We start from the raw sequence: 126,999 nt of genomic DNA on the forward strand, positions 1-126,999 counted from the left end.
AGAAAATTTTAACTTAATACGTGAGAAAGAGATACATTCTTCTCAGTATTTTTATCGATGGACCTATATATATGATGAATAATTATAAAAATGCATTTATAATTTGCAGATATGCATGATATCCTAATTATTTTATTACCATGACCTGTAACCCTAAATGGGATGAGATAAAAAGAGAAGTGACTCCCATTAGATTGAAGGCGGAAGACCGTCTTGATATATTGTGCCGAGTTTTCAAGATCAAACTTGATGGTTTGATTGATGACCTAAAAAAAAGAAAAATCTTTAGTAAAATTTTGGGATATAAATCTGTATTTATGCAACGCTTTATTAAAATTTTATATTATAATGCTTTGCACATTTGTCTTTTTGAATTTCCAGACGTTTTAATTTAATATTTAAAATTTAAAATGTATAGTTTAAGATTCACTCCTTAATTTAATTTTATGAGAGCCCGTTAGCATTTGCCATTTTGGTATATATACACACAGTTAGTTCTTTTATGAGAGTGAAGAATGAAAACGATGTCGTTTTGAGTAAAAAAAAGCACGCAATGGGAAGCCCTAGTTAGGAGTAGGAACCCAGGCATTCCTCTCTTCTCCCTCTTCCCTCATCCTTTCTCTTATCCCTTCGTTCCACCGCCTCGTCACCTCCTTCCGCCGTCGCCTCAGTTTTGGTAGGTCCTCTGCTCTCTTATAACCCTAGCCCTGATCCCTTCCTTCTCGCCGCTCTCTCTCTCTTTCTCTCTCTCATACTTTCTTCTATTCACTGCGTGTCTCGGCTCAATCTCTCTTCATTGTGTGTCTGCCGTGCGCCGTCGCTGCTTCTCTGCTCCTCGCCGTTTCTGTCTGTCGCTCCTTCTCTGCTCCCCACCGTGTCTCTTCGCTGCTTCTCTGCTCCTCGCCGTGTCTCTTCTCCTTTCCTGATTCGAGTGACTCAGCCTCTGTTTAGGTAACTCAAGTGTCTTTTCTCCTCTGATTTTAATTAATTTGGTTACTGTTATGATTTTACAACCATGCTAGGGCTACACCAAAATCAACCACCAAAATCAGCCACCTGTTAGGAATAAACATTGAAATACAAAATATACACTAAAAATATAGTTTATACATAAATATATAGTGGCTAATTTTAAGAAGTAAATAGCATTTTTGATGATTTTATTATGATTTGGTATAATGCTGCTCTGTTTTGTTATGAAACTAATCACTATAACTGATTTTAACTGATTCGGTAACTTCTGTTTCTGTTATGATTTTATGTTACTATGGAATAATGCTGCTGTGTTTATTATGAAATTGATTGATTTGGTTTCTGCTATGATTTTATTATGAAATTAATTCATTTGGTATGTTTTGTTCTATTATGATTTTTGTATTGCTGAGTTAATTGTCTATCCATAAATAGATTCATTCTTGTTTTGAAAATCTGATTTAGTATAATTCTTGTTCAGTTCTTACAATGTCTATCCATGAGAACATTAATGCTCAGGAACTTTCACCCTTCACAAGTGAAAGTGAAACACAGAGCTATGATGCACCGCCAAGAATTGTTAATTTATAATGTTAGAAACTCTCTTGATTTTATTTTTTTTTAATGTGTATGTTGGAGATTTTATTTGTATGTGGATTATGTTAAATTTGTGTATGTATTGTGTTTTAATATGTTAAATTTGGTTTTGTATTGGATGATATTATTATGGTTCTGTTAATTTTTTTAAAGGTTATATCCATGGATACCCGCGGGTATGTGCTTCTCGCGGAAGAAATAAAAGGGGACCTGTGACAAGGATGGGGGCCCCAGAGGGGGGGGGGGTTGGGTATTTTCATTAACGGGACAGGGGGTGAGGGTTGGGTATTTTCCATGGATACCCATTGCCAACCTTACCTTCGCTAAGTTCATAAACATTAGCATAAATTATTGTTTAGTATATTTTCATCTCTTAGGGGAGGAGAGTTTAAGTTGTCAAGAATAAAGGACACGGCAATATAGTGTATAGTATATTTGCAGAAGATGGAAGGGAGGAGCATAATTATAATTACTTTCTTCTATTCTCAACTTTCTCTTTGTTGTGGTTGAATTGATTGGGTGATAGTTTGCAGGCTGTGGAATGCTAGAAGGAATGTATCTCGCGTGTTCGGGAGTTTCTGGAAGAACAATTGCTGTATATCCTCCTGCCTCATCTCTAGGTCATTACAGAATTAATTCATATGTAAAAATTAGGGGGCTAAAGTGTGCTTCTTTGAAAACATCTTTTGTGTGCGAAGCAAGGAGAAACCCCGACTTTTCCAGGCAAAACAGGTCTGGCTACTCCAGAAGCAGGAACAAGAACAATGAAGGGAGAGATGGCTTTGAGAGCTTTGAAGAAGACATGTTGTCTTTGAAAAATGGACCTTTGGTATCACTTTCTGCCTCAGGTAAATCGCAGACCACATCGGCTCCTGGTCCTAGAGAGAAGGAGATTGTTGAACTATTCAAGAAGGTGCAGGCGAGGCTGCGTGAGAGAGCTGCCAATAAAGAAGAAAAGAAGGTTGAAACCTCACAAGGGAAAAGTAAAGAGAATGGTACCGTGGATTCGCTCCTCAAACTACTGAAGAAACACTCGGTTGAGCAAGTAAAAAGAAGCAGTGGAGGAAGTAAAGGAAAAGATCACAGTGCAGAACAGGTTCAAGAAAGTAGCCCATATAGTAGAGGGAGAAGTAATAAATTTTCAGATTTGGATAGTGCTCCAAGGCATGAGTCCCAAGAAGCCAACTCCTCGTCTGTCACTAGACCAAGGTCAAATTTCCAACGAAGATCCCCTGTTCCTCGCGTAAAATACCAGCCTGTCTCTTACAATGAGGATGTTACAAATGTGGAGCCACTAAGTAGTAGGGTTGGAGAGAACATTCGGGATCAGCTAGGTCTGAAGCATGATGATGAACCGGAGATTGATTCTGAAACAGATATTGATCATGAGCCAGAGCCTGATCTTGATCCAAAGAATGAGTTGTTCTTCCCAGATATTGGCATTGCTGACATGTCAAACGATGATTCTCATGACCATGAACAAACCGAAGAAATCGATCATGATGAGCACATGGAAGAGGAGGAGGAGGAGCTAGCTGTTCACCATGAGGATTTGAGCGCGATGAAGCTTGTGGATTTGAGGGCACTCGCCAAATCTCGCGGTCTAAAAGGGTTCTCAAAGATGAAGAAAGTGGAGCTCTTGGATTTACTAACTGGGAACTGATTCTGATCAATTGATAGGAGGAAAGCAAAAAAGAGGAGACAACACAAGTGAGTTCATAATTTTTCTTTCCCACCTTACTTCTTTCTCTTTGGTTTGTGTTGTTCTTTTTTTCTTTTTTCTTTTTTAATATATATAATTAAAACTAAGTCTTGCAGGTACCGGAGAGCTTGTGGATCATTAGAGTAATCTTGATATATCTGTCTAGAGGAATTTTGGATTTGTGGTTTTTTTCCAGTCAGATCTGTGAAGTCTTGTCAGTGATTCTGCATATGCTTATGCTTGTGAAATTTCACAATTATACTTAATTGCTTTTTGACTATTTTACTAATATATCATATCTCCTTTTGGTTTTTTAAAAAAATGATGTTATATAGATTTTTTAACTAAACAATGTATTTATTTTTGTGAACGAAATATTTGAGTCGATATTTTTATTATATTAAGTCAAATCTTAGAAATGAGAGCCCTTTGATGGGAGGTCTTTCTACCATTTAGATGAGCAACTGAATCAGCTGCAAGGAGAATCAGCTGCAAGGATATTTAAGATCAATACAAGAAGGAAATAATTATAATTATAGTTGGTCATCATCGATGTGTATTATGTCCATGGACTCTAACTCTCTAACTAGTATTCCTACGAGTAAAACTACTAGAATGCTATCAGAAGTTCACATCACTAACAAAAATAACTCTTTTTAAATAACTCTAAAAGATGCTTATAATAAATAAATCTTCAAAAAATTTAAAAATATGACAAAAAAATTAGATATTAAATATATGTTTTTTAAAATTTTAAATTAAATTTTGATGTAATTTTTTTAAAATATTATTATAAAAATAAGATTTGTTTATCTTTAATTTTTTATCATTTTAAGGGAAGTAAGTATTTTTTGAAAAAGTTTTTTATTGTGAATGACTATTTTTTTGAAAAAATAAAAAAAAATTTAGAGATTAAATTTTGTTTCGATTTTTTTTTTTGTCTTTCAATTTGAAAACTGTATCATATACATATATTGATATATAGTTATATACTAATGAGACGCTAATAATCTGTCCGATCAGATTGTTTAACCATTTTTTTTTTCTCGTGTATTCACTCCAATCTCCATAATACTTTGATAAATAATCTATTTCTATATCTATACTTTTATACTTCAATACTATATATAATAAGTTATAAATTATTTATCATCTCAATCAATTCCTCTTTTACACATATTTAATGAATAAAAAATGAAATAATAAATCAGTGTCTATTCATATTTCAAACACTAATAAATAATTATAAATTCTTGGAATTAGATAAGGAGGAAGCAGTTGTGTAACAGTTATTAATTGAGTAGAATTGTAAATTCATGACAAAAAAAAGGGTTTAAGAAACAGTATAATATTTCATGAATATATGATTATTTAGTAAAAAAACTAAAGAAATGCGACGACAATCATCTTAAATATTAAAAATAGAAAGTTATTTTAAAATTGTAAGAGTAACTTAGTTTTATTTAACATGTGCATTAAGATAACCCTTGATTCCTTGAATGAAACTTGAAAATTAAACCACCGATCCAAACTAACCAAGTGGCGAATTTGCTATCGTCGTTACACGTTAATATTGCTGATCAAAATATAAATAACGTGGTAATTGACATATCATATGCTATTTTGATTATTTAACATGATCAATTGTAGTGCCAGAAAAAGTTAATTTACATTATTTACTGTATTACTATTACTATGCCTAATATAACTTGTTCTTGAAAGAACTTAAAAGACACTTATCCCTACTTCTTGCAAAGAATGCATAGGTGTCATGTGTTAATTCATTAGCACCAAGCACATCATAATTAGTCACTGTCTTTTAGTTAAGAATTTCAAATTGAACTAACGTCGCCATCATCAAAAGGTTAAGAGAAAGGAACATAACAATCTAGTTTCTTCAACAAATTACTTTCTCTAGAAACTGCTCCACATGTCCATCAACAAAAAAGAGGTTTATTTGAAAAATGAATATGTGAAGAAAAATAATTGAGAATAACCCATGATCATCTTAAATATATCTTCCAATGTAATCACATTCCTTTGTATGCACCTATGATGCACGGACATTAGACACGACACGACACGAGACACGCCGACACGTGAATTTTAAAATCTTACATGACATGGGACACACATATATATAAAATATAAAGTATTTTTTAGATAAATCGTAATGATATTTTGATATTTTATTGATATTAAAATATAAATTAAATTTTTTAATTATTTTTAATGTCTTATTTTAATTATATCAAATATTTAAAATATTTTTTATTTTAATAAATAATATATACTATATCTAAATTTATTTTAAGAATATATGTTAAGAATAAGACTGAATACGTTGACACGTAATGATATTTAGGTGTGTTCATACGTGTTTGGAAAAAAAATTTTATTTTTTATGAAGACACAACAAATATGCATATCGGACTAGTGTCATGTTCGAAATGTGTCCGACACGCGGACACAACAACTCAGCAAAGTGTACGTGATTTATAGGTATGCACAAACCCCTTTCCACGTCAATGATCTAGTTTTGGTACAAAAAAGAGGTAGGAGAAATAGGAGGGAGGCATATGATGATTATATTTGTTATGGTTGGTAAATTTTTAATTAATAATGTAATTATTGGCATGTGATGTGATAGTAGAAAAGAACAGCCCTACTAAAATAGACATATCACATAACTAAGGACATAAATCATAAATGCAAACATTAACACGTGCCATATAAGAATAAGTCCGCAAATATGGCATAATCAAAAATGAAAAAAGCAATGTCATGGCCCTAAGTAACTCAACTTCTAAGAATCTGAATGTTGTTTTCAATTAGATTTTATTTATAGGTTATGTTAGGCACGTGTTAAAGTCACCTATACTTTTTTTTCCTTTATGAATAAATATATAAAATTTTTTATTTTTTGATAATATTTTTTTAATATTTGCCTATTTGGTCACACTAACAAATATTCGCACAACATTTAGTCATTTATTAACAAGATTATTTATTTATTTATTTATGTACTTCTGTTTTCGGGAGCATCAATTCATTCAAAAAGTCAGAAATTAATTTCTTAGGCTGCGGCTGCACATATAAAATTGATGCTTAATTTTAAAATATAATACCTTTATTATTTTTATTTAAAATCAAGAATACAGTTTTTTTTTTGTTTCATATCGTTATTAGTATATTAGACTATTAGTATATATTGCTTAAAAAAGAAAATAGTATAGGAAAAATGTGGCTACTTTTGCTATTGAAATTATGGAATACAGGAAGAAAAATTTCTAGATAGAAAATTTGCAATTTGGACCTTTCAAATAGATTTATTTTACAATTTCTTAACATTAGGTTTTCTTTTAAGTCTTAGATTTAATCTACTCTTAACCCTAAAGCTTTTATAAAGTGGTTTCTGAGGTTAACTCGGTGTATGAATTGGTCTTCGATTATACAAATACTATGGATCTGGATCTGAATAATTTAACCTAACTTTTTTAATAGTTTAGGTGGAATTAATCTATTCAATTTTTTAATATATATTTTTAAAAATCTTAACTCCAAAGCTAACAGACAAGAATCTGTGAAACTTACCTTAGGTTTTAATCAATTAACCAACCACTCTGCTGTTTCATACTTTCATCTTTTTAATTCCATTTCACAAATTCTCAAAAATAAATAAATAAAAAAAAGAGTGCCACCCTTTCCACATGTTTTTGAATTTTTTAGTCAGTGTTTGGAGATTCGAAGGAGATGCCAACCAACAATAATTAAAAATAGCCCCCCGTCATACTTTTACTTATTTGCAACTTGGCCCTCACGTTTTCTCCAATTTTGAATCAACATCACACCTAGTGAGACTGAGAGTAATGGATGTTCACGGATCGTCTTTATTTGAATTTGGAAAAAAAAAAAAATCAAACAATTTTAATGGGTTCAGCTTGTTCGAATTTGAATTTTTTTGAGTATATTTGAATAATCTGAATTGATTAAACTAGAGTTGGATCGATTTAAGTTGTTGGATACTCGATTGAAGATAAAATTTAAAATAAATTAAAAAAATGTAAATAATATATAATAGTAAAAAAATACATCATCTAATTTATACTTAAATAAATATCATAAGTTGACACATTTTGTAAAATTATATATATACTATTATATATTATTTTTAAATTAAATTAATCTAATCGAATTATTGAATTGGTTCAAATTCTAAAATCTCAAAACTAATATAATTGGGTCTGACTTGATTATATCCAATTATCTATCGAATATATAACTTAATATAAGATAATCAGATTATCCATGTTCATAATAAACTAATATCAACTCAAGTTATTCTTCGAACATAACCGAAAAGGAATGAAATCTATATAATCGGAATTAAGAATTTGTTGCTTTCCAAGGTGTCCATTGAATGTGAACAATGAAACCTTGTCATAGTTAGTACCTACTAAATTAAAATAGAAAGTGTACTGTGGTCCTACAAGAAGCAAGCAATCGTTCACAAAATTACAACCAAGTATTTCTTCATTTTGATCGCTCTTTATTTTTTTTTTTTTACACACAACTCATGACCAATATTAGTAGTGTCTACTCACAATTTGCATTTATTGTGAAAATGTTAGGTTGTTTCAGGGTTTACCACCAAACTTGTCTATGATTCTAATTAAAGATTAGAAAAGATACGGGACCAAATTGCAAATAAATAAATAAATTTTATTAGGGGTTATCCGTAGGTAAATACCCATCTGAAATTCTGATAATTCTTTTTGAAGGATTACAAAGTTTGATTTTCAAAAAAGTATACACATTTTGACTCTTAGATGTTTAATTTTGTGAGTTTGGTTAACTTTTATGTCAATAATCTTTTTTCAGAATATGTTTGTCACACATTAGTCACTAATATATTTTCTATTTATTTTTTATAAAAATTACTAATATTTTTTAGTTTACATAATAAATTTGGCCAATATATTTAAAAAAAATAACAAAAAAGCCTTGACAATTACTTTAAAAACACTGAGACTAAAATTTTTTTTTTATCAATCTTAATTAATTCTTAACGGATAAATCAATAGTTTAACATGTCATGTAAACTTATACCGTTAATATAGAGAGAAAATAGAGAAAATATTGACAAAGAGACTAATCAATCTCATATAAATAAAGATCAAGAATCAAAAAAGATATTTTTTTATTAATAACTCATTGTCTTTTGAAATAGTTGTCTAAGGTTTAGTTTGGTAAAGTTTTTCAAAAAGATACTTATACTTTTTAAAAGTTTAAATTTGTCATTTTGTGTTTGATAAATAAAAAAAATCATGTGTTTGTACTAACAGCTTTTAAAAGATTGAAATACTTTTGAAAACAATTAAGATAAAATTTTTTAAAATTAGTTTGTACTTTTTAAAATTTAAAAATCTAATATAACATCATATGTTAACTAACTTTTAAATTTAATACTTATATTTATTTAGGTTTATTATAATAATTTTAAATTTTAAAAATTATTTTATTAAATATAATTATTATTATTTATATTTATTAAATATTATTTTTAATTTAATTTACCAAACATAAATATTACAATTTCTAAAAAAATATTTTTTAAAAATTAATTTTTATAAACTACTTTTAAAAAATAAAAAATTTACCAAAGCTCAAACTCATTTAGAAATTTTTTTTCGGTGATCCGTTATTCCGTTGTCACCAACCCTAACTAATTGTGATTCTGTATGAAGATTAAAAGAAGACAGGGACCAAGTTGCAAATAAGCAAAAACGTGATCGGGGGCTATTTTCAAATTATTATTGATAGCTCCATTCGATTACTTTGCCTAGTGTTTGAGCCGAAGGTAAGAGCATAGAGAGCTTGCAGAGATTAACAAAACAATAATCTCTCTCTCTCTCTCAAACACACACACACACTCTCTTCCACTGAAATCTGGCGCAATTCGGTTGTAGAGAGGAGAAAAGTGTGAAGGGGACCCACCACTTTGTTCCTCAAACGTCTTTCATTTTGGAATTAATTGAACTCTCTTTCTCTCTCTCCATCTCTATATAGCTGGATTATTCTATCAAACATGGCACCACGGTGATGCGCTTCTCACGTTTCTCTGCTTTTTGTTTTGTTTTTATTATTATTCCCTTTTGAATACACCCTGTTTGGTGCCAAGAACATAGGAAAAGGAAAGTTTTGGTTTTTAACCGTTTAGACATTTGTTGCTTTTGTGGGGTGCCGGGTTTTTCATGTTGTATGAGTTTATTTGATCCGGGGCTGCAGGATTTGATCTATTGGTATGTGGGGGTTTTGATTGATTCTCATCAATTTTGGAGGTATACCCATGTGGCAGAACAGAATAGTATGATATGCTTGTTTTTGATCTGGTTTTGCCATGAAAGGTGAGAATTTTGATGATGCTTTTGAGGTTTGGTTATGTATGTGAAGGCACAAGAAGAGTAGACAGATCTTTTAGATTTGGTTAGATTAGAAACTTAGAATAGAGGAAGAAAAATGCAATCTAGGTTGGAGGAAGTGAAGGACCCTTCTGCAGCAAGAATTAGTTCTTCTAGGCCCTTCCCTGTGAGGCTTCTGCAGTTCTTCTTGCTGTTTTTGGTTATAGGCATAGGTGCTTCGTTTCTTAGTATGTACATGATTCGCCATTTCGGTATTCACAATGTTGCTCTGGTGCAATCCACCTTTAGGCCTTGTTTTCAGACACCAGGAACCATAGAGAGTTTCATTATGCCTCCTGTGAATTTGATGCATAAGATGAATGACACTGAACTCTTCTGGAGAGCTTCTTTTGATACGAGGATCAAAGATTATCCGTTTCGAAGAGTTCCTAAGATTGCATTCATGTTCTTGACCAAGGGACCCTTGCCAATGGCACCACTTTGGGAGAAGTTCTTTAAAGGCCATGAGCAGCTGTATTCTATATATGTTCATTCGCTGCCGTCTTATACACCTGATTTTCCGCCATCCTCGGTGTTTTATAGGAGGCATATCCCAAGCCAGGTATGAGCTTGCTTTATCTAATTTCAAACATGTCACATGTTTATGACTGAATGGCATAATGTTAGTCTTTATAATGTAATGCTAGTTATCAATTAGTTATGGACTTAATCACCATTATCTGTTATAAGAGTTTTGTGGTTGTTGCTAATTTTGTCAGACAAATTTTGATTGGTATATAATATAACTATTACTTTTATGTCAAACATAAGATAGGAAATATTGCTTTTTTTGTCAATGAGTTTTTTATTGGAACTATGTAACATGTGGATCTAAGTGTTGCCTTCTTTACTGGAATAAGATACAATTTGGACACAAATCATTTTTCATATTCTTCATTTATGAGTAAGATCATGGTAAGAGGGGAAATCCCTTTGCTTTGTTCTGTTTAATAGAGTTTTCTAAGAGAGTAAACATTCCAGCCACATTATATTACTCTATCGATATAAAATATACTAGAGAACTGGTCATCTTCCTAAGCACACCATCTTAGACTGGGGGAATTGATCTCCCTCATTATGATGTTGTGGTTGTTGCATTTATGTTTATGCACAAAATTTACTATATGTAGCAATTAGAAACAACAGCCCTTTTGTATGATGTGATAGAAGGTCAATTCAACCAGCTAACCAAGATTTCTAACAATCTTGATAATGTGTTGGAGGAAAGTGGATAGTGTTGATCTGCACCATTCATTATTGCACTCATATTTAAATATTGCATCAATTGCCAAGGAGAGATAGGATTTATCTTGGATTTTTTTTCCTATTTGGTTTATGTGTTATTTCATTTTCAGAACTTTGCGAAGAAAAAAAGTGAGAAACAGTACAAACAAAATAATCTTGTTCACTTTTTCATTTTATGTTTTCACTCTTCACAAAATGTTGAAAATAGGAAACACTTGAAATGAAAAGAGAAACTTTTGTCATTGTTACTTGGCCAATTCACGAGCTTTCTATACAAGAAAAAGTAGTTCAACTTAGCAATCAAACATGTCAGCTACTCTGCTATTTTATGGTTTTCTTACTATCCTGCAATTTATTTGGAGAACATGCTTCTATAACCATAGAATCATAGAAAGTTTGTCAAGATATTTAAAATCCTTGAAATGTTGTTTTCATAGTGCACTGCTTTCCAATTTTAATAATGTTATTTCCAGACCAAGATTAGAAAAATAGAATTCAGGTTGAATATTTTTGTGTTTTTAAGTAATTTCTAAGCAGCTTCTGTCTCCTTCACAGGTGGCAGAGTGGGGAATGATGAGTATGTGTGATGCCGAAAGACGGCTGCTTGCTAACGCATTGCTCGACATCTCAAATGAATGGTTTATCCTTTTATCAGAGTCTTGCATTCCTCTCCAGAACTTCAGCATTATCTACCGATACATATCACGATCATGGTACAGCTTTATGGGAGCAGTTGATGAACCTGGTCCTTACGGGAGAGGACGCTACGAGGACAGCATGGCGCCCGAGATCAACATCAGTGACTGGCGTAAGGGGTCTCAGTGGTTTGAAATCAACCGCAAACTTGCCATTCGAATAGTTGAAGACAGCACTTATTATCCAAAGCTCAGAGACTTCTGTTTGCCGCACAAATGCTATGTTGACGAGCACTATTTCCAGACGATGTTGACCATTACGATGCCTCATCTTTTGGCGAACCGGAGCCTCACTTATGTGGACTGGTCGAGGGGTGGTGCTCATCCGGCTACATTTGGAAAAGACGACATCAAGGAAGATTTCTTCAAGAGAATCTTGGTAGATCAGACATGTATTTACAATGGCCAGCCAACATCCACATGTTTCTTATTTGCCAGAAAGTTTGCTCCTAATGCTTTGGAACCTCTTTTAGATATCGCACCGAGAGTTCTAGGAATTTGAAAAGGAGATCAGTTTTCGTGCGCTACGTTTTACAGTGTCACCCAATTAAATTACAAGAAAGTGAGAAATCGTGACAGGTAGTTATGTATGCCAATGGCCGACACTGTCAGTAGAAACGATGCCTGGCTTCGGCAGCGAATCCTTGAAGCAGTGCTTCTGATTGGAGCATGTTAGTTAGCTATATCAGCTGACTCCATCTTAGTCACATGATTGATCTTTGTATTGTTTCCATCTGCTGCAGAAATTTTGAGTTACCACTCCAGCCTTTAGGTGTGTAGAACATTGAATCTAAACCACATTTTACACTAGTATTAGTTCAAAATATAGAGTAGTATTTTTATTGGATTACTTATTAACTGAATAAATATCTTAGTTTTCTTTTTTCTTTTTAATTATTTTTGTTAAATATATGAATGCTCTATTCTTATACAAGTCTAGCTATGGCTGTTACAATTTCTCCACACAAAATGTTCACCTAATTTTGTGAGAACTGATAAGATGCTTACTGTTACTATAATACAAACATTTTCAGTTATGCATTGGTGTCAAATAGTGATTTTGAGGTGCAACAATAAGATTAAATAATGATATTTAAATAGTGATGAAAATGATCTTGATTTGATATCCAAACAGAGTGTATTTTACAAATAACCCTTAGCCTCACCAACTATGAACTATCATCTTGATTGCTTTTGTTAGGCACTCCCATTCTTTTCTTTTTTTGATCATGAATCCATCACACTAGACTTCCTATTTTCTAACTCCTAATTGTTGATTATTTTTATAATTTTGATTTTGATGTAATGCATTTTTGTCCTTGTTAAGGTTTGCTTATCATAAAGCCGGCCTCCTTTGTTTATCACGTTTGACTTTCTAATTGCTTCTATGATCTATTTTTATTTGTTGCTTCAGGAAAATTTTATATACATTATTCTCATAGTCATGTGACATGGATTTATAATTAATGTTTTGATTTTATGTTTTATAAATTATGGTTAACTAAGATGCATAGTATGATAGTGACAGAGATGTAAATAAAGCTATTGAAGTTAAAAATTCAGTAAAAACATTTTAATTAAGGCGAAGACTCATATCCAGATGTTTTCATGTGAAGTTGCTAGTTAAGAACTATTTGATGATTTGACATGTTTAACTAAATTGTTATCTAACGGTTCTCAACTAACAACTTCACGGGAAGAGAACTGCATGCGAGTTTCCACCTTTAGATAGTCAATAGTAGAGAAGATCTGAATTTAAATGACTTGGACATGATAGCATTAGTTGATAAATTCAACAATATTTCGTTAAAAACAGTAAAAAGTAGTTTCTTTGTGTTATTAAAAATGTATGTAAATTGTGTCTATACAGTGAATAATTGCTGCATTAATACATGAAGAGAGATCAATGCAAAAAGCCTTTAAATATGAACAACACATGAAAATTAAATCCTTTACAACTCATCATGATATTTACCCTCTACAAGAGGTATATCCTGCTGAAGTTTTAGAAGGTAAGTAGAAGCCAAGGATGCATGAAGTGCAGCTCCTAAAGGAAGTGCATCTTCATTGACTTTATAATAAGGTGAGTGTGCGCCGGCAAGCCGTTCATGCGACGCGTTCTGCATTCCAAGCACGAAGTAGTATCCAGGTATAACATCTTGATAGAACGAGAAGTCTTCGGCTCCCATTGACGGTCGCATCTCATTAAATTTTTGGATGCCAAGAGACTTTGTGACAATGTCAAGAAAATGCTTGTGCAAGTCACCATTGTTTATGGTTGCAGGGTAGAAAGGTTTCTCTTCTTGAAGGAAGTCTACTGTTGCGTTACACCTATGGACGATGGCTTGGCCAATAATAACCTAGATACAGACTCAAATGAATCATCCCTAGTCTCCATCAAAAGAATGTGATTGATGTAAAATTATTCTCAGGTTTCTACTTTCTACCAAAGAGTTCAAGGTTTTGAAAGAAATAGTTCATGACATTGCACATATATACTTTTGAAAAAAGGCAGCTCGTGCACAAGCATCTTACGTTAACATAGAGTTCAGGGAAGAACCGCACCTAAAGGGTGATTCGAAGTCGCAACAAAACCAACTAACTTGTTAAAAAGGACTAGAAAGGCTTAGATGCAATGGTAAGTAAGCTAAAAAACAAGCCACAAGAATGTAACTAGTCCCCCATATTACTTACAATTTTGTTGAGCAGTGATCTCTTTTGAGGGGAATTATGACATTAAAAATAAAATAGCATCAAGATAGATAGGAAAAATTAATATAAAATTCTCAATGGCGTACCTGCTCAATACGCTGCTGCAGTTGCTTGAAGCCTTCTTTTGAAAATGCCCGGAAGGTGCCACCAATCGTGACAGCATCGGGAATAATATTGAACGCGCTGCCTCCTTCGACTTTTCCTACTGTCACAACCTGCAGGTATACAAGCCTTTCATCATTTTCAATTATCACACCCCAAAAATGCTTGCACATCAGCTAACTCACACACCCATATGCACATAGAAATGAACCACTTCTATGGAAATTTTCTTATGCTTAATTTTATAGATTAGCTTTTAAAATTATTCTCAGTTTAAAGACTTTAAGTGGCAAAAAAAATTTCATGCTTGACTTTCTCTATACAGCTTATACCTAAATTGCAATTTCTAGTAATTATTAGAAGTGTAAATCATAAGTTCTCAGTTTGAGTAAAGTGATGAATAGGTGGATTCAAAATATGCATATAATACCTTAGGCTTCCGGCTTAATTAGGCTCCGGTAACATAGCTTAAACAAACATTAAGGCCAGAGGCTGAGTGTTTTAACAAGGTATTGATTCGGAATACGGTAACAAATCAACAACAATGTTAGCCAAAAGTGCTTGAAAGGAGGGAAATAAGATGAATTTACCTGGGAGTCAAGAGGATCAGCTTCGCGCGAAATAAGGTGCTGTAAGCTAACAATTACATTAGAAGCTGCCAATATGGGGTCTATAGAATGTTGAGGAATAGCTGCATGACCACCCTTTCCACTTATCATTGCTTCAAAGAAACCAGAATTTGCATACATGAGACCAGACCGAGAAGCTACTTCGCCTATTAGAAACTTTCCTGTGATATGCAATCCAAAGATAGCATTAACATTTTCTAAGACTCCGGATTCTACAATTTTCTTAGCCCCTGCACCCCCTTCCTCAGCCGGTTGGAAAACAAGAATAACAGTTCCCTATATATTTAGACAACAAAATAATGAGTGATTGAGGAAAATCTGGAGAGAGTCTTAGAACAGAGGAAAAGTAAGTTAGCTAATAGAGAAATCACACTTTTATCTCATTTTCATTTTGTTTGAGGATCATTGCAGCACCGAGAAGCATAGCAACATGAGCATCATGACCACATGCGTGCATCTTTCCAGGTACTTTACTCTTGTGCTCCCAATCCACCATTTCCTATGTATAGACATTGCAATAAATCAGTGAAATATACAATACATAGACCATGAAATAGGAAACACAGAAAATTACTTGTAAATTTTCCTATTAAACAGCATCACACACATTAGTTCTTGAGGGAAAAAAATCCTAACATGGTTCCTGATAATTAGAAATGTCCATCATAATACTTTTGTTACACAGGTTTTGACAAGTTTAATTCACCTCCATTTTCAAAACATCACATTTTAGTGAACTATTCTAAAATAACACAATCTTGAAAGCTAGTTTTTCTCGTCTTATAAACTCCTCACTGTTCCTTTCTTTCTTCAATGTATGACTAATTTCATACACTACACGTCACACTTGCAACATTAACACTAAGGTGTTCAGTTAGAATTCTTTTAAGACTAAATTGGAGTATTACTCATGAAATTTTCAACTCACCACAATTATCTTTTAGGAACAAATTTCCAAGTTAGAGTTAAAACCACACATGGTGCAGAGTAAGATATCATGGAGCTAAATTTCAATCATCCAAAACAAAATTCTACTCAAACCTAGATAAAGTTCTAAAAGCCAAAACCTTGGAAAAGAGTCATGTGCAAAAAAAAAAAAAAAAGGATTTGAGACCTGTAAAGCAAGAGCATCCATGTCAGCTCTTAGAGCAACAAAAGGAGGTTTTCGAGTTCCAATGTATCCAATGACACCGGTTTCAGCAATTGGATGCTTATATGAAATTCCCAATTTGTCCAACTCTGCTCTTATGACCTCACTGGTTTCAAATTCCTGATACCCCAATTCCGGATTCTCATGAATCTTCCTCCTGATGTTCACCATCCAATCAAAAACCTCAGGACTCTTAGCTGAATCAAGAAACTTGAATTCGGTTGTTGTGGCAGCAATAATAATAAGGAAATAGAAAATAGGGAGTAAGTGGAAGTAGAAGCACTTGAAAGAGGAACACATAGTTACATAAAGAAATGGGTAACAGGGTCAGAGACACAGAGTGAAGTGGTTGAAGCGACAGAAACTAGAACAGCAGACTTTGTTAGATCATGTGGTCCCTACAGCCGCCTCTTGCAACCGTGTGCAAATGTGTTACATTGCCAAACCAAAATCCATATCTATAATCTATACTCTCAGCAATCTTGAATAATCTATTGTCCTCTCTATAATTTTGTACCCAAAAAATTTCCAATAATAATAATTTTTAACTCATTTATTTGTCAAGGAATTAGAGAATGAATATTGTCATTTTTATTTTGATAATATGACTTTATAAATTTATACAAATATACGATACAAAAATATTATATATAGTGATATTATAAAAAAATAGTAATAATTATTAGGTAATTATGATTAAAAAATAAAATTTAATTTAATTTTAATTTCAAGACATAATTAAATCGTTATTTTTAGAAAAATATTCGCCTCCTATACTTAAGTTATTATAAGATTTATTATGATACTTTTTCATAATATAATGAAATCAATGAATTACTTGAATATCAATTATCAAAAAATTTTCTTATATTTAGAACTTGAAAATTAATAAAATTAAAAATTATTTTTAATATGAAGATGAAGGTAATATTTTGGTTGAATATTGATATTTGAAGTATATTATATTATTGTAGATATATAAAATGAGTGTTTAATATACAAAATATGTGTTAGTCAGAATATTCACACATGTCTAATACGTATCTTATCTATCTGTTGCCAGGATAATAACACGTGTTTAATATATACTCTGCGTATTAATTTTTTACCTACAAATTTATCCACATATAATTACACCAAATAATTTTATTTTTAATAAAATATCAATATTTTTTTATATAAAAAATTAACCCAATAAAATCTTCTTATATTTAGGCATATATTTATAGACAGAGACGGAGCTTAATGGGGCTATGGCCTCCACAAAATTTTATAAAAAAATAGTTTTCACTTGTTTTAAATATATAAAGTTGTTGGATTAATGTTCATTATTCTCATAAGTCCTTCACAATGCTATTGTCATCATTGGTTCAATTCTTACTTCAACCACATTTTCTTCTTTTATTGTCCATTGAATTGGAGATATATTTTTTTCTCTTTCTTCGAATGAAATCAAATCTTTATTTTTTATTTTTATTTATTTATATCTTGATTACATATTATAATTATAAGTAATATTTTTTAAGTTTATAATTAGAAGGATAAACTAATTATTTTAAATTATAATGATTTTACTAAAAAAATCCAACTATAAAATAATAAATAAACTATAAAATAGATAAATTAATTTCATATGATTTATGAGATAAAATATATATTATTTAAATAAGTCCAATTTTTTAATTATCTATGTCATTATCAAAATATATTGCACACTAGAATAAGTGGTATCATAAAATCAAATAAAAAAAATCTTGTTCGATTTTAAGTTTATCATTTTATATTTTTTTATTGATCTTAAATATTAAAAAAAATAATTTGGACAAACAAAAATATAATTCTAAAAGCAATTATGGTAATTATAATGTTTTAATTTTTTTAGAATTTATTATAATCATATAGTTAGAATTTATAATAATTGAAAAATAAAAAATTGACATATTTAATTTGAATATAAATATTTTTACATAATTTATATACTTGAATATAAAATGAGGAAGTATAGGGAGTCAATAGAGTATCTATACAATGTGTATAATGGGGTATAGAAATGTTCGATTCAGTAGGATATTAGATATTTATTATCTCTGATACCCGGATGGTTATTCTGGATAATATGAATGTATTGTGTTTGAGAAATTAGTAGTATTTTATCTTGAATGTTCATTTTTTAACTCATATTAAGCCAGATAAATAATCCATTGTAGCTAACGAGATTCATATATAATTGGCTCTCCTATTTTTTTTTTTTTCAATATCTGCCACTACTGTTCATATAACCAACCAATGCACGTATATGATTTCATAAACATAAAGCATCATGTCCCAAAATACTATGTTTGAACCATTGTATTTGTTTAAATCATTGTGTCGTATAATATTCGAATTAATGAAAAAACATATCCTCTTAAAATACAATTTCATGTTTCAAACGATTAGTCACAAACGGTTACACTTAATAATCGTAACATTCTAATTAACTTTTATAAAATATCTCATAATCATTTTCTAAGTAATTAAGGAAATAAAATAGTTGAACATATAGATTCTTTATTAAATATAAAGCTAATAATCAGCCAATAAATAACCGTAACATTCTAATTAAGTTTTGATAGAAATTCAGATATAGTTATATTCATATAAAGTTAATAGTTAAGAAGTATTATATAACAATTTAATCAAATTTATTAAATTATTTAATAAATTTTAATTATTCATTTCACATAAAAATTATCTCACAATTATTTTTTAAGTAATTAAGACAATAAAATAGTATGAGATATAAAATCTTTATTAAATATAGAACTAATAATAAGCCAATAAATAACATATTAATTGGCTTTATTAAAATTGCTAACAATCTATAACTCATCATGATATTTCCCTCCCACCTTGTTGGCTCCATCATGGTTTAGAAGATAAGTAGTAGCTAACGAAGCATGAAGGGCAGCACCATAGGGTAAAGCATCTTCATTCACTGTGAAATGTGGTGAGTGCAACGTTGCAAGTGGTTCACCAGAGTGACTTTTCATTCCAAGCATGAAGAAGTAACCAGGTAAAGCTTCTTGATAGAATGAGAAGTCTTCGGATACTGTCACAGGTTGCATCTCATGAACATTCTTGTTTCCAACAACATTCTTGGCCACTTCAAGAAAATGCTCATGTAACTTGTCGTCGTTTATGGTTGCTGGATACAACGGTTTCTTATCTTCATGGAAGTCGACCTCCGCTGTGCACCTATGGACTGCCGCTTGTCCGGTGATAACCTATCAAATCATATTAAACGATTTAGTTAAAGGAAAAAATTCAGATGTAATCAACTTCACGTAAAGTTGATAGTTGAGAGTCATTAAATAGTTATCAACTTAACAACATCTGAGTTTTCATCTTTAGTCAAATATATTAAAACAGTGATTAATGTGAATACGAATACATTTAAATGCATCTTCTTTTAAAAAAAATATTTTTATTAAAAAAATCAATAATATATTATTTTAAAAATAAAAATATTTTTAATATTTATTTTTTAATTTATTCAAATATATCTATTAAATTATTGTTTAACAAAATAATTAATTTTTCATGTGAAGAGAATTTTGTCACCCATAATATTTAGCTTAGCTCATCAAGTTTTCATATGAGTATATTTAATGACAAAAAATTATTATTTTTCATTTTATTTAATATATTTTATAATAAATAAATATAAAATAAAATAAATTTAAATTATTTGAACCGATTATTTTTTGTTTCTCTCTGACAAAATAAATCGTATGCACCTGGTGAATGCGGTCCTTCAAACGCGTGATGCTTTCGGGCGAAAAAGCTCGGAAGGTTCCTCCAATAGTAACAGAATCTGGAATGACGTTGAATGCACCATCTCCATGGAAATTAGTAACCGTAACTACCTGGGGATCAAGAGGATCGGCTTCACGAGAAACAAGTTGTTGCAAGTTGACAACAGCACTAGAAGCTGCTAAAACGGGATCAATGGCGAAGTGAGGCATAGCTGCATGGCCTCCCTTTCCATGTATAGTTGCATCAAACATTCCACTTCCTGCCAATAATGGACCAGCCTTAGATGCCACGTGTCCTACGGGTAAGTCATGTGCCGGCGCCACGTGTAATCCAAAGATGGCAGAGACTTTGTCTAGTACTCCTGCCTCTAAGATTCTCTTTGCCCCTGCTCCTCCTTCCTCTGCTGGTTGAAAAACAAGAACAACTGTGCCCTATATATATATACTCATGAATTTGTCAGAAGATGGAGAATAACGATGCCATGAAAATTGGAAGAATATACAGTTTTACAAAAGAGCAATGCTAGGGGCAAAAAATTATAGATTGAAGTTGGCAAAAAATTCAACTTTATCATCTTCCAATCGATTGGATTACATTACCAATCGATTGAATTTGGCTAAAATTTCAATGTCATCACTTTCCAATTGATTGTATTTGGTAAATTCATGTTGTTTTCGTTAATTCAATCGATTAAGTAACAAAAACAATCGATTGTTTTTAGGCATTCATCCGATTGGAAAGTATAAACAATCGATTGGTTTAAGTGAAAACCATTCTACCTTACAACTTTCAATCGATTGTTTTGTGATACACTGTAATTCAATCGATTGAGTTACAATTCAATCGATTGTTTTGATAAACCAATCGATTGAATTTCAAGGAAACACGATTTGGAAGCCATGGACGAATGTCACGAGATCAAATTTAATATTTTAATCGATTGGAATGGCCAAAAACTTTATTAGGATCAATAGAGAATATAATTGGTTGTTGTTTTTGTATTTGATTATTAATAAATACAATAGATAATTGATAAAATAATAATTTATAAAATAAAAAATAGTTTTTATAATTAAATAAAATATATAGAGTTAATTTATAATTAAAATTAGTTCAAAGACTATATAGCAATTGTTAAAAAAATTTTAAAAACATGTTTTTTAATAGGACCATTAAGTAGTCCAAAGATTCTGGGACGACCGAATCCTGAGCCTAATAACAAAACTCTGGGACCAAAACGTGGGACATAGCCTCTCTCTCTCACATACACATATAATTGATATTTGTTTTTAGATTTTATTTTTATTTATTGAACGTAATTTTAATATAAATTTATTTATTTTTATTTTTCAAATAATAATTTCCTAAGTACTAATAAGTTAATTATAATAAAAAGTTAAAGCTAAAAACATTCTATCTTTTTTTATATGTGTGAATATTGTTCACAAATTAAATAATACTGAAATATAGAGTAATAATGACTAACAAGCTCTCAAAATAGTATTATATTTGTAGAATTTTTGTATCGGATTAATTACTTTTCAATAAAGAAAAACTAATATATTAGTCTATAATTTTTTTTTAAAAAAATCAGGTATATTAGTGTGTAAAAACTAAAAATTAATATAATAAAAAAGATATTATTTTGTGTGTGTATCTTTGAAATGTTAGATAACTTAGCCAGCTAGCCTTTCTATCAAGCTTTTTCTAAATCCCCCAAACAAAATCAAAGACCATTAATTAATTTTGTCATTTTTTAAAAAAATATTACAAACTAATCTTTCATTTTATTTTATTAAATACTTATATTTCAAATATTTAAAAGGTTAAATAAATATTAGTGAATTTTTCATTAGGGACTTATTTATTTATCTGCAAAATTTTATTAAAAAAAAACATATTTAAGAGTTTACTATATAGTAAACATATTATATTTATTTATTTTTTCTCTCTTAGCTTAATAATAATAATTTTTTATTTAAACTTATGTCACTGTAATTATGGGAAACTAAGTTGCTTATGTCTTGTCTAATAATTTGTTAATTAGTTATTATATTATATAAATCATCTAATTAAAATGGTAATTAAGAAACAAATCGTACTTTAATCTGATCTTCATGGTGTTTGAGAATCTTTGCAGCACCAAGGACCATAGCAGTGTGAGCATCATGACCACAAGCATGCATCTTTCCATCTACTTTACTCTTGTGCTCCCACTCCACCATTTCCTAATTTTCCATATATAGCATTAATAGCAACAAGTCAGTGACATGTAACTAACTTTCATCTGAGCAATAATATGTATTCAATTAATAAATATTTTTTAATTATTATTTTAATTTATGAACAAGAAAAGTACATAAATATATACATATAATATTTGATTGAATTTTCCAGATTTTCATCTTAGCTTCTATCCAACCACATGAAAAATACTCAGAGGAGAAGAAAAGACATCTCCTTTCAATCTTAGCCGATAAATTCCAATATAAAGATAAAGATAAGAACAAATATCTTGATGAATATATATATATATATATATATATATATATATATATATATTATAATAAAAATCTAATATTTAATTTTGTGAATAAATTATTATCTCTAACCATAAAATAAAATTATAGAAATATTATGTATAGAATAAAAATTAATTATTATGTAATTGTATATAAATATATATAATTTTATTTTTTATATATATATTTTATATTTTAATATAAATTTTATATTAATAATTAATTTTAATATATATATCTAGTATGATTAAAAAATTTAAATATTAACAATTTTATACATGAAACAAGTAAACTATTCGATATATAATTAAAGATCAGGTTGATTAGTTTGATAGGAGCAGTGGCGGAGCTTAGTTCAGACAAAGAGGGGTTATGGTCCCCCAAACTTTTTATAAAAAAATTAATAGTACTTTTTCAAAAGATAAAAAATAATTTAATTGGTTTAAATACTTTATTATGACTTAAAGTACCCAATAAGTTTAACATTTTCTACTTTTAAGTTTAAATATAAAAAATTAGATATTTTTTATTTATTTAATTTAATATTATTTTATATTTTACTATTTATTTAATTTAATTTTTTATATGATAAAAAATAATAGAATATTCAATAAGTATTAATATTATTGTATTTGTATAAATTGATAAAAAATTCAATAAATATTATAAATTTCAATATTTGTCCTTTTAATTTCTTCTTTACATATTTTACAGGATATATATTCAAATTTTTATATAAAATAATAATAAAAATCAAAGAATTGATGATTTTTTAAGAGGAAGGCTAATATTTAAAAAGGAGAACGTATAATTTTTATAATATCAACACATGTAGATAATTTTTCTACTTTAATGACTCGCGAAAAAAGTGAGATACAACTTTCAAAAGTTCAGAAAGTTATATCTGATGAGTTTGACCTTAATTTTTTAGAACGAGACCCTGAAAAACGACTTTAAATTTGGCAATATCACTAAAACCAGAGAGATGAGACCCAAAATTTTATTTCAAGTTCCGCCACTGGACAGGACTATCTACATTCAACAAAATTATCCAATATAATTATCGAAAATAGTAATATATTATATATAAAATGATAAATAATTTTTGAGAAAATTTTATTCATCTCTTCTGCAAGATACTAAAATGACATTCTTCTTTTCTCTATTTATAAAATATACATTCTCCTCCCTTAACAAAAATTTTGGTAAAATCATAATTTAATAATTAAAAAATTATTAAAGGATATCTTAAAAAATAATTTAATTAATAATTTTTTTAAAAAATATTTTAGTAAAAATACAATTTAATTAATAAAAGAATAATTTATTGAAAGGTATTTTGGTAAGCAAAATTTAATGATAAAAAAATGAAATTTTTACTAAAAGATATTTTTGTAAAAAATAATTTATTTTTTTTAAAAAATGGATAAAGTTAACATTAGTTAACATAAAAAAATTTAAAATGGATTAAAGAAGAGGTTTTCTAAAAGTTATAAGAAAAGAGAATGTACATTTTATAAATAGAAAAAAGGAAATGTCATTTTAACATTTCGTAGGAAAGGCGAGTGAAACTTTCTCATAATTTTTTTGTTAATAAAATTATTTTATAAGTAACCTGGATTGGGAGACCATCAATATCAGCTCTTAAAGCAACAAAAGGAGGTTTTCCAGTTCCGATGTATCCAATAACGCCGGTTTCAGCAACTGGATGCTTATATGAAATTCCCATTTTGTCCAACTCTGCTCTTATGACCTCACTCGTCTTAAATTCCTCATATAGCAATTCCGGGTACTCATGAATCTTCCTTCTAATCCTAACCATCCAATCAAATACCTCAGGACTCTTAGCCAAATCTAGAAATTTTGTGGAGATTGACGATGATGAATGTGAGAATATGGGTGTTGCAACAAAGACGTGAAAGATGATGATGAAGAAACAAAACAAGTTGAAGGAACCCATAAGGAACGGATTTGTGTGTGAAAAGAGAAAATGCAAGTTCAAATTACTTAAAGCAGAGATAGTTACTGATGAGACAAATTAGGTTTAGAATTGAAGTGCAAGGTTGAAGGATTGAATAATCAATCAATGTATGTGGTCCATATTTATAATGGTGCATGCAGGACATAACGATGCAATAAAAGACAAAAGTGGCATTATTGTAATTATCATGTACAGTGTGATTGATGAGATAAGACCACGTGTTAAGTATTGCATTCAAAGATTTCGTAATGCTTCTTTTATGTCTTCTATGTACAATGAGTTTAACATGCGTTTTAACATCAACGCCAACAACAACAAACAACAATAAGTCAATAATAGGCCAAGAATGTTGTGTTTTGTTAGAGATATAATACTCCCATTTTTTCCTGATGGGAGATCTATATATAAATGAATAAGATTATTATGTTTCTGTATTTTTTTTTCTTTAGTGTTATATGACTTATATCTTATTTGCTCTCTCTAAAAATTGAGAATTTAAGCTAATAAGATACATAGAAATTTAAAGAGTTTCTCATCATATTTTAATTTATTGTTGTTGAAACAATGCCAACAAAAATTATGAATTATAAATTTATAGTGTTGGATATTTTAATACTTTTAATTTTTTTTATGTTATTCTTTAGATATTAAAAAACTTTTTAATTTTGATATGAATCATGATTATATCTTATAATCCCTTTCAAGTTATATTTTGTAAAAAAAAAAAAAAAATATTACACTTGAACCTGACAATGAAATAAAAAATTTCTTGTATTGGAGAAGGAATGGAACCTAATCTTTTTCGTCAAGATGTTACAATTATATTCTTTGTGGGTAAAACTGTAAACAACGTAGATGAAACTTATAATAAGTTATACACAAGTGTTAGGGCTAGCAGATTTTGTGATTTATAGTCATTATTTAGTTATTATTAATATTTTTAATAGTATAAAATTATATTTAATGGTATGAAATTATTTATTTTTTTATTAGTTAAATAATGATCAAATTTTAATAAAAATGCTAATTTTTTAGACTTTATTGCGAAACATACACGTATACTCTATGAATCCCTCCAAAGATGAAGAGAACAGAATTTGATTGCGGTGAGAGAATATTTAAATAATATTTCATACATCGAGACACTAGCTAGAATTAGATGTGAAGCAATAATATATAGCTAATAAGAAATATAACACTGGAGAGTGAATTTTCTTAATTTTTTTAAAATATTTTATAAAGTATCATTTTTTATTATTTAATATATTTTTTATATATTTTTTTAGTCTCACTTAAAAAATATAAGATAAAAGATCACACTTTACTAAATAATTGAAAAAAATAAGAAGATTCATTCTCTATAATACTGATGTAGTTCAGAATCAGAATCACAAAAAGAAATTAGATATAGTTGAAGTAACTTAACAATTCTGATCTCAAGGAACCAACTTAATGTTAAAAATAAATTTGATAGTTAAAATTTAAGAATGAATAGAAATCACAGTTTGAATAAATTGTCTATATTTAGTTTTAATTTAAACCATTTGTTTATTAAGATGTATTAAGTTTAGATCGATGTAAAAGAAAAGTATAAATATATATGTAATCATTTCATAAATAACAACACACAAATATATTCAATGCATTCCTCTCCATTTTATATTCTTCGTGGGTGTGTACGCGCCTTGTTCTTTTATTTTCCAACAAAGTGATATCAGAGCCACTTATAAAATATCTTCATTAAAAGAAACTACTTTATCTTTTCAATACCCACAATTATCTAAGTTCAATTATGACAATTGGGCAGCCCGAAAGCAATTCTCGTTACTCAAGGAGTATGGGAGATGGTTGAAAAAGACTATGTAGAACCAAAAAATGTGGAGAAGCTAACAGAAGCTGAGAAGGACGAATTAGAAAATAAAAGAAAGAAATATCAATGTGCACTTACTATCATTCATCAAGTTTTGGATGATGATATGTTTGACAAGATTGCTGATATTATCAACGCAAAGAAAGTTTGGGATACTCTTCAAAATTTTGTCATAGGAGTTGAAAAGGTGAAGAAGGTTCGTCTTCAAACTCTAAGGGCCGAGTTTGAGTCTCTAATGATGAAGGAGACTGAATCCATTTCGGATTATTTCACCAAAGTTTTTATGGTAGTGCACCAAATGAAAAGGCTTGCAGAAAAATTAGAAGATGTTTGTGTTGTTGAGAAAATTTTTCGTTCTCTCAACACAAAATTTTACCATGTAGTGATAGCCATTGAGAAGTCCAAAGATTTGGATACGATGTCCATTGATCAGTTGAATGGTTTCTTACGGGTCCATGAAAAAAGAATGGATAAAAGCAAGCAAGAACATGTAGAGCATGTCTTGCAGGCAAAACTTTCGTGGAATGCTAGAGAAAAAACCAATGAAAGTGGAAGACAAGGACAAGGTCGAGGCCGTGGATAAGGACGAGGACGTGGTTATGGAAGAGGAAGAGATGAGAAAAATTATTCTCAAGAGAAAAGAAATCAAAATTTTTCTCGAGGTCGTGGAAGAGGAAGAACAGTTGACAAAAGACACATTGAATGCTATTCATGTGGAAAGAATGGACATTATTCTTGGGAGTGTCAGACATCCAAAGTAGAAGAAAATAAACTTGTTGTGCACAATGAAGATGTTGAAGAACCAACATCATTCCTTATGTTCAAGGAAGATCAAAATTCTGAAGATAGTACGTGGTATCTTGACAATGAAACTAGCAACCATATGAGAAGTGATAGGAGTAAATTTATAGCACTCGATACCAACGTAAAAGGACACGTGCGTTTTGGTGATAAATCAAAAATAGAGATCAATGGCAAAGAGACGATTCTATTCGAGCTAAAGAATGATAGTCATAAGATTCTTTCTAATGTTTATTACATTCCAAAAATAAAGAATAATATCTTGAGTATTGGGCAACTTATGGAGAATGGTTGCAAGATAGTTATGGAAGATCGCTATCTTTAGCATATAGATAAAAATGAAAATCTTATTGCTAAAGTTTCTATGACAAGAAATCGTATGTTCTTGTTAAACATAAGAAGCGGTGGAGCTATATGTTTGAAGTCATGTATTGAAGATCCACCATGGATTTGGCATATGAGATATGAACATTTAAATTTTGGTTGGCTCAAAGAATTGGGAACAAAGAAGATGGTAAAAGGAATTCCAACAATTGATCATCCTCATCAGTTATGTGAAGCTTGCTTACTTGAAAAACATTCAAGAAAGAGTTTTCCAAAGCAGGCTAAATCAAGAGCTACCAAGCCACTTCAGCTTATCCACGCGGATGTTTGTGGACCTATCAAGCCTTTGTCACTTGAAAAGAGCGCCTATTTTTTGCTTTTCATTGATGATTATTCAAGAAAAATATGAGTTTATTTCTTGAAGCAAAAGAGCGAAGCATTTGAAGCATTCAAGAAGTTTAAAGCTCTCATTAAAAAAGAAGGTGGTTATGAGATAAAAGCTCTTAGAACTGACAGAGATATAGAATTCACTTCAAATAAATTCAAGATGTTTTGTGAAAATCATGGTATTCGACGTCCCCTAACTGTTCCTAGATCGCCTTAACAAAATGGAGTTGCGAAAAGAAAGAATAGGACAATTCTAAATATGGCAAGAATGATGTTAAAAAGTAAGTCGTTACCAAAAGAATTATGGGGAGAAGCAGTTGTATGTGCAGTTTATCTCTCAAATCACTCACCTACCAAGAATTTAAGAGATATAACACCTCAAGAAGCATGGAGTAGTTTGAAGCCTAATGTATCACATTTAAGGGTTTTTGGATCTATTCTATATATTGCATATGTCCAAAAGCTTGTATTTATTGGTTATGAGGAGAATACTAAAGGCTACAAATTTTTCAACCCCATCAATAATAAAATAATAATAAGCAAAGATGTTGAGTTTGAAAAAAATGCAAAGTGAGACTGGAGTACATAAAATGAAGTCACTTGTGATTTTCTGCCTTACTTTGAGAAAAGAGAAGCCCCGATGCAATAAGTGCAAGGCGAAATCGATCCTTCAACATCAGCATTAACCCCATTAGCATCATCATCATCATCTCCATCCTCTAGTTCAAGCGAAGGCCCTCACAGATATCGAAGTCTTTCTGATCTCTATAAACAAGCAGAAATGCTAGAGGATAAAAATTTATTGTGTTTACTCTCCAATGATGAGCCTTTAAGTTTTAAAGAAGCTGTCAAAGATGAGAAATGGATACAAGCTATGGAGGAAGAAATTCAAATAATTGAGAAGAACAACACTTGAAAACTTGCATAACTTTCAAATGGTTATCAGGCTATTGGAGTCAAATGGGTTTACAGAGTTAAAAAGAACTCTAAAGGTGATGCAGAAAGGTATAAGGTAGGACTCGTTGCAAAAAGGTATAAGCAGAAGTAAGGAATAGATTATGATAAAGTGTTTGCTCCGGTTGCTCGCTTGGAGACGATAAGGCTATTGTTGTCACTTACAGCACAGAACAACTAAAAAATTCACCAAATGAATGTGAAGTCTGCTTTTCTGAATGGTAATATTCTAGAAGAAGTTTATATTGAACAACCTTTGAGTTTTGTTGTTGAGGGTTATGAAGATAAGGTGTTAAGGCTTAAAAAGGCCTTATATAGACTGAAACAAGCTCCAAGAGCTTGGAATGATCGTCTTGATACGTATTTTCAAGATAATGGTTTCACTAGGTGTATTCATGAATATGTACTTTATGTGAAAGAGGAAAGAGGAAATTTGTTATTTGTTTGTGTCTATGTGGATGATCTTATATTCACAAGAAGCAATCAAATAATGTTTGAAGAATTTAAGAAAGTAATGGCTCAATAATTTGAGATGAGTGATATGGGACTAATGTCTTATTATCTGGGAATTGAAGTGAAACAAATAGAGGATGAAATTTTCTTCTCACAAGAGGCTTACGCAAGAGAGCTATTGAAAAAACTTAACATGCTAGACTGTAATCCTATTAATACACCTGTGGGGTGTGGAGTCAAACTTTCTAAAGAGGAAGAAGGTGTAAGAAAAGTTGATCAAACATTATTCAGAAGTCTCGCGGGGAGTTTAAGGTATTTGACCTGTACCAGACCTGACATTTTATTTTCAGTTTGGTTAGTTAGTCGTTACATGAAAAATCCAGCAGAAATCCATATGAAGGCAGCCAAGAGAATTCTTTGCTATCTTAGAGGCACTCTTGAGTATGGCGTGTTTTATTCAGTTTCAGATGAATTCAAATTAATAGGCTATTGTGATAGTGATTATGCTAGGGATATTGACGACAGGAAGAGTACTACTGGATTTGTTTTTTTTTTTCTAGAAAATAATGCAATTTCTTGGTGTTTAAAGAAATAACTTATAGTCACTCTTTGAACTTGTGAAACTGAATATGTTGCTGCCATTTTCTGTGCATGTCATGTAATTTGGCTGAAGATACTACTAAAGGAACTTCATTTTGAGCAAGCTGAATCCACCAAGATCATGATGGACAATAAGTCAGCGGTTGCCCTAGCAAAAAATTCAGTATTTCATGACAGAAGCAAGCACATAAAAACAAAGTATCATTTCATTCGACAATGTATTGAGAACATGCATGTGGAGGTTGAGTATGTGAAATCACTTGATCAAGTTGCTGACATTTTCACAAAACCTTTGAAATATGATACTTTTTAAAAGTTAAGGATTATGATTGGAATAGAAAAATTATCAAGTTTAAGGGAGAATGTTAAAAATAAACTTGATGATTAGAATTTAAGAATGAATAGAAACCATAGTTTAAATAAGTTGTCTATATTTAGTTTTAATTTAAACCATTTGTTTATTAAGATGTATTAAGTTTAGATGTCAAAAAAAAGTATAAATACATATATAATTATTTTATAAATAACAACACACAAATACATTCAATACATTTTTCTCCATTTTATATTCTTCGTGAGTGTGTGGACCTTGTTCTTTTATTTTCCAACACTTAATTCAATACTCATTCATGCTATTGCACTCTATTGTTTTCAATTGTCTGAAACCCTTTCATGGTATTATAGAGCTCAGGTTGCAGTTAATCATGGAACTCGTAATTCGACTTCCATCTTCTCATTCTTCTTCTAATGCTTTCACTGCCCCTCTCCGTAATAAACTCATTGAAAACACTTACAAAATATGGTAACAATTAGTGTACAAGTTATCAATGACAATGAACTGCAAGATCATCTTCGTCCTAACAAAAATCCCTTAACAATTTAATGATGAAACTAATCGTGCTGCTGGAATCGAATCCAAAACTTTCAAAGAATAGAAGCAAAAGGATTATTATCTTATGATCTGATTGCTCACATCCATGGATAACACATTAAAAAAAGGAAAAGTTTATGAGCCAACAACTTTATTAAATTCTGACGAACATGTAACAGCAAAAAAAAGTGAATAATCCCACACCATTGGATAAAATCTCATACCATTAAAAATATTATTAATGACTACTTGATGATTACAAATTATAAAAGTTACTGACCCTTAACACTCTTTTTAAAAAAAATCTAATACTAGATTGCCAATTTACTCATACCAAGGTTGGTCCAAAATCACAGGGTATTTTGCAAAGATCTCCAATATTAAAGTTTAATCTCTCGAATCAGTTGAACTCCATCAAAAAGTAAGGGATCACTATCTCAAAATACCTGAAAAGAATTTGAGCTATTGTGGACTCACTCGTTATTATTGGTCATCTACTGTCTCTGATCATGTTTCGGCCTTTAATGAAGGTCTTACCGAAGAATATGCAATGTTCATGTCCTCTGTTCTCATAAGAGTGATTCTTTAACTTTAATTGAAGTGGAGGTATTGTTGCTTGCACTTGAAGATATGATTGATCGCTTTCGCAAATCTAAATTATTAGGCACCATTCAAGCAAATCTTTTTCAAACCTCTCCTCAAATTGGACGTGGCTCTTTTTTATCATAATCTATTATAATTTATTATTTTTAGTCATTAATTAATTATTAATATTCAATAATATAGACTAAATATATATTATTAAATTATTAATTAAAAATAATAATTAAACATAATAAATTATAATAGATAACTCTTGAGTATTTTTCTTATTTATATAAAAAATACCAATTACTAAATTAATTATTTATATAAAATATATATTAAAATATAAAATTTATATTAAAAATAAATTAATAATATATATATTTATACACAAATATATAATAATAAATTTGGTGTTTAATTTTTAATGTATACATAATATTTTTTATTAGACAAATAACTAATTAAGATTATTTGTCGAATTTATTTAAGCGCAACATCTGAAGCATTATTTTATTTGTCAATTAAGGGAATAATAGTACAACATAACAATCCTTTATTAAAAATCTCAAATTTTTTTTATAATTTTGTAATATTTTTTCAGTAATATTTTTTAAAAGTATTACTAATCTTAACAATATTTTTTAAAACACTACTATGATTATCATAATTGAGGTGACTTACTAAAATCCACCTTATTACAATTGGTTACAATTTATAATTCATCATGATTTTTCGCTCCCACCTTGGCTCCATCATGGTTTAGAAGATAAGTAGTAGCTAAGGAAGCATGAAGTGCAGCACCATAGGGTAAAGCATCTTCACTGACAGTGAAATGTGGTGAATGCAACGATTGTAGTGGTTCACCAGTGAGACTCTGCATTCCAAGCATGAAGAAGTAACCAGGTAAAGCCTCCTGATAGAATGAGAAGTCTTCAGATACTGTTACAGGTTCCATCCCATGAACATTATTGTTTCCAACAACATTCTTGGCCACTTCAAGAAAATGCTCATGCAACTTGTCGTCGTTTATGGTTGCTGGATAGACGGTTCGTGGAAGTTGACTTCCGCGGTGCACCTATGGACTGCCGCTTGTCCTGTGACAACCTATGCAATGATATTAAACAGTTTAGTTAAATATGTTAAAACATATTTATGTCACACCCATAATACTGATATGCAATTCCCTTTATGTGAAATTGAACGTTGGGTATCGTTAAATAATAATTTAGTTAAGGAAAAGTATAAGGAGCCAATGAAATATTTATATAATGTGTACAATGGAGGTTTATGGAGTATTAGAAATATAATTATTAGTGTTACATTTTTCCATCAGCTGAAGCTTTTGGAATGAGTGGTATCATGACATGGTATTAAAGCGCTAGATCCGAAAGGTTAAGAGTTTGATCATTGATGAATCCAAAAATTAAATTAATTTTTCGAGAAGATGTTTATTATCCCTTGTACTCGAAATTGTTATTTAGCTAATGATTTTTAACCGTTAATTTCACATGAAAACAATTACACGTGTGTTTTTACGGTTATGTACCTGGTGAATGCGCTCCTTCAAACGCGCGATGCTTTCAGGTAATAAAGCTCGGATGGTTCCTCCAAAAGTGACAGAATCTGGAATAACGTTGTATGCACCATCTGCATGGAAATTGGCAACCGTGAGGACCTGGGGATCAAGAGGATCAGCTTCACGAGAAACAAGTTGTTGCAAGTTGACAACAGCACTAGAAGCTGCCAAAACAGGATCAATGGCGAAGTGAGGCATAGCTGCATGGCCTCCCTTTCCATGTATAGTTGCATCAAACATTGCAGTTCCTGCCAATAATGGACCAGCCTTAGATGCCACGTGTCCTACGGGTAATTCACGTACCGGCGCCACGTGCAATCCAAAGATGGCTGACACTTTGTCTAATACTCCTGCCTCTAAGACTCTCTTTGCCCCTCCCCCTCCTTCCTCTGCTGGTTGAAAAACAAGAACAACGGTACCCTATATATGTAGTCATGAATTTGTCAGAGGGTGAAGAATCATGATGCCATGAAAATTGGAAGAATATACAGTTTTACAAAATTGGTTTAATTTCTAGGGATTGTGATGACACACAAAAATGTTAAGTTTATATAAAATTAGAAAAATATAGGTAAATAATGAAAATATTAAATAATATGAATAATAGATATATCGGATGTTTATTTTATTAGATATATCGTGTACGGATGATTATTTTAATATTAAAATTTAGATAAGTAATTTGGAAGTATAGTATATTTTTATTTAATTGATAGTTATTTATATTATTCAAAAAAGTTATTAGTTATCTAACATAACCTATATAAAAGTCAATAGTAAATTGATTTTTAATATATATTTTATATGAATAATTAATTTAAATATTGATCTTTGATATAAAGGCATGACGGATGATCCATGTGATGTGTGAATAGTGAGAAAATTATGGGGCCAACCTGGGACATGGTCTCTAACACACATATAATTGGTAATTGTTTTTACATTTTTTTGTTTATTAAACATAATTTTAGTATAAATTTATTTATTTTTATTTTTCAAACAATATTTTATAGACACAAAAAAGTTAATTATAATAAAAAATTAAATTAAAAACATTATAAATTAAAAGAAAATAATTATAAGAACTTGATCCTGTTATAATTTTCTACTATATGTGAATATATTGTTTACAAATAATACTGAAATATGGAGTAATAATTAATAAGCTCCCAAAGTAGTATTATAATTGTAGAATTTTTAATAATGAAAAACTAATAAATTAGTCTATATTTTTTTAGAAGATCAGACATATTAGTATGTAATAATTAATATAATAAAAAAGATATTAGTTTTTACATATCTTTGAAATTTTAGATGATTTAGCCATTCTATATATCAAACTTTTTTTTCTTAAATACCCCAAACAAAATCAAAGACCATTAATTTTGTCAGTTTTTAAAAAATTTTACAAACTAATCTGTCATTCTATTTTATTAAATACTTATATATCAAATATTTAAAAAGGTTAAGTATTAACGAATTTTCATTAAGGACTTATTTATTTATGTGCAAAAAGTTTTATAAAGAACATATTAGTTAAGAAAGAAAATCATACTTTAATCTGATCTTCATGTTGTTTGAGAATCTTAGCAGCACCAAGAACCATAGCAGTGTGAGCATCATGGCCACAAGCATGCATCTTTCCAGGTACTTTACTCTTGTGTTCCCACTCCACCATTTCCTAAGATTACATACAACAACAGTCAACAAGTCAATGAGTAAGTGACATGTCACATTCATCACATCAATACTATATATTTTCATTTAAATATTTTTTTAATTATTATTTTAATTTTGAACAAGAAAAATACTTAAATGGGTAAGTTACCAAAACAATAGTATCCAAAAGTTTATAGCCTTCACAAAAATAATCCTTAAAAGTACCAACAACAAACAAATTTTTGAATAATTTAAAAATTAAAAAGAAAACTAATAAATAATATATTTCTTATAAGTGGCAGAAAATTTTTTATATTTATCAAACGATTTATCTGTTTAATTCAAATTTTTGTGATGATATTGAATAATTATTTAAAAGGTGTACACAAAAAATTAAAACAAAAATTAAACTTAAAATTTTTTATTTTTCAAAAAAAATTGGTGATTCACAATAAATTTTTTTTAAATCACTTGATATAAAATGATTAAATTTTAAAAATAAAAAATTGATTTTTAATAATATTTATTTGTGAATAAAATTATTAATACATAAGTAACCTGGATTGGGAGACCATCAATATCAGCTCTTAAAGCAACAAAAGGAGGTTTTCGAGTTCCAATGTATCCAATAACACCGGTTTCAGCAACTGGATGCTTATATGAAATTCCCATTTTGTCCAACTCTGCTCTTATAACCTCACTAGTCTTAAATTCCTCATAGGACAATTCTGGGTACTCATGAATCTTTCTTCTGATCCCAACCATCCAATCAAATACTTCAGGACTCTTAGCCAAATCTAGAAATTTTGTGGAGATTGACGATGATGAATGAGAGAATATGGGTGTTGCAACAAAGACGTGAAAGATGATGATGAAGAAACAAAACAAGTTGAAGGAACCCATAAGGAACGGATTTGTGTGTGAAGAGAAAATGCAAGTTCAAATTAAAGCAAATAGCTACTAATTAAGGAAAGAAATTAGGTTTTAATAATCAATCAATGTATGTTGGAGGATATTTATAACGGTGCATCAGTGCATGCAGGACATAACGATGCAAGAAAAGACAATAGTGGCATCATTGTAATTATCATGTACAGTGATGACTGATGAGATAAGACCACGTGTTAAGTATTGCATTCAAAGATTGTGTAATGCTTAGCTTCTTATGTCTTCTATTTACAATGAGTTTAACACATGGTTTCAAAATGCTCTAAAAAAAACTTATTGGGCAAGTAATTTTTAGTATTTTTTATTATTATTTGATTAATATAATATTAAATTATTTTTAATAAATAAATTTTATTTATTTATATGTAATAAATTGTATATATGTAAAATTTTGATAAATATATGTGTAAATAAATTATATATTTTTTATGTATAAAATTTTTGTAAATATGAATATAAATTATTATTGATTAAGTATTGGTTAAACTTAATAATATTTATTAGTCATGTAATATTGTTTATGTTCTAAGGATATTTCTTTTTAAATCACCCATTTAAATTTTAGACTAAACAAATTGAATTCAATTTGCTTTAAAAAAAATTAAATAGATAAATTTTTATTTTTTTTATACTTTTTTAAATAAAAATTAATAATTTTTTTAATATTCTCTCTTTTTTGATTGAAAAACCCAATTCAATCTTACTAAAATATTTTTTTATTTAATATTTTATGCAATAAGTGCCATTTTTGTTAAAGGTTTTAAGGCTAAAATTAGAATTTTACTTTTTTTCTTAAATAAAAAATAAAAAATAGATGAGCCAACTCGTTTAACCTATTATAGTTTAGTCATAAATGATCCAAACTTAAAAATTGAACCTCATAAACAAAGAAAAAAAATAATAAACAACCCATCTCGTACAACCCACAAATTTAGGTAGGTCGAGTTGATCCTTTTACAACAATAACAACAACAACAACTAATAATAATAATAATAATAATAATAATAATAATAATAATAATAATAATAATAATAATAATAATAATAATAATAATAATAATATTATTATTATTTTATTAAATTTTATAATTAAAATTTTTTGATTTAAAAATTTTTAATTAATTTTTTATATTATTTTAAATTTTATAATTAAATCTTTTAATTATTAAAATTATCAGAATATTTTAAGAAAAAAGCCGTTCAAGTTTGCAAATTTAATTAATCCTTAAGCGTGAATATTTTAATTTAGGAAAGAATATTTTTTAACTTGTCATCATCAATCAATATTACTAGTTCAAACAAATAAATTTAAATATAAAATCTAAACTTCTCTAGTTTGTCATAAATAAGTCATAAGTCAAGAATATTTTCATCCTCCTTAGTCATAAGAAATAACAAATGTTCTTTTATGTTCTATATATATATATTTAAATATGTGAAAAAAGCTCTCAGCTACTCAAAATAACAAACAAAAGAGAATAAAATTGATTATATATAGAGTTTATTTGGATGAGTTTCTAAAAAAAAGATTTTTTTCGAGTTATTTTTTTAAAAAATTTTATGGAAAAATAAAAATAATTTTATGTTTGGGTATTTTATACAAAAAAATCTTTTTATCTATTAAATATGTTTGGATATAATAATATAAAAGTACTTTTTTATTTATTTATTACATGAAAAACATCTTTTTTTTTAAAAAATCTTTTAAAAAAATGTAAATTATAGCTTCTCAAAAAATATATTTTTTTATTTTCTAATACTTTTATTTTTACTACTAAAAATTTATTAAATACGTTAAAAATAATTTTTTTTCATTTTTTTAATAGAATAATAACGTCCAAACAAACACATAAGCGAGTTCTTGGCGGAAAAAAAACCCTGGACTAACTAGTAGCTCGCTCTATACTCAATTTGCTTTTAATAGAAAAAGACTTTGACAAGTGCAATCTTAACTCGGTTACAAATTGGTGAATTTTTTTAAATTAATTAAGATTGCATCATCAATTTTTGGTACTTTGACATACAAGCTGCTGAAATTGGCTAGGAACAGATAGATATTAAGTAAAAGCTAACAATTAAATTAAATCAAACAATAATAATTCAGTTAGATCGATATATAATATAATTAGTCAACCAAATGTTAGCTTAATATAGATAATAAAGTATATATTCTGTAAATTTAAATGGGGAATGCTAGGGGCAAAAAATGTACAAGTGTCCTTTAATTTAAGCTGTTATTGAAACTGGAGTATTATATTATATTTTTTTGATGGAATAATATCTTGCTTAAAGCACTTAAATTTTTAAATAAAAAATAATATATAGAGTATGATTGGATAGATGATAAGAAAAACTACTACAGCAGAAGGTGTGTGGGACAACAGGGAAATATAATAATAATTAAATTTATAATAATTGGAGGAAAGCACAATGTGTTATAAAAGTATGAGACAACTCAACCACTTTTGGCTTCATGCATCTGGATTCTAGAGCCTCCCACTCCAATCGATTTAAATCACATGTTTTATTCCACATCCTCATTATTTTGATCATGGTTACAATATAATGCTGATATATAATAAGCTACGAAGAACAGGCTGCATTTGTTTTTCTAACACAGTTTGAAATCCTTATTAAAATGAAAATTTCATCAATCAATTGTTCTATTTATCTGTCTATATAATAATCTTTACTTGATCTAAAATTAATTACGTATAAATTAACTTTATCTAATTTTGCATTTCTTACATAAGTATTAATATAAGATGTGACAAAAAATTCAATTCTAATTCAGCATAAAAAGTTCAATTTTTATCCATTTTTAGTTAATTCGTATCAAACAAAAGCTCATACGGATTACTCAATTGCAATAGTTACAACTCTAATATTCTAAAGAGGCCAGGGGACCTACTCCAAGAGAAAAAATGATCAACAAACTGTGGAAATTATTGATTTGAGACAAATTAAAGTTACAGCACAAGCACAATAATTTTTTTTTTCTGTTGTCTGGGCACGAGGCCAATAATTGTAGGCATATAGTATTATGAAAATATCTCTTAAGAATAAATGGTTGAAATTAAAAGATGGTCCACTAAAATAATACTTAGTATATAACTACAATATAACGTAATTTCAATATCTATTTTCTACTATAATTTATAATAATTAATAAATACTAAACAATTAACTTAAAATTTAGTATAAATTTCTTATAACGGTCCAATTTTATATTACACTTACTAAAATATTGTATTTATTTGGAGGCTATTAAATCAATAAAAAAAGTCTTTTTTTAATGAAATTTTTTTAATGTATTTAACAAATTTTTAATAATAAAAATAAAATCACTAAAAAAATTAAAAAAATATTTTTTTAAGAAGTTACAATTTATATTTTTTTAAAAGATATTTTTTCTTTTAAAAAAGATATTTTTCACATAATAAATGAACAAAAAATACTTTATTTTATCCAAACATAATTAATAAATAAATAAATAATTTATATAAAAAATTCAAACATAAAATCACTTTTACTTTTATAAAAAAAATAAAAAAAATATTTTCTAAAATAACATCCAAACAAACCATTATCTACGCTACAAAAGTATCTCACCAATTAAATACAATAAACTACACAGGTTATTTTCCTTGTTACTTCTCTTCTCTGATGCAATGAGAGAGCTAAAACTAAGCTCTCTCTAAACTTGAAAATTTTCTTCTTTAAATTTTTCTTCTTATTAGGTGGTCTTGGCAAAACAACACTTGTTATATAAGAACGTTTCTAATTTTAAATAGACACATACATTTGTTTGGGACTTGTTACTTTGCACGATTGTCTTTTCCTGTATCTCACGTTCCGAACTATGCCAAAATATCATGAATTAAATTCAATACTTTTATATTATTCTGTTGATATAAATAAAAAACATAAGTTACATATAAAAGTGCAAAATAAAAAAATAAAAAAATAGAAAAAACAACAAAAAAATAAAGTATATCTAAAAATCATAATTTTTAATATATATATATATATATATATATATATATTCTTGTATAACACACACAATAATAATTTTCTAGAGAAAAAACCTATGACCCTGCAGACCAATCTATCGCATCCTGCCAAAAATTACAGATTTGACCATGTGTGTTTAATAAGTTTTTTTTTTTTTTTTGGCAACTTCTAAATTTTAAATTGCCCTATGTTTTTTTTTTAAATTTTGGCGAATCGACCCAACCAGCATATTTAATCTATTCCCACACTCCTTGTTTATGACGTTGTGCATGAATAAGCTTAACAAATATAATCTATATTAACCAAAATAAAAAATAATCAATATCAATCAACAATTGTAAATTAATATGTATTTAGTATTTATAAATAATAATTAATTTGATAATTATCTCTTTATGTTTCATAGAATATTTTTTGTAAGCCTAATACATTAATGGACAGTACTGCAGAGATGTAACTAAAATGATTAAAAGTTCAAAGTTGAAATCATCTTCAAATGTTGAGAGCTTAAAAAAATATATATTTTTTAAAACCACTATTTGGATCACGTAAAGAAATTCACATGATATAAAAGTTATTGATTCAAAAATAAACTCTTCACCTTTTTATTTTAATAATACACTCATTTTACAGAAGTCATAAAACACTACAGTTTTAGTCGGTTAGACACGGTGACAGAATCAGAAAATTTTGATAGTAGAGTAATATAAATATATATATATATATATATATAATATAATATAATATAATATAATATAATATAATAATAATTTTTATAATAAAAATATTGTGTGTACGTAAAAATTAGTTATAAAATTATTTATTAATCATTATGTACTCGTATATAAATATATGTATTGTTTAATTTATTTTTAATGTGTATTTTTTATTTTAATATATATATATACAGGCAGTTTTTTTCAATGTAAATATAACATGATTAGTTTTTATAATATTTAATTTTACAAATTAAAATACTAAAATAATCATTTATAAATAGAGTAAAATATATTTTTTGTCCTTAAAGTTTGACAAAAGTTTTAAAAATATCCCTAAATTTTATTTTGTTTCAATTTTGTCTCAGAAGTTTTCGATTTGCATCAAATATACCCCTAACGGCTAATTTTTAAAAAAATTTAAGATCGATTCAACAACAATTTCATAAGAACAACCCCTCAACACAAGTAAATCAAACATAATTTTCATGCATTATTGTTATATTGGTCTTAAATTTTTTGAAAATTTAGCCTCCGAGCGTATATTTGATGCAAATCGAAAATTTTTAGGACAAAATTGAAACAAAATAAAATTTAGAGGTATTTTTAAAACTTTTGCCAAAATTTGGGGAGAAAAAATATACTTTACCCTTATAAATATTTGTCTTTTATATAGGATAATGCTACATATTCATATTTTTTTATTAATTAAGTCCAATCAAATTTGTCTAAGATAACAAAAATCAGTTATGACTAATATTATTTTAAATTTTATTGTTTAACTTGGTTAGACTTAGTTCATAAAAAGATTTAGATGTGTAGTATTTCTTTTAGTAGATATATATAAATAAATACTTATTTAAAAATTTACTTTTTATACAATTAGAAGTCAATTCTTATTGAGATTCATAGTTGAAAAAGTTCTTTCAATTAATGTAGTTACAGAAAAAAAAGATAAAACTAATATAAAAAAAAGATAAATACACTCCTTCGAATTGATTTATAAGAAAAAATATAAATTTTATTTAAATTGAGAATTGATTATTCTAATGACATCTAATATAAAATTTTTAAATTGACTATGAAGTACTAAAAATTGAATAAAAAATTATTATAAAATCAAATTTAATAATTTAGTAAAAATAAATAAATATTATTATCATATATTACTCAAAAAAATTTTAAATTGTAGTAGGACGATCGTCCCCATACTCGTATACATACATTCATCCCTAATTAGACAACACTGCGTCCATGGTGAGATATGAGACAACACATCAATTGGATTTTTCAATTGATGAGAGGATGGATCCATGCATGTTGCCAACAGCGAACTATATATATAGTCATAAACTAGCATATGAATTCTAAAGTTCAAGCATTCAATTAATTAATTAAGCATAAAATATATTTTTTATCTTTAAATTTTGTAAAAAATTTTAAAAATATTTTTAAGTTTTATTTTGTTTTAATTTTATTCCAAAAATTTTCGAATGAACAGTTGATTTTTTTTAAAATATTTAAGATTAATTTAATAACAATTTTACATAAACAATTTTTAACATAAATAAATCAGACATATATAATTGTTATGTATTATTGTTAGATTAATTTTAAATTTTTTAAATATTTATTTATCAAAAGTATATTTGATGTAAATAAAAAGGGGTGCGCTATACATCTATGTAACCATGTAACCAAGTTGGCCCAATCTCAAATATAGTCACACGCATTAACGAGAGTGAAAACACGCGCCCGCTCATTATGAAAAAAAAAACGTTACTTTTTTCTCAGTTCTTTTTTCTCGCGTTATAGGCTTCACCATTCTCCTTTGCTCACGTTTTCTTTCTTGTTCTTCTTCTTCTTCTCTACTCGCGTTCTTCGTTATGGATATGGATTGACTTCAACATAATTAACTTTGTGGTTCTTCTTCTTCTTCGTTTTCTTTTTCGATCTGGACTTTTGAATTAAAACAATGAATGAATCAACTTCAAAATCAGTTGAATGAGTGCGATTTGGATTATTCTTCCGAAACGCATCACAATAATCTTAAACACCGAACCGAACAACATTCATTCGGTGAATCAAAATCACAAAGGTCATCGAACCGAACAATGTTCATGTGGTGATGAATAAATGGTGATCAACTTTCAATCAACAAGAATAGTATTTCTCCATGCAAAAGAAGTACTGAACATAGTAACAACCAATTTCAAAGCCCTAGTTAAACTATCTACTGAACTGAAGAAGAACAAGAACTTACGTGCGTGAATTTGAAAGAAGGAGGAGGAGGAGGAGGAAGAGGAGGAGAAATACTATTCTTGTTGATTGAAAGTTGATCACCATTTATTCACCACATGAACATTGTTCGGTTCGGTGGCCTTTGTGATTTTGATTCACCAAATGAATGTTGTTTGGTTCGGTGGCCTCCTTTTACTTTGTTCAATGTTTAAGATTATTGTGATAGCATGCAGCAATCATTTTCTAGCTGTCTCAACGTAATAACCTCATTCATCAACTGATTTGAAGTTGAATCATTCATTCTTTCCATTCAGAAGTGTAGATCGAAGAAGAGAAAACGAAGAAGCAGAACGACAGAGCTTATTACGTTGAATTCAATGCAAATCAATAATGAAGAATGCAAGCATAGAAGAAAAATGCGAACAGATGAGAACGGCGAATTTTATTAGGTTGAAGAAGAAGAAGAACGAAAACGCAATATATTATATAAAGCGCGTATATAACAAACAACTGTGAGAGTGGGAGAATGCGTATGTAGAGGAAGTTACTTGGATAACATCCATGTATTTTTTACATGGATGTAGAGTTTTTTCCAAATAAAAAATTTTAAAAATAAAATTAAAATAAAATAAAATTTAAGAATAATTTTAAAATTTTTGACAAATTTTAAGAATAAAAAATATAATTTACCCATTAATTAATTAATAAGAAAGGTAGCCAAGCTTGTTTGAATTTATTTAAGCTCAATACATTGAATTGAAGCACATTTGTCAAATAATTAAGGCAAATAAAATAGTACATCGATCATACCAATAACATATTAATTGATGACTTTATTACAATACTTGCTATTCACACGAAAATTTCTTTATGTAAAGATAATAGTCGTTAAACAAATTATTATATTAACTAATTCATCTATTATCTTTACAAAAAGACGTTTTCATCAGGTGAATACGCATCTTATTCCAATTCTTAACAATTTATAACTCATCATGACATTTCCCTCCATCATCAAGGTTGAGAAGAAAAGTAGTAGCTAAGGAAGCATGAAGAGCAGCACCATAGGGAAAAGCATCTTCATTGACGGTGAAATGTGGTGAGTGCAACATTGGAAGTGGTTCAACTGAAGTGAGACTTTTGAATCCAAGCATGAAGAAGTAACCAGGTATAACCTCTTGATAGAATGCGAAGTCTTCAGATACCGTTACAGGTTGTGTCTCATAAACATTCTCGTTTCCAACAACATTTTTGGCCACTTCAAGAAAATGCTCATGCAACTTCTCATCGTTTATGGTTGCCGGATAGAATGGTTTCTGTTCTTCTTGGAAATCAACCTCCGCAGTACACCTATGAACGGTCGCTACTCCGGTGATTACCTGTACAATAATGAATCAATTTATAATCTACAATTATACTTGCAATATTTTTTTTTTTTAAAGTTAGGAGTAAAATTCGAACTCGTAATTTCTAGACGAATATGAAAAAATTATGCTATTTGAGTTATAACTCGTTGGTAATTCCACTTACCATATTGATGTGCTGGTTAAAAGAATATTGATTATGTAATTTTATTAAGAAAAAATATAGGACATCATTTTTAAGCAGATAATATTAGTTAATTTTTTTTAACAAATTATTTTTTTAATTTTAGAGAATTTAAATTTAGAATTATAATTTAGAATACAAAATTTAAGATTTAAAATTTAAAATTAAAAAAGTTAGTTTGCTAATAAAAAATAAAAAAATATATGCATATTAAAAATTAATTATCAAATTAAATTATTAATCATTTACATATAAATACATATGTTTAACTCATTTTTAATATATATTTTATATAAGTTAAATGACTAATTTAAAAATTAATTTACAAATAACATAACAAATAATATTACTAAAAAGATAATAATTTAATGTTATTTTGTTTAATTTAATACCTATAATTTTATGTATTTAATATTTAAATTATATATTTATTTTAAAAATAATTAATAAATATAGAATAAAATAATTTTAGATTAATTTAAATTATTTTTTATTATTTTTTAAATATTTTAAAAAGAAAGGAAACTCTCTAGTTAAACTCTTTTTTTAATACTACCATGGGAGGCTAAAATGCACACATACATATGTATATAAAATAACAATGATGTTAACTAAAATGTATGTTTTTATACGAAGACGAAAACGGACAGATATTAAAATAATATAATAGAAATTTACTTGCAATTATTATTTTTATATAAAGTTGTTGATCGAAAATAGTTAAATAATTTAATATATTTGATTAAATTATTATTTAATATTTTTCAATTATCAACTTGACATAAAGACATTTGCACGTAAGTACTCGTACCTGTTGAATGCGCTCTTTCAAACGTGTGATGCTTTCAGGTGAAAAAGCTCGGAAAGTTCCTCCAATAGTAACAGAATCTGGAATAACGTTGAATGCACCATCTCCATGGAAATTAGCAACTGTAACTACCTGGGGATCAAGAGGATCGGCTTCACGAGAAACAAGTTGTTGCAAGTTGACAATGGCACTAGAAGCTGCCAGAAGGGGATCAATGGACAAGTGAGGCATAGCTGCATGGCCTCCCCTTCCATGAATGGACCAGGCTTAGATGCCACGTGTCCTAAGGGTAATGTAGGTACCAAGTGCAATCCAAAGATGCCTCTAACACTTTCTTTGCCCCTGCTCCTCCTTCCTCCGCTGGTTGAAAAACAACAACAACGGTGCCCTGTATATATATAAATAGGTGCCTTCTATGGTACTTATTACCTTATTGTACCTATGGTGACTACAAAGAAGTTTACCAATTAGTTGTGGACATTTGGTAACTAAAAGCGTATTACTAAAAGTGTTGTTTAAAGAGAAAGTGTTACCCTTAATCGTTAACTTGGCTCTGATACCAAATTTTTTACTTTGGATTTTTCTTTTAATTTCTTTTTCGAAATTTCTATTTGTATAAAAAGTATTGACCATAATTTTTCAATCTTGTTTTAGTTTATAATATTCTTTTTTGCATGGATTATTGTATATAAAATCTTTTATCTGTTTGTCTTTTTCTTTAATGTAATTTCTCAAATCTTCAATAACTTCTTTTATTTCTTCACTTTCTCCTGTTTCTAAATATCTGTTTAATTTTTTAATTTCATTCTCCATTTTTTCTTTTAACAGCTTTAATTCTTTTAAATCATAATATGGTGTTCCAGGCATTTATAAATTTTTTAAGTTTAGCTCCAACTTGTTTATATTTATTCTTATTTCTATCCTTTTTATTATGAGGTCATTAATTTCGAACTGAAGATTATTTAATTCTCTTTTATACTCCTTTATTTTACTTTTTAATTTTTTCACTCTTTTTCTTTTTATTTTGTTTTCTGGTCTTTCAATCTTTGCATACTTCATTAGTTATCTTAGAATTTCTGCAAATTCTATCATCGATTCATCACTATTTTCTAGAGATTCTATTAATTTTTCTAATTCTTCAACTTCTCCTTTCAATTTGTCATAGATTATTTTTAGAGTTTCAAATGCTCTTTGATTTATTTCAGAAAACTGTAAATAATTCAACCGATTTTCTCTTTCAAAGAGCTCTTGTTTCTTGTCTTGATAGGTTACATATATTTCTTCTTTATTTATTGTCATAACTTAGTGTTTAGGGTTTCATTTAATTTTTCGACTTTTTTGTTAATTCTTTTATTTCAGAATTTTCTTCTTTAATCTTTAGCTTAGATAAACTTAAAGGGCTATTAATTTTGGATTCTCTTATTTGAAAATTCGATGAAACTAATTTTCCTGATGGTTCTTTTAGTAAAAGAACTGGGTTTTCAATAGCTTTATATTTTGGTATTTCTGTTTTTACAATTTTCTGAAATAATTCATCGACATAAATTCTTTCTCTGTTTTTAAATATTATACTATGATGGCTATTTGTTAAAGCATAATTTATTGCATATATAATTGAAAATGGTTCATCATCTTGTTCCATTAGATTCTTTCTATGAAATTTATAAGCCAAACTTATAGATCTTCCAAGATTTTCAGTTGATAAAGGTATAGCATATCCAAGGTGAGCATTGAATTTAACATTTACGTTTGCCAAGTTTCCATGAACAATTCCAATTATTTGGTCTATTGGGTCATCAGTAATTCTTTTGTCACAGATTGCTAAGCTTATTGGTGAATTAATTCCTTTCATATATGTAGATTTGATTAAGACTTGTATAGTACTAATATGAATCCATCCAATTTTAGATCTTTTTTGTTGATCCTTAATTTTCTCAATCTGTTTACTCAATTCTTCATCATTTATAAGAGCTATTTCAAGTTCTCCATTAGCAGATTTTATCTTTATAGGGGCTTCAAGTTGAATTTTTCCATAGTATATTATATTTTTTCTATTAAAAACTTCTTTTAAAAGATTTTGTTTATTAAAATTTTCATTTGATTTGAGATTTAATTCTGTTTTTAGAACAGCCTGTTTTTCATTATCTAATAAGGCAGATAGTCTATAATAATCCGATTCTTCCGTTAATTCTAAACTTTCTAAATAATTCATAACTATGAGATTAAGATAAAGGCGTACCTTTCTGGAGAAAAACTTCCTTTATTTAGAATATTTTACATAAGATGTTTTTATCTCCAGAGGGGAGATTGTAGATACTAACTCCAGAGAGGAGTTTAGAATTGGTTTTTCCTAAGGGAATTCTTCTTCAAACTATAGAATCGCCTCGGCCGCTTCCTCCTTGCTCTCCTAGCATATGAGTACTCTTAGCCTTCTGCTTTCTATTGTTTGATGATCTCTTCAATTGCCTAAGCAACCTATTTATAATGGTTGGGTCTGATGGACAATTCCCATCCTTACCCTTCTTATGACGTCATTGCTTACGTCATTGTTTATTATCTTGCACCAGCTACATTGTTGGTGCTCTATGACCTAAGCGCTTACGTCACTATGCAATAATGTTGAGAGATGCTTCAGATGTGTTGTCCTCCTCTTTCATCATGTGACCTTCAGATGTGTTGTCTTCTTCCTTTATCATGTGGGTTGATTCCGTTTTATTATTACTTTCTTCAGATAACTCTGAGACACATAGCTGGCACTTGTGGTCTTCTCTGTCTTTTATCAAATAGCAGAGATTCCTCTTTATCCTTTCGGGGAGCTTTTCTAAGAGTCCAGATAAGTTGTAGAATGCTGATTCAAATTCCACTAAGAGTCTCATCTCTCTTTCTTCAATTTCATTCTTTTTACTGGACACAAGCAAAGTATTTCTGCTTTTATAATTGATTCTTGTGTGAGATTCCCTTGTTATCTTTTGAGTTCTTTCGAAGACCCTTGCTAGTGTGCTGGCTAGTCTTTCTTCATGACTGTAGATTGTTAAATCTTGAACTTGATCAATTGGTTGAAAATTTCCTGGGAAGACGGACATGAAGATCACTTGATGTGCTGGAACCAAGCATTCTTCTTCTTCATTAAAAATAGGTTGACTATTCGTAAATTTTAGGGATATATCCCTTGGATTTACGTTGTCAATCATATTTTTAAATCTTTTTACTGCATCAATAATTCCTGCAGGAAACTCACTAATAATTTTCAAATCATTAAAAATTAAGATTGTATCAATTAATCCATACTGGAAAAACTGATAGGTGTCAGATGGGGAAGCCTCTGGAAATATAACCAGCTTTGTTAGCTGTTCTTTGGCAATAGGATAATATCCCAAGATCGCCCTCTTTTCTGCAGTCCAATTCAAGACTATGTTAAGGGTTTCTCTGAGATTTGATCTACAAACCCTTTTCTTTTCCTTGATTTCAGCCCTTGTAGGAATGTTTCTTATTATCCCTGTTCTCTGGGTTTGAATTGGAGCTTTATCTGCTCTTTTTAGGGTTTGCTCTGGATGAAGAGCTTCATATTCTCTAAAAGATTCCTTTGCTTCTTCCAGTGTTAAAAACCCTCCTCTATGAATTATCCTTGATTGCTGTGTAAATGGTGCTGCTTTTTTCCAGGCATCATATACTCCTTTCATGGGGCCATTATAAATTACATAATATTTTTTATCTTGGGTGGATTTTTTGATAATTTCAGCAATTGTTTTATTTTCTGGAATTTTTTCCTCACCTGATTTGTCCACCACGCTTAGCTGGCTGAACTCTGATGGTTTTGGTTGTTGTGTTGATTTTATTGCTTCGATGGCCTTCTTGAGGGATTGGATCTGTGTCCTTATTTGCTGACAATGCTTGCATTTTTCGAGTTCTTGTTCGTATTTTTGAATTTCTTGATTTAATGCGTTGTAGACGAACTCCATTCTCTCGTTAATGTATCTGCAATAACATTTTTGTCACCCTTAATATATTCAATTTTTATTAGATATTGTAACAAAAATAATTGCCATCTTACCAATCGTCCATGATTATAATCTACTTTCAAATTATATCGTATGAAACCTGTTAAATAACTTGAATCTGTCCTTAATGTAAATTCTTTGGGTAGTAAATCAATTTTTCATTTCTTAAGAGATTTAATTGCTGCTAGAGTTTTCCTTTCATGAGTAGTATATCTCTGTTCTGTTGGAGTAAAAGTCCCTGAAATATACCTGCAAAGTAATTCCTTTGGGGGATATTTAGAATCTAGTGATTCTTTTTCTTGTTCTAAATTTTTTATAGCTTTCTTAGCTTTTAGACATCCTGACCAGGTTATGTCTGAAGCATCTGTTTCTACTATTAAGTAGTCATTTTCTTCTGGAATACAAAGTTCTGGAAGTTTTTCACATAATTCTTTAATTCTTTGAATTTGTATGCTATCTTTTTCATCCCATTTCCATACTTTTTTAGTACTTATTTTTGGAAATAAGCTTTTAGTGTATTCTGTTATGTTCTTTAAAAATCCCTGATCAGAAATATAATTTATACACCCTAAAAATCTTTGTAATTGTTTTCTATCTTCTATTTTACTAGGAAATAAATTTACCTTTTCTAGAACATTTGGTTGAAGTTTTAGCTTTCCTTGAGTAGATAGAATTAATCTAAGGAACTCTATTTCTTGTTTTGCTATTCTTGCTTTCTTTTTACTAAGAACTAATCCTTTTTCTTTGCATCTTTCTAAAACTATTAATAATTTTTGAAGATGATCTTCTTTATCCTGTTTTGTAAAAATTAGTATATCATCAATGTATACTAAAACAAATTCATTTAACTCTTTTAGATTTTCTTCCATAAATCTTTGATAAATACCTGGGGCTTGCTTTAATCCGAATGGTAATACATTCCATTCATAAAGCAACACACTTGTTGATTCCTTTGTTGGGCAAGTAAAAGCAGTTAATTTCTTTGTTTCTTCGTCTAAACGAAGTTGCCAATATCCTGATTTTGCATCAAGAGATGAAAACCAAGTTGCTCCTTTGATTTTTTTCTAAAATAGAATCTTTTCTTGGAAGTTTATGAGCATCACCAATAGTTGCTTCATTCATTTTCTTATAGTTTATTACCATTCTTCGTTTTCCCCTTTTAATTTCATTATTGTTTTCAACGTAAAAAGCTGGAGCCGCATGAGGACTTTTACTTAATCTTATAATTCCTTTTTCCAAAAGGTCTTTACACTCTAACGAGAACTCTTCTCTATCTCTCGCGGAATAAGGAATTTTATTTGGAACATTTATCTCTTTTGTGGGATCTTTTAATTTAATGCTTACTAATTCGTTATTTGTATTTTTAATATCTAAAGGATTTTCAGCACAAATTTCATCCAAGAGTTCTTCTATCTTTATTTCAAGATTATTTTTTGGAATATTTATCTGAAAGTATAGATTTAAATAACATGTTTCTAATATAGAAAATATTTTAAACTTTAAGATCTTATCTATAGTAGTAGTTGGTATTTTTATACGTTTTGATTTTTGATTTATTAAAGAATCGTGTGGAGCTTTTAACACTATATATGTTAATTCTTGAATGAATGGATGATATAGCTTTAAAAAGTTATTTCCTATGATAAAATCCATTCCAGAATCTAACATATATATAGATGGAACAATGAACCTATAATTTTGAATAAAAATTTCAACCATCTCTGCTTTTTGGTCAATTTTATGTATTGATTTGTCAGCTATTCTAACTTTTAATGGTTTCTTTAATTTTTTTCAATCAAGTTTTATACTTGAACTAGCAAAGCATTGTGTTGCCCCAGAATCTATGAAAGCATTTATAAACTTTTCTGTTATTTTTATAGTAATAAATGTAGCATTATTACTCAGTCTCTGAGTCTGTTTCCGAGACATATTCAAAAATATAGTCTAGGTTATCATCAGATTCTTCTAATGGTTCCATGAAACAAGACTTAACAATTTCTATTTGTTTAGTAAGATCCTTTTTATCCTTCTTTTTTGGGCATTCATTTGCGTAGTGTCCTTCTTCTTGGCAATACCAACACTTACAATTTTCTTTTTTATTCGGGCAATAGTTATTTCTTTGTCTTTTGTTTTTATTGTTATTTTCTTTTCTAAAATATCTCTTTTTTCTCCAGTTTGGATAGTATTTTCTTCTTCTAAATTGATATTTTCTTTTTCTTTGAAGATTTTTATTGAGACCATATTTTTGAGGTATCTCCTCATTATCCTGACAGCAAATTCTGATTATATTTGCAAATCTTTTTTGAGTTGCTTCTTGCATACAACGTTCTTTTATTTCCTCTCTTATAGCAGAGGTTGCTCCACCAAAATTATTTTCAATTGTTCCTCTATTTATTTCTCTTATAAATCTTCCCATTATGAATTCATTAGCAGGATATGGAAGTTTTGTTATGTACATACTAAGATAATGATTTTTATCTTCTTCTTTTAATTTGTAATAATGTATTCTATATTCACATATATAGGACTCCACATTACATAAATCATATATCTGAATATTAGCTAAATGGTTTTTTGCTTCTTGATATTCTTTATTATAGACTTCTTGTCTATGATCTATAATATTTTTTCCAAAAAATTCTTTATATAGAATCATCATTATATATAATATCTTATCATAAGCTGTTGTTTTTGTTTCTAATTCTTCTATTATTTGGTTTTCTATTGATGTCATATAATCTCTTATAGTTCCTTTAGTATGAAACCCTATGTAATTCCAAATGTCCCTTCCAGACAATTCACCAAGTTTTGGATTAGTAAAGGCTTCTAATAAGAAGGAATTCAACCAGTTTTCGAAAATTTCTTTTTCGTTCTTTTTGCAGTCTAAATCGAGCATTCTTTCTCCTTCCATTTCCTGGATTTTAGGAACGTATTTTGATGGTATTTTTGCATATTTTGAATCTTTATTTATAAACCCTTTTTTAAAAGCATAATTATCAAAATCTGTTTCCCATTTAAATTGAGATTGATTATCCTTAGATGTTCCAGCTTCATTCTTTACTTGTATTGGAATAGCTGGTTCTTCGTCACTTGAATAATCTAGAATATGTTCTTCATTTTCTATATTTTCAGAATTTACTAATTCTTCTTCTATTTGAAAACCATGTTCCATAATATTATTTTCTTGAGCCATTTTTAATTGTTTAAAAAGCATTGTAACTTCTTCTAATTTTTCTTCAATATTCATAATTTTAGTGGTGGTTTTACTTTTAAATCTGTTATGTTAATTATGTTTTGAAATTTTTCTTCCTTGGGATTCTCTTTTTCCTTATTTCTTTGAAATTTTATGGATGTTAATATTTCTTCAAGCATATCTACTATAGAATTTAATTGTGGGTTAAAAGTATGATATAGATGTGGGGAATCATTTCCATAGTAACATTTTTTAGAAATTCCGTGTGAAAAATAAGTTTTTTCAGGTTTTTGAAATCCTTCAATAAAACTTATAGTAAAATAAAGATTTTGAGAAAAATCATTTTGTATTGATTTTAAGAATTCGGTGTCATTACAATTGACATTAGTTAAAATCATTAATTTTTGATCTATTAATTTTGATAACTTAATTATTTCTTCTCTTAAATCTTCTAATTTACTTTTTTCCATTAGGTGACGCTTTTCTTTGTGAAAGGTTACACTTTTAACTTAAAAGTGTAACCTTAGCCACCACTAGTTACCATAGCCATAGCCACCAGAGACTTGGTTATATAAATATTCAATTTCACGGAATTGGTCATATTTGTAGAATTTTTATAATGGATAAATTAATTTTAAAATTTAATTTTGATATACTTCGATTAAAATATTTTATATAATATTGTTCATAAGTTATATTGTTTTTTTTATTATTAATTTTTAGAATTTCTTTACGTAACTAATGCATGTATTAAACTGTTTTATATTGATAGTATATTAAAATTATTTTCTAATTTTTAATAATAAAAAACTAATAAGTCTATGATTTACTTTTTAAGTATCGGATAGACATATTAGTGTGTAATAATTAGTATAACAAAAAAAAGTATAGGTAAACAATAAAAATATTAAACAATATGAATAATGGATATATCGAGTATTTAATTCAATAGGTGTATGGATTGTTATTTTAATATTAAGATTTAGGTGAGTAATTTAGAGTGTAGTGTGCTTTACTTGAATTGGGCCAATTTTAAGATCCGTTGTTTACGTTATTCAAGAAAGTCATTGGTTATCTAATATAAACCTAACAAAAAATATATTAATTTTTTTTATGTCTTTAAAATTTTAGATAATTTAGCATTCATTAATTGTTGCAACAATTAATAAATGCTAAATAAAGCAAGTTATAGCTGTTTTTGGCTGATTTTGTTTGGCTACCAAACATTTCCGTTTTTTAAAATATTACAACCCAATTTGTCATTTTTTTATTAAATACTAACATATCAAATGTTTAAAAAGATTAAAGATTAACCAATTTTTCGTTAGGTATTTATTTATTTATGCAAAATTTTATAAGGAATACATTTTAAGAGTTTACCATCGCGAATAAATACTATATTTCTAAAGTAGTTTATTTTTTTCCTCTTTTAATAATTACTTTTTTTTTATTTCAATAAAGTGTTAAACTTATGTCACTGTTTTTATGAAAAACAAAGTTGCTTATCACTTGTCTAATAACTTATTAATTAGTTATATAAATCATCGCATATAATTAGCACTGAAGGAATTTTTGTAGTTAAAAAGTGGCAACTAATAAAGAAAATCATACTTTTATCTGATCTTCATGGTGTTTGAGAATCTTAGCAGCACCAAGAAGCATAGCAGTGTGAGCATCATGGGCACATGCATGCATCTTTCCATCTACTTTACTCTTGTGCTCCCACTCCACCATTTCCTAATTTTGGATATATAGCAACAAGATCAGTGACACTTAACATTCATCAGATCAACACTAATATATTCAATTAAATATTTTTTAATTATATATTATTTTAATTCCTGAACAAGAAAAATGCTTAAATATATACATATAATAATATTTGATTGGATTGTCTAGATTTTCATCTTAGCTTGAACCCAACCACATGAAAAATACTCAAATAAAGGAGAAGAAATTAGAGGCGTCTCCTTAGCTAATAGAATCAAATATTGCATAGGAACAAATAATAATAATAATAATAATAAAATGACAATATTTCATGAAAAAAATTGAATATTCACAATTTTACATTATCCAAATATAAGATGATAACTTATTATTTGTAATTACTAATATATTAGTAACCTGGATTGGGAGACCATCAATATCAGCTCTTATAGCAACAAAAGGAGGTTTTCGAGTTCCAATGTATCCAATAACACCGGTTTCAGCAACTGGATGCTTATATGAAATTCCCATTTTGTCCAATTCGGTTCTTATGACTTCACTAGTGTTAAATTCCTCATAGAGCAATTCTGGGTACTCATGAATCTTTCTTCTGATTCTAACCATCCAATCAAATACCTCAGGACTCTTAGCCAAATCTAGAAAATTTGAGATTGAGGATGATGAACGTTCATTATTATTTGAATGTGAGAATATGGGTGTTGTAACAAAGACATGAAAGATTATGATAAAAAGGAACAAGTTAAAGAAACCCATTAGTGTGTGAAAATAAAGAGAGAGTGCAATTGCAATAGATAGAAATGAGAGCAATTAGGAAGGCTTGAATCAATCAATGTATGTGATCCAAATTTATAATAGTAGTGCATCAGTGCTTGCATGAAATAACATACAATAAAAAAAAAAGACAAAAAGGAGATAACACCACGTGTTAAGGTATTGCATTCAAGATTGAGTAATGCTTTTTTTATGTCTTTTACAATGCGTTTAAAACATGTGTGTTTCTAAGACCAATAAAATAAAATAAGAATAAGAATAAAATAAAATAAGTTCTGGCTATTTTTTTGTTTTATTGCACAGAAAAATAAGAAAAGAGAAAAAATGTTGTGTTTTTTATGTTTGTTTCACCATTTTTTTTTTGATAAAGAAAAATTCAGACAAATTGTCTTATTAAGAACACATATAATCGGTCTATTATATTTCTATATTTATCTTCTTATATAAATATATATTTATATCTTCTAATGCTTTTATTTATGTTTGCACAACATATTTAATGCATGCGTTAAGAATTTTTTTTTTTTGAAAAAATATAGATTAAAACAAGTAGTTACAAATATTTTTGGAAATGATTTCAATCATGCAAAAATTACTCATTAGACAATTAAGAGATAAGCCTCAATGTAGTCCTTGAAATTGCACTCGAGCCTCGTAGTAGTCCCTGAACTTAAAAGTTCTTCAGAGTCATCCCTGAACTTGCACTCCGGGACTCAAAGTGGTCCATCCAACAATTTCAGCACATGTGGCACAACCGGAAAGCTTAGCTGGCAGCGTTGGTAACACGTGTGACTCACAACGGCTAGCTGATGTGGCAGAGTAAACTCTTCCGACTCAATTTGGTCCCTCAGGTGAAGTTAAAACCCTAATCCCTTTTTTTGAAGGCCACGTTGTTCACTCTGCTGTCTCCTCGTCAGTGCTGTGTTTTTTTGTTCTCCCTTTCTGAAGCCCGAAGGTTATGGCTAGCACGAGCAATGCAGCTGGGAGCTCAAACAACCCACGATTGTTTGGAAGCATCATGAGGAGAATGAACTGAAACAGAGAAGCTCGTTTGCCAGAATGGTGTGCCTGCGAGTCGAGACCGGTGCTGTGGTGGTCAGGGACGGATTCTAATCCAGGGAGACCGTTCCTGGGTTGCCCGAACTACAATGTAAGTATTATTGTTGTTGATTGCTGTATTTATGGATATAAATTTTGCTGATTGTATTTTCTTTGATGTGCAGACTGTGGGTAAGAAATGGTGTGGATTGTTTATGTGGGTTGATAAAATTTTGGAGGATGCCATGCCATGTGATGATAGAACAAGACATTTAGTTGATGATGAAGAATGGAAGATGAAGATGGCTTGAAAATTTGGTAAATTAAAAGCTGAAATTAGGGTTCTAAAAATGGGGGAAATTTTGATGTTTGTGTTCATGCTGCTGATTGTAATTGGTGTTCTTGTATTAAAGTTGGATAGACAGCAGGATCAACTATATCTAGCAAAAAACAAATGACACGCATGTTATATGTATTCCTTGTTCATGTACTTGTTCCTATCCTTTTGTTTGAAAGAAATGAAAATTAAAGTGTTTGATGCATACTTTTGTTCCTGGACTTCTTTTCAATGAAATAGAAATGGACAGGATTTGAACTACTCTTAAGTCTGTAACAGAGGATAAGATATAAACAAAAGGCTGAGAAAACTCAGTTCAATAAAGTCATAATTCATAATTCATATTGGTAATGTTTGATTCAAAAAAGATATTATAGAGCCAAAACACCAAGTATATCAAAGTTGTTGACATATTGACTTCATAAAATTCAAATACTAAAATCTCCAACACTGGGACAATGTTTTAGGCATTGTAAACAACATCAGCAAAATAGATACAAAAAACAACCTGCTTTTCCTAAACATAATCATCCTAATCTTCATATTTTGTGTCTGGGTGCCTTGAATCTAGGGTTGGGCACAAACTTCATGAAATTTGTAAGCCTTGTAGCAGTTTCCTGTGTTGCACCTTGCATAGGGCCACTTGTTCAAATACTCCCAGGCTTCCTTATTAACCCTTTCAATCTTTTTGATGATATCAAGGAAGCCATCTTGGCTAGTACACCTTGCACAGTCCCAAAGTAGCCCTCTAAGCTGGAGATCCTTGTATTGCTTATTGAAGTTCTTCCACAGATGCCAAACACATAATCTTTGATGGACATCTGGAAAAACCTCCTTAACTGCATTTATAAGGCCCTATTTCAGATACCAGAGAAGGGGTCAGATAGTTGTTTTCGGGTAGCAAAACTGTCCCTACAGTTATATAAGTGACATCAAAATAGTCCCTAGACTTGTTCAAGTGACATCAAACTAGTCCCTAGACTTATGTAAGTGACATCAAACTAGTCCCTACACAACACTGTTACAGAACATTATGCAGAACAGGATAAATGAGTAACAATAGATTGACAGAACATTATGTAGCATATAATCAGTCCAGGATTAATTCTGCATATATAGACAGCAGCCCAGTGTATTAACATCATATAATCAGTCCAGGATTAATTCAGTATATATAATCAGCAATATGTGCCTTAAATCAAACTGGCAAATAAATCACAAGGACAGGCACCAAACTTCACTCTCCGTGTAGTTTCCCACAAAACCCAAGACCAAGACCCTTTTTTTTCTTTTGCAACTGAGGAAAATATATATATACAACTACAACTTACTACCAACAAAAAAAGGCACACAGAAATAAAGAAAATCTACCAAATTTGGAGCTAAAGTAATCACTAACTAGAGAGGTTAAAAAACAATAAAATAATATACAAGATGAAACAAGAAAAATCATCTAGAAATAGTAATGGTAAATAGTAGTTAATGAAAGCTCATTAAATGGCATCTGTTATCTTCTTCATATCATAGCATTGATTCAGTCCTAATCTTCTTCTACCATTTTCATCATCACTCTCACTCTCTCCTTTTCATTACTTGACAGTTGACAACAAAAGCACCACTCCCTTGCTTTTCTACTTCTCCTTCTCCCTCTAATATTTCACTATGCTATATATCACTATATTCAAATTAACAATATAAGTTAAGTCTTCTATTATTTTGTAGTTTTCTTTTTCAAAATTTTTATTAGAAAATGTTATTGTGGACCGGGGTATTGAATAGAGTGCCTAACTTTGTTAATTGTTAACTGTTATAATATTTCACCTTTATTTTGATCATGTTGCTAATGATTTGTGTCATGTGAACATAAGAAAGTGTGAAATCAAGAACATTATTTTGGTGTAACTAAGGATAGCAGTTCTCTAGACACTAACTTCAATCTTGGTGGATCAAACCATTCAAATTTACATACCCTTTTCCACAACTAATCCACTAGTCCAAACCAAATTTATCAAACAATTTGACTATTCCAATAGCTAAGTTAACTTCGTTAGCAATTGCAAAATTTACTTTATATTACTCTAACTTATATATGCAAGAATCCTTTATGATCACACACTCAGTTTAACTAAACAGCATTACATATTACATTCAGTTTAACTAAACCAACCCAATACAAAGAAAGGCAATTAGGTAAATCAGTCAAATTCAGAATCCATTATCAGAGTTACAAAAAATTTCAACTCCCAAAAGATCTTTACTTCTACTATGATCATGCAAATTCTGTTTAACAAATTCATTGATTAGAGTCATTGTCCTGAAATACATTAACAGTTTGGAAACTCCTCCACTAAGAGCAGTAAACCCTAACACATAAAGAACATGTTTTCATATCATCAAAACACAAGAAACACTCCTATCTACAATTTTCTTGGCCAAACCACTACGAAAGCCAGTAGTGATCAAACCCTAGCATAGAGAACAGAACAGAGGCATTCATACCCACCAATTATAATAAAAAAACGGCCTGAACTTTTGTGAATATTAGATTAACAACAATATCAAAAAACAGAGGAACCACATTTTTTTTTCATTTTTGGCTTACCTCTTTCAGAGAAACCAAGCTTCCCATGATTATTTTTTCATTTTTGGCAAACGAGCTTCTCTGTTTCTGTTCATTCTCCTCATGATGCTTCCAAACGGTCGTGGATTGTTTGAGCTCCCAGCTGCATTACTCGTGCTAGCCATAACCTTCGGGTTTCAGAGAGGGAGAACAGAAGAATACAGCACCGACGAGGAGACATCAGAGTGAACAATGTGGCCTTCAAAAAAGGGGATTAGGGTTTTAACTTCACCTGAGGGTCCAAATTGAGTCGGAAGAGTTTACTCTGCCACATCAGCTAGTCGTTGTGAGTCCCACGTGTCACCAACGCTGCCAGCTAAGCTTTCCGGTTGCGCCACGTGTGCTGAAATTGCCGGAAGGACCACTTTGAGTCCCGGAGTGCAAGTTCGGGGATGACTCTGAGGAACTTTTAAGTTCAGGGACTACTATGAGGTTCGAGTGCAACTTCAGGGACTACATTGAGGCTTATCTCAACAATTAATCATCATACATGACCATAGCCCACAGATAATATCCATATTATATGTAGGCAAGGTCGTATTCTATGATAGCGTTTGGAAGAGAAATAGAGATTGAGAGATAGAAATTGAAACTCAGAGATTAAAATAAATTTTAATACTATATTTGGTGTAAAATGAAAAATAGATACTGAAATAAGAATAAAACTCTAATTTAATTTGCACAAAGAATAAAATTGGAATTAATTAAAATCAAGATATTTTAAGTACAAAATATTATTAAAATTTCAGTCTCCATCCTAAAAAATTTCAATTTCTTATATCTCTACTTTTTGAAAATATTAAAATACTAAAATTTTAAAAATAAAAGTTAAAATTTTAGTACCAATCTCTAAACCAATAAATATAATACTGAATTTCAATCTCTATTCAAGTACTACTTAAGATTGTCTAAGACCACCTCATTAATGACGAGGTTGTGTTAATGACTTATTCTCAAATCAAACAGTAGTTCTAATAATAAGTACAATTTATTATTTTTAATTAATAATTAATCAATAATACTTAAAAGTATTAGTTAAAAATATTGGATTAAATTATCGGGTTAAAAATATTAAATTACTGACTAAAATTAGTGATCAAAAATAAAAATAAATTAAAATTGTTAATCCTTTAAATTTTTCTCTTTTAATAATTGAATAGAGTTCTCAATATTCAAAATAAATGAAGTATGCAACATCAAATAAGAACCTACAACTTGGAAACGAGAAAAAATTAAGAGTTAACAATTTTAATTTATATTAATTAATATTATTTTTAGTTAGTAGTCTAATATTTTTAGTTTAATCGCCTAATTATATATATATATTTTTAGTTTATATTTTTAAATATTATTGTTGATTATCTGTTGAATAAAAATAATAAATTATGATAAAAATTTACATACAGTTATTTTCATGTGAAGTTGGTATTTAAAAATTGTCAGATAATTTAATAAATTTAACTAAATTATTATCTAATAATTTTTAACTATTAATTTCATATGAAGACAATTCTATGTAAATTTTCAAAATAAATTATATGGCTCTGTAGAAAAATGCTATTTGTATATCAAAATTAGCCACTAAAATTAGCCACCAATATATTTTTGTATAAATACATATGTGGTTTAATTTATTTTCAATATATATTTATATTCCAATATATATTTTATACTAATAAATAATTTTAATGACTAATTTTAGTATAGACATAGCATAACTCGATTCTATAGCATAACCCTTGCTAAAAAGGATGTAAAAAATGTTAGTATTTGATAACTGTATTATACAAGTCAATAATTCAAACACGTGTGTAAAAAAAATTAAAAAAGTTTTTACACGGCCAGCCCGACAAATTTGCAATTTTGCATGCGAGCATGTGCATGGAATAAATAGCTTAAAAATTGCAATTAAATTATAAAGAAACCGATTGTGTTAAAATAACATTTCAAAAAAAGAAAAAAAAAAGCATGAGTTCTAGTGGCAAAATATCAAAGCCACGCGGAATGATCCCAACTTAACGGGAGAATATAAATTAAATTATAATATTTTATTCGACAAAATCAAATATTATTTCTACCATTGAAAAAAATTCATCAAAGCACCTTCAGTATTGATATCAACTCATAAACAAAAGAAAGTCAAACATTCAAACCAGATGCATAGAGATCGGCATTTTCTTTAATTTATTTATTTTTATCAATAAGGTACTGTTGTATATTTATTCATTGTTCCAATATATATTACAAATATATTGTTTCATCCATATAAAGAATTATAGGGAGGACAACATTATTCGAATCCGGATTTTCTAACGGATCTCATATGGATTGTGCTTGTGGCATATATCAAAGATTCACATATGGTTGATTCGGTCTTTGATTTGTAAAATTTATTTAAAATTATGATTGTTTAAGTAGCATTTGAGCAATGCATGCTACATGGTTTAGCTAGCAATAATTTATACTCGTATTTATAAAATTAAAATTTTGTATATAAAAAATATACGCTCTATATTTATCAGAATTTTGTACGTACGTATGAATTAATATAATTTATGTCTATATTTTTAAAATTTATATATATAAATTAATAAAATTTATTTGTTAAAAATAATTTAATATTTATATTGATCAAATAATAACAAAAAATATTAAAAATGACTAATATTCAAAGAGTTTCCTGTAACATTTTTATGTCTTATTTGGACATATTCATATAAATGTGAATACATCGATAGCACTTAATATAACGTTCTCATAATCATTTTTTTTTTGTTCCACCACTGAATTTGGTTTGACAATTTTCGTGCCAACATATAAATAATAGAGGATAGAATAACTCATTTCCCATGCTTGCACTATTAGGTTTATTATTGCAAGATCGCGATATTTATACATATTGAGGACAGACTAATTATGATGAATTTAATACATATATATTTTGCTTATTTTAAATCTTCACAAGATTTATTATTATGAATTTTATACGATCGTATAATCACAACGATTTTTTTAAATGATTATTCATCCTATTAACGTAAAAAATAATTATTTATATTAATATAATATTATATAATTGAATATATATATATAAAATAATGTATTAAAATTAAATTTTATTATTATTATTTTAAAAATATTATTTATATATTAAAATTAATTATTAAATCAATTATTATATATTTATATGTAATTATATATATTTATATATAATTATATGTATAATTTAATTTATTTTTAATATATATTTTATACTATTGACCGATTTTGATATATACGGTATACCTAACATAATTGTTATTAGTTTATTAGAAAGAAAGGAAAAATGTGAAACCATGGGAGTTTATTTTATGGCACTGATTCTCTTGGCCGGATATCTCAAGAATGCAGAAGTTTCAGTTAATGCCTTCTCTCTCTGGTGAGGCCCCTTTGATCAATTACTAGTTTACTACACTACATTAATTATGAAAAATAATTTGATAGCATTTAAACGTGGGCTTGGAGCAAATCCAAATCCAAATCCAAATCAATTAATAAGTCAACTGTCCGATATTCAGATTAAGTAGTTTTTATAATTATTAATGAAGTAATTTTAAATTTTAATAGTTTCGGACAGCATTGAAGCATTGCCTCCTCCGAAGTCCAAACCTATTTTCTCGGAGTTTTCAATTTGTCTAGTTGAATGTACATAAAAAATTAGCATGCGAAAATATTTAATTATATCTTCATAATAATGTGCCAATTAGAATTACAATAAACTAGTATATTAATTAGGCATTATTGATTTAATTTTATATTTATTAAAAATATATAAAAATAATAAAAATAAAATTGAGTAAATAAGTACTAAATTTGTCACTAAAAATTATTTTTTAAAAAAATTAGTCCTTAATTTTTTTTAAATTAAATTTATCTTTTAAAAGTTTTAAATTAGTTACATTAATCATTAGGTCGCTTCTATTGCTGATGGCGTCACAATTTGGTAATGTGACAAACATCATATTAACCACAACTCCACAAGTCTACAATAAATATCTAACGGTTCCAATTGACTTTTTCTTTTTTCTCAAAGTTAGGGTGAAACTCAAATTTGAGACTTTTATATGAGAATGGAGAGACTATGTCATTTGACTGTTAACATGATAAGTTTACGAAATTAGATTAAATCAATCACAAATTGAGAAGACCTTGAGGCATTAAAATCTTTTAATTTGGAATTGATTTGATATAATTTTATAAACTTATCATGGTAGCAGCCAATTAAAATTACCAGGTGTATACTGTGGTATTACTTAACGTGTCTTATCAACAAATTCTAACATCATCAGCAAAGAAAGTGACAGAAGATGAAACTTCTAAACTCCAAAGAGATAAACATAAATCAGTTAACAAATTAAGTGAATGGTCAGGGAGAGAATGAGTGAACAAGAGCGAGAGAGAGAAACACGAGGGGTGAGAGAAAATATCGCAACAGAATGGATCGAAGTGAGAAAGAGAAACATCAGACACCAACAAGGTCCAGTTCAAGCAAGACAACATGAGAGGTATGGGATTAACGGAAATGAAGATAGAAATAGGAAAGCGTTGGAGAATTTCAGAAGATTGGAGGAAGGATCATTTACAGTATTTGTTGACAACTTGAAGGAGACCACAATAATCCACTGGTTATGGGACATTTTCAGTAGAGAAGGATACGTCGTGGATGTCTTCTTATCACAAAAAATCAGAACGAACACAAAATACAGATTTGCATTCGTCAAATATACATACCAGAACCATGCAGAAAGGGAGATTCAAAATATGGATGGTTGGATTGTTAATGGAAGCCAACTGTCAGTGAAGGAGGCGAAGTATAGAAGAAAAGGAATTGTGGAAGAAAGGAAAAATCGGTATCGAAATGGAGATGCCCAACAAGAAAAGGGAATACTTGGGTAAAAAAGACGGTGATTAATCCAAATTCAACCCATGGTAATAAGTCGTATAGAAATGGTTTGATGAATCTCTCAAAAGAACTAGAAGTAAAGGAGTTTGATGATATAAGGAACAACATGGAGCCTACGTTGGTAGGAAAAATGCAGGAAAAAATTGACAATCAGATGCTGGAGAAACTGAAAAGGTACATTATTGGGGAGTCCATAATACCTTTGAATGCAGATGAAATTATCCCTGGATTGTTCAAGGATTGGCATACTCTAGTTGAAGTAAAGAGCATGGGAAGTTTTAGGATGGTTCTCTACTTTGATTCGGTAGAGAATATGAAGGAGGCACTCAACTCTCCACTTTTACTGAGCTATTTCGGTGAAATAAGGAAATGGTCAACGAGTGAGACAAATAGATTGAGGAGAGCATATTTAGAAATAAGTGGAATGCCACTACATGCATGATGTGATGAAAATTTGTTAAGGATGGCTGCTGTTTGGGGAACTATCATTGGTCAGGAAAATAAGACAATGGTGGAGGATGATTATAGCTCCATGAAGGTCTATGTTGATACTAATTGGATAACCAAAATCTATGATGTTATTATAATGGATTCTGAGGGAATTAAGTTCATGCTGGGTGTGAAGGATACATGTAAGGCAGTGTCTCAAAGAAGGAAAGAAAAAATTAAGTCTCAGATTGGAAATAAACATGTAATGGCAGCCAAGGTAACAGTGAAAAATGAAAAGGCAAGCAACATTCAAAATCAAAGAATGGTTAGTTGCGGAGAAGATGGCCACGTGGGATCAAGTGATGTGGGCCTAGGGAACGTAAATGAATGTCAGGTTATTAATTATGAATACTGTGTAATGGTTCATTGAGAAGTGGAGAGAAACCAGGAGAGAAATTACTATTTTGATATGTAGATAATTCAAGCTCAATGACAAAATGCTTTAAGAATGATAAGCATACTGAAGAGATCATCCAAAAAACATAAATGTGGCCTCATTTAAGCTCAAAGGAGTTGAGTAGTCCACCTAAATAGATAAATAGAGAAAAATTAATGGCCCAACTAGTAGAAAAGAATGAATCAATCAATGATCCACCAATTCTACCTGAATTTGGAGACCATAGCCTAAACAAAATGGCTGATGAAGTTCATGAGAGAGCCTTGGTAATGATGAAATGATCCAACAAAAAAAAAACATACAAGGGCTAAGGAAGATAAAAGGAAGACAAAAGTCAAGAATAAAGAAAAAAGGTGCTTAAACAAAGAATTGAAGAGGGGTGCCTGTCGGGAGAAAAACTCCTAACCGCGTGTGTAGGAGAAGGATGGAAGACCCCGGTAGACAATCTGATCATGAAGTGTTCAGTGAAAATGGAGATGTAGAAGATGAAGATATGGAAAATAAAGCAATGAAGGCATGGAAGATAGGATCTCAATTAAAGTTGGATTGCAGTGACGAACAAAAAATAATTGAGCAGTTGAGAAGAGAAATCAGAGGTAAGAACATAATAGAAGGCATTGAGGTCAAGATAAGAAGTAGAGGAAAAAAGAAGTGGGCTACGAGCCAGGTTGGTGTTGTTAACCTTTTAAAATGGTTATGTTTTGGAATTGTAAAGGTATTAGGAGAAAAGGAAAAATGGGGTGTGTGAAGGAGTTTATTCGAAATTTTTGTCCATGGTTTTTAGGAATGGTAGAAACGAAGTCTTCAACTATATCTGTTAGCTGCGTTAAGAAGATGCGGAGTCAAGGAGATTTTTGCTGGGATAAGATAGATGCAACTGAATCTGTGGGGGGTATACTCTGTGTGTGGGATACGGAAGCTTTTGCTGAAAGTGGCAGATTAAAGGATAGTGGGTGGATCTGTATATGTGAAAAACTAAAATAATTAGGAACAGATTTGACAATTATGGTTGTTTATGGTGATCAATCAGTGGTGGAAAGACAAAATTTATGGAAGGAATTGATAGATGTTAAAAATAGTTGTGGGATGACATGTATTGTAATAGGGGATTTTAATGAAGTATTGAACACTGAAGAATGGAATAGTGGTAGAGGTAGTGCGGTGGGCATGTCAAAGTTCAAACGATGGATCCAGGGTATGAACCTTGTTGATTCACCACTGAATGGAAGAAAATTCACTTGGAGGAGAGGAATTCAAGCTAGCCGTCTTGATAGAATTTGTGTAGATCCGAGCTAGATTCAAAATTTTCCTAAATCTACAACAGAGGTGATAAAAGTGTTCAAGATCAGATCATGTACCTTTATGTTTGAAAGTGGATGACACTGATTGGGGACCTAAACCTTTCAGGTCGTTGGACATATGATTTTCTTACCCATCATTTATGCCAATGATCGAAAAGGAATGGAACCAGCTCGACAGCATACCAATTCAAGAGAAAATAAAACTACTAAAAGGAAGTATTAGAAAATGGAACAGGGAGATTTTTGGAAATGTTGATGACCGAATTAAGAAGTTGGAAGAGGAAATGGCTAGAGTGGATTCGAATTTGGAAAGAAATGCAAAGCTAGAGTTAAATTTGGCAAGAAGGAAAGCGCTGGAATGTCAACTAGAATTATGGTACAAGAAAAAAGGTGAGTACTGGAAACAAATGTCTAGAGACAAATATATTTGAGAGATAGATAAAAATATGAAATACTTCTATACCGTGGCAACCATTAGAAATAGAAGAAAGTTAATTTCTGAACTTAGAATTGGAAACAGAGCTATAAGGAACCCTAGGAGAATAAAGCAAGAGGCTAGGAGATTCTATAGAAACTTATACTCACAAGAGGAAGCTCCGGAGATTACTGTTCAAGAAGGGTTGTTGAATAAGATATCATGGGAGCAATCGCAAGAAATGGAGAAAATGCCAACTGATCTTGATGAAATTTAAGAGGCGGTGTGGAGTTGTGGATCCACCAAGGCTCCTTGTCCTGATGGATTTAATACGTTCTTCATCAAGAACACGTGAAATATCATCGGAGTCGAGTTCAGTGAATCCGTACTGAACAATTTCAGAACAAGCTACCTCTCAAAGAATCTCAACATGATGAGGATAACCTCGGCTTCAAAAGTGGACGTGCCTTCAGAGATGAAAGACTACAGGCCAATTAGTATGATTGAAAGTATCTACAAAGTCATATAAAAAATTCTGATCAAGAGAATGTAGGGAGTTATGAATTGTTTGGTGGGCGAGGTTCAATCAGCGTTTATTCAAGACAGGCAAATCTTGATGGTTCTCTATCGTATGCAAAACGGTGGCATGGCTGAAAAAAGAAAAGAAAAATGGAGTAATTGTGAAGCTGGACTTCAAGCAAGCGTATGACATGGTAAGGTAGTCGTTTCTAGATCACATCTTGGAAAAAATGGGATTTGGAGTAGTTTGGAGAGGATGGATATAAGGACTTATCAAAACTGCTGCTATGTCAATTATCATCAATGGTTTACCGTCAAATCCTTTTCCTATGAAGAGAGGACTCAGACAAGGTGACCCTATATCACCTTTTCTTTTTATATTAGTGGCTGAAGTGTTGAATCGAATGTTAGAGTTAGCAAAGAAAAAAGGTTTCATCAAGTAATTGGAGGTGGGTAAAGATAAAATACCGCTTTTTCATCTTCAATTTGCTGATGATACTATCCTATTTTGTTCACCGGACAAGGGAACCTTGAGGAACCATAGGAGAATTCTGGCATGTTTTGGTATCATGTTAGGATTAGTAATCAATTATCAGAAGTCTGTGCTTATTCCAATAAATATTTCAGACTCGGAAGCAAGATGTCTAGCCCAAGAATTGAAATGTCCTGTAAGTTGTCTACCAATGAAGTATTTGGAGATTCCACTAGGGGCTAATCCGAGAAGACTTGAAACATGAAAACCAATATTAGACAAAATTGAAAAGAAATTAAGTGAAAATTAGGCTTATTATCAAGGGCAGGGAAGATAACTATGATAAAAGTGGTGGTCAATAACCTACCGCTTTATTATCTGAGTTTGCTCAAATTACCGAAGACGGTGGTGAAAACGATCATCTCTCTTCAATCAGACTTTTTTTGAGGTTCCAAAGATGGAAGGAAGAAGATGCCAACAATAAAGTGGAGTGACATTCAAAAACCAAAGGAGTTTGGCGGTTTGGGGTGGGTGATATCACCATAAAAAATGTGGCATTAATGTTCAAATGGTAGTGGAGGTTTGCAAAGGAAGATTAACCACTAAGAAAAAAGATTGTTATTTCTTGTAATGAGGGACATTTGAAAAATCATGTGGTAGAAAGTAGTTTGCCAAAATCGAATAGACCATGAAGAGATATTGTACAAGTGGTAAATGAAGACAATTTTTTTTTTAAAGAAATAGCAATGAAAGGCTCCAGAATGTGTGTGGGAAATAAGGGTAAGACAAAATTTTGGGAAGATGTTTGGATGGGCAAACGGTGTCTGAAAAATAAGTTTTGAAGGTTGTATTATATTTCTTTGCAAAAATTCAATTTGATCTCAAATTGTGTCTTCTGGTATGGTTTGTGTTGGAACTATAACCTTTTATAGAGAAGATGTTTCTTTGAGTAGGAGAGTAAACACTATGAGAAATTACACACTATTTTACATAATGTTGTTCTTAATGCAGATACTAAAGATGATATTATCTGATCTCTTTCTGAAGATAGGTGCTTTTTGGTGAAATCACTGATTAGTACCGCGATGAGAGAAAAGTTGCAGGTGGCTGAATCAAGGCATTTTTTGGCAACATTTGGAGAGGAATGGTACTACTTAGAATGGAGATGATGGGGTGATTTGCTTTATTAGGTAAATTAAATACAAAAGAAAGGCTAGCTAGGATTAATATTATAAATAGAAATGAATCTAAATGTATTCTCTGTAATGCGGATGAAGAGGTTGAAGATCATTTATTTGTGCATTGTAAATTCATTTACAAGTTGTGGTGTTTAGCTTTAATCTTAGGGGGTGTGGTGTGGGTAAGTTCGAGTAGTATTAGAGAGTTCTTTAAAATTTGGTGTGCACAAAAGGGTATAGCCATGGGGTTAGAAAATTAGTTAATCTTTTTTTTACAATTATATGGGTGACATGGAAGAGTAGAAATCGTAGAGTCTTTGAGTTGAAAGAAACGAAGGAAGAGGAGGCATGGGAGAATATATTGAGTCATTGGAAGGAGCGGAAAAAAGTCCAAAGTAAGAGGTTTGTGTGTACAAAAAATCAAGTGAGTCCAACTCTTTCTCTTCATATACCACAATCGGCTCATAAACTACATTGGTGGTTATGTGTTGAATTTATTCCAGAAAAACAGAGATATGCAGTAAGTGGATATGTTCTTGGTACTAATAATAAGTTGCTGGCCATTGTAAGTGAACTAATATGTGTAGATAACAGGTTAATAGTGGTTGTCCATGGTGTTGAAGTCGTTGTATAATTTGTTATTGAAGAATCACTAGGACAACTTGAAAAACTTGTAATAAGAATTGTAAAAGAAAGTATCATCAAATGGCAAAGGGTGGATATTAGGAGTTGCTGGACACAAAATTTTAAAAGAAACAGGCTAAGAAATTTGCTACAAGAGGTCAAAAAACATCGAGTTTATATTGACAAAGCCCAAGAATTTTCTTCGATTGAGAATTGGAGACAAATAGCAAAAGATAGTGATGAATTCTGTGTGATTTAGTATAACTAGTAATGTGTGTTGTATATAATTTAGTAGCTATAATTTTACATATATAATTAGTCTTTTAGTATCTTGGTGGCAATGCCGAAGAGATATTACGGAAATTAATGAAATGGTTGTGATTTGATTGAGAAAAAATATTTCTTTAAGTGATTAAGTACAATAGGTGTTTAGAAGTTAGTCTTTTTAAGATTATGAGTTGTTTGTAATTTGTTTAAACAATCATTTCTTTTGGTGTTTGTAAATTTTTAATAATAATAATAATAATAATAAAAAATAAAAATGACAAAAAGACTAATGTAATCAATTTAAATTTTTTTAAGAATTAAAAATATTTTTTAAAGATTAATTTGAGAAACGGATAATCTTTTAAAGACGAAGTTAACCATTTATTCAAATGAAATTAGTTAAGCATAAATAGTATCATTGCTTCGCATCCAAATCTAAGGTTTTGTTTTTTTTTTTTTTTTTTTTTTTTTTTTTTTTTTTTTTTTTTTTTTTTTTTTTTCTTTTAAGTCACCAAAAAAAAAATCTAAGGTTTCGCTTTAAATCCCCTCTTACAACAACTAAATGGTAATGTCTTGTCATTCTCTTAAGCTTTGGAACGTTTCCTTAAGCCTAAGCCTATTGTTTGAACTTCCTTATCCTAAATCCTAGTGTATGTGCATGGTCGTATGGGTGGCAGCATGCATCCTATGCAGATCGAATTTTTGTGCGGATTGAATCTCAATCGTATTTGACTAATTCGCAACCTATCTATATATGTATATGTTATATACTTATATAAAAATATGTTTCAGGTGGGTCTTGAACTAAGAACCTCTCATTTGGTGCAAAAAAATCTTAATTATAAAGCCAAAGTCATCAATAAATGACTTATTATATTTTTTTATATAAAAACCATTTCTATTTTAGTAAAAATTATCATCATGTTGTATAATTACAAACTTCCTCTACATCTATTCTTAATATATAAAAGTAGGTACATAGATTTACTCACATTACTTTTAAGTTATTTCTCTTCTTCTACTAACGCCATGTCAGCACCAATGCTTACTTGGCAAAATTTTAGAATCTACCACTCAAATCTTGACAAATCAACTTTTATTTTCACATAAAAAAAATACAAAACAACTAAAAAACACAATAAAAACCAACAAATTAACTTTTTTCAAATCAATCCTTATTTCTAAAACAACAAAAACACAAATTAACATTTACCCCAACAAAAAGCTCTCAAAACCAGAGAGCTTATTACCTTTCTCAAACCCTTACCCTCTTAGCACCTCTTCCTACCAAGATCCAGTTTCCTCCATCCTCTTCCGGTCCCATCATATTTCCTCCATCCTCTTCCGATCCCATGAGCCATTGTTTTTTCCTCAAAACAAATTGTACATCGCAATGTCCATCTCTAGCGGAGCCGCATTGCATAAATTGCAGAAACCAGGGCAAACTCCATTCCTCCTCTTGCGGTTTCCCTGCCAGAGCTCGGGTCTCAGAACGTCACCATTCGACGCCGCGCCAACGTAGGAAATTTGTCCCATGTATCTTTCTAAAGATTTTCAACTTTGCCGTCTACTTTTCTCATTGTTCAATATCATTTTTAATAACCCTATTTATTTGTTATAAATAATATTTTAATTGTGAACTCATTGCAAGTAGCACAAGTTTATGTATTCCTCTTTTGTTAACGGTTCTATCCAACAGTCACAACCAAAATTAATGTGCATTTAAAATTATTGCTCCCTATATACTATCGATTGCAATATTTAATCATTAAATTGTAAATTGTTATTTTACATGTGAAGTACTTCTTCCACAATTTACATTTACGTGTTCCTCTTTTTCAAATTGTTATTCCACATGTGCAGTATTGCTTCCACAATTTACTTGGAATGAATTATCATTCTTTGACCATGTCTTATTCTCTTTGTTGTAGAAGGATTTGCAGTGGTAATGACAGTCCGGAAGAGTTAATACCCAAAATTGCTAGATGAAAATCAACCAATCACTATTTAGTAAAATGTTTTAAAAAAATTAAAACAAAAAACTCTTATCTATTATTATTCAATTGAAACATCAAGTACTAATTAAATGCAATAAACATACATTAAAAGTGTCATAATAATAATAATTATAAAAAATTTCAATTACAAATATTCAAATTCTACAATTTATACATATTAAGACTCTTACTACTCTTCATTTCTTAATCTCTTATACTAATTGTCAAAAATTTCTTAAATTTAATATAACATTTTTATATATTTTTTATTCTCATTCATTTATTTTTTTCATTATTTACAAACAAAAAAATAGCAAAAAAGACAAAGTAGTGTAGCCATTAATGTAAATCGAAAAATGAAAAAAAAATACAGTTTTGTATAACTCTAATATAAATAACCTATATCTTTTAAAAATAAATAAATTCAAAATCTATTTATAATATGTTCTCTAAAATATTTTTAATATAACATTTATTAAAATATACTATATAGTATAAATAATCTATCTCTTCGCGTATTGTGCGGGTCTCACTCTAGTTATTTCCAATTTTATCTATGAATAATGTACTTGTAAGTTGTAACATCATAGAGAACAAAACGTTTCTTCTCCATTATAATAGTTTTCTTTTTTTTTTTTTTGGTCAAATTCGATGTGAATAATTTGTTCGCTATTTGTTTATTTTTAGTTACGTCATTAGAGATTCAAACCCAAAATCTCTATGCGGAGAAGAAAGACAAATGCCACATGAGCTACAACTTATTGACAATTACTTCACTATTACTTGAAAGCGATTATAAGATTTCATGATACATATCAAATAACAATTTTATATCTATAGAATAATATAAAAAATCATTTCAATATAAAATATTATAAATTTATAACTCATAATTTTTTTGGCATTGTTTCTACCCCAATAAATTTACTGTTAGTCTTTATAATTTTTCAAACAAGTTCTTACAATTTAAAAGTATAGAGCAATACAATTATTACAACATCACATGTTAGGTTGTGCTCAAGAATGAAGCCAATATTGGCTTTTTATCAGTTTATGTGGGGAAGTAGCTATAATTCATCATGATTTTTGCCCTCTACAATGGTTACATCATGGTGATGTTTTAGAAGGTAAGTAGCAGCCAATGATGCATGAAGGGAAGCACCATAAGGAAGTGCATCTTCATTGACTGTGAAATATGGTGAATGTATTAATGGAAGCCTTTCACTTGAATCATTCTGCATTCCAAGAAAAAAGAAGTAGCCAGGTATAACCTCTTGATAGAATGCAAAGTCTTCTGCTGCCATCACTGGTGGCATTTCCATAACTTTATTGGTTCCAAGCAAACTCCCTGCAACATTTTGGAAATGTTTATGCAATCCGCCGTCGTTTATAACAGCAGGATAGAAAGGTTTCTTTTCCTGAAAGAAGTCGACTGTTGCGTTGCACCTCTGTACTGCAGCTTGCCCTACAATAACCTGCATATGATTCACGAATCGGTCTTAGCTCAAGAGTTGAAGATTGCCTCATACTTATAAACTAGGTTTAATTACTCTGTTGGTCTCAATTAGGTCTCTATATTTTTTTTCCTTTCAATTGGGTCCTTACACTGCTTTTAATTTTGTAATCATGCATTTTCATACAAAAAACGTTAAAATTAACTGAATATTTCTTCGTAAATTGAAGGTATTCATAACTAAAAACCTAACTAGATCTTTGACCGCATGCATTTTGGGAGAAATATTCGGTTAATTTTAACGTTTTCGGTATGAAAATGCATAATTACAAAATTAAAAGCAGTGTAGGGACCCAATTAAAAAGAAAAAAAATATAGGGACCTAATTGAAAATTTGGTAAGACTGTAGGGATCAACAGAGTAATTAAACCTATAAACTACCTAGAGACTATATTTTTGAGAGATGTGGGACTTGTAACGCAGTTTACGAGATTTTAGTGAGCCAGGAATTATGCATCCATACACTATGAAGAAATGAAACCTACCACACAGAAATCAGCATGATGGGAATGGTATCAGAATATCAGTGTTTGTTGATTATTGCACAGAATTACAATATAGATAGGGTATTAGAGAAACCACTCAACCCATATTATTCTAACAAATGATCAAAGACCCCCTAATGGATATTAGCATAATCCCCCAAAATTTGTGTAGTTTATGTATCTATTTGCAGTGAAGTTGACTATTGTTTTGTATGACAACTACATATATAAAGCTTGTGCAGCATTTATATGGTTCTTGACTGTTTGTTATTGCATGAATGTTACAGTAGAGAGATTATGATGTATGTAACAAAAATAGTGATCATTAACATTGGATAATGTCATGCATATAAATGATTTATTCTTTGACATGACATACCTGCTCAATGCGCTGTTTCAGCTGCTTGAAACTTTCTTTTGAGAAAGTTCGGAAGGTGCCCCCAATAGTGACAGAATCTGGGATAACGTTGAATGCATCGCCTCCTTGGAATTTCGCAACCGTCACAACCTATGGGGAGATGCTTTATATCAGTAAGACAAAGAGCAAGGTTGTCATACACAAGAAAAACCTTTCAGGAAATAAAACTAATGTATCCAACAATCACTAATCATCACTCTGGAAAATAAGAGTTTATGAGCAGAAGTGAATGCAAACTTCCAAAAGATCTAGATTTGTCTTGCTCTATCTCATTTTTCCGTTGACATTGCCATTAAATCTTCGCCTAAAAGATCTATCCATCATCTTTGTGATCTAGACATTTATTTAGCAGGACTGGTAAAAGAGAAGTAGTAAATTATGTGGTTCTCTGCTTGCTCGATCAGGATCGAAACAGGGTAAACCGGTAAGTATTCTAGTTCTTTATCTTTTCTCTAATTTTTTCCGATCCATTTTAACAAGGAGACAGTGGATTATTTGACTGGCAAAATGTAAAGAACATATTATTTATAGTGAAAAACTAGGATCAAAAACTTCAATCTAAGGGCAATATGCAGGGGAAAATGAAGAAAACAACTGACTTACCTGGGAATCAAGAGGATCGGATTCACGAGATACAAGGTGCTGTAAGCTAACAATCACATTAGCAGCAGCCAATATAGGGTCTATAGAATGTTGAGGAATAGCTGCATGACCCCCCTTTCCGCTAATCGTCGCTTGAAATCGGCCACTTGCTGCCATTATTGCACCAGACCTTGAGGCGACTTCACCTACACGATAGTTAGGCATCACATGCAATCCAAAGATGGCAGAAACATTTTCTAAAGCTCCAGCTTCTATGATCCTTTTAGCACCTGCACCTCCTTCCTCTGCTGGTTGGAAAACAAGAACAACAGTTCCCTGTGTAGAAAACAAAATAATGAGTCCATCAAAAGGTCCAAATTACAAAACAATACGAATTCAGAAAATAGTAGCAGATATGGGTGACACTCATCACAGTAGTAGAATGTAAAGATGACAAACTTTTTTCCCTTTTGTTTTTCCTTTTTCTCCCTTCTTCTAGATTATGTTCTAAGAGCAAATACAAAGAAATGAATACTTTAACATGATTTAAGATGTATGGCAGATGATAGATATTATAATTTACAAATGCTGGTAGCATGGAATTAAACTTATAATGCAATCCCTGCATAGTAAACTTAACTTTTTCAAAATTTTCAGAACCTATTTGTATTATATAAAAGTTGATACCAAGTTATTATAAAATGAGCTTATGTCATATTACTCTTTCTAATTGTGCATGTCAGCAATTTTTAGATGTCAATAATCAACTCAAAGAAAGAAGAAAATATGTTCTCATCATGCCCTTGTCTTCTCTGTTCCAATATATGAATTTGCTTATGTTGGTGCTATTTTGCATGTAGGTGCATCAAGAAAACTTGTGGCATTCTTGAAAACTTGAAACCTTAGCTACTACACCTTTCTTAAATTGTCAATTTAATTATACCTCTATCTATTGCTGTGTTTTATGTTGGTGATGTTAAATTGAAGTCATTAACATAATAAAATATTCTTTGCATAAAAAAACATAATTACAATAACCAAATAGTGAATTTTATAAATAAAAAATGAAAAAATTACATGTTCATTCAAACATCAATTTAACATATTTTCTAGTCAATCTCCAAACAAGGTAGGACCTTTTAAAATATTAGACCTTCATTATTATACAAATCTATGCATATAGTCTAATTTGTTTAGCTATCCACATCACGTGGGTCTAAATAGTCTAATTAATCATAATTTGGCATCAATTCCATATGCTAGAAACCAGAAACAGAAGCCATAATTGATTTTGACACAACCAGAAGTACAAAAATAAAACTAACACATAATCATTAAAGGAAAACAAAAGAGTTCTGATAAGCAGTTAAGGAATCTACTAATAGAAAAAATTTCAAACTTATATTGTAATCAATGCATAACAAAGTTAATTGATTTTTAACCAACCTTGGAAAAGGATAAGCCAAGGAAGAACATAGCAATATAGCATTATGCCAAAAAGGAAAATGAAATTAATAAATCCAATATAAAGAAACAAACCTGTATCTCTTTTTCATGCTGTTTGAGAATCTTTGCAGCACCAAGAACCATAGCAGTGTGAGCATCATGGCCACAAGCATGCATCTTTCCAGGCACTTTACTCTTGTGCTCCCACTCCACCATTTCCTAAGGTTACATACACCAACAGTCAACAAGTCAATGACATAGACATAGAAGAAATAGTGTCATGGGGGTTCGACTATATTTTTATGTTGGTTGCCGAAAACCTAACACAACCCTCCTCCTTTATCCGGGCTTGGGACCGGCTATATACCGCAAGTGTAACATAGAAGAAATAGTGTCAATAGCATAAAAAATATGTATAAAAAACATTATTATTCTAACTTCTATTGTTCTAACAACAATAATCCTAAATAACTATTATTTTAAATTCTAACAACAATAACCCAAGATAGAATAGAACCCTCTATGATTACTATACTTCATTTCACTGCTTAACATGAAGAATATGAGAATAAATCACTACAGTAATATAAGTAAAGAACATATTTTGAATCAATATGAATGTAATGTAACCTGCATAGGAAGAGCATCAATATCAGCTCTTAAAGCAACAAAAGGAGGTTTTCGAGTTCCAATGTATCCAATAACACCGGTTTCAGCAACTGGATGCTTATATGAAATTCCCAATTTGTCCAACTCTTCTGTTATGACCTCACTCGTCTTAAATTCCTCATATTGCAATTCTGGGTACTCATGAATCTTCCTTCTGATATTCACCATCCAATCGAAAGTTTCAGGCTTTTTGGCAAAATCGAGAAACCTGGTGGGGAGTGTTGATGATGAGAGTTGTTCTGAAGCTGAGGAGGAGGAGGGTGTTGCGGCAACAAAGACATGGAGGATGATGGTGATGGAGAGAAAGAACAAAGTGAAGGAAGCCATTGGCACTCTCTTAGTGTCTACTGAGTGGGAGTGGAAGTGAGAGTGAGATAGCAAAAGTGAAAATGGGATTTTTTTTTTTTTTCAAAGATAGGTAGATTCAAATTTGATTATTTGTAATCTCTAGATGAATATAGAAAAACTATGTCATTTGAGCCATATTTAATTGGCGAACATGAGAATGTTTTTGTTCATATTAAAGTATTAAACTACATTTTTGCTCTAGAAAAGATTTAATTTTTGATAAAATGATAAAATTACCTTAAAAAATGATACTTTGATTTTTAAAAGATTATTTTAGTTTGACATAATGTGCTTTTTTTTATTAGTGATAAATAGCTCATGTATTTGATCCATTTTTTGTTGAAATATTTGAAGAATTATTTATGAAGTTTATGCAAAAAGGAAAAAATTTGATACTGAATTTCTTTCAATATATTTGAAATTTTTTCTATTTATTTAAAAATAATTGAAAAAAATCACTCAGCAGGAAAATGGAAAAATCTCATTTAACTAGACAAGTTTGCAAAAATCATTTTTCAAAATTTTATTTCTAGAGTTTTTTTTTTCGAATATGTGTTTTTATCTTGAATACATTTAATTAAACTGAAATTATTTTTAGAAGGTTAAAATATAATTTCTTTTGGAAACGTTTTATCAAAGATCTTTTGAAACTAAAATGGTAATTGACTCCCAAAATTTATATTGATAGATACTATTTAAAACAAAAGAATACTTTTTCAGAAGGTGTCTTGAGAAAACTAAAAGCAACAAGTCAGAGAATATATGGATTTCACATCATTTTACTTTCAAGAATGCTATGTTTATAACTATATCTAACAACTATATTCAACCGTGTTCATTATAATTCAGTGGTTTAAATTATAAGGTCCAGTGAAGAATTCAACAACATAATAGTATAGTAGAGTGCAATATAATGTATAAATTTCTTTTGTATATCATATAATATAATCTTCTCCTATTTATAAGTTTGTGTCAGACAAAATTACTTTTATGGACAAAAATCTAGATATGTATATTGTTCAACTAAACTAATACAATTATTACAACATCAAATATCAGGTTATGCCCCAAGAATTAAGCCAATATTGGCTTCTATGATGATGAGTGTTATTATAGTTCATCATTTTATTGGGCAGAAGTAAGGGTAAATGGTCAAATTTATCCATTCATTCTCTAAATTAGTTTTTAAAAGATTTTTTTAATTAAATTCATCTTTTAAATATTTTAAATTAGTCGCGTTAGTTTTTCTGTCATTTTTTTGTTGACAGCGCCAAAATTTATTAATTTGACACGTTAAGTGATATTACAACACACAAATAAGAGTCTTAATTGACTATTGGCATGATATGTTTATGAAATTAGATCAAATCAAAACCTAATTTAGCCACACAAAAAAAAATCAAAACTTAATTTAGGGGAGAACTTGAGACATTGAAATTTCTCAATTTGGGGTTAATTTGATCTAATTTCCTAAACTTATCATGTTAGCCGTCAATTAGGACTACTAGATGTGTGTGGTGGTGTCACATAACGTGTCACATTAACAAATTTTGACGCCGTTAATAACAAAAGTGATGAAAGGACTAAAATGATTAACTTAAAATTTTTGAAGGACGGATTTAATTAAAAGAATCTTTTAAAGACTACTTTAAAAAATGAGTGATATTTCGGAAATCAATTTGACTATTTACTTGGAGAAGTAATTACAATTCATCATTATACATGGCTTCTACAAATGGCACAACATTCTGATGTTTTAGAAGGTAAGTAGCAGCTAGTGATGCATGAAGTGCAGCACCATAAGGAAGTGCATCTTCATTGACTGTGAAAAAAGGTGAATGTAATGAGTGAAGCCTTTCATTTGATGCATTCTGCATTCCAAGCCAAAAGAAGTAGCCAGGTATAACCTCTTGATAGAATGAAAAGTCTTCAGCTCCCATCATTGGTGGAACCTCAATAACTTTATTTGTACCCAGCAAAGTCCCTGCCACAGTTTGAAAATGCTTGTGTAGTTTCCCATCATTTATGGTAGCAGGATAGAAAGGTTTCTCTCCCTCTAGGAAGTTCACTGTTGCGTTGCACCGCTGCACTGCGGCCTGCGCTACAATAACCTGCATATGATTCATGAAGAAGCAGAAAGCATAAACAAAAAACCAGAGAACAAAATTAATCATACACCAGAAAAAAAAAATCAGCACCTTTCCACGTTTTACTGAGGTTATGATGTATGTAACAAAAGTATAGAGCATTAATTTTAGTTAATGTTTAGCACATAAAAATTAATTTATTCTGCTACATAGCATACCTGCTCAATGCGCTGTCTCAGTTGCAAGAAACTTTCTTTTGAGAAAGCTCGGAAGGTGCCACCAATTGTGACAGAATCTGGAATAACATTGAATGCATCACCTCCTTGGAATTTTGCAACTGTCACAACCTACAGGGGCATGCTTTACATTAGTATGAAAAAGAGTTATGGTCTCCATACACAAGAATAACCCTTAAGGAAACAAGTCTTTCACTAGATCCAACATGGCTTGAACATGTTATCTTGAGCTTGAAGTCACACAGAGACAACTTAACCGTTGTTTCAAGGTTTCCTTTGTTAGTGGAATGAAGTAAAAGGGAGGGAGTGAGGAAGGAAAGGCATTCAACTATCTTGTGGAGTGAGACACTAGTGAGTGCAGTATATACAACGAATCATTTCAGTTCTTTATGTACTATTTAATATTCTCTTAACAACAACAACAACATATTGAATGGTTTGACTGGCAATTTAGGAGCAGTTCCACAAACTAAGATCTCAAATTATGTTGTTCCAAACTGGTATTTCTGAAGTTTATGTGCATAACACATTATGAAAGCTGAAAAATAGCTAAACAAATTAGGTTGCTATCTCAGGCCTTGCCATCATTTTCTATTGTTCATTCTGATGCATATATACAGCACAATTCAGCATGTAGAAGAGAGGCTAACTACTTTTCACAGAAACAATTGCAAACAAGAGAATCATGGGAAGAGAAAATGAAGAAATCAACTGAAATTACCTGGGAATCCAGAGGATCGGATTCACGAGATACAAGGTGTTGTAAGCTAACAATCACATTAGAAGCTGCCAATATAGGGTCTATAGAATGTTGAGGAATAGCTGCATGACCCCCCTTTCCATTTATTGTTGCTTCAAAGAAACCACTTGCTGCCATTAATGTACCAGACCTTGAGCCTACTTCGCCTACACGAATATTAGGGGCAACATGCAATCCAAAGATAGCACCTACATCTTTTAAAGCTCCGGCTTCTATAACCTTTTTAGCCCCTGCACCTCCTTCCTCTGCTGGTTGGAAAACAAGTACAACAGTTCCCTGTTTGCGCAACGAAATAATTAGTCCATCGAAGATCTATTAACAATTTAGAAGATAATAGCAGGGAGAGATGGATGATGCTTCAGTAAGAACTTCTTCATCTGTTTGTTTTCTTTTCTCTATTCTCCTATATTCTAAGAAAAAGCACCAACAATTAATTCTTTCATGATTTAAGGAGAAAGTATTAGGTGTCACATTTTAGCTAAGACCTACCATAATCTTGTATGTTTAGCTTAAATGTTACTCTATCAATGCCATTAACATGATCCACTTAACTACCTAAGTGTTCCATTCCATGAACAGCTAATAATTTCTTCAATTTAAGATGTATGGCACATGATAAATATCATATTTTACAAATTACAGCTGTAGGAAAAATGGATTTGGAAACAATTTGGCATCAATCCCATATGTTGAACAGTTTAAGCCATCATTGATCTTAATATGATGAGAATTATAAAACTAAAAACACATAAGTATAATAAAAAAAGAACATAACATTATGCAGAAAGAAAAAGGGAACTATAAGAAAACAAACTTGTATCTCTTTTTCATGCTGTTTGAGAATGTTAGCAGCACCAAGAACCATAGTAACATGAGCATCATGACCACAAGCATGCATCTTCCCTGGTACTTTACTCTTGTGCTCCCATTCCACCATTTCCTAAGGTTACATACAGCAATAATTCAATAGCGTATATTAAAAAAAGGAAAAAAATCAATGAAAATGCAAAAATTGAAGAATGACATGTTAGAGATTTAACTATTAATGTTGACTTCTCCCATCAGATTAAGCTTTTGAGATGAGTGGTTTCATGACATGGTATCAAAGCACTATACAAAAATCAAGCAAATCCAAAAAGGCTCTTAATTGAGGGGAGTATTAAAAGATATAACCATTAATATTGTTTTTTTCTATCCGTTAAATTTTTGGAATAAGTGGTTTCATGACATGATAAAATTGCTTTTAAACTTGTAACAACAATAACAACCTAATTTTATGAAATAGGGTCAACTACATGAATCAATAGACATTGTACTAGAGTATCAGGATTCAAAAGTTAAAGGCCTGATATGAAGCATGTGATAAGTAAAGAATATTTAGATATAGAGTATGGAATTCATGTAATATGACCTGCATAGGAAGAGCATCCATATCAGCTCTTAGAGCAACAAAAGGAGGTTTTCCAGTTCCAATGTATCCAATAACTCCAGTTCCAGCAACTTGATGCTTGTATGAAATTCCCAATTTGTCCAACTCTATTCTTATGAGGTCACTGGTCTTAAATTCCTCATATAGCAATTCTGGGTACTGGTGAATCTTCCTTCTGATGTTCACCATCCAATCGAAAGTTTCAGGCTTTTTGGCAAAATCGAGAAACCTGGTGGGGATTGTTGATGTTGATAATGATGAGAAGATGGGTGTTGCGGCAAGAAAGACATGGAGGATGATGGCAATGAAGAGATGGAACAAAGTGAAGGAAGCCATTGGTATGATGGTATCTACTCCAACCAAGTTGTAGGGAATGTGCGTGTCACACACAGAGAGAGAGAGAGAGAGAGAGAGAGAGAGAGAGAGAGAGCACAAAAGTGAAACGGAAATGAAACCAGGACGGCTTCCCTATCACTACATGACACGTGGCAAAGTTTCTACTACCAATAATTATCAACTACTATGTATATGTATCAACTAATTAAATGGCCATCTAAAATAAACATTAAAGAAAACAACTTAGAAAATTAATTATGTATACTTATTTATGAATGTCTATTATTGACGAATGTTAACTAATAAAAAATATAAGAAAGAATCAAAGTGACTGATTGATACTTTGAAACTCGATTTGGTATATTATTAGAAGAAAAAAAATAAAAAATATTATTTATATATTAAAATTAGTTAACAATATATTTGTATATAAAAATATATTATTTAATAAAAATATTTTTTATATTAAATTTAGTTATTAATTTATTTTTAGTGTATATTTTATATTAATAATTAATTTTAATAGTAAATTTTGTTATATATCTATTATGGTTGTTTATTTAATTATTTTTAAAATATATTTATATTTAAATATATATTATATATTAGTAACTGATTTTAATTAAAATAACATAGATCTTAGACAACTGCTTCCTATGCTATATTCTAATGATTTAAGTACTGTGTATACAAATTAAATTCCACTTGAAAATGAATAACAAGAAAAATATATTTTGCAGCTTTATACAAAATATATATATTTTTTATTTTGTATTTTACTGTTAGGATCAATATTTAAAATCATTGATTTATAAGATTAAAGATTTTTTTTATCGTCGTAATTATTATTTTACATGCTAGCAATAATTTAAAGAAAAACAAATTAATTAGAGAATAATTATCCATATAAAGATATTTTTATGCAAAAATAATAAATACATAAACATGTATTATGTTAAATAAATTAATTAAATATATAAAATTATCTAATATTTTTTAACTATTATAAAAATATTACGAATAATCACCTAATTACAGTAATTTACATAGGCTGCGTTTGTTTTTAGAGACAGGATAGAACATGACACTGAAACGGAGACAATAGGAGGAAGACACTTAAAAATTATCTTTTGTGCATTGTGTTTGGATACCATGGATAAGACACTAATGTAATGTCTAGTATTATGTTTGGATACACATGGACAAGACTAAAATATTATATAAAATAACTAAAATAGCACCGTGATTCCAAATTTTTTACATCAATACAAATTAATTTAATAAAAAATGAGAGTATGTAGGAATACATACGAAACTTGAAAAAAATATTTGAAGAGGCAAAAAATTTTAATAAAAAAATATATTAGTATTTATATTAAAATAAAATTTATAAATATAATTATTTTATTTTAAAATTTATTATTAATATGTAAGAATACATATGGTTAAGATTAACAAAAAAATTTGAGTTTGATTAATAAAAATATTTGTTTAAGTTAATAAGCCAAATTAATTTTAAATAAAAAATTAATTTTAAAAAATCTATTTTTACATGAAAAAACAATTAGTTTTTGCATTAAAAAATTTACTTTTATTAAAAAAAACTAACTTTTTTTATCTAATAATTTTTTTTATAAAAAACTGATTTTTCTTTAAATTATATAAAATCAATTACAATTTATAAATTATTTTTTAGTATTTTAAAAGATCAATTTTACTTTTGATAATATTTATCTTTTAAAAGTTTTAAGATTAATTATTTTTGTTATTATTTTTATTACAAATCAAATAATATAATATAAAATTTTTTTTGAAGTAAATATAATATAAAGTTAAAATGGTATTGAAGTAAAACGATAAAAAGAAAAGAATTATCTACTCCCAATAAAAAATTCTACAGAAAGGAGCCTGAAAAAGAAAGAGATAGAGAAAGAACAGGAAGAAAAAAATATCTCTGAACAACGCAATAGGAAAAATAAGAAAGGGTAATAATAAAAAAAAAGAAAACAAAATTTATAAAATTGTCCGTGTCCACTCTTCCAAATTCCGTGTCCATCATTATCTTTCAGAGACAATATGTACATTGTCCATGTCTCTACTTCCAAACACTTTTTAAACAAATGTTGTCTATATCTCCGTATCCTGCCTCTGAAAACAAACGCTACCATATTGATTAGTGTCTATTAGTCTCATAGTTAAAAATAAATTTGAAATGTGATGTAGACTAAGGAAATGAAATGAGAATCTTTTGATTTCTAAAAATAAATAAGAGTTTTTATTTTATTTTATTCATATTGTGACACATTAACAATATTGATCAAAGGAAAAAAAGTTAAATCTAAATTTTTATATTTAAAAATTCAATTTTAATAAATAAAAATAAAGTTTTGTTTTAATATAGTAATAACCTAAAAAAATTTATATTTAATCCAATTAAAAAATGCAAATTTTTTTATGTAAATAACTTATTATATATTACTACATCAATAAAAACAAATACTTTTTAAGTTCAATACTTAAAAAATAATTTTGTTATAGGACATTGTAAATCTTTATATTAATTTTTTAACACTAAAAGTTTCAATAATAATTTTTTAGATGCTAAAGAGTCAAAAGATAATTTTTAATGAATTTAATTTTTTTAATTTATAAATTTGTAAAAACTCAAATTTTTGTATATTTGAACTAAAATATAAAATTTGAATTTATTTTTATTTGTTTTAAATTTTTTAATATTTTATTTAAATTTAAATATAAATATTTTTTATTAATATTTATATTTTAAAATTAATAAAAAATAATTTAATAATTTATTTACTCTCCATTAACTTTAAAACATAAATATTAATAAACTGAATTATTTTCTGCTACTCTAATTTTGCTGGTACTATTGCGGAATTATAAACAATATATATATTTTATATTTTGTAGACATTGGCTGGAAAATGATGTGTCTGCAAAGTTAAAAAATATTAAGTAAACGGTAAATATTTGTATTATGCATTTATGATATGATCTGAAATGGTAAATAAATATGAATATTTTTCATTTATTTAAAAACCCCCTTAAAATTTAAGTGTATTATTAATTTGCCACATGACAAGTGAAATGGTACAAAACCTCTTAGAGAGTGCAATGAAGTAGAAACTGAATTGAGGAAGGAAATATAGGGATAGTGAAATAGAAAGAAACCGCCAAAGATAGCATGTACTATGTATATCTATACGTGGAAAATGACAAGAACACCCTTCCGTTCTGCCGAATGGCCGTTCCATTCTATGACACAACTACATTCCCTTCCAATTCTCATTTCACTTTCCCTTCTTCTTTCATCTCTCTCTTTCTATTTCCATTTTATTATTATTTTATTCTATCACTTTCTTAGAATGCCTCGCCTTTTGAGTTTCACATTCATTTAAAGGTTCGTTCTTTATTTTTTAAATCCCTTCTTGGAAATACTTGTTGAAGGAGGGGAATTCTTGTTTTGGAAAATGAAAGAGAATGTGGAACTGGTATTTGAGATTTGTGTGGTGATTCCCAAGAGAGAGGCGATTCTTAAAGGAGATGAAGACTTTGATTGCGGCAATGTCTTTGCCAGGGAGCTTAAGAATGCAGGCTTGGTTGTTGACAGAGTTATTGGCAATTCAGATGAGTTCTTCAAGGTTACAACAATTTCTTCCTCAAATTTCTTAATTCTTCATATATATACTGTGGCAGAATATCATTATTTTATTTTCTTTTTTTGTCCTCTGTTATGGTAATATGATTGATTGATTGATTTCTCTTGAAATATTTCTATCATTATAATGTGAGATAGAGACAAGGTAGAAAAGAATTATGTCTTTTTGCATTGTATTTGCAGTTACCAAACAAGCAATTTTGTGATTCTTATTTTTGTTTTCAGTTGTGTCTAAGTTAAGCTTGTTCTTGAGTATTTGAAACTTAGTTGTTGTTTGTTAAGGTGGCTGCACCTTTGGAGACATTGGGGAGGGCTGCAGCTGAACTAAGAATCATGAAAAGAACTCACATTGGTAAAATAAATTTGCAACCTAAGCATGATGAAATGATGCGGCGCTTCATTGTTTATGTTAATGCATCTCATGTTCAATTGCAGGTATGGATTTGCAATTTGATATGGTGGAGGTTGATGCTTTTGTCAAACAGCCAGATGGTTCACTCTTTAGTTGGTACGAACGTTTTCAGTGCTACTGCCACTTAATGCACGGAATTGTGAGTTCTTGTCATAGCCGTTTATCAAATTTTCGATTATGGTCCTAATCAGGAATGTGCATCAGCATTAGCTATAAACTAATACCAAATTTTTGTTTGTTTATTTAGTTGTACTTATTAGCAAATGCGCTCTTGTGATGAATAATGAACAATGTTTCGATCCTTGTTGTGACTTGAATATGCAGGTAAACAACAGCAAATCAAGCAGAATCCTTAAATTCAATAGAAGAGAAATCCGTTGGGAAGTCGGAGAGCATCTCCTTCCAAAATTGGAATCAGAGATCATTATTAAGCAAATCTTTCCTTTGCATGGTGTTTTTCACTTACATATCCATTAATTTTTACTTTAGATTTTGCATTACTTGAAGCTTGGGCTAATATATATTGCTTTTGGCTGATAGATGACAAGATTAGAAAGAAACTCCTTAAAACCTGGGCTCTTCAATGGTGGGACTTCACAACTCAGCCAGTAGATGAGATTTATGCATATTATGGTTCAAAGGTGAACATGATTATGAGCTTTGGAACATTTTTTGAAAACATTAACTTACATTCTCCTCATCCAATTTTCGAATGATGAACTGCAGATCGCAATCTATTTTGCTTTTCTTGGAATGTATACACAGTGGCTGCTCTTCCCTGCTGTGGTTGGGCTTATTGTGTACTTCATAGATTATGGGTAAGCCAATATGAATAGTTGGTTTGATAGTTTCTGTTATGATGCACCAGCATGGCGAGGGACATTGGGACACACCAACTTCAAAATTTTGCTGGACTTGAACATGACACAAAACACATACTTGAATGATTAATGACTTCAGACTTCCTTATTACATTTAGGTCAGCGAATTTAGTAGTGCTCCCTGCTTTCTTCATTGCGGTCATACTATGGGCTATTATGTTTTCTCAGTTCTGGAAACGGAAAAATGCTGCACTTTTAGCCAGGTAATATCTTTTACATAGTATGTCTTGCTTCTCTTGGGATCAGCACATTCAATTTGATATGAACGCCTTCGCTTTCTGCGATTCTTCACACATTTCTCTGTGGTCTGGTGTTGCAGGTGGCCTATTACCTATGGAAATGCAGTTGATGAAGAATACAAGGTTGTTGGCATGAAGGGTAATGCTCAACCCCGACAGAACCCAATGGACCTCATAAAATTACTCGAGGCTGATAGAGTGAAGGGAAAGAAAGTGTTCACGAAATATGAGTGGTTTAATCATCTCTTGCGAATCAGGAACGATGCACTCATTATCATCAGCATAATATGCCTCCAGTTACCATTTGAGTTGGCATATGCTCATCTTTATGAAGTTCTTAATAAAGATATAATTAAGTAAGAATCCAGGTCGTTCTTTTCACGCTTCTACTTTTTAGTGTTAATCTATTATTCTCTTATTCAACTTCTTAATTCTTTCTTTGAGTTGTTCTGTATTACTTCAATAATTCTTGGTTGTTCCCTTATAACTACTAAGATGACTCTCTTGTCAAATGCTGCGGTTCAGGTTTGGGCTCACTGCTATTTATCTTGCTACCATTCAGTACATTACTAAGCTTGGAGGCAAGGTTTCTGTTAAACTTATCATGTTTGAACACAATGAAAACCCGGAAACACGAGCTGATAGCTTGGTCTACAAGGTAAAAATGGGAAATTTAAAGGTTCCGTGTGCCTTACTTTCCTTAGTACTACTGGACATGGAACTTAAGGGATTACTCTCCTCTGCAGGTGTTTGGTCTGTACTTTATGCAGACATACATTGGAATCTTTTATCACGCGTTGTTGCACCGAAACTTTGGTACTCTTCGCAAAGTTCTGATTCAGCGGCTCCTAATTTCTGAGGTTCCATAGAATGATTTCCTTTTGTTATCCTTCTCCTTGCTTACCTATTTTTCTCCTACTTCAGTTTGAGGTTTTCCATTTTAGCTTATTTGAACAAAAGAAAACATTTTTCAGGTGGTTCAAAACTTGATAGAAACGTCATTGCCTTATATCAACTACAACTATAAAAAATATGCTGTTCGGTAAGAGCTTTTGTTGCTTTAGACATGGATCATGCAAGGTTTACTTTGTTTATGAGATTGCCACTGTGCAGTAGCTAATTACTGTTCATTGGTTAAGACAAAATAAGGAGAAGGAGGAGAAAGGATCAGCTGGAACATTCCAGTTTACTTCTAGAGTAGAGAAAGAATTCCTTAAGGCTTCTTACACTGCCAGCACTGGCGAGGAGCTTGAGGATGGGTTATTTGATGGTACTTCTGAATCCACTAGTCTTTCAAATTGCACATAAATACGTAGTTCTTGGTTAATTTCATTTTGGATGATCAAATGTATGCACCAGTAAGAACTCAAAAGCATCACAAGACAAACATTTTGTGTGTATATAACTATATATATTGGGTTTACAACAGTAACATTGTTTAATGGATTTAACTAGAACATCCTTGTTTGATTGCAGATTTTTTGGAGTTGGCACTGCAGTTTGGAATGATTTTGATGTTTGCTTGCGCATTCCCACCTGCATTCGCTATGTCTGCTCTGGTATAAATGCTTTTGTCTGCCTTCCTTTTGTATTCTCTTTTCGTTTAAATGGCCCTTAGTTTAACTATCTTTTATTAAACATTGTTATTGACAACTTAATTCCTACATATTCAGAACAACATTATGGAAATCAGGACAGATGCTTTGAAGCTACTAGCAATGATGAAGCGGCCTGTCCCTCGTGCGTCTGCAACAGTAGGAGCCTGGCTTAACATTTTTCAGGTATTTGGTTAATTGACTTTAGATCGTAATGCCAACTATTTCGGATGATCCTCTTCATGAGGGCATCTCATTGCACAAGCCATTTGGTAGCATTTGGGAAGGGCAAATCCCCCTCCCTTGCGGCACAAGCAAAGAGATTGTTTTGGAGATATGAATCCTTAACCTCTTAGGTTGCAACTTGCAAGACACCACAGATCCTACTATTGTGCCCAGTTTCATCCTCCAACAATCCCCTACAACTGATAGATTACAACATGTGTTCAACAAGTAATTAGTAATATAGAAGATTCATTTTCTTAACTAGTGGATAGATAGGAACTTACCGATATCCAGTTTTTAAGTATATTAGGAAAATATTATTAGAACATGGAAGTTATTACAGATACTAATAAGAAACAAAAATGGTTGGAGGGTGTTTTAGTAATAAAAGTTGCATATCAAATAGGCAGATTGTGTTCTAGCATGAACGAGTATTTCATCTCTAAACCCTGTTCTTCGTGTTATAAATCATTATACCTAGTTTTTAATTTTATATCACACTGAGAAGAGATTTTCTCTGTTTTGCAGTTTCTCATATTGATGTCCATTTGCACTAATTGTGCACTTCTAGCATGGCTATTCGATGAGGAGGGAAAATGGAAGATCGAGCCAGGACTCGTCGTGATTTTGATAATGGAGCATGCTCTATTGTTGATTAAGTTCGGTTTCTCTCGTTTGGTTCCTGCGGTAATGGACATTATTTCTTCTCATTGTTTTAACATTCTACATTTCATTACTTTCCAATTCAAATTGTTTCATGTGACATGACACATTATGTTGCTCTATGTCACTGTTTTTCATCACAGGAACCAGCTTGGGTTAGAGCCGCCCGTGCAAAAAACAGTTCGCAAGCACGAGACATGTATACTAAGAGGCTCTTGAGGACCATTTCTGGAGGAGAAAAGACAAGAGAGCTGAAGAAGATTGAGTAAGGTTTGATGATGTTTTTTTTTTTAATCTTAGAAGTCACTTCAATGCTGCAAGGTGGTGAAAAATTGCACAAGCCAGGCTTGTTATTTTTGTTGTATGTTGTTAGGAAGGGATTTTGTTGTTACTGTGGTGATAAGAAATTGCTAGGTAGACTTTTTTTTTTCCGACCGGTGTCTGAGGTTCGGCCTCGACTAATCCAGACCCAACCCGGCCGGTAGCATTTTTGGCTTTGATAGATAGTCTTCCAACAGGGATAGCTGCATTCATAAAGTTTCAAACTCCAGACCTTAGGTGTTGGTAATTCTACTTATACTATATAGCTCATTACATATAATTGTGAATACATGTATTAGAATGAATTTATTTTTTTTAATAAGTATATCAGTGAAATGTAGAGTCTCATTTTCATGTTTCTTTTTCTGTTTTGGATTTTCTTGGATTAAAAAGGAATGTGATCTAATTATATTTAGGGTAAAGAGCTCTTTTTGTCCCTAACATTTGCGAGTTTTTTCAAAAATATTTTAGTTTCATTCAATTTTGTTCTTAACGTTTTCTATTTGCCTCAAATTCATTTCTAAAAGTTTTCAATTTTGTCCTTAATATTTTACAGAGTTAACAATTTGAGGATAATTTTGACACAAATCGAAAATGTTAAAGATAAAATTGAGTGCAACTAAACGTTAGGAGTATTTTTGAAAAAATCACAACCTTTAAATAAAAAATCCTGATGACAAAATTCTATATTTCAATGCCGGAATTTCAATCAAATCAACTCGTGTTATTTATGTCTTCAACAAATTCAATTATGTATGACATCCTTTACTAAGGGGTGTGTAGCAGATTGCTTGTCAAGATTACTCATAATTTATGTTGGCTCATAGTAAGATTACTAGACTTTGTTGGTGATAATGTTAAAATAATGAAGTATTTGCAGTGCACGGATGATTTAATCGGCAATAGTTATATAACATACTTCAATATATCGAATGCCCCCATCAGTAATATAATATAAAGTTACATTTTTAGTAATAGTTGAAACAACAGACATACAAACTATCTCAAGCTTTTAAAGAACATACGATACTACATAATTTATGACAAAGGGCATACATAATTTGTATTACGATCCATCGATCATATGGTTCATGCATCATAGCTATGTATATTCCATAGATTCAATTATTTAATGTCACAACTATGTTTATGCATAACCTGTATTTTCTCCATGTATCATGGTAAAAGATTTGGCTGGAAATAATGCATGAAAGTCTTCCAATCAATATCAGCTGAAGGCCTTGGTTTATGTCCATCCTCAAAGTTATTTGATTCTACAATATTATTTATTCTAATAGTTAATTAGAAGACTCCAATTCACATTGAATCACTCTTATTAATATACATTTTAATTTAAAAACATAATATAATATATTAGTTTTTAAGCATATAAAAAGTATATTAGATCATTTTCAATTGACATAAAGTTTTATAGAAATTAATAATTATCTATATATGATATAAACTTCTAATTTAATAATTGATTTTGTAAAAATTTACACAAATAAAAATTTATTCAATGCCTCATAACATTTACTTAAAATTACTAGCATTTTGATCCTTAATCATATTTTATAACAAGTTTATTTGCTTAATAACAATTCAAGAAGTGTTAGAATAGAATTATTATGTTTGAATTTCCAATTGCTAAAGAATATTCACTTACAACCACTTAAGTCAAAATAACTAAGTTAGCTTTTAGAATAAAGTTATATATACTTTTAATAAATAAAAGGGCTTGTTAGAAAGAGTAAAAAAAAGAGTTTTAAATAATAGAATGTCTCACCAATATCTTCCATGCTTAATGGTTGATGAGAAATTGAATGAGGATGGTAATCCCTTTTAGTTGAAAACATTGGAGAAGGAATAAGAGGTTGATAGTATCCAATCAAGTTTGTTGTATGAATATGGTGACGAGGATGTGCATCTTGCTCCTTTACCCTTGGATTTGTATGTGGATTATTTGGATGTTTTCTCTTTTCTACTGATGGCAAATTTCGATAACTCGGATGATAATCAATTTGGTTATTTGTTGAATCTTCTAATAACTCAGAAACCTTTGCATTATCTGTTGGAAGTTTATACTCTAGTTAATAAATTAAAAAAATAATCAGACATTTATAGTAAAATCAAATTTTCATAACAACAACAAATGACACCAATGTATTTTGATATTTTTATTCGTATTTTGATCATCAATATAAATCTAATTTTATTATATTCTTTGTGAAATGTGATTATAAATGTGATATTAGTTTGATTTTAAATGTAAATATAGGTAACCTTTTGTAGTTGATTTTTGGGGGGTTTATATAATATAGTTTGTCTAAAGTTGACAATTTTGTTAGTTGCGCCTTGGAGAGTGAAAAATTAATGGATTTATTTGGATGTATAAAATGTGAAGTCAAACTAATTTTAATTATAAAAATATTATGTGTACATTAAAATTAATTATTTTTTATATATATATATTTTCATGTATTATTTAATTTATTTTTATGTATATTTTATATTTTAATATATACATTAATTTTAATAACTAATTTTAGTACATATTTAATATATAGTTGCTTCAATTGTCATAAATATGGATAATAAAAAAATATTGAGAATAAAAGATATGAAATAATAAGTTTTTTTAAGAGTGCATAATAATGTTTGGTACTAAAAGGTTCGTTTTGTTAAAAATCTAAGCAACTTCTCTTCATAATAATCAGAATGTTCTAAAAATATATTTTCTTGACAAAAACCAGTAGCTATTATTCCAGTATAAACAAGATATTTATCAATTAACTTTTAGCGAACAGATCATTTATAATTTATTAAATAATAAACAACCCATAAAATCGTTAGCAAAAGAAGATAATATTATTGGCTGATGGAGACAAAAAAATATGAAAAATAAATTTTAAATAATAGCCAATTTTTTTATGTCGAATTTTTATCTGAAGTTATTTTTTATAATAAATTTTAAATATTTAAAATTTATTAATTTTTTATTTTTAAATTAAATATATTAATTATTTAATTTTTTTTAATAATTAGAAACTAAACTTAGGCCCGTTTAGAAAGTTTTAAAAATAATTTTTTTTAGTTTTTGATTTATGAAATGCAGTAATATTAATGTCTGGTACAATTTTTAAAATCAAATTGTAGTTTTTTAAAAAATTATTTAGAAATTTAGAGAGAAGTTAAAAAAAATAACTTCTCTTATAATACTGCTACTTTTTATCATATTTCTATAAAATAAAAATTTTTAGAACTAAAAATCCAAACACAATAACTTATTTATAAGTTACTTTTAATATAGTCATTATTGTTTAAACTATTCTTTCAGAAAAACTTAATTAAGTTGTTTACCCGACCTTAGTCACTGTAGCAATCACACCTTAAAAAATATATATTATTAGAATGCCTCACCAATATCTTCCAAGCTTAATGGCTGATGAACATTTGAATGAGTATGGTGATCCCTTTCAGTTGAATACATTGGAGAAGTAATAAAAGGTTGATAGTATCCAATCAAATAATTAGTTGTATGAATATTATTGTGGCGACGAGGAGGAAAATCTTGCTCCGGTTCTGGATTTGGACGTTGTGGCGGTGTTGGATATGGATCCATCGGTGGAATTGGTTGAACCGGTTTTATTTGCATTGGATATACCATGGATCTCTCTTTTTGATAGTAATCAGTTTCGCCACTTGCTGAATCTTCTAATGCATAATAAACGAAAAAACAATGTGTTAAATTAATTAAGATTGTAAAATAAATATTTTCTTGACAAAAACCATTTCTAGTGTAAATAAGCTAAGTTAAAGATACAACTGATTTTATCAACATTTACCAAACAGATTATTTATGATTTAACAAATAATAAAAAATGCATAAAAGTATTAATAAAAAATAATAAAATAGTTCAAATTTATTTTATTTAATATTTATTAATTTTTATATTTATTAATTCTAATAATAATTAATAAATATTAAATAAAATAAATTCTATCTGTTTTTTATTTTTTTTTGTTATTAAATATTTTCGTAATATTATTATATTTGATAGTCACATTTTTACCAGTATCCACAAGGTCATGGCTCTGCCCTCTTTCCATATCATGCAACAATGTTGGATGCTTCATCAAGTTGTTTCCTTTGTCTTTGTGAGAGTATTTTACCCCTACATGCATGTATGATATATTAGTAATTAATTAATAAAATTAAACAGGTTATTTTTATTAAAAATATAATTATTCATTTATGTGTCTGTTTTTATTAATTTAAATTTTTTTAAAAATAATTTTTTATTATATAATATCAGAACTTTTATAATCGAAATACACCTATGATTCCACTTATGTAGGAGAAACATTATTATAAAATATTCATGAGATATACTAACAATAATGTTACTAACACTTGCCTTATCTTGTTAACTATAATTAATTAACACTACACTATTTTGATATATAAAAATATTTGGTAACTAAAAAAATTTAGTCGAAATTTATCTTACTTAATATTTATTAATTGCTGTAATAATAATAATTATTAAATAAGATAAATTTTAGCTTTTTTTCGTCTTTCTAATATGACTGTTTAATATACATAGAGTGTGTGTGGAGAAAAAAATGATAAAAAAAAATCAAAGAGAAAACTAATAACTCACTCTCAGATAGTTCACGAGTCAATACATGAGAGCACAAGTGAAGAAACACAAAAAGAATGAAGGGAAGATAGGCCTTTGAGTCAGTCATTTTGTAATAAAGTAATTAAAGTATGTATAATGAAGTGATTCAATACCTCATTATATATAAAGGTTAAGAATCGAAAATCGATAATAACAATAATAGCCAATATTGAAAGCCAAGAGCCAAGTATGTAATTAGAAAAATACCATTATTTCAACTTTTATAGTTATTAACATGTGAATGGACCGTTCTAATTTTTCTATTTAATTCCCTTTATATATTTTATGTAAATTTGCATAGGTCGTGTGAAAAACCTTTGCAATTTGCTCCTCTTCTATATGTCCTTTGCAAATTGCATAGAAGCCCAATTTAATAATGAAAGCATTGAGTGAGATATAGAAATCGGTTGTCAAAATATATAGAACTGGTATTTTTATTATAAAATTAATTTTTTTAAAAAAATTTATATTTCAATATTTAATTTTTATTATAAAATTTAAAAAATAATAATATCTATTTTTTAATAAATATTAAAGATTTTATCAAATGAAAGGAAAAAAAATGAGATTCGTATTCTACTTCAGTACTTTTTGTGCTGTGAACGATTTATGGGTTAATATTTTTCTTGTTAGAAGTGTTTTTTAGATAGCCCCTAAGTTAAGGGGAATAGATTTTTTCAATTTTTTTTAATAATTGAGAGAGTAAAATGTAATCTCTTACTATTAATTTTATAAGTAAAATCAAGAAAAAACATAAAAGAAAAAGTATTGAAGAGTTAGAAATCACATTTTACTTACTCAATTGTTAAAAAAATTAAAAGAATCTATTTAAAATACCTAAAAAAAAGTGTCATAGCGATAACGGTGACATATTAGACTATATTGGTTAAAAAAGCTAAGAAAAACAGAACGAGTGAAAATGGAAGAGAGAATTCCTTAATTATTTTAAAGGAAAATATTTTACAATAAAATTAAATGTCACTTTTTAAACTAAATTTTCAATTATGTCATCGCACGACGCTACTTTTTCTTCGTCGTCATCGACGTCATCTTCATTGCACGTTCAATCAAGTGCGCTACTTCTTTATCGTCATCGTAGTCTTTTTCTTTGCACGTTTTTTTCTTCAGTGTTGTACTTATCGTTGTCACTATAAGAAAATGCTAAAATAGTGACCGATTTTAGCGACAAAAAAAAATTTGGTTGCTAATAGCGACCGATTTAATGACCGATATAGAATTTTCAGGACCAAAAAAGTATTGGTCGCTAAATTATATTCAGCAACTGATTTTAGCGACCAACAAAATCAGTCACTAATAGCAACCGAATAAGCGACCGATAAGATTTTAATACAACTAGAATAAAGCTGATCACTAAAATTGGTCGTTATTTGTAATTTAGCGACCGAATTAACAATCAAAATAGAAAGTAACGTCTTTAGGACTGTTGGTCACAAGATCAGTCGCTCCCAATTTTGCAACTCATAGTGAAATAGGGTGAATAACTGTTTGATCGCTAATTCGGTTGCTAACACACTGGTCGCTAAATTGGTTGCTAATTGTTAAGTTAGCAACTGTTAATGACTAATAAAACCAGTCACTAATAGCCACCAAATTAGTGATCAATTAGTTTTATACAATCAGAATAAAATTGGTCGATTACAACATGGCATGCAGAATAAAAGGATTGGAATTAATTTATGTTTTTTTATTTAATGTGAATATACTGTGTAACACTCTTACTATTAGAATGTCACATTTTTTTACTGCGCCACTTTGATAGCAAGAAGTATTAGACGACTTCATATACTTAATAATAAAATAGGAGCCGTTGACTCGAAACCGTATCTCCGTTTTCTTTGAAAAGGCGGAAAAATACTTTATCTTAAAAACAAACAAGCATATACTTATATACAAAAGTTCTTACATAAGTAGCATATGAATATAATATATATGCAAAACATACAATTCCTATCCCTCTTACAAAATATAATATTGATGGCGAGGGATAAATAAATAATAACTAAGCAACATCGAATAAGCAAAATGCAATAAAACTCTTCGTGAGCCTCGTTATCCGTCTCCTGAAAAGATAAAGTTGTAGGAGAGTGAGAACCTAGCCACACGGTCTCACCACAGAGTTTCAGAATTGTCATAAGAAGATATTTAACAAAAAAATCGTTTTCAACCTCAATGATTATCGTTGTCTTATGAATCCTTTAAAAACCGATGGTTTAACCATAAAAAATTCAAAACTTTTTTAAAAGAAATCAGTTAATTGACCAGAAATCCAAACTCATTTTTCTTATAAAAGAATCTTAAAAATTTTCTATCAATATGAATGACCAACCTGTTCCAAACATGGGTTCATTAAGTCTATACTGAACCAGCTTGATATTTCATACTTTACTAAATCTTAATCAGAAACCAACCACGAAATCAATCAACACTATCATCAATTCAGCACCAATACTCAATCAACAAAAGTACCATACTAGAGCAAACACATGCAAAACAGATAAGGAATGCACAGGTATAGATATCCGTTACAGCAAATAGTTCAAATAATAGTTACTAACAGTTAAGCAATTAGGCAAAAAAAAAAAAAAACAAATTCAAACTCAAACAAAGCATGCAAATGCATATGATGCATATCTACGCTATGGCTAATGAGTTCATCTGTCGGTTATACAGCCAACTCGACATGTCCTGGTAGCTAATCATTGAACAGTCCCTCTGTACGCGCATTCCCAAGCTCAATAATATTAATGAGAAAAATTCCAAGCTCATCCATGGGGAGAGACAAAGCCCTAAGCTCAAATTCATATCTATATGCATGCCCACGGAGGAAACCGAAGAGTTAAAGTGCCCAGTCACCTGTCTCAATTTTGTAAGTCTCATATACTTTTAATTCATTATCATCATCAATTCATATCTCATTTCCACATTCATTTCAAAAATCATACTTTAAAACAAATCCTCATCATCCTTTATTCAAATTCAATCATCATCATCCACCCTCTCATTCCGTTTATCAACAATCCCAATTCAAAACATAATTTATTCTTTTCTAAATAAATCAAACTTAAAATATATAATCTCTAAAACCAAATCTTTTTAAATAATTACTTCAAACGAAGCTCCAATTTTTATAAAATTTTGACAGCATCTCTTCTAAAATTCAGACTCTGCCACCCTTTTTGGGTCCCATCCAAACATTCCTCAAATCCTTCTCAACCATTTCCAAATCTCAATCAATTTCCAAAATTCAACCAGTTCTTATATGAAATTATTTTCAAATTGAACCAATTCCAATAATAAGTCTTTTTCAAAATCAAACAAATGCAGATATTAAATCATTTATAAAATCAAAGTAATTCAAAATCAAACCGCTTTCAAAATCAATTTATTTTCATATCTCTAATCATTTCCAAAGCCAATTCATTTATATTATCAAATTAACTTCAAAATCAAGAAAACCACTCTTCATAATAATCAACTCAATAACCTTACAAATCAATTTCTTATCAACAATTGCACACCACTCAAGCAATCAGTAATCCAGTCCAGCAAACAACCACATCTACAAGACAAACATAATCACAAAAATATATTTTTTTACATTAATATCTATTTATAACAACTCTGTAACATAAAATAAATTTTAAGAAAAATTCCTACCTCAATTATTCGCAATTCGCATAATTAAACGCATTGAATTCTTTTTTCCCTCAACTCATCACAACAGAAGCCACAATCACAGTTCTAAATCACTTCTGCAGTAACCACAGCTACTCTAATCGCAATAAGAAATGATCAAAACTCAATCAAATAGCAAATAGCTTTGCAAAACCTCAACCACATATAATAGAACAACAACTAAAAGAGTTTCGGAGCAAGAACGAATTATTGTACCAACAAGGAACTAAGTATAGCGCAGCCATAGCTCCATGGGTTAACTCTGGCAAGCTCCAACAACGGCGGCTTCAACCAGCAGCGAAAAAACTCACTGCAACAACATCATCAAACATATACGATTTAAGCGACAACCAATATCGTAACAAGGATTTCAACGGACAAGGAAAGAAATCTGAAACAAGGCTAAAGCTTACCAAGAAGACGGAGGCTCTGACACTCGGGAGAACAAAACCTGGCATAAACGAACCAGAGCTGGAACCCAAACTGGAGTGGGATGGGATTTGGTAGTTGCAAGGGCATCCTTTGGTAGCTGCAGCTACGGTTTTCTGGCACTATTCAGTAAGCAGAGCAGAACAGTGGCGAAAACTTCCACTCCCGTCACCTCCCTTCTTCCGGCGACAAACTCTTGCAGCAAGGATGGCCCAACTCTAACTCCGCTCCAATCCTTGGCAGTTCACCCCTCTTACAGAAGAGTGAAACTTCCAAGGTTGAAACAAGTTCAAATCCAATGCTATCTTCTCCTCCAACATTAGAGTTCACAGCGGTGATATCAGAAGAGAGAGGACTTTGAATCTGTTACATGCAACTTACCATCTCTCTCATCCTTTTTCTTCAAGCTCCTTTGCCCCAAGATTTATTTCTGATTGTTGATAAGCTTCTGACTATATTTGACTTCACTTTCTCCATGGTTGCTTGATTTGTACTTGAGACTTGGTGAATTTCTTCGATATGTGTTGGAGTAGCTCAAATGAGAAAATTAACTTTTGAAGATGTTCTGACCGGATGCAATATTCTCTTTTGTTGTAGCTCAAAAACTTGCTTGAACTTGGTAACATATTTTTTGTTCTTCACCAAACCTAGCCCCAAAAATTTCCTGTTCTTTCTTTCTTCTTTGTTCAAAGATTGACTTGATAAAAAGAGAAAAAGAGAAGAGAGAAGAGAGAGGAGAGAGGAGAGAGGGTTTGACTTTCGGTGAAAGCTAGAATAAATTTCAATTGAATTAAATTTGGGGTTCAAGTTTCTGAAAGTGGTATTTTTTTTATGCTTCTTAGAATGGGTTTGAATCTTTGTTTTACTCACTGCCCCTTTGTTTTGGATGAGAAACATTTATGGTAGTGGTACTTGACCATTGGACTTTGATTGTGAGTTTTGGGCTGGTATGTATGTGAGCTCTATTTCTTTTTTCTTGGGCCCTTGTTACTTAATTAATTTTCTTTACACAAACACAACAAAATCATACAAACAAAAACCCACTTGTGTTGGTCGAGTGGTCAACTCACTCGTCCGCTTAAACAAGTGTCGGGGTTTGAATCCCGCCTTGTGCATGCATCAATCTATTAGCCAGCGGCAGACCTTTAAATGGAGTTCAGATCCGCGACGGATTAGTCCTTAACCTGTTGGGTTGGGAGATACCGTACCGTAGACAACCAAAAAAAAAATATACAAACAAATATCCTAATAATATTTGTTCATCATTTTAATCAATGATTAATTTTCCAAACTCAATAGATGTCTTTTTGGAATATGTTATCATTAATTTTTCGTGCCTAACTGCAGCCAATGAATGATTTTTTAACAAGATTCATAATTCAATTAGTCCTTCTGGATTAATAATGCCAGATTTGGCCCTTGTCTGCATAGGATACTTGTTAATAGGTTTAACTGTAGAGGGTGAATTCTCTAATTGAACAACTACCCCACCTATAGGAATACTATCAGGAGGTTTAATATTGTGTAATTCTTGATTTTAGACAGAAGAGGTAGGAATAGGTGATACAAGTGTTTGGGAGTTTTGGGCAGACTGAGTAGTAGTTGATAAGTCATTGGTTTGTGTGTGAATAGAAGGGATTGGAGGTTGTGTTTGATTAGAAGTAGTTGGAAAGGTAAGTATTGGTATAGAAAGAGTAGTATGAGGAAACTGAGATGGGTTTGATACAGTGAAATTTGATGGAAAAAATTCTGCATAAGGGAATTGATTTTCATCAAACAAAACATGTCTTGTGATGAAAATTTTACCACTTCTTGTAAGGCATTTATAGCCTTTATGATGTGGAGCATGCCCTAAAAAGATAGCTAAGTCAGATTTATGCAGAAGCAAAACTAAGCAGAGCTATCACGTCCCCCCATCAAGCCCAGAATCTCCCACATCCGATTGAAGTTGAAGTGAATAGGTAGAAACTTTTTAATCTTTTCACATCTTTATTCATTATTTTCTTTTAATGTCTCTGAATTTATATTTCTCAGTAGATATATCCATGAACTAGGCAGAGTTATCAAGTCTAATCACAAGCATATGCCAGGTTTTAACTTCATATTTCAAACATTTATGTGGAGAATGGTCCTGCAAGACAATATTTGTATGCGAATATTTTTTCCGTGAGTTCTATGGTGCCTTTGTTATATTGTCTAAATTGCCTAACTTCCCTCTTAAAAATAAAAAATAAAATATTTAAGACAAAAAATAAATCATATAAAATTTATTAAATATTATTTATTTACTTTTTTTAATAACTTAAGTACAAAGTGATAGACACTATAGCATTCACCTATTTTTTCATACAACTCATATACACACTCACACACCTTCTAACACTCCGCTGCCTTTATTGAGACTTGAACCTAGAGATGTAATTTATGAAGCTTACATGTTTGCCACTAGCCTCCTCACCACCTGAAACATCTGATAAGATTTAACAGTAAAAGCTACCTAATCTTAGTCAATAATGTTGCTTTGTGATGAAAAGAAAGGTTTTTTCTTTTCTTTTTCTCCTCTCTTGTTGCTGATTGACAGAGAAAATCATAGGCTTTTTTCCCACTCTGATCCTACTGCCAAATAGAGTGAAGGCCTTAAATCCTAAAAATTATACTTGTTCCTTTTCTTCTTTTGTGATCTGTGGTGATATATAGCTGAGTTACTGTTAAGGTAAGAAGAGTCAATAAGGTTCTTAAATGCAGTTTTTTATTTTCCCTTTTTTTTTACTTTCTGTACAAGGAATTGGTAGTGAGTTGGTAGTTTCAATGCAAAAGATATCAATGATAATCATAATAACAATAACCATAATAATAAGTAATCTTGTGGAAAATTAAATCCTGTAAGGAAGCTAAGTAAGCACATAAAGTAGTTCTATGTTACTGCTGTTTTTGATGAAATTAAGCAAAGTTTTTCAGAAGAATTAAGTAACCATAATATATAAATAAATAAAAGAAATAAGAGAAATTAATAAACAATGTCATAGTCACTAATTAATTTTGGTGAAACTGAAAGGATAAAGCTCTTTTAATCTTAGGTTAGTTAGAAATAAGATTATTGAGTGTATTCAAGTTGTATTATCTGAAATGATACAATATAAAAAGATATTTATAAATGCTAAAAGAATTATAATAATAAAAACATATTCCTATAATAAATATTCAGATATACTAAATAATACTGTGCACTTTCTTTTTCTGCTTTTCTTTTGTTTGAGAAGATAAATTAATTTTCAGTTTTCTTCTTCAGTTCCTTCGTCGAATTAGGTCATCATCGCTGGTTCGTTCGTACTCATATCGCATTAGGTCATTATCACTTTCCAGGTTTATTTGCATTCTTCATATCGCATTACTTTCTCCCGTACTCTTTGTTTTTGGCTTCCATCTGATTAGAAGGTATTTGATTGTTTCTGTCTTTATTGACACGTGAAATTTGAGATTTGTTTCTTTGTCGTATGTACCTTTTCAGCTTATTTGTTAATCATTTATCTCGTTTGCAGCTCGCTTATTGAGTGTTGCCATTGCTTAATGAATTTAATAATTTTTAGGTGGAGTGGATAGAGGTTAAGACCGTTGCCACAATGGGGGCGGAACTAGCCTGCCCGCCACCCCTAGTTTTGGCATCATTTCTAATCAAATGGACTATTTCAATTACAATAAAATAGTGTTATGTAATATATTTTGTGATTTTGATTTTTAAATTAATAATATATAATAAATTTCAATTTCAATTACAATGAAATAGATCATATATGTATTTTAGTTATAAAATTAATAGTTAATAATAGGTTTAATTACTTTGTTAGTCTCTAAAATTTTACCAAATTTTTAATTAAGTCCTTATACTTTTTTTTTTCTAATTGAGTCTCTACACTACTTTAATTTTATAATTAAGTCCTTTCTAGTGTAAAAACATTAGAATTAACTGAATATTTTTTTACAAATTGAAGATATTTGTAATTAAAAACTTAATTAAATATTTGACGGTATGTATTTTGGTAAAAATATTATGTTAACATGCAAAAGACATAATTACAAAATTAAAAGTAGTGTAAGGACCCAATTGAAAGAAAAAAAAGTATAAAGATCTAATTAAAAATTTAGTGAAACTATAAAAACCAATAGAGTAATTAAACCTTAATAATAATATATAAACAAATAAAATAGATAAATAAAAAAGAGATAAAAAAAGAAAAACTTTTTTATTTAAAAAAATAATTTAATTATAATAAAAGAATCACATGTGATATATTTTAGTTTGATCTTAACAAATCATCTACGACTATGAATATAGAATATTGTTTACTTTATTTCTTTACATATTTAGACAAAAAAAAAAATTAGTTTGAAATTAATAATATAATGGATTTTTGAATCACAAGCTTCTCACATAATATATTTTCTTATCCCTTATTCTCTAGCAAACACCAATCATCCATGGTACAAGCCAATCAAATATCTGTTGGCCATTATAGATTTATAGTAAAGATAATGAGGTGGATATCGCATGCTACGGAGATTGGGATATGCGTGTACTCTACATCTTTCATATTATTGTCATGGGATGCCTATAGATAGTGGTTAGGTAAATGTGCAAAGGCAAATTTTTTGTGAAAGGCAGAATTAAGTAAAAAGTGGAAATTATAGTTAAATTTGTAAGAAGAGTACCGTGCATTGCTTATTGCTTATGATATATTTTTTAAAAAAAAATCATTATAAAAAACTAATATACACTCTTTATTCTTTATTGAAAGGTGATCTCACTGTAACATGATCCAATGTGTAATGTCCTAACTTGCATTTTTCCCAGCCATAAGATATTTTAGAGGTATTTTTGAATTTTATATTATCATTTCTCAATCTTGAATTTGACCATTTCCCATATTTCTAAAGGAAAATTCTAAATTAACATGATGATCAAACATTATTAAAATAGTAATTAAAAATTATTAAATTAATTTATGCTTCAAATATGTTTAATTATTTTTATGTTACATGTAGATTTTGGTGATTGGATTCAATGCAACTTAAAGTCCAAATATACTAAATAGATTCAGCTTTGTACAAGAAATCCTAACTAATATGTGGCTAAATTATTTTATTAGGCAACTTGAATTGGGCTAGGAAATTATGGTGCAACCCAAAAATTACTATATTGAAAGACCAACAAAGGCTTGGTCCTAAATTGAAAAAGAGAGAAAGCAAAAGCTGCATGCTTTCCACGAATACCAACTTCCCTTTTTGAATGGATTTCAAATTCAATTAACTTGTATTAATAGCATTGGAAACATGAAAGAGAAAGTGAGAATTGATTTGATTGCTTTTAATGAGTTACCCGTTACTAAGTATGGGGAGTGAAAAATTAATTCATTTTAATTTCATTTATCAAATCCATTGAAAGCTTTTTCTCCCTTCTCTCTCCTTTCTTTCTCTCTTCTTCGGTCATGCCATAGTAAAGAAGAAGAAGTAAGTTATCAGAGGAGAAGTACACTAGTAGTGAAGCTATGAACAAACAAGAAGCCAAGGTGATGATGACTCTTACAAAAAGAAGATCTACAATATGGTGTGGTTGAGATCCTTACCACAAAAGGTAAGATGTGGTGAGAAAGCTTCAATATCTCCATACTTAAAAATGGAAGAAATCCAATTCGGTCAAAGAAGAAGATCCTTGGGATATGGCTGGTCTCTACTTTTGTTCATCCATCACAGGAGGTAGCTACTGTAGCTACGTGAGGAGGAAGGTAGAAAATAGAGCAGATGGAGCTGTCAAGGATTAAGCATTCATCAAGGGTTAGAAATTTTTCTTGGGGACCAAGTCAAGATGGAAGGCTCAAATTGATGAAGTTTGATGAGATGGGATGAGAGTGAGGTAATTGCATGTTGGATTTTGCATTCGGTTTCTCTTCTCTCTGTCTGAACCGGTTTTGATTTTGAAAAAGAAGAAGTTGGTTCGGTTGAACTGTTTTAGCTTTGGAGGCTTCCCCTTCTATAATAAGAGTGAACAGCCAAGGCTTGAAGTAAGAAAAAAAATGAGTGTAAAGCACAGAGTTCTCATAGCTACCCAAGCTAACAGAAGTTCTAATCCTTTAATGTGTTTCATGTTGTATTTTTCTGTTTAGTTTTGTCTGTCTTGAGTCTCATGGTGAAAAAGGCAAACAGTGTGAGGTTTGTAAGAAAAAGCCAGTGAGCGAAAAAAGACAGAGGATACAAAATTAAAAGAAAAAGCCATAGGTGTCTTAGAGGTCCTTTGTACATCTATGTGTTGTGTATCATGATTCTGTGAAAATTTCCTTACAAATTGGGTTAGCACTTAGTAGTTGAAAGGTTGGTAGGTGACCAAGTCAAGTTCAGGATTGGGGATAGATTTTGGACTTGTCCTGGATAGAAAGGTAGTTCCTAGGGAGAATTGGTGTCTGTAATCAGATTGATTATAGTGAAATTCCATCATTATTGTGATGGAGACTGGACGTAGACTGCACTGCACTTAGCAACTGAATCAGGATACTTCTTGATGTGATTCTCTCTTTCTCTTCTACTCCATTTCAGTTTCTGTTGATAAGGAGATAAAAAATCGAAAAATATCTCCTGACTGCGTACAAGACAAAAAAAGGGGCTAAGATTTAACCCCTTTCTTTTAGCCACTGATTACCATCATAAAGTTTTATCTCTCTTTTTTTGTGACTGTTTTATCTCTCTTATTGTATTCAAGGAACAATGAGTGGATGCCTATGATATCTTTGGAATCTAGTTTATGCAGAGGTCATGGAAGCCATTATTAATTGATTAAAACGAAGATTAAATGTGAATTCTCTACCGCTGAAGTGAAGATATGAAGAATGCAAGTGGAAGAGAATAATGGTTATAAAAATGAAGATGAAGGAGTAGAACTTTTCTTAAAGAGAATAAAGAAAGTACTTTTTTTCTTCAACTAAGTGATGAAAATGGATGAAGAATGGCTACTAAAAGGTTAATAATAATAATAATAATAATAATAATAATAATAATAATAATAATAATAATAAAAAATGACTAGCGATCAGAGAATTATTTTTCATCCTTGCACTAATTTGGGGCTTTTTGCTTTTTAAGATTCACATCGAGCTGACATTGATAATATAAAAAATTAACATATGAATATTATATTTCCATTCAAGCATTGAAGATTGAGTATAGAAGACTTGATTAGTAACAATTCGGACTAAATTTGGATACAAATCTCATGATTGAGTTCAAAATCGGTGTCTCTGGAATCCAACACTATCTTCTACTGTGATTTGTGATAATATCAGTACTATATTTTTTAGCAGTTAATTCAATTTTATGTAACAAAATCAAACACTTTGAGTTTGACTTACACTTTGTTAGACAATAAGTAGTCAATCAACAAAAATTACATAGATTTTTTTAATTGGAAGGCAAATTTGTTAAATGATTTTTAGCTGTTAGAATATTCGGGGGTTGAGGGAAAATGGCAAATTAAGTATGATAAAATCTTTAAAGAACTGTTATAAGCTCAACATGTTAGGTTTGATTGAAGCTAAGAGGCAGGTTTTTACTAAATTTGATGTTGCAAGAATACGGGATTCTAGGTCTGTGGGATGGGAGTATGTGGAGTCAGCAGGGGCTTCGAGGGGTTTGTTGCTAATTTGGGATGATGAGGTGTTCAAAGCCAACAACTGTTATAAAGGGGAGGGATGGTTGTGCATTGAAGGAGTGATGACGAAAAATAATTTTAATTGTGCTTTTTGTTTGGTATATGGGGCGCATGAGAGAGAGGAGAAGCGGGTTGTCTGGGAGGAGTTGAGTTATATTGCGGGTCTATGTCAGGTGCCTTTCTGCTTCTTCGGGGACTTCAATGAGATTTTTCATATCAAAGAGCGTAAAGGGACTAGTAGTTTACCGGTGTCAGCAGAAGAGTTTAGAATTTGGGTACATGATATGCAATTGATGGACTTGTCTCTGAATGATAGGAAGTTCACGTGGTTCAGGAGTCGATCTTGCAGTCGGATTGATCGGGTCTTGGTTAATATAGAGTGGATTGAGGAATTTCCTGATGTTCGACTAAAAGGTGGGCCTAGAGGGCTGTCAGACCACTGTCCATTGATTGTGGAGGATAAGAGGGTTGGGGATGGCACCCGACCTTTCAAAAGTCTAGATTCCTGGTTTACGCATGAGGGTTTCCTGAGCATGGTTAAAAATGAATGGAGAAATTTGGGAGATGCGCAGTTCACTAGTAAGTTGAAGGCTTTGACGGGTCCGCTACGACTATGGCACAAGAACAATTTTGAGGATATGGATAAGAGACTGAAGATGCTTGAGGAGGAGATTAAGAAACTGGATAATATGGTTAGTGAAGGTATCTATGAAGGTACGGCGGAGGCTAGAAGGAAGGCGTTGTTGAGATATTGCCAGAAGTGGTATGTTAGGAAGGAGCTACACTGAAAGCAGATGTCGAGGTCTCAACATACTAAGTACATGGATAAAAATACTAGATACTTCCATAATATTGCCTCGACCAGAAGACAAAATAACAGGATTGATGCTCTGATGATCCATGGCTAGTTAGTGAGGAATCAAACAAGAATAAAAGTTGCAATTAGAGGCTTTTATAAGGACCTGTATCGGCAGGAAGTTGTTATGAGGATCAGATTTCGGGATGGATTGGTAAGACAGATTGATGGAGCAGAGGCTGTAGCTTTGGAGGTGATGCCGTCTGTGGAGGAAATTAGGGAGGCTGTTTGGGACTGTGAATCATCTAAAGCCCCGGGCAGTGATGGGTACAATCTGAACTTCATCAAACGATGCTGGGAGGATATTGGTCAGGAGTTCACTGCAGTGGTGATAGGGTTCTTCCAAAGTGCTAAGCAACCAAACGATGCAAATGTCACGTGGGTGACGCTAGCTCCGAAGTTTGTGGGTGCTAAAGAGATCAAGAATTTCCGACCGATTAGTGTGGTGGAATGTGTGTATAAGGTAATCTCCAAGGTCTTAGTGCGGAGAATGAAAACAGTAATGCCAGAGCTGGTAGGAGAGACACAGAGTACTTTTGTTAAGGGTAGGAAGATACATGACGACATCCTCATTGCTTGTGAGACGGTTCACTGGCTCAAGTCGAGGAGAAAGAAGGCGGCAATCATAAAGCTAGAATTTTAGAAAGCCTACGATAGAGTTAGATGGAGATTTGTGGATATTGTGCTTCAGAAGATGGGATTTGGTCAAAAGTGGAGGAATTGGGTGAAAGAGTGTGTCAGTACGGCATCTATGTCTGTCTTGGTGAATGGTTCACCGTCCAAGGCGTTTAAAATGGAGAGGGGATTAAGACAAGGGGATCCACTATCTCCTCTGCTGTTTGTGCTTATGGTTGATGTGTTGCATCGAATGTTGGGGGAGGCTGTAAGAAATGGGCGCATTGCTCCGTTGCTGGTCGGGAGAGATTATATTAAATTGTCTCATCTCCAGTTTGCAGATGATACTATCTTGTTTTGCCCTCCGGAGACAGAAACAATTGCGAACTACAAGAGGTTGCTGCGTTGCTTTGAGTTGATGTCTGAGCTAAGCATCAATTTTGATAAGTCGAATTTGATCCCAATCAATTGTGAGCAGGAGTGGGTGGAGCATGTGTGTGGTCTTTTGAGGTGTAAACAAGCGGCGCTTCCTATTAGATGCCTCGGTATCTCTTTAGGAGCGAATCCTTGGCTGGTAAAGACTTAGAAGCCGATCATAGACAAGGTGGAAGAGAAGCTCGGCTTGTGGAAGGCAAAGGTCTTAAACAAATCAGGTAAGCTAGTTCTCATTAAATCGGTCTTGAACAGCTTACCGATTTATTACCTTAGCCTGTATAAGATGTTGAAGGCGGTCGCTAACAAGCTGATTGCACTTCAGAGGAGTTTTCTGTGGTGTAAAGAGGATGGCAACTGTGGTATGCCCCTGCTAAAGTGGGAAGTGGTCCAGGCTCCAAAATAGGCTGGAGGATTAGGGGTCGACGATGCAGTAATAAGGAACACACTGCTGTTGTTCAAGTGGTTGTGGCGTTTCTCAAAGGAGGAGTGCCCGCTATGGAAGAAGGTTATATGTTCGTGTAATAATCTGGCTCCTAATATTATGCTTTCTAGTCAGACTCTTCCTGTAAAGAGGGCCCATGAAAAGACATTTGTCAGTTGAATATAGCAGAACAACAGGTGAAAGAAAAACTTATTAGTGGCCTAGCGATGGAAGTAGGGAATGGAAGATGGACGTGGTTTTGGGTAGATAATTAGGTGCAAGGTGGTCCTCTGAAAGCCAGCTTTCCAAGACTCTTCTCTATTTCAAACCAACAAGGATCAGTGATAAGGGACTGTGGGTTCTGGGATGGGATAGAATGGATTTGGAATTTTCATTGGAGGACAGAGTTGTTCCAATGGGAGTTGGAATTGGTTCATCAACTCCATGAAAGGTTAAGGCCAGTGAAGCTATCCACTGGCAGAGAGGATAATATTATGTAAAAATTTGATGATAAAGGTATTTTTTTTACTAACTCTTTCTTGCAGGTGTTGCAATCGGAGACTCTCTCGAAAGAGATTATGAACTACAGTTTCACTAGATCAATTTGGGGAGGGTTAGTACCTCCGAGAATTGAGCTTTTTGCCTGGTTTGTTCTGATTGGCAGGGTAAATACTAAAGAAAGGTTGAGCAGACGAGGCGTGCTTCATCAGAATGACAGTTTTTGTGCCCTGTGTAAAAAAGAAACAAAATATGTGCACCATTTGTTTCTTTTATGTGAGTTTACGTGGCAGGTATGGTGTGTCTGGCTCAGACATTTAGATAAACCGTGGGTGGTCCCAGAAACCATGAAAGGACTGTTTGAGAGTTGGACTGGCATGCATACCAAAAAGAAGGAGAAGCAGCTGTTGTTGGTTGGTTTCTTTGCGGTGATCTGGAATATCTGGATTGAGAGAAATGATAGAATCTTCAACAACAAGGAAGCAGGTGTTGAGGACATACAAGAAAGGACGTTTTTGAGCTACAAGGAGTGGTCTGGTATTGATCCTTTTGGTTGTTGATGGCTCTGTCGAAAATGACGGGTGTTCATCTATTTAGGTTTTATTTGTTTCTATTTTGTTTATTTTCTTGCTGCTCCACTCCAATGTGTTGAGCTTTTTTTATTTTAAAAAATAAAAAAAGAGGGTAATAATGAAGGTAACAATGACATAGAGAAGACTAAGGAGAATGGCTAATAGAATCTAAATTGGTTAGTTGGTCGTATGCCTTAAGCGTCAAGTAACATAATTAGTTACAAGTTTATTCTGTTCGGGTGCACAAGAGTGCTGTATAAAGTGATGTTGTGCTTGCTGTAACAACTCACTCTTACTTCTAATAATAGATTTCTATTCTTGCTTCACTGTCTCTACATTGTTGCTCTGTTCATTCATAAGTTCTTTGCTCAAACTTTTGATAGAAATAATATTATGATATATTATCAGAACTTCTATTAATTAAAGATTAAATGTTCAAATCTTGGTGAATATATTATAATCATACCCAAAAGTTACTATTAAATAGTTGGGTAAATATATAATAACTAAAATTCAATAATTTGGCGAAATCAAATGCCTTAGTATTCTTCCTATTGAATTTCTCAATTAACTTCTTTATTCACTTTTGGTTTCCTATATTTAATGGGAAAAACTATTAAAGAAGAATAGTGCTGCATACTTTATTATTTAGGACATGTATAAATAAGTTATATAACAATCCATCATAGCTAATATCTATATTTCCATGCATAGACTCACATAGTCACGTTAGCTAATTCGTAGTAATGTGTGCGTAGCCTCTTTTTTTTTTTTTTTTTTTTAACTCTAGCTATGTGTCATGGTAGATGTTTTGGATGCAAATACATGAAAGTTTCCCAGTCAACTTCTGAATGCCTCACTTCATGTTCATCATCCTCATATTTATCTGTTAACATTTTATTATTGTGTTAGTTAGAGAACCCAAACCCATGTATATATTTTTTTGAGGATATAATAATAACAAATTTAGTTTTTTTCGACAAGAAATATTTTTAATTAGAATAAAATTATGATTTTAATAAAAAGTTCACTTATCAAGCACTTTAGTGCAAAGAGGAGTGCTAGGTTTTATGATTTAATTTGTAACCATTAATTAGTTATTATTAATATTTTTAATAGTATAAAATTATATATAATATTATAATTTTTTTTTGCTGATTAAATATTGATCAGATTTTAATAAAAGTGTTAGTCCCTAGACTTTCTCTAGTACAAATAACTAAATGAAGGACATGATAGAGAACGATAAAAGAAAAATAAAATTAGTGAACTAATAGGAAAATATATAGACAAGATAGTCTTTATATCTACGTATATATTAATGCACTCTTTTATAGTTAAATGTGTGTAATAATCACAAATATAAGATTAGTTAAGATGGTAAGATTCTTACATTCTTTTTTTTTTGGTGATTAGATTTTTACATTCTAATTAGACGTTTTTGGTTCGTGTTTAAAAAATAACAAAAGATATCTTTTATAAATTATTTTTGGTGAAAATTTAGGTGCAGTTAAATTTACGTAAAATTGATAACGTTAGATAAAAATTTAGTCAAATTAGTAAATTATTTAACTGTTCTTAATTATTAATAACTTCAAGTGAAGTTGACTATACCTGAATTTTCATCATTACATTTATGTAGGTTTTAAATTTTAGATGTGCAATTTTTTATTTATTGAATGTGAGAAATTTTTTGTTGTTGATTGGTTATTAATTAGTTAATATTTGTTATATCTCTAACAAAATTGTACATATATATTTTAGAAATTCACTTCCTTAGTTTTTAGAGTATATGAGGATTGAGCTTCCTCCTCAATTATAAAAAAAAAAAAGTTATAATTGAAAAACGTTTGTTTTTAGCAGGTTTAATTATTCTTATAGTTTTATCAAATTTGCAATTAGATAGATTTTTATATTCTTTTAATTAAATTCTTACACTAATTTAATTTTATAATTAGGTTCTTCTTAGAGTTAATTGACTATTTTTTTTCGCAAATTGAAGATATTATTCACAATTAAGAATCTAATTAAATCTTTGATGACATATTTTTTGAGAGAAATATTTTTTTATTGTTAATATTTTTTACATAAAAATAACTTAATTACAAAATTAAAAATAGTATAAGGACCTAATTAAAAAAAATTATAAAAATTTCTTTACAAATTTAATAAAATTATAAGGACCATAAGAATAATTAAACCTTTTTAACATGAAATTATACTTTCAAATTTTATATAATAAAGAAGCTACAGGAGAAAAAGAAAAGATAAAAATAAAGTTTTAATAAATATATTAGAATGTCTCACCAATAAAATCTACCATGCTTAAGGCTTGATGGGTACGTAGCTGAATGAGTATAGTGATTTCTTTTAGTTGAAGGCATCAAAGAAAAAATAGAAGGTTGATATTCATGTTTTTTTTTTTTTTAACTTTTCGTAGCCTACGAGGATGACGACGACGACGGGGAGATGGCGAGGCAGAGACGGAGGCGAAATTAGTATAGTTGGAATCGGAGAAGAATGTTCTGGATTTGGATATGGAACTGTCGGAATTGGTTCAATTTCCATTGGATACACCATTATTCCTCCTTGATAGTAGTAACTGGGATCATCTCTAACTAAAGGAGTAATAAAGAAGGAATAAACCATGGAATGTCCTTGGAATGATCATTAATTATTTTAAGAAGCAACCAAGATTATTTGGAAATTCACCATACCTACATATGCAGGGTCATGTCTTTGTCCTCTTTCCAAATCCTTCAACAATGTTGGATGCTTGAAAAAATTGTTTCCGACATCCTTGTCAAAGTATTCTACCCCTACATTTACATAAATTAAGGGGCTAAAAACAGAGAATGAACAAATAAAACTAGTACCTAGTAAAGCAAAGATATTATATATATATGAATTTAATTTTTATATACTGTTAATATAAAAAAAGTTTATATAATTGTATATTTTTAAATTAACAAAAGTAATTATCTTTTAAATTTATTATCTAAACATATGAATTTAATTGGAATCGTATAAAATTTTTTTACATCTTCAATACATCAAAATTAAACTCTCTGCATATATATGTTACCTATAATAAGCAACATTCTAAGATGAAGTTATACTTGTAATATTAAAGGGCTATGGCAGAAAGAAAACAAGTTTTAAATATTAGAATTTCTTACCAATAGTATCTTGCATGCTTATTAAGGCAGGAGGGGTAGATGTATGAGTATAGTGATTGCTTGTAGTTGAAGGCACCAGAAAAGGAATATAAGGTTGATAATCATAATAAGGATAGTAGCCAACTAGGTGAGACGTATACATAGGGTTTTTCTTAATCCCTTGAAAGGCATTAGAATGGTAACCCAACAAATCAGTATGATAAGGTAGCAAATTAGGACGAGGAGGTGGACCAGGACGCCGCCGAGGAGGTGGACCACGCCGCCGCCGAGGAGGCGGCCAATCGGGAGGCGGTGGTGGGGGGCGCGGCGGAGGTGAACCCGGAGTCGGCACAGGAATTGGTTTTAATCCCATTGGATATACCATGAATCCGCCTTAGTGATAAATGAGATAATAGTTAACTAAATGAGTATGATGAAAAATTAACAACTAAAAATTAAATTTAATGTCAAAGTAATAAGAAGGGTTAAAAATAGAAATTTCTTTTTTTTTTTTCAAAAGAAAGAGAAGTATTTGATAAAAAAAAATAATAAAAAATAATCTAAATTTATCTTATTTAATATTTATTAATTATTATTAAAATTAATAAATATTATTCAAAATAAGATTGCAGACAATTGTTGCTTAAAAAGAAATGAATAACGGATATGTTTGGGTAAGATGCAAAGTTAAAATAATTTCAATTATCAATTAGAAATATAATTTATTTTCTCTATTATTGATTATGATAAATTTAATTTAAGGATTTATATATTAAGTAAAGGCAATTTTAATATATAATGTCTTTTTATTGGTCTTTGTATTATGTAAAAAACTAAAAATACAAGAGTAATGTTAAGTGAATAAGTCATTTTTTTATTAAATCAAATTTAAAATAAAATATATCAAAAAGTCCAAAACATAGAATTAATGTTCTTTCTTTTTCTTCGCTCTCTCTTATCTTCTCTTCTTTTTCCTCCCGCCTTCTTCTCTCTTTTTTTTTCCTTTTTTTTCTCCTTTTATTTTATCTCCTAACATGTTTTTTTTCCTTTTTTCACCGTTATTGCGATTTTTTTTCCTCTCAACATATTTCTTCTTCTTCTCTTATTCATACTCTATTATTTATATAAAATAAATATGTTTTTATAAAATAGTTTTTTCAAACATTCGATCTTATGTTGATTATAAAATTTTTTTATGTTTCTTTCATAAGTTTTTTTGTTTTTATGTTTTTTGTTAAAAAATAATGTTTTAGAGACTTAGTCAGAACTTGATTAAAAAAAATGTTCATCCAATATTTCTAAAAGTATATCTTATTTTCTCCATTTTTAATGCAACATTTTTAGTATCGTATCAGCTAGTCTAATGGCTAGTCATAGTAATATTAATTTAATCAATTTAAACTTCAAAAAACAATTTGATTACTGAGTGAAAACCTCATGGACCAAATTAATTGGTATTATATCTATATATATTATTCATAATTCTGAGAAATAATGAAGATTTTTTTTAATGATGCATATATATATATATATATATATAATTGAAAAAAATATTTATATTTTAAATAAATATATTACATTATTTTTTAAGTATATAAAGGATATAACAAGATATAGTATTAACATGGAATTCTGTAAAACTAAAGTTTAAGATACAATTACTTTTAATTTAAGGGTAATTATTTTTTACATAAAATAGATGGAAAAAAATTATTCAACATATAGTACAACTATTTTGTTTGAGTGCAAAATTGAAATGAAATACTTACCCTCAGATATTTTTCGTGTCAAGACATGAGAGAATAAGTGAAAAATAAAAAGAAGAATAAAGGGAAGGTAGAGCTTTGGGTTAATCATGTTGTAACTCTCTGGCTTGAATGGAATTTAGTGATTCATCAATACCTTCTTATAATGTTAGGAATCCATTATCATAACATTTCATCAATACCTTCTCTCGCAAGCAAATTATTATATTACGAAGGTTTAGTCAATTATCTAGCCAATATAGAAAGCCAAGAGTCAACTATATCAAGAAAGATATATAATAAAATTTTAAAATTTGTGATATGAGATATACATAAATTTTAAAATTTTATAAGATATAGAAAAATATATACACATATATAATATAAAATATTTTTTAGATAAATCATAATAATATTTTAATATTTTATTTTAATTATATGAAATATTTAAAATATTTTTTGTTTTAATAAACAATAATAATATATATTATTTCTAAATTTATTTTAAAAATATATATTAAAATTAAGACTGAACATGCTAACAAGTAATTATATTTAGATGTATTTAGGTATATCTAAATAATTATTTTTTTAATTTTTTATTAAGATATAATTAAACACAATAAATATGTGTGTCGGACGAATATCAACAAATATATATCTAAAATGTGTTTGTGCTTTGTAATGATAAACTAATGTTTAAGACTAAGTAATAATTTTGTTTAACCTTCTTTAAAATGACTTTTTTTTTTCTATTCATTTTATTTTATTTTCTTATTTAGTTCATTTTTTTCTTCTAAATATCCTCTTTCCTTTCGTCATCAATTTCTTTAATTTTTAGTAGTAAATTAGTAATAATCACATAATAATTATGGTAGTCATTCTGATGATTGTAGTAATTTGGTAATAAAATTGATAGAATAATATATACGATAAAAAATATAATAATAAAAAAATGAATTTTTAAATAAAAAAATTTAATTTAAAAAAAAACAAAAATGACACAATAAAGAGCTTGTCCGAGATTTGTTTTCGCGAGCTTGGGGACACGCTTGTCAAATTTTAAAATCTTTTAAAGGCTATTTTATATCAATAACAAAAATCAGATAATATTTTGTCAGCACCAAAATTGCCGATTTGGTATTTACCTTAAATTATGATATATTAGACTATTAGTAAAAAATGCTAAGAGAAATAAAGTGAGTAAAAATGAAAAAGAGAACTCCTTAAATATTTTTGAGGAAAATATTTTACAATAAAATTAAGCGTGATTTTTTAAACTAAATTTTTAATCAAGTCATTGCGCGGCGCTATTTTACTTCATTGTCATCTTCGTCTTCTTCTTTCCACATTCAATCAAATCATCATGCCGCGTTACTTCTTTTTCGTGGTCGTAGTCTTTTTCTTTGCACGCTTCTTTTTTAATGTTGTTATTGTTGTTATCATCGTCACTGCTGCTACCACTCACTATTGTCTTATTGTTGTTGTTTAATTTTTTCAATTTTTTTCTCCTCATTCTCCGATCTTTTATTATCATTATCATTGTCCTCGTCACTTTATATTTTTTTCTTATATATATATTTAGAAAATCAGAGTATAGAAATTTTGATGTACATCATATAAATTTTGGTGCACAATCGAACTTTTGGTATATAACATAAGATTTTTTGAAGAATCTCGTATCTAAAACATTGACATTTAACCAGCAAAATAGATACAACCTATAATTTTAATGTACAACACATAAATCTTGGTGCATAGAACAAAAGTTATAATATGTAACACAAATTTTTGAAGGAATACATACCTAAAATATTGACTTACTCAACTAATAAAATATATTTGCAGTAAAAATTTATATGTTATGTCCAAAAATTTCTATACTATATTGATAAATCAGTGTTATGTGGAGGGGCGGAGCTACATGGAGAGAAAAGGGACAACGGTCCCCCTAATTTTAATTTTTTATATATAAATTATATGTAAATTTTAGTTTTGTCCCTCTTAAAATTTTATTTTAGTCTTATTTTATTATGTAAATATTTTTGCCCCTTTAATATTTCATTTAGTTCTGCCTCTGATTATGTGTAAAATTTTGTGTGCCATGTTAATAATATTTGTAATTTCTAACAAATTTTTTTGTGCTAAAAAGGGTGAAAAAGGAGAAGTGACAACATATATATGCATGTATTTTTTTGTAAAATTTGTGCCAATTTGATTGAACATAGTTATAAGAACATTTGTACAGATAGTATCACCAAATATTTTATTTCAATTACAATAAAATAGAGTGTTATATGGTATATTTTGATTTTTAAATTAATAATATATAATAAATTTTAATTTTAATTATAATAAAAAATATCATATGATATATATATTTTAGTTATAAAATTAATAATTAACAATAACATATAAAAAGTATAAGGTGGATAAATAAAAAAGAAAGATTAAAAAAAAGAAATATATTTTTATTTTAAAAAATAATTTAATTATAATAAAAGAGTCACATAGTATCATAGTTATTAGAATGGGATCGGACTGGTCGGTTCGACTAAAAATCAATAAATTGGTGGTCTGACTGGTTCAATTAGTAGACCATACCAACATTTGAATCGATCAACAGTGGTCAAATCTATTAAAAAACGGTCGATTCGCATTTCAGACTGCACCAGCCCAGCAGATCCACGGTGTGCTCGCGCGGTGCTGAACTATTGTAGGAGCTCCCGTTTATCTTACTTCTTAATAATTTATGTGACAAAAATTAAATATATAATAAACCATCAATAAATTTTTTTTATTCTTTTAAGCATGGATTAACATAAATACCAAACAAGTAACAACACATAATATACAAATATATTGATATTAGTTGTGTCATCTTTTGTTTTCACTCGTTCATTTAAATTAAAAAAATATTTTATACTAATGACTAATTTATTATCTTTTTGCACCATAAATAATATCTAAGAATTGATATTTGATTATTATTAATATATTTTTTTTAAAATATGTATTTAATTTTTAATTTTATTTTTATAATTTTATATTTTTATTTAATTATAACTGAATCAACCGAATAAATTAATAATTTATCGGTTAAACCAATAATTCAGTAACAGACTGAGTTAATTAACAGTTCGATTCTGATAATTATCCACGGTATATTTTAGTTTAAAATCGATAATATAATGGATTTTTTGAATCACGAGCTTCTCACATTGAATATATTTTCTTAATTATCCCTTATTCTGTAGCAAACACCAATCATCCATGGTACAAGCCAATCAAATATCTATTGGCCATTATAGTAAAGATAAAGAGGTGGAGATCGCATGCTATGCGTGTAATCTACATCTTTCATATTATTGTCATGGGGATGCCTATAGATAGTGGTTAGGTAAATGTGCAAGGCAAATTTTTTGTGCAAGATAGAATTAAGTAAAAAGTGGAAATTATAGTTAAATTTGTAAGAAGAATACCGTGCATTGCTTATTGCTTATGATAATTTTTAAAACAATTTTCATTATAAAAAATTAATAAACACTCTTTAATCTTTATTCTTTATTGAAAGGTGATCTTAGTGTTACATGATCCAATATATAATGCCCTAACTTGCATTTTTCAACTATGAGATACTTTTGAGGTATTTCTGAATTTCATATTACCATTTTTCAATCATGAATTTGACCATTCCCCATGTTTCTAAAGTTTTATGTCTCTTATTGTTTGTGGCTATCTTCAATGATTTTTCTTTTTCTTTTCTTATAGTCTTATCTTTTGTGTTTCTTTGTTAAAAATCTACTGAACCTTTTTAATTAGAGCTTTAATAATATTATAATTATATAATTTTGTAATGAAGATATCACTATTTATGTGTAACAAAAATAATAGTAATAATATAGAAGAGACAAAAAATAATTAACAAAATCTAAATTGGTTAGTTGGTTGTATGCCCTCAACTGTCAAGTAACTATAATTAGTTAGAAGTGTATTCAAGGAACAATGAATGGATACCTATGATGTTTTTGGAATTTAGTCTATACAAGACTGTTGATGAGGTTATAGAAGCCATTATTAGTTAATTTGGATATAAATACCATGATTGAGTTCAAAATTTCTGTCTCTTTAATCTAAGATTATTTTCTATTGTGATTTGTGGTAATATCAATGCTATATTTTTTTAGCAATTAATCTAATTTTATGTAATAAAATCAAACAGTTTGAGTTTGACTTACACTTTATTAGACAACAAGTCAATCAACAAAAATCATATAGATTTTTTTAATCGGATGGCAAATTTGTTTACTAAGTAAGAAGGATAATAGTGAAGGTAATAATGACATAAAGAATAAGCTAACGAAAATAATATAATCTAAATTGGTTAGTTGGTGGTATGGCTTAAGTGTCAAGTAACATAATTAGTTAGAAATTTATTCAATTTTAGTGCATAAGAATGCAATATAAAGTAGGGAGTCATTCACATAGAGACGTTTAAAATGTTTTTTTAAAGATATTTTTAAATAATTAAAATTTAAATATATAATCGATTAAAGCGTATTATTTTTTGTCAAAATTAGGCCAGATAAATTAATTTGACCGAAAAAATAGTGAATCAAATCTTGAATTAGTCTAAATTAATATTTTTTATAGAAAATAATTACAATACTCCTATTATAAAAAATGACTAAAATATTCCTATTATAAATATTAATTTTTAGAATTCTAAATTTTAGTCCTTTCTTTCTTTACAGTCATAGGATTAAAATTTAGAATTTTTAAATATATATATATATATATATATAATAGAGATATTTTAATTATTTTTTATAATAAGAATATTATAATTATTTTTTATAAAAAATATTAATTTAGACCAATTTAAAATTTAATTTATTAATTTTTTGACTAAATTGATTTTTTCGGTCTAATTTTAATAAAAATAATATAATTTAATTAATTATATGTGTTTAATTTTTATTATTAAAAACATCTAAAAAAAACGTTTTTAATATCTTTATCTAAGTAGCTCCTACAAAATAATGCTATACTTGCTGTAACATCTTGATTCACTGTCTTTACATTGTTGCTCTGTTCATTCATAAGATCTTTGCTCAAATTTTTGATAGAAATAATATTATGATATATTATCAGAACTTCTATTAATTAAAGATTAAATGTTCAAATCTTGGTGAATATATTATAATCATACCCAAAAGTTACTATTAAATAGTTGGGTAAATATATAGTAACTAAAATTCAATAATTTGGCGAAATCTGAATTTCTCAATTAACTTCTTTATTCACTTTTGGTTTCCTATATTTAATTAGTCAATTTCATCCTACATTATAAGTTCAAAATATTCCCAAATTAATTGACCGTGGTACTTAGAACAATTTTATATTATTTCTACGACCTAATGCACTTGCCGAATTTTATATATATAAAATTACAATTTTTGTAGTTAAACTCGAAAAACAAATTAGCAGAAACTAATCATAACAATATATATAAAACATGGAAAAACTATTAAAGAAGAACAGTGCTGCATACTTTATTATTTAGGACATTTATAAAATAAGTTATATAACATTCCATCATAGCTAATATCTACATTTCCATGCACAGATTCATAGTCACATTAGCTAATTCATAGTAATGTGTGCGTAGCCTCTCTTCTTCTTTTTTTTTTTATTTTTTAATTTTTTAATTCTAGCTATGTGTCATGGTAGATGTTTTGGATGCAAATACATGAAAGTTTCCCAGTCAACTTCTGAATGCCTCACTTCATATCCATCATCCTCATACTTATCTGTTAAGATTTTATTATTGTGGTTAGTTAGATAGAGAACCCAAACCCATGTATATATATATATATATATATATATATATATATATATATATATATATATATATATATATATATATATATTTTGAGGATATAATAATAACAAATTTAGTTTGTTTTGACAAGAAATATTGCTAATTAGAATAAGATTATGATTTTAATAAAAAGCTCACTTATCATGCACTTAGTGCAAAGAACTAAATGTAGGACATGATAGAGAACGATAAAGAAATAAAATTAGTGAACTAATAGGAAAATAAATAGCCAAGATAGTCTTTATTATATCTACGTATATATTAATGCACTCTTTTATAGTTAAATGTGTGTAATAATGACAAATAAGATTAGTTAAGATAAGAGTTTTACATTCTAATTATTTGGTGAAAACTCAAGTGCAGTTAACTTTACATAAAGTTAATAATTCAGAGTCGTTAAATAAAAATTTAGTCAAATTAATCAAATTATTTAACTGTTCTCAACTATTAATTTTACAGTATGAAATTAACTGCCCATAATAAATTTTCATCATTATGTTTATGTAGGTTTAAAATTTAGATGTGCAATTTTTGATTTATTGAATGTGAGAATATTTTATTGTTGATTGGTTATTAATTAGTTAATATTTGTTACATCTCTAGCAAAATTGTACATATATATTTTAGAAATTCATTTCCTTAGTTTTTAGAGTATATGAGGATTGAGCTTCCTCCTCAATTATAAAAAAAAAGAAAAACGTTTGTTTTTAGCATGTTTAATTATTCGGATGATCATTATAATTTTATCAAATTTGTAATTAGTTTTTTATTTTTTAATTAGATTTTTACATTGGTTTAATTTTATAATTAGGTTCTTTTCAGTGTAAAAAATATTAGAATTAATTGAATATTTTTTTGCAAATTAAAAGTATTCATAATTATGAATCTAATTAAATCTTTGACTATATATTTTTTGAGAGAAATATCCTGTTATTGTTAATATTTTTAACATAAAAAGAACCTAATTACAAAATTAAAAACAGAATCTAATTAAAAAGAAAAAAGGTATACAAATTTATTTACAAGTTGGATAAAATTATAAGGATCATAAGAGTAATTAAGCCTTTTTAGTATGAAATTATGCTTTCAAATTTTATATAATAATGAAGCTAGGGGAGAAAAAGAAAAGATAGAAATTAAGTTTTAATAAATATATTAGAATGTCTCACCAATAAAATCTACCATGCTTAAGGCTTGATGGGTACGTAGCTGAATGAGTATAGTGATTTCTTTTAGTTGAAGGCATCAAAGAAGAAATAGAAGGTTGATATTCATGTTTTTTTTTTTTTTAACTTTTCGTAGCCTACGAGGATGACGACGACGACGGGGAGATGGCGAGGCAGAGACGGAGGCGAAATTGGTATAGTTGGAATCTGAGAAGGATGTTCTGGATTTGGATATGGAACTGTCGGAATTGGTTCAATTTCCATTGGATACACCATTATTCCTCCTTGATAGTAGTAACTGGGATCATCTCTAACTAAAGGAGTAATAAAGAAGGAATAAACCATGGAATGTCCTTGGAATGATCATTAATTATTTTAATATGCAACTAAAAATGGAAATTGTTTTTCTATCCACATATATCATTCATAATTTTAAGAAGCAACCAAGATTATTTGGATATTCACCATACCTACATATGCAGGGTCATGTCTTTGTCCTCTTTCCAAATCCTTCAACAATGTTGGATGCTTGAAATTGTTTCCCACATCCTTGTCAAAGTATTCTACCCCTACATTTACATAAATTAAGGGGCTAAAAACAGAGAATGAACAAATAAAACTAGTATCTAGTTAGGCAAAGATATTTTATATATATGAATTTAATTTTTATGTACTGTTAATACAAAAAAATTTTATAAATAATTAATTTTATATTTTTATATTAATAAAAATAATTATTTTTTAAATTTATTATTCAAAAAATTTATCTAAACATATCAATCTAATTAGATTATCGTATATTTTTTTTATAAATTTTCAATACATCAAAATTAAATTTTTTGCGTATATATTCTATCTATAAGTAACATTTTAAGATGAAGTTATACTTGTAATATTAAAAGGCTATGGCAGAAAGAAAACAAATTTTAAATATTAGAATTTCTTACCAATAGTATCTTGCATGGTTAAGGCAGGAGGGGTAGATGTATGAGTATAGTGATTGCTTGTAGTTGAAGGCACCAGAAAAGGAATATAAGGTTGATAATCATAATAAGGATAGTAGCCAACTAGATGAGACGTATACATAGGGTTTTTCTTAATCCCTTGAAAGGCATTAGAATGGTAACCCAACAAATCAGTATGATAAGGTAGCAAATTAGGACGAGGAGGTGGACCAGGACGCGGCCGACGAGGCGGCCAATCTGGAGGTGGAGGGGGTGGTGGAGGTGAATTCGGAGGCGGTACAGGAATTGGTTCTAATCCCATTGGATATACCATGAATCCGCCTTGGTGGTAAATGAGATAATAGCTAACTAAATAAATAGGATGAAAAATTAACAACCAAAAATTAAAATTAAAGTTAAATTTCACGCCAAAATAATAAGAAGGCCTAAAAATAGAAATTCTTTTTTTTTTCCAAAAGAAAGAGAAATATTTGATAAAAAAATAGTCTAAATTTATTTTATTTTATATTTTTTAGTTGTTAAAATTAATAAATATTAAATAAAATAAATTTAGACTAATTTTTTTCATCTCTTTAATATTATCAAAAAAAAAAAGATTGCAGACAATTATTGCTTAAAAAGAAATGAATGAATATATTTGGGTAAGATGCAAAGTTAAAATAATTTCAATTATCAATTAGAAATATAATTTATTTTCTTTATTATTGATTACCATAAATTTAATTCTAGGATTTATATATTAAGTAAAGAAAATTTTAATATATAATGTCTTTTTATTGGTCTTTGTATTATGTATAAAACTAAAAATACAAAAGTTCTATTAAGTGAATAAGTCATTTTTTATTAAATCAAATTTAAAATTAAATATCTCAAAAAATTTAAAAATAGATAGAATTAGTGTTTTTTCTTCAACTCTTCTCTTCTCTTCTCTTCTCTTCTCTTCTCTTCTTCTCATTTTTTCCCCTCTTTTCTCCTCCTTTTATTTTATCTCCTAACATATTTTTTTTTTCCTTCTTTACCGTCATTGCGATTTTTTGTTTCCTTCTCAACATATTTCTTCTTCTTCTCTTATTCATACTCTATTATTTATATAAAATATTTGTGTTTTTATAAAATAGTTTTCTCAAACATTTTTATGTTAGTTATAAGAAATTTTTATGTTTTTTTTTCAAAAGTTTTTTTGTTTTCATTTTTTAAAAAAAAATAATGTTTTAGAGACTTAGTAAGAACTTAATTACAAAAAAAATTGTTCATCCAATATTTCTAAAAATATATCTTATTTTCTCCATTTTTAATGCAACATTTTTAGTATGTATCAGCTAGTCTAATGGCTAGTCATAGTAGTATTAATTTAATCAATTTAAAATTCAAAAAACAATTTGATTACTTAGTGAAAACCTCATGGACCAAATTAATTGGTATTATATCTATGTATATTATTCATAATTCTGAGAAATACTGAAGATTTTGTAATGATGCATATATATATATATATATATATATATATATATATATATATATTATATATATATATATATAATTGAAAAAAATATTTATATTTTAAATAAATATATTACATTATTTTTTTAAGTATATAAAGGATATAACAAGATATAGTATTAACATGGAATTCTGTAAAACTAAAGTTTAAGATACAATTACTTTTAATTTAAGGGTAATTATTTTTTACATAAAATAGATGGAAAAAAATTATTCAACATATAGTACAACTATTTTGTTTGAGTGCAAAATTGAAATGAAATACTTACCCTCAGATATTTTTCGTGTCAAGACATGAGAGAATAAGTGAAAAATAAAAAGAAGAATAAAGGGAAGGTAGAGCTTTGGGTTAATCATGTTGTAACTCTCTGGCTTGAATGGAATGTAGTGATTCATCAATACCTTCTTATAATAATGTTAGGAATACATCATAACATTTCATCAATACCTTCTCTCGCAAGCAAATTATTATATTATGAAGGTTTAGTCAATTATCTAGCCAATACAGAAAGCCAAGAGTCAAGTATATTAAGAAAGAAATATATTAATAGTGTAAACCTATGATATAGGGAGATTGATACAGATACGATACACGATATAATACGAAACATAGCGATATATAAATTTTAAAATTTTATAAGATACAGAAAAAAAAATATATATATATATATATTAAATATTTTTTAGATAAATCATAATAATATTTTAATATTTTATTAATATTAAAATATAAATTAAATTTTTAATATTTAAAATATTTTTATTTTAATAAATAATAATAATATATACTATTTCTAAATTTATTTTAAGAATATATATTAAAAATAAGACTGGAGATGCTGTAATGGTATATATTTAGGTGTATTCAGACGTATTCAAAAAAATTTTTTTATTAAGATACAGTTAAACACAATAGATATGTGTGTCGGACGAATATCGATAATTAAATGCGTGTCTAAAATGTATTCGTACTTTATAATAATAAACTAATGTTTAGGACTAAATAATAATTTTGTTTAACCTTCTTTGAAATGACTTTTTTTCTATTTATTTTATTTTATTTTATTTTTTAGTTCATTTTTTTCCTTCTAAATATCCTTTTTTCTTTCGTCATAAGTTTCTTTAATTTTAAGTAGTAGTAAATTAGTAATAATCACATAATAATTGTGGTAGTCGTTCTGATGATTGTAATAATTTGTTAATAAAATTGATAGAATAATATAAACGATAAAAATTATAATAATAGAAAAAAGATGAATTTTAAAGAAAAAAATTTAATTAAAAAAAAAACAAAAATGACCCAACAAAGTGTTAGATAAAAAAAAAGACATTTTATACCTTCGATATTAAATTAGAATTTAATTTAAATTTAATTATTATATCAATCTCTATAATTTTATTAAATTTTTAATTAAGTCTTTATATATATATATATATATATATATTCAATTAGGTTTTTATACCGTATTAGATTTATACTTAAATTTTTATATATTGTGATAAAAATATTGAATTAATATTCTATTAATTCTAATAATTAATATTTTTGTTACAATAGATTATTAGTTATAAAATCTGATATAATATAAGAATTTGATTAAAAAATATATAAAAATTTAATTAATAATTTAATAAAATTATAGAAGCTAATGAAATAATTAAATTTTTAATTTAAACATTAAAATTAAAAGCAATACTTTATCCAGACTAATATATTAACTTTTTTCATTAGCGAAAAGTAAGAATATATATTTTTAATTCACCTATTTTTGCTTTTGGACATTTATATTTTTTTAGCTTTGTCTTTTCAAAATACGGAAACCACAATATTATATCAATAATGCTTTCTAGCAATCTAGCATAGTCGAAGTAGTAGATTCCAATTTAAATCATCTAACAACTAAAGTATGTGTGAAAGAACATTAGATCAATACATCGTGTAATTAATGACAATCATATACCCATATATCCATATATGTTGACAGGAAAATTAATTATGTCAGTTTTTAACTTTATAAAGAATTAAATAAAAATGAGCACGTAATTAATGACAATTATATATGAAAGGTACCAGGTCTTGGAAGAGAAGTCGCAGAGAGAAGAGTAGAGAGAGAAGCTGAGAAAGTTTGAATTTGCATTCAACTAAACAACTGAATTTCAGCATATGAAAAATTATAATTTATATGTATATAGCTAGCTAACTAATACTGATTTAACTCATATACTAAGTTAACTAACTCTAACAAACTATAGAAGTGACTAGAAACTGTTGCTGAGTCAGTTAGGATCCACAGTAACGAATTTTAACAGAAAACAAAATTAACAGGATTAATTAACTGCAGAGAAGGAGAGAGCTGCTGAAACAAAATTGAGAGGTTAAGTTAACTTGCTGCCTTATAACTCCTAGCATCATCTCTAGTTTTTCTTTTCTTCGGCACTTGTAACTGTTTGTTGATCACAAATGTTCAGCCTGGTTCGAAAGTGTAGAAAAGCCTCAGAAGGTATTGCTTTTGTGAAGATATCGGCCACTTGCACTGAGCCTGGGATATGACTCACTTGAACTTCCTTGTTGTTGACATGATCTCAAACGAAATGGAGGCCTATTTCAAAATGTTTTGACTTGGAATGGAGGATTGGATTTGTTGCCAACATTACAACACTCAAGTTGTCACAATACACCATTGGTGCTTCAGAGATAGCTAGCTTTAATTCATCCATTAGGTTCTTTATCCATACTAACTCTGCTACTGTCTCTGCCATACTCCTATACTCGGCCTCAGTACTGGACCTGGCTACAGTTGTTTGTTTCTTCAAAGCCCAGAACACCAGATTTGAGCCAAAAAAACACACAATAACCAGTGGTTGACTTTCTATCATCAGGATTATCAGTCCAATTAGAATCACTGTAAGCAGTAATTTTCATAGCAGTGTTCATTGCAGAGTCCTTCTTGAGGTGCAGGCCATGATATGTTGTACCATTTAGGTACCTCAGCACAAGATTCACCATTTTCTAGTATGAATCCAGAGGATATTGAACAAAATGAGCAAGTTTATTGACACAGAAGCTGATTTCAGGCCTGGTAATGGTTAGATATTGCAAGCTCCCAATGACAGAGCGATACAGACTTGAATCATGGAAGTTTG

At 29.5% G+C, this 126,999-nt stretch overlaps 12 protein-coding genes and 1 long non-coding RNA gene across 21 annotated transcripts; 3 read left to right on the forward strand and 10 right to left on the reverse strand.

The window, feature by feature from the left end:
- The first annotated feature begins 450 nt into the window (after window positions 1-450).
- Window positions 451-3,820, forward strand: LOC112710028 (rho-N domain-containing protein 1, chloroplastic). Of its 2 annotated transcripts, none has more exons than XM_025762096.3 (3): window positions 451-951; window positions 2,103-3,279; window positions 3,388-3,820. In XM_025762096.3, the coding sequence occupies exon 2, from the start codon at window positions 2,111-2,113 to the stop codon at window positions 3,230-3,232; it is 1,122 nt and encodes a 373-aa protein (XP_025617881.1). In that variant the 5' UTR covers window positions 451-951; window positions 2,103-2,110; the 3' UTR covers window positions 3,233-3,279; window positions 3,388-3,820. The 2 variants fall into 2 exon arrangements, with proteins under 2 accessions (XP_025617881.1, XP_025617882.1); XM_025762097.3 differs by having other exon boundaries at window positions 504-951; window positions 2,096-3,279.
- A 5,298-nt stretch (window positions 3,821-9,118) lies between these two features.
- On the forward strand, window positions 9,119-12,642 carry LOC112708735 (glycosyltransferase BC10). The gene is made up of 2 exons (XM_025760674.3): window positions 9,119-10,294; window positions 11,533-12,642. The coding sequence occupies exons 1-2, from the start codon at window positions 9,791-9,793 to the stop codon at window positions 12,172-12,174; spliced, it is 1,146 nt and encodes a 381-aa protein (XP_025616459.1). The 5' UTR covers window positions 9,119-9,790; the 3' UTR covers window positions 12,175-12,642.
- Window positions 12,643-13,478: 836 nt separating this feature from the next.
- LOC112710029 (IAA-amino acid hydrolase ILR1-like 4) lies at window positions 13,479-16,795 on the reverse strand. Of its 2 annotated transcripts, XM_025762101.3 has the most exons (6): window positions 16,572-16,795; window positions 16,230-16,422; window positions 15,489-15,614; window positions 15,077-15,391; window positions 14,471-14,599; window positions 13,479-14,032 (listed from the first exon to the last, which is right to left on the reverse strand). In XM_025762101.3, coding segments are annotated over exons 1-6 (1,173 nt in total). In that variant the 5' UTR covers window positions 16,574-16,795; the 3' UTR covers window positions 13,479-13,624. The 2 variants fall into 2 exon arrangements, with proteins under 2 accessions (XP_025617886.1, XP_025617885.1); XM_025762100.3 differs by having other exon boundaries at window positions 16,230-16,705.
- Window positions 16,796-18,925: 2,130 nt separating this feature from the next.
- Window positions 18,926-35,622, reverse strand: LOC112710031 (IAA-amino acid hydrolase ILR1-like 4). Of its 2 annotated transcripts, XM_072203853.1 has the most exons (6): window positions 35,208-35,622; window positions 34,546-34,671; window positions 32,961-33,410; window positions 22,166-22,291; window positions 20,045-20,494; window positions 18,926-19,531 (listed from the first exon to the last, which is right to left on the reverse strand). In XM_072203853.1, the coding sequence occupies exons 1-6, from the start codon at window positions 35,550-35,552 to the stop codon at window positions 19,127-19,129; spliced, it is 1,902 nt and encodes a 633-aa protein (XP_072059954.1). In that variant the 5' UTR covers window positions 35,553-35,622; the 3' UTR covers window positions 18,926-19,126. The 2 variants fall into 2 exon arrangements, with proteins under 2 accessions (XP_072059954.1, XP_025617887.1); XM_025762102.3 differs by lacking the exons at window positions 32,961-33,410; window positions 34,546-34,671; window positions 35,208-35,622 and adding an exon at window positions 24,201-24,662.
- A 7,929-nt stretch (window positions 35,623-43,551) lies between these two features.
- On the reverse strand, window positions 43,552-45,469 carry LOC140172996 (IAA-amino acid hydrolase ILR1-like 4). Its single transcript, XM_072201911.1, has 2 exons — window positions 44,928-45,469; window positions 43,552-43,947 (listed from the first exon to the last, which is right to left on the reverse strand). The coding sequence occupies exons 1-2, from the start codon at window positions 45,153-45,155 to the stop codon at window positions 43,552-43,554; spliced, it is 624 nt and encodes a 207-aa protein (XP_072058012.1). The 5' UTR covers window positions 45,156-45,469.
- Window positions 45,470-47,065: 1,596 nt separating this feature from the next.
- On the reverse strand, window positions 47,066-54,750 carry LOC112712864 (IAA-amino acid hydrolase ILR1-like 5). Of its 2 annotated transcripts, none has more exons than XM_072201851.1 (3): window positions 54,243-54,750; window positions 53,727-53,852; window positions 47,066-48,899 (listed from the first exon to the last, which is right to left on the reverse strand). In XM_072201851.1, the coding sequence occupies exon 3, from the start codon at window positions 48,881-48,883 to the stop codon at window positions 47,531-47,533; it is 1,353 nt and encodes a 450-aa protein (XP_072057952.1). In that variant the 5' UTR covers window positions 48,884-48,899; window positions 53,727-53,852; window positions 54,243-54,750; the 3' UTR covers window positions 47,066-47,530. Both variants share the same exon structure in this region, with proteins under 2 accessions (XP_072057952.1, XP_072057954.1).
- Window positions 54,751-72,106: 17,356 nt separating this feature from the next.
- Window positions 72,107-76,730, reverse strand: LOC112710034 (IAA-amino acid hydrolase ILR1-like 4). Its single transcript, XM_025762105.3, has 5 exons — window positions 76,288-76,730; window positions 75,751-75,876; window positions 74,233-74,547; window positions 73,591-73,719; window positions 72,107-72,688 (listed from the first exon to the last, which is right to left on the reverse strand). The coding sequence occupies exons 1-5, from the start codon at window positions 76,651-76,653 to the stop codon at window positions 72,281-72,283; spliced, it is 1,344 nt and encodes a 447-aa protein (XP_025617890.1). The 5' UTR covers window positions 76,654-76,730; the 3' UTR covers window positions 72,107-72,280.
- Window positions 76,731-78,339: 1,609 nt separating this feature from the next.
- Window positions 78,340-81,701, reverse strand: LOC140172878 (IAA-amino acid hydrolase ILR1-like 4). Its single transcript, XM_025762106.3, has 5 exons — window positions 81,169-81,701; window positions 80,572-80,697; window positions 79,719-80,033; window positions 78,980-79,108; window positions 78,340-78,785 (listed from the first exon to the last, which is right to left on the reverse strand). Exons 1-5 carry the CDS (start codon window positions 81,520-81,522, stop codon window positions 78,378-78,380), a joined length of 1,332 nt encoding a protein of 443 aa, XP_025617891.1. The 5' UTR covers window positions 81,523-81,701; the 3' UTR covers window positions 78,340-78,377.
- Window positions 81,702-84,715: 3,014 nt separating this feature from the next.
- Window positions 84,716-89,897, forward strand: LOC112710033 (anoctamin-like protein At1g73020). Its single transcript, XM_025762103.3, has 16 exons — window positions 84,716-85,184; window positions 85,484-85,553; window positions 85,637-85,752; window positions 85,938-86,064; window positions 86,154-86,254; window positions 86,340-86,431; window positions 86,593-86,697; window positions 86,814-87,089; window positions 87,259-87,391; window positions 87,480-87,593; window positions 87,708-87,775; window positions 87,873-88,003; window positions 88,210-88,292; window positions 88,407-88,514; window positions 89,082-89,240; window positions 89,360-89,897. The coding sequence occupies exons 1-16, from the start codon at window positions 85,014-85,016 to the stop codon at window positions 89,483-89,485; spliced, it is 1,980 nt and encodes a 659-aa protein (XP_025617888.1). The 5' UTR covers window positions 84,716-85,013; the 3' UTR covers window positions 89,486-89,897.
- Window positions 89,898-90,443: 546 nt separating this feature from the next.
- Window positions 90,444-94,317, reverse strand: LOC112710035 (uncharacterized). 2 transcript variants are annotated; one of them, XM_025762109.2, is made up of 5 exons: window positions 94,202-94,317; window positions 93,611-93,712; window positions 92,958-93,251; window positions 91,324-91,605; window positions 90,444-90,811 (listed from the first exon to the last, which is right to left on the reverse strand). In XM_025762109.2, the coding sequence occupies exons 1-5, from the start codon at window positions 94,287-94,289 to the stop codon at window positions 90,714-90,716; spliced, it is 864 nt and encodes a 287-aa protein (XP_025617894.1). In that variant the 5' UTR covers window positions 94,290-94,317; the 3' UTR covers window positions 90,444-90,713. The 2 variants fall into 2 exon arrangements, with proteins under 2 accessions (XP_025617894.1, XP_025617895.1); XM_025762110.2 differs by having other exon boundaries at window positions 92,958-93,248; window positions 94,202-94,304.
- Window positions 94,318-96,098: 1,781 nt separating this feature from the next.
- On the reverse strand, window positions 96,099-99,215 carry LOC112710036 (uncharacterized). Its single transcript, XR_003156618.3, has 3 exons — window positions 98,332-99,215; window positions 98,135-98,228; window positions 96,099-96,303 (listed from the first exon to the last, which is right to left on the reverse strand). It is a non-coding gene; the product is annotated as an uncharacterized lncRNA (long non-coding RNA).
- A 1,388-nt stretch (window positions 99,216-100,603) lies between these two features.
- LOC112712865 (uncharacterized) lies at window positions 100,604-114,529 on the reverse strand. 3 transcript variants are annotated; one of them, XR_003157938.2, is made up of 5 exons: window positions 114,365-114,528; window positions 112,617-112,988; window positions 112,155-112,256; window positions 111,745-112,055; window positions 110,054-110,323 (listed from the first exon to the last, which is right to left on the reverse strand). XR_003157938.2 is itself a non-coding variant. In XM_072202318.1 (4 exons), exons 1-4 carry the CDS (start codon window positions 114,450-114,452, stop codon window positions 100,985-100,987), a joined length of 606 nt encoding a protein of 201 aa, XP_072058419.1. In that variant the 5' UTR covers window positions 114,453-114,529; the 3' UTR covers window positions 100,604-100,984. The 3 variants fall into 3 exon arrangements, 2 of the variants coding, with proteins under 2 accessions (XP_072058419.1, XP_025621533.1); XM_072202318.1 differs by lacking the exons at window positions 110,054-110,323; window positions 111,745-112,055 and adding an exon at window positions 100,604-101,028 and having other exon boundaries at window positions 114,365-114,529; XM_025765748.2 differs by lacking the exon at window positions 111,745-112,055 and having other exon boundaries at window positions 114,365-114,525.
- Window positions 114,530-119,870: 5,341 nt separating this feature from the next.
- Window positions 119,871-124,287, reverse strand: LOC112712866 (uncharacterized). Of its 2 annotated transcripts, XR_003157940.2 has the most exons (5): window positions 124,125-124,287; window positions 122,338-122,703; window positions 121,861-121,959; window positions 121,394-121,704; window positions 119,871-120,153 (listed from the first exon to the last, which is right to left on the reverse strand). XR_003157940.2 is itself a non-coding variant. In XM_025765750.3 (4 exons), the coding sequence occupies exons 1-4, from the start codon at window positions 124,249-124,251 to the stop codon at window positions 120,065-120,067; spliced, it is 681 nt and encodes a 226-aa protein (XP_025621535.1). In that variant the 5' UTR covers window positions 124,252-124,281; the 3' UTR covers window positions 119,871-120,064. The 2 variants fall into 2 exon arrangements, 1 of the variants encoding a protein (XP_025621535.1); XM_025765750.3 differs by lacking the exon at window positions 121,394-121,704 and having other exon boundaries at window positions 124,125-124,281.
- Window positions 124,288-126,999: the final 2,712 nt, after the last annotated feature.

The sequence above is a fragment of the Arachis hypogaea genome, chromosome 9 (assembly GCF_003086295.3).
Source record: "Arachis hypogaea cultivar Tifrunner chromosome 9, arahy.Tifrunner.gnm2.J5K5, whole genome shotgun sequence".
Lineage (NCBI taxonomy): Eukaryota > Viridiplantae > Streptophyta > Magnoliopsida > Fabales > Fabaceae > Arachis > Arachis hypogaea.

Bases quoted from the DNA above. Each gene is read 5' to 3' on its own strand.
- LOC112710028 (XM_025762096.3), top strand. From the start codon at position 2,111: ATGCTAGAAGGAATGTATCTCGCGTGTTCGGGAGTTTCTGGAAGAACA.
- LOC112708735 (XM_025760674.3), top strand. From the start codon at position 9,791: ATGCAATCTAGGTTGGAGGAAGTGAAGGACCCTTCTGCAGCAAGAATT. The intron at 10,295-11,532 runs GTATGAGCTTGC...TCTCCTTCACAG, and splicing joins GGAGGCATATCCCAAGCCAG to GTGGCAGAGTGGGGAATGAT.
- LOC112710029 (XM_025762100.3), bottom strand. From the start codon at position 16,565: ATGTGTTCCTCTTTCAAGTGCTTCTACTTCCACTTACTCCCTATTTTC. The intron at 15,615-16,229 runs GTCTCAAATCCT...GTCTATACATAG, and splicing joins TGGATGCTCTTGCTTTACAG to GAAATGGTGGATTGGGAGCA. The intron at 14,033-14,470 runs GTACGCCATTGA...GTCTGTATCTAG, and splicing joins TGCAGCAGCGTATTGAGCAG to GTTATTATTGGCCAAGCCAT.
- LOC112710031 (XM_072203853.1), bottom strand. From the start codon at position 35,552: ATGGGTTCCTTCAACTTGTTTTGTTTCTTCATCATCATCTTTCACGTC. The intron at 34,672-35,207 runs GTTACTTATGTA...ATGTAATCTTAG, and splicing joins TTGATGGTCTCCCAATCCAG to GAAATGGTGGAGTGGGAACA. The intron at 19,532-20,044 runs GTGCATACGATT...ATGATTTGATAG, and splicing joins TGAAGGACCGCATTCACCAG to GTTATCACCGGACAAGCGGC.
- LOC140172996 (XM_072201911.1), bottom strand. From the start codon at position 45,155: ATGCCTCACTTGTCCATTGATCCCCTTCTGGCAGCTTCTAGTGCCATT. The intron at 43,948-44,927 runs GTACGAGTACTT...ATTATTGTACAG, and splicing joins TGAAAGAGCGCATTCAACAG to GTAATCACCGGAGTAGCGAC.
- LOC112712864 (XM_072201851.1), bottom strand. From the start codon at position 48,883: ATGGAGTTCGTCTACAACGCATTAAATCAAGAAATTCAAAAATACGAA.
- LOC112710034 (XM_025762105.3), bottom strand. From the start codon at position 76,653: ATGGCTTCCTTCACTTTGTTCTTTCTCTCCATCACCATCATCCTCCAT. The intron at 75,877-76,287 runs GTTACATTACAT...ATGTAACCTTAG, and splicing joins TTGATGCTCTTCCTATGCAG to GAAATGGTGGAGTGGGAGCA. The intron at 73,720-74,232 runs GTAAGTCAGTTG...ATCTCCCCATAG, and splicing joins CCGATCCTCTTGATTCCCAG to GTTGTGACGGTTGCGAAATT.
- LOC140172878 (XM_025762106.3), bottom strand. From the start codon at position 81,522: ATGGCTTCCTTCACTTTGTTCCATCTCTTCATTGCCATCATCCTCCAT. The intron at 80,034-80,571 runs GTTTGTTTTCTT...TTGCGCAAACAG, and splicing joins AGCATGAAAAAGAGATACAA to GGAACTGTTGTACTTGTTTT. The intron at 78,786-78,979 runs GTATGCTATGTA...AATCATATGCAG, and splicing joins TGAGACAGCGCATTGAGCAG to GTTATTGTAGCGCAGGCCGC.
- LOC112710033 (XM_025762103.3), top strand. From the start codon at position 85,014: ATGAAAGAGAATGTGGAACTGGTATTTGAGATTTGTGTGGTGATTCCC. The intron at 88,293-88,406 runs GTATAAATGCTT...CTACATATTCAG, and splicing joins CATTCGCTATGTCTGCTCTG to AACAACATTATGGAAATCAG. The intron at 89,241-89,359 runs GTAATGGACATT...TTTTCATCACAG, and splicing joins TCTCTCGTTTGGTTCCTGCG to GAACCAGCTTGGGTTAGAGC.
- LOC112710035 (XM_025762109.2), bottom strand. From the start codon at position 94,289: ATGACTGACTCAAAGGCCTATCTTCCCTTCATTCTTTTTGTGTTTCTT. The intron at 93,713-94,201 runs GTGAGTTATTAG...ACATGCATGTAG, and splicing joins GACTCGTGAACTATCTGAGA to GGGTAAAATACTCTCACAAA. The intron at 90,812-91,323 runs GTGAGACATTCT...ATAATATTGTAG, and splicing joins ATTAAGCATGGAAGATATTG to AATCAAATAACTTTGAGGAT.
- LOC112712865 (XM_025765748.2), bottom strand. From the start codon at position 114,452: ATGATTAACCCAAAGCTCTACCTTCCCTTTATTCTTCTTTTTATTTTT. The intron at 112,989-114,364 runs GTAAGTATTTCA...TTTATCACTAAG, and splicing joins GACACGAAAAATATCTGAGG to GCGGATTCATGGTATATCCA. The intron at 112,257-112,616 runs GTAAGAAATTCT...ATGTAAATGTAG, and splicing joins AAGCATGCAAGATACTATTG to GGGTAGAATACTTTGACAAG.
- LOC112712866 (XM_025765750.3), bottom strand. From the start codon at position 124,251: ATGAATCACTACATTCCATTCAAGCCAGAGAGTTACAACATGATTAAC. The intron at 122,704-124,124 runs GTAAGTATTTCA...CTATTTATTTAG, and splicing joins GACACGAAAAATATCTGAGG to TTAGCTATTATCTCATTTAC. The intron at 120,154-121,860 runs GTATGGTGAATA...AAATCTTAACAG, and splicing joins ACATGACCCTGCATATGTAG to ATAAGTATGAGGATGATGGA.